The following is a 144,179-nucleotide window of genomic DNA, read 5'->3' on the forward strand; positions in this document are numbered from 1 at the left end:
TTACCATTTTATGTCTTTTATCCTTTACCAATTTACCATTTATCATTTTGTATTGTGGCTTATTATTAATATTTTGAAGTTTTTATAACTTTTGAACAAAAAATTAAAGAAAAAATTGCAAAAATGGTCCCTGTGGTATGCATTTTTTTGGGGTTTTAGTCCAAACCCGACTTTTTTGGCTTCGTGGTCCTTTTGGGCTAGTTTCATTATAGAATTGGTCCCCGATAAACTTGAAAAATACTATTTTGCCCTTTTATTTTGTTTTTTCCATTTACTTAAATATTTTTTTTCCTTTATTTAATTATAAATGTTAAAACAAATCAAGAAGGGACCCACCTCTCTCTCTCTCTCTCTCTCTCTCTCTCTCTCTCTTTTCAGTCATTCCTTCATTCCTTCCCGTTTTTCTCCACCACCGGCCAAGGAAGAGGTTGTCGGCCACCGGAGCTACATTTTCCTTCCTCCTCCAACCGAGCAACGCCACCCAAACACCCTAAAGATCGTCATTACCTCCTAACCCTTTGTCTGCCACGTTTTCTGTTGAACTAGGAAAGAAGAAACAATGAGGAGCTACCAGAGCAGCCCCTTTCCCCACCATTTTCGGCGACGACAGCCACCAACAGTTGCCTCTCTTTCTTCTTCGCTCTTTTCCGTTGTCCAAAACAGATCCAAAAACACCACCTTGATTGGCGACTGCTTTGCTCCTCTTCCCCATCGTGTGTTGCTACTGGTGCCGAATTAAATGAACCAACAACGGCTCACCGGAGATCGGTTGCCCCTGCCTTCCTCGTGATTTCCCAGCCACCACCGGAGCTTCCTGTTAGCTACCTTCGTTCCTTGCTTCCCGATCAATTGAAAAAAAAAATATTATGTATATCAAAAACAGATGACAGAATAAGCTTCGTTCCTTTCTTCCTCCCTTCCATTTACCCAAATCCCTGAACAAGTTTTGTTCCTTTATTTTCGAAATTGAATACGCACATCATTTATTGGTATGTGGTTAACATAATTTCTAGGTTTTTGAAGGGTCTCTGGTCCTTGTTCAAGAAACAAGATTGAGTTGGGTATAAATTCAAACTTATCCCTGACTTCTCCTCTGTTGGTATCGTATTGGCTGAATCCACATTGAGGTTAAACAAATGTTGGAAGTTTATGATCGATTTAAGGGTAGTTAATGGTGGTAGCGGCTGAAAATCAAATGTTGTCTTCGATTTAGGGGCCTTCGGTTCTTTTTCGAGAGCCCTACACCACCTCCTTGTTGTTGAAATCAAAATTAAAATTAGACTGGCTTTAATATGGGGATGTTGAAATAGGAATTGGAATCTAGAGATGGGGAAGATATAAAACTGAAACGTCGCAAGTCACCACCATCACCATCGATTTGTGTTCCATTTCTACAGGTATATGCATGTGTGTGTTGAATTTGAATAGGAAGTTAGTTTCTAGGTTTTGTTAGAGGTAGAAAATCTATTTATGGGTTATGATAAAGAAATGATTAGGTGTTGCTCAAAACTCAGATCTTGTTCATGTAGAAGAATTTGGAGCTTAGGAGTAGTCTTGGTGGAGATGGCTTCGTAGAGAGAAAGAGAGAAGGAGGGAAGGGGGAGAGAGAGAGAGAGAGATAGATAGACAGAGAGAGAGATAGAGAGAGAGGTGGGTCCCTTTCTTGATTTGATTTAACATTTATAATTAAATAAATGAAAAAAATATTTAAGTAAATGGAAAAAACAAATTAAAAGGGCAAAATAGTCTTTTCAAGTTTATCGGGGACCAATTCTACAATGAAACTAGCCTAAAAGGGCCATGAAGCCAAAAAAGTCGGGGTTTGGACTAAAACCCCAAAAAAATGCATACCACAGGGACCATTTTTGCAATTTTGTCAAAATTAAATGTTTGAAATATTTTTAATGATTAAAAATTATAATTTAAAATTATATTTTATTTTGTGGGATCTTAGGATCCCGATCTCGATCTTGCAAACCCAAAAACGATCCTAGGTAGGATCCTAATCTCGACAACCTTGGATAGATAGATATATAAATAGGGATAATGACTTAAGAGGGTAATAACGTTTCCTGTTTGTCCATTTTAGGTCCTTAACGTATTTTTTGTGCGTATTACACAATTAATGTTATTATAACCGTTTACAAATAGTCCTTTTAACAGGAAGAAGCCGGTAAAATGATTATTTATAAACGGTTATAACAACCTTAATGGTGTAATATACACAAAAAATACGTTGGTGACATAATATGGACAAACGGGAAACGTTATTACCCTCCTAAGTCATTATCCCATGAAACTATAAACCCCTATAATAAATTTTTACTTTTTAAATAAGAAACTTATAGGTCTTGGGGTTGGTAGTTTGGATGTTCTTAACCTCGGCCTTCTTTATAAATGAAAGTGGCGGTTTCTTAATGACAATGGAGCTCTTCGGGTTTAAATTGTCAAATTTTGTCATGGGGAAGGTGGTGGTTTTCGGAAGATTCGAGAATAGGAATTGGAGGGGGTGTTTGGCAAAAGATTGTAGGATCCATTAATTACCTCCATGAGAATGGTTATATTCCTTCTAATTACATGTATAGAGTGGTGGAGGGTGAGACTAAAACGAGGTTCTAGAAGGATGTTTGGTGCTTGGATATTCCTCTTAGGGAGCGGTTCGGGAGGCTCTTTGCTTTGGACTTTAATCAAGATGCTCGAGTAAGTGAATAATGGGATCCGGAGGGATGTAATTTTCATTAGCGTTGGGGGATTAGAGGAGGGGCTGAATCGACCCAATTTGATTATCTTGTAGAAGGATATTTGGTGCTTGAATATTCCTCTTAGGGAGCGGTTCAGGAGGCTCTTTGCTTTGGCCTTTAATTAAGATGCTCGAGTAAGTGAATAATGGGATCCGGAGGGATGTAATTTTCATTGGCCCCTCCTCTAATCCCCCGACGCCAATGAAAATTACATCCCTCCGGATCCCATTATTCACTTACTCGAGCATCTTGATTAAAGGCCAAAACAAAGAGCCTCCCGAACCGCTCCCTAAGAGGAATATCCAAGCACCAAACATCCTTCTAGAACCTCGTTTGAGTCTCAACCCCCCCCCCCCCCCCCCCCCCCCCCCCAACTCTATACATGTAACTAGAAGGAATACAACCATTCTCATGGAGGTGATTAATGGATCGTACAATCTTTTGCCAAACACCCCCTCCAATTCCTATTCTCGAATCTTCCGAAAAACCACCACCTTCCCCATGACAAAATTTGACAATTTAAACCCGAAGAGCTCCATTGTCATTAAGAAACCGCCACTTCCATTTATAAAGAAGGTTGAGGTTAAAAACATCCAAACTACCAACCCTAAGACCTATAAGTTTCTTATTTAAAAAGTAATAATTTATTATAGGGGTTTATAGTTTCATGAGATAATGACTTAGGAGGGTAATAACGTTTCCCGTTTGTCCATATTAGGTCACCAACGTATTTTTTGTGTATATTACACCATTAAGGTTGTTATAACCGTTTATAAATAATCATTTTACCGGCTTCTTCCTGTTAAAAGGACTATTTGTAAACGGTTATAATAACTTTAATGGTGTAATACGCACAAAAAATACGTTAGGAACCTAAAATGGACAAACATGAAACGTTATTACCCTTCTAAGTCATTATCCCATATAAATATAGATATCTCTTTTTCATATATATTTTTAATAACCTGATAAAATATCAGTTCCTTACTTCTCTTTCATTCTTCCAATTCCTAATTAATATTTATTTCCTCCCTTACACATTTATTTGCCCATGAACAAATGACTATGAACTAATGCTATACTTGGAAGAGACATACACAATTCTCAAAAACTGTATTATTAATGTTTTGATTATTCATCGTACATAAATAAATTACAAAGATTAGGATTTTTGCATCATTCCAACATCCAGATTCGAAAAATAAATTACATAATTAAATTTCAATTTCAATTTCAATTTCAGATATAATTAAAATAAGGATTGCCTCATATTTTCAAGCGATTCCACTAATAAAATAACGAAATCATGTTAATATAATTTTGGGCAAAAGAAAAAAGGCATCCTCTAGTTCCTTGCCTTCCATAGTCCTTTACTATATAAACCCTGAAACCCTTTTGACGCAAAATACTCGTTCCTCATTCCCCTGTACGCACTCTCGTTCGCGCCCCAGCGAGATCCGTAATCGCAACAACAAACCCTAACCAAGAAGTAGAGAGAGAAAGGAAGAACAGGATCACAGATTCTCTCTTTCTCTCTCACTTCAGCCTCGATCTTAACACATCTTGATCCTTGATTCTGGTACGGATTGTTTTCTACGCATCTCCATCTCTGTACATTTATATTCTCTGCAATTATCGTTAGATTTTTTTGTTTATGCTTTATGCGTGCACGTTTCCTTTGTTGTTTTGGATGTTTTGTAACGATTAGTAGTGTTTTTGGCATGTTCTCCAGGGGTTTGGCATCGATCTATAATGGCGGCTCCGGCAGAAGTAGCGGCGCCTGTATCTGCTCAAGTTGTATGTATCGAATCATTGAGCTTTCTAGATCACTTTATGCTTGTTTGAGATTTTATTTATGGCGGCGCTTGATATAGAGCCCCCAAATTAATTCTAGCTGTACTGTTCTTGAAAGAGGATATTTTTAATTCTACAATATTTATTCTCTCCGTCTATAGAAATTTCATCTAAAACGATGAAAAGAACGGTTGATTATCTACCACTACGCCAATTTAATGAAATCCAGTGGCGTGGGGGATAATATTCCAAACACATGATTCCGTAAATATGTAACATAATGGTTAAGGTCATTAAATCATCATTATGTTTTAATATTTTGTTTGCGACTCTGATATATGTTTGCTTTACAATGTGTTATTATTTTATTGCATTGTTTATAGTTAAATGATTCTCATTGACGTTTCTTTGATTGCTAATAAACAGGTTGGGAATGCTTTTGTTCAGCAGTACTATCATATACTGCATCAGTCACCTGGACTAGTTCATAAGTTCTATCATGATAGCAGTAAAATTGGTCGCCCTGAGGAAGATGGTACTATGAGCGTAACTACTACCATGGATGTATGAGATCTTTCTCCATCTTTTTTATTCATAAGTTATGTGTTTAAAGTCCTTCCTTTTTTTTTTTTCTTAATCTTGTTATTGGTTTGCAGGAAATCAATGCTAAAATACTGTCCCTTAACTACGAGGACATGAGGGCTGAGATCAAATCCGTTGATGGGCAAGAATCATTAGGTGGTGGAGTCAACGTTCTAGTCACTGGACATTTGACTGGAAAAGATAACATTGTGCGTGATTTCACACAATCTTTCTTTCTCGCCCCTCAAGACAAAGGCTACTTTGTGTTGAATGACATGTTTCGTTACTTGGATAAACCTAAACACAATGAAGTTTCCACTGAAGAAGCTGTGGTGGTGGATCCTATAACCCCTGAGCAAGAAACTGTTGCGATACCAGAAAACAACATCCCTGAGGAGGAAGCTGCTGATTCTGATGTGACAGAGGAACCTCAACCAGAAAAGAAGATTGTTTCTGAGGAAAATGGTGAAGTAGCCATTGTAGATGAGGAAGTTGAAGTTGAAGATCCAGTTCCTGAAGCTGTTGTTGATGAAGTGCCAGTGCCCACTTCATCATCAGTGGTGGCTGTTGAAGTCAACACCAAAACTGAGGAAGCCCCAAAGAAGTCTTATGCATCTATTGTAATGGATCTGAAGAAGCAAAATGGTGTCCCCTTTTCATCTCCACCTCCTGTAATGAGGAGACCTCAACCAAGAAACCAAGAACAACAGCCATTGAATAACGCTGTTGCCAATACCACCACTGTAGCACCTGAACCAGCTGCTGCTTCCAATTTGTTGGATGCTACTGAAAACGGTGTTCATGAGGAAGAAGGTAGGGTTAAGTTTGTCATGGAGACCTTTCATCTTTCTGCTATCGATTCATTGTAAGATTTTTTTTAAAAAAAAAATATATTTGTGTAGGTGAAGGTTACTCGGTGTATATTAAGGGTCTTCCAATGAGTGCTACACCTGCAATACTGGAGGAGGAGTTTAAGAAGTTTGGAGCAATTAAGGCGAATGGGATTCAAGTTCGAAGCAACAGGGTATGTATTGACTTCATCCTTGTGGTCTATTTCAATATGTTTTTTTGATTTTGACTTGCGAAAACTCATATAGCAGCAACAGGGTTTTTGTTTTGGTTTTGTTGAATTTGAGACGCCTGAGGCTGTTCAAAAGGCTATTGAGGTATGTTATGTCAGTTGTTGATATGAATATGATTGTTCTTTTCTTGTGATGATTTTGACTTATTTATTTATTTTTTTAAATATTTAGGCCTCACCAGTCCCAATTGGTGGACGCAATTCTGTTGTTGAAGAGAAGCGCTCCACAAACTCCCGAGGTAATTCAGGTTTTTGTTTTATTTTGGTATAATGAGGGTAGTTTGGTCTTTTAATTAAAAGGAAAGAATGTAATTGAATGTGCATTTGGTTCGTAGCATGTTTATGGAAGGAATGTAGCATGCAAACTAAAGGAATCATTTATATATTCTTTGTTTATTGTTGACATATATATAATTGAATTCTTGAGTAAGTATATGACAGGGGTGTTTTTGTCTTTTAATAAATGATTAATTTCTTATGAATGATGCATGGATTGTATAGGAGGAAGCCGGGGAAGATTTATGGTTGGAAGGGGAGGTGGTGGATTCAGGAACGAAGGTGTGAGAGGAGGTCGTGGAAACTACGGTGGGGGTAGGGGTTACAACCGTGGCGGTGGCGGTGATTTTGGCGGCAGCCGGAATGATTACGGGTACAGAAGTGGTGGCCGTGGAGGAGCAGCTTCAAACCGTGGCGGCAATGGCAATGGCAATGGGAATGGTTATCAGAGAGAGAACAATGGCGGAGCCGCCCGAATTATGGCACAGTGAGTTGCGGAAAAGTGGATAGTGGTTCCTGACTTTATTTTTGGCTTTGCATTGGTAAGCAAGTAAGGTGATAAGATAATAGAGACGGATAGAAAGAGGTTTGTTTTTTAATTTTTGATTTTTAAATATTTTTTTTCAACTTGTAGTATAGTCGTAGTTGTGATTTTTTTTTTCTTTTTTGGAGATTGGTATTATTTTGGTGACAATTGCTATTGATTTTGTTCAGGCGGAATTTGATGAGTTTGATCATGATTTTTTTTAATATTCTTTAGGTTAAAATAATACACTCTAGAAAAAAGTATGAACATGGCTCAATGATGAATTGAGAAGTAAAGTAATCTCGGGTTCTACAGAATTAATTGATTTAGGAAAAAGATTGTTTGATTTGATCAAGATTAGATCACTTTGATTGAATGTGATGATTTAATTAACATACTGAAAAGAGTAATATATATCTTATTGATGAATCATATTCCTATGTTCCTTTCACATCAAACTCGACTAATTTGGTTGTGTTCAATCTTAACTTTGTGCTTCTACACAATCTTAAGTTGGATAATATATTTTAAAATCTTAAATAAACATGAAACAGAGCCTACAAGAAAAGTGCTTTTTTGAAGAGTATATTTTTGTAATCATGACATATTTATTATTTATTATGTATCAACCTTAAAATACGTTGATAGGTCAATTTAACCTAACCAATCGTGTTTTAATATATATAATGCAACATGTTACATACACTAGGGCATCTGGTATACCAAGAAAGAACCTCTTCGTAGTCTATGTGGCCACTAACCACTATAGTGGTTAGGGCTGTCGAACGGGTAAATTTTTGGGTTTCAGGTAGAACGGGTATTTCCTTAAGAAAATAATACCCGATACCCGATTTATATTGTAATTCGGGTTTTCGGGTTTCGGGTTTAAGGTCGGGTCGAGTAATATGTTGGTTGGTTTACTAAATAATTAGGTAGGAAAATACTTCATACAATTAACAAGTACATATATAATAACAATACAAATCATTATAATATGTTATGTAATTTTTTAATTGGGTTATTGTCATTATGACCCAATAAATTTTAGTATATTGGTTTAAATGGTCCCTCATGACTATTTTTTGTATTTGAAGGGCATGAACTTGTTTTTTTTAGGTTTTAAAATGTCCTTTTAGCAAATTTGAAGGGGTCACCCGGTGACACTCATCCTAATCAGCACCTAATCAACAACTTTAGATGCCAAATCATTTGCCACGTGTAACACCTAATGTAATTGAAACAGTGTTGATGATACAGTCTGTGAGTCTTCTCCCAAAGCTAGACACCATTCAAGTACATCTTCATTTCTTCATCTTCTCAATTGTAATATTTTTGTTGCTCGAATCATAATTTCGTTCTTTGATATGCGATTCATTCGGGTTTGCATCTGATTGCGAGAGATGTTGGGAAATTGATGGCAAAAGAGCTTGTCGGTTTACAAGAGAAGCTTGATTCGTTAACATTTGTAAAATCTGAAACCCTAAGTGAAATTACAGAAGAATCTGAAGAAGATGATGATGGAAAAATCAGAAATACTGCTCTTGAGCCATAGGTGGAATGGCAAAATGAAGAAAAGCCCGACAAGCTTAACAACAATCAAGAAGTCGAAGCTGCATATCCTATACACGATATGAAGCCGGAGCAACTAGTTGAACAGATCTCCGGTGAGTTTAATATGTCAACAAAAGTGATTTTTGACCGATTCAAAGATCATGAAACACACACAGAATTAATGGATTTAATTTTTTTTCTCTCTGTCAAATAAGAGATTCATGGGATTGATTTTGACTATGAACCTTGATAAATTGAAAATTACGTCTAGAGTAGGTACCTCTCCATCGGCAAATTACCCTACATCATTCAATTGTCTACATCCTTTCTTGTTATTGTCACCGACCACCCATAGACTACCATCGTCTTGCAGATCTGATGAAGACACATACAGATCTAAAATCGCAAATCTGATGAATTTGATTTCGTTAAAAAAAACGAAGTTGGAGACACATACGTGCAGATCTGAGATTTAAGATCAAATAAACTATGTAATCGATCAACGCTTTTTTTACTGATCCATCTTTTTTTTTTTATATATTTTACATTTGTTTTTTTTTTACCATGGTTTCAGGTGTTCATCAATGGGTTCATCAATAGTGTACATACCTGTTTCGAACATTCAACAAGCATGGCTTCAACCTCATCAATTGGGGGAGAGAAAGAAACACTAATGGTGTTCAGAAGTAGACGATGATGCTGGTGATTTCTGGCTTTGGTGGTAGAAGATGGATCGAGGTGGTGGTGAGGGATGGATAGTGATGGTGGATGGTGGGAGATGGATGATGATGGTAGTGGTGGGAGACTAGGAGGTGGACGGTAGGCGGTGGAAATGATCGGTGGTTTAAGGATCTTCATGAACATGAACATCATTATAGAACATGAACAGAGCCTGAAATTTATTTAAATATTTATAATTTCACTCAAATTGTAGGATAATCAATCACCTTTTCACTCAAATTCTAGGATAATCAATTGCCTAATCACAGTGGAAATCTTTGTTCCTTGCTTCTAAATACCTTATTACAATCGATTTAGGGGGATTTTGTCGTCGATGATTTAAGGAACCCAAGCTGCTGGATGAAGGTGTTGGAAGGTGGGTGTTCTTCGACATGAACATATAAAGTCTTCGTGGGTATAGTTGGTAAAATGAGACGAGGGTATTATTGTCCATATATTATGTTTCAGTGGATGGATAATTTGTGATGTGGATTTTAGTTTAATTTTATAACTTGTGAAAAAAAACACGTCATCAAAGCTACCGGTAATAAGAAGTCTTGGGCATTTTTAGCAGGTAAAAATAGACTTTATGCCCATAAACTACCAAAAAAAGTCACGGGGGATCATTTAAACCAATAGACAAAAGTTTGTTGGGCTACAATGACAATAACCCTTTTTAATTCCATTCCAAATATTGATTAAAAAAACCATGAATATGATTAGCATGGAATAATAGGTCTAAACACAACAAAAAAAAGTCTAAACACAACCCAACTAAACAATAAAAGTCTAAACATAACAAAAGAGAAATTCATAAGTCATAACCCAACTCCAACCATAAAAGTCTAAACATAACAAAAAGAGTAAAATTCATAAGTCATAACCCAACTCAAAACATAAAAGTCTAAACTTAACAAAAAAAAGTCTTGCATCTTCACGTTGCCATATTCATTTCCATATCCAATTCGAGCTCTAATTAGACGTGCCAACTTCTCCCAATCCTATACAAATAGTATAAGCATTAAAAGGACAAAACATAACATGTGAAAATATTAAAAAATATTAAACATAAACAACTACCTTTATCAAATTCTTGTAGGTTTTCCCAATCTTGTTCAAAATCGATGTTGTCACTTATATCACCCCGAAGCCAATCTTGGGTACAAATTATACTTTCAACAATCTTAAGAGTCAAAGCACTCCTATATGGATCCAAAACCCTCCTGCTAGTGCTAAAAACAAATTCTGAAGTCACTGTTAAGGTGGGAATGACAAACAAATCTTTAGCCATCAAGGATAGAATCGGAAATCTTTGACTATTCACTTTCCACCACTCTAAAATGTTATATATTGACGAATCTTCTTCAACACTTTCTTTCAAATACTTTTCTAACTCTCCAATTGATTCAACTATGTTTGTTTTCATCTTTTCCCTTAGTTTATTCCTCAATGGTGGTTTTGGTGTCGTAGCATCCGGATTTTGGCGTTTCCCTAAAATCGACGATGAATTACTAGGCCCGTTAGTACTAGAAGTAGTACTTGGAGAATGAATTCTAATGTAATTATTATATAATTCATACATAGAATCCATAATATATTTCTTTTTCTCCTCTATCTTTTCTTTTCCATAACAATCCTCAAGTAGTATAACCAAATACTTTACTTTGTTCCTCAGGTCAAGAATCAAAGCAAAGTAGAGCAACAAATTCATTTTTTCTACGTCGCCAAAATACTTATCAAACTTTACTCTCATTGCCAATGCAATATCACAAAGGCTAGCATCGGAAATAGCATCATCTAAGAGTGTACAAATGGAATAAATATCTTCAATGCACATGTTTGATGTCACGTATAGTGTCCTGGAATTCCTTTCAGTAACATCACAAAATGGTTTTAAAAAATGACACAAATGCCTAACATGTTCCCAAATCGATAAACCCGCCTTTTTAATGTCGGAACGAAACTCATATTCCTCTAGATCATATCTTTCAAAAGTTTTTTCATAACTTTGGGTAATATTCAACATACGATAAGTTGAGTTCCATCTTGTTGGAACATCTCTTACCAAGTTTTTCGTTGTACCCGGATTAACAAGCTTAGCAAACTTGGTGAATTTGCCAATTCATTAAGGTGATTGCCTAATCCACTTTACCGCCCATCTAATTATCTCAACCGGCTTATCAACCTTTTTAATACCATCTTGCACCACCAAGTCTAAAATATGGGCAACACATCTCATGTGTGTCCATTTCCCATTTAAGAGACACTTGTTGGGATTTTGAAAGATTTTTTTTAAACTCAATTGCCACATCATTAGCACTTGCGTTGTCAATGGAAATTGTGAAAACATTTTTTATTCCCCGATCTATTAAACATTTCTCAACCACTAATCCAATATCAACCCCACGATGACTCTCTCGAGGACAAAAACTCAACACTTTTTTTTTTCAATTTCCATTCATTGTCTATAAAGTGAGCGGTGAGACACATATAACTTGATTGTTGTGTAGAAGTTCAAGTATCGGTGGTCAAACAAATCCTACCAACGTTTTTTTTAATAAAAGCTTGAAGTTTTTCTTTTACTTCTTGAAACAATTGGTAGGTATCGGAGAAACCGATGTCGTGCGATGACTGTTCATGACTTCAGCTTCAATGTCGTAATCATATTCCCTTTGCGAGTTTGCGTCGACTATCGAGCCGTCGTTCATAAGAAGGAAACAAATGTTTTTTTTTGAAGCGTGCGTACGTGACTGCATTGTATATTTGGTATTATTTAAAAAACGAATTCGGGTATTTGGGTATACCCGAAAATAAATATTCATACCTTAAACCCGACCTATATTATTATTGGGTTAACCTATTACCCGAATGTTCATACTCGTTATCCGTTCTACCCGACCCATTCTACCCGAATTCGGAACGGGTCGGGTGGGTAGAACGGGTTTCGGGTTTTATCGACAGACCTAATAGTGGTAGTTAATGGTAGTGGTGGATTCAGGTTCACACAACGGAAGCCAACGTCCAATACTTTTATTTCTCTCACTCACTCACTCACTCACTCACTCTCTCTTTCTCTCTCTCTCTCTCTCTCTCTCTCTCTCTATATATATATATATATATATATATATATATATATATAATTTAAAAATAAAAAAAATAAGAGGGTTATAGTAACCTTTTAGTGGTTGTGTGGTTGTGTTTGATGATGATGTGACACTCACCACTAAAGTGGTTAGTGGTGAGTATAACGGATGATCTTGTAAGAATGGTCCATTTATTCATGCACTTTCGTCGTGTTTAAATTAAAATACTGAAAAGTTATTATAGCCAAATTTTGTTTATAGTTTGGTCATTTTTTATGGGTTACTTTTTAGCTATTAGTGTTTTTTTAAACACCCAACCATAAATTAGAAAGAATCACAAAATGTTTTTAGGAATTGCAACCATCACTACCAGAAAAAGGTTAATCTAATACGTCTGAAAAGATAAATATTATACATAGGTATAGAAAAAGGTTAATATAATGCGGTTGAAAGTATGAATATTATGCATAGGTAGAGGTCGTAGTGTGGTGTATTAGATTACATTGCCTAATAGAGTAGGGCTTTTTAAAGTACTCTATATGAATCCTATAATGCCATCCAATATTCGATACAACTGTACTTGTATCGTATTCCACCATATTCACGTATGATTCCGTTCCATTCCACCCTATTCCTTTCCAGCCATTCCACCCCTACTCACATGATTGCATTCCAACCCTATCCAACAACTAATTACAAACCTTGTTATACTCAAAGCTACTAAGGACTGAACCACACCAAACGCTAACATGGAGATCGAGGGACCTTAATCGCCAATCTTGAACTTCAGAAAGGACCATAAAGATTCTTCAATTCGGATTCCTGTTGTTGTCAGAAATATAACATAAAGAACTCCAGTTGCTTGCAGAAAAACTCTTTCCACATTTTCAGCATATATTCGGGATTCAAAGGCTTACCCTACAAGTTGCAATAAAGTTATATGAAAACCTAGACTCGAAGTAAATGCGAGCATACATACATATTGGGGGTTTGACAAAAAAAGGAATTGAATAAAAATCGTTGAAAAACTTGGAAGGAATCGTGAATTCCATGAATATATGAAGGATTCAAATTCCAAACACGCCATGGAATGGAATCTTAAAGTCCATTTTCCATTTGATCATGCAGTAATCTATAACAAAATATAAGAAGAAAACTATACTAAAAGCACCCATTGACATGATATATAAGTAAAAATTACCTCGACTTCTATATGCCTGGGTCATGTTATATTTTTTGTGTTTACAACAAAATCTTGCAAACTTGACCTTTGCAAATGTGTCTTCACCAATTGTTCGGCCAATCTCATATTTCCTCACCTTCTTTGTTACCCTCTTCATCATTTATCCAAGGCTTAAAGAACATAAATCAGCCACAATTTCTCTGACCTCAATGGAAAAACTTCACATCATCCAACATTTATAACTATCTATGTAAAATAACAAAAGTCAAATTTATAAAGTAACTAATCAAACCAATTATGGCGCATTGACATCATCAGCTCCAATCCTCTACTTTAAAAATATTATTATTTTAAGAAAGTGTTGAGCTTAAAGTAACTGTTTCGCTAGTTGCAAAAGTAATCATCATTACAAAGAATTTGGAAAAAAAAACTTTAAAGGCCCTAATTTTTGTAGTTAATATTATGTTCATCAAACAATTTATAAGATTTCGATTGCAATGTGCTAGATAGGGACTTCGATCTAGAACATTCAAAAGTATTGCAAGAAGCATCAAGAAAATGATTTTGTCGGTTAGCCACCTCTGGCTATGATCGGGTCTTGTACTCCGGTGAAGGTCGGGGGCTTTGTGTTATCGAAGTCCTGATACTAAAAAGACTGACCTGTCCCCGTACCTGCAGCTGCCATGGCTGCGGAGGCTGTAGTAGCATCCGTCTCAGCAATATATGTGTAGCGATCATCAAAGAACTCCATCATTGCGGTCTTGATGGACCCGAACATCTACAGAATCTTACCCCGGACGATAGCAACCACCTCCTCATGGATGATCTCCCTGACACAGTCCTCTGACAAGGCTGGCCCACCCTGACTACCAGCTCCCGATCCCAACCCAAATCCGGTCTCAAATCGCCTCGCTGAAAATATACCAGAAAGATATCAGACATTCCATATAATAATGGGAAACCAACTCCCAATAAAACCCTAGGGGTTGTGACTTCCTTGCAACGCGTATGATTCCTGTTGTTAAAATAAATAATGGTTAAAGTTACAAATTAACAATTTGTTAATTAAAATAAATACATTTGTAGATGTATGTGTAAAAGGGTATTGCAGGTAAACTTCCAGATTGTAGAAGGGTGCAATGTGTTGAGTTAGATACATATGTATCCAGGTTAACACGCAGATCCTTCGGGTTGAAGATGACCCATGTACTTAAGGTCAAGAGTACCTGATCGGGTCGTTCATTCAGTCACTCTTCCTTGTTTCATACACTTTCTCTCTTGTTGTAAAGAACTCTTGTTATTAGGGTTTATTCTGTAGTGTTAAGATGATCTATCATCTGCTCTTGATCTTGTTCTATATTTGGATTGAGAGATTCATTGTTGAGAGTAGTGTAGGTTTATGTTGTAAGTACTTGAAAACCACCTGTCTGTTAATCCTCAAATGATATAATAGATGGTGATGTTGGGAAATTGTGTTCTTACTAGTTTTTACATGGTATCAGAGCTTTAGGGCTTCGATTCTCGTCTCTGTGTGTAGACGCTTCGTTAGTCTCCGATTCTAATCTCGGTGTTACTATCGACGCTTCGTTTTTTCGTCGATTCGAGGTAACTGTTTTACATCCCAATTCTTTGTTGTTTTCTGTTGATCTTCATAATCTGTTTTAGTCTAGTTTTCTTGTTGAAAACTAGATCTACCTTCAGATCGTGTAAGATTAGGGTTTTGTTTGTCTATTACAAACAATATCTTCTTGATCTTGGTTACTGTGAGTATTTTTTGTTCTTGGCTTGCAGATTCAGAAGAGGAACTGTTTGTGCTACATCATAATCGAGTGAAGGCCTTCTCTTCTACCAGATCGGTTGGTCAATCTCATAAGATCTGAAATAACTCACTAAGGATCGGATTTCATCACCGATAAACCTTAGTTGAGAACGGATCTGAGAGCCGATCGGTTATACTGGTTGTGTTCCCTTCTAATCTCGCTGTGAGGTTTTCTTGTTCCTTATTTCTTCTTGTTATTCATAAGATCTTATTGTTGTGTTAGATCTTGTTCTCTTGTGTTATCATAAGATCTTCTGTGTTAGTGATTATCTTGTTTTTAAACATTCTTGTTTTTTTGACTTGGTGATTGCTTGTCTTGGGCCCCGACATACAGTGGTGACCATCTGGACTCTAAGGCTTTCACTATTGTCTGCTTTTGTTAATTTCTAGCTTTCTTTTCTAGTAGACTTTTACTACTTCTTTTGTTAATTATGACTGATTCTGGTGTTGAGTCCACTGGTGGGTCTGGGGCTCAACCTGATCCTGCAATAAACTTTGATGATCCTTTGTATGTTCATCCTTCTGATAATGCTGTTTCTAGTGTTATTAACTTCAAATTGTTAGGCACTAAAATTTTTAGGATATGCCGCAGTTTTATGGTTAGAGCCTTAAAGGCTCGTAATAAACTTGGTTTTACTGATGGAATTGTACCTAAACCTGTTAATGATCCTGTTAAAGCGTCTAAGTGGGAACGTGCTAATGCTATTACTTGTTCTTGGATTCTTGGGTCTATTTCTGAAAATTTATATGCTAATCATGCTTGTTCAGGAAGGTGCTCATGATCTGTGGAATGAATTATTTGAAACTTATCATAAAACAGATGGTTCTGTTATCTTTAATGTTCATCAAAGAATTGTTTCTCTTACTCAGGGAAGTTTGTCTTTATCTGATTACTTTAGTAAACTTGATTTATATTGGAAAGAGTTTGATGGTTTAACTAATCTTACTGAGTGTACTTGTGAAGCTGCTAGTAGTTTTAAGAACCATTCAAAATTAATGAAACTAATACAGTTTTTAAGTGGTTTATATGAGTCTTATAATCAAGTTAAGAGTCATATTTTGCTTATGGATCCTCTTCCTTCTGTCAAAACTGCTTTTTCTTTAGTGTCTCGTGAGGAGTCAAATAAAAAACATGGTTCTGATTCTTTGATTTCAGGTTCTAAAACCTCGTCTTCCGCTTTTGTGTCTAAATTTGTTGATCAGAAAAAATCTAAATCCAAGGGTCAAATACCACAGTGTAAGAACTGTGGTCTTAAAGGTCATTCCATTGATAAATGTTTCAAAATTATTGGGTATCCAAAGGATTACAAGCCAAGATCTGAAGTCAATAGTCAAAACAAAAGTTTTTCTAATAATTCAACTTCTGGTTTTCAAACTGAATCCCTTGGATCTAGAACCTGTGATAGTAGTAATGATTGTCGTTTTTTAACTAATGAGCAATATGCAAAGTTTCTCAGTCTCATTGGTGAAACAAAGCAAGGGTTGGATGAGACACCTGTCAATGCCAATATGGCAGGTATTTCATGCAACTCCTTTCTTAATAACAACTGTTCTAAATGGGTTGTTGACTTTGGAGCTAGTCAACATATGATTAGCTCTGAGTCACATCTTCAAGATTCAATTTATGTTTGTAGATTAAATCTAAGGGTTAGTCATCCTAATGGGTCTTCTGCTCAAATTAATAAAATTGGGAATATGCAATTATCTAATTCTCTTACACTGTTTGATGTCTTTGTTGGTCCAAATTTCAATGTTAATTTGTTGTCTGTTCATAAGCTATGTAAAGATAACAAATGTGAAATTGTTTTTAATGAACATAATTTTCATATTTAGGATTCACAGTCCAAGGGGACGGTGGATACTGGTAACCAATCTGGTGGACTTTATTACCTTGATCCATATATTTCAGGTAATAAGTCATGTGTTTCTAAGAATATTTGTTGTGTGTCTAAATTTACTTGTCATAGTAGACTTGGTCATCCTGCAGATCAAGCTTTAAACATTCTTAAGAATAAACTCAATTTTAGTAATGTTTCTCTCCCACCTTGTGAAGTTTGTCATAAATCTAAACAGACTAGAGAGGCATTTCATAATAGTCTTCATGTGACAAGTTTCTTGGTGAACTTGTTCATCTTGATGTGTGGGGACCATATAGATTTAAGAGTGTAGGAGGGTTTAGATTCTTCTGGACTATTGTGGATGATTTCACTAGAGCTACCTAGGTGTTTCTTCTTAAGTCTAAAGAAGAAGTTTTTCAAAGTTATGTTGTATTTTTAAATATGTTAAAAAATCAATTTCAAGTTGTTGTTAAAACTATAAGAACTGATAATGAAGCTGAATTTACAAATTTTCGTTTTAAAAACTTTTGTGAAAATCATGGCATTGCTCATCAGACCTCTTGTGTTTACACTCCACAACAGAATGGAGTTGTGGAGAGGAAACATGAAACGACCCAAAATACGACCCAAAAATTTCATTTTTCAATATAACCAAAAACCATAAATCTGAGTATCATATCATAAAACCACACACTATGTATCTCAACCGTAGTAAAAATACTGTGAGGAAAACTGTATCATAACTATAACATATCAAAATCAAGAAACTGAATCAACTCCCAGGATGAAAACTGAAGCTGTGGTGTGTGCGATGCCATCATCCCGAGCTCTTCCCTTTGCTTGCGGAAGTACCTGAAACCAAAACTGAAAGTGTAAGCACAAAGCTTAGTGAGCTCCCCCAAACTACCACATACCATACAATACATATAAGACACATACTGGGCCTTGCCCACTGCATCGGACCGAAGTCCGGAACTAGCTGCATCGGACCAAAGTCCGGAACTGACTGCATCGGACCGAAGTCTGGAACTGACTGCATCGGACGTAAGTCCGGAACTAACTGCATCGGACCGAAGTCCGGAACTACTCATCATAGCATGGCATAACACATAGCAACTAACATAAACACACATATTGCATTCTGCATCGGACCATAGTCCGGAACATATAACACACAACGTGCTTGAATCACGGAGACATCAAGCATACTGAACTACTGCTTCGGACTGAAGTCCGGAACTGCTACTAACTAAATGGGTCGGCATTGTGGCCGTAGACCCGTTCCTACTGGAAGGAAACTCACCTCGTGAACTGGCTGCTGTGTGTATGGCTCTGAAAGCTATCTGCTGCTGCTCCGGTATCTCCCCGGCTACAAGTCCATAAACACACTCAATCAATGTTAATCACTGCACTGGGGTAAAATGACTCTTTTACCCTTGGTCAAAGTCAACTCTCCTGATCAAAGCCAACTCTCCTGGTCAAAGTCAACTCTCCTGGTCAAAGTCAACCCACAGTTGACCTGACTCGCCGAGTTGGGCCGCCAACTCGCCGAGTCCCTATTCTCACTTCTCGACCCTACTCGCTGCTACTCGTCGAGTATGGCATCAACTCGACGAGTTCCCTTTCGAATCAAAAACTTAGGCAATATGCATCCGACTCGCCGAGTCATATGAACTACTCGACGAGTTGTTCTTCGAGCTAAGAAGATTGCCTTGGACTCGCCGAGTTGTATGAACAACTCGCCGGGTCCCTCCATTACTGAGTCTGACCTCAAACTCGCTGAGTCCACTCTACCACTCACTGGTCGTACTCGGCATCACTCGAAAAGGAAAAATCGGGGACTCTCGACTCGACTCGCCGAGTCGTTCTTCCGACTCGCCGAGTCGCTTGCATGCAACAATTCAAAACTCGATTCTGCTTGAATCCAGTGTATAGAACTTATAGATCTGGACTCCCTTAACTCGATTGGCACGTAAAGATTCTATCTTTACGTGCCCATATGCATCCATGAAGATAAAATAGCTCAAAAAGCATAATAAAGGCTAGATCTAGGGTTTTCATGCAAAGTATCTTCAAAAAGGCAATAGATCCGGGATCTATAACTCCTAAATGAACAGATCTAAGGATATCTCGATCTACTAAGGCATCCATACAATCATAAGGCTTGAGAAGGCATAAAACTATTACTAGAAGAGTTCCAATGGAAATTTGAAGTATAAAAGGGGAGGGAATCCGAAGAATACCTCAATGGATTCTGATTTGCCCTTGAATCTTTGCTCTACACTTCTTCCCTTTGCTCCTTTCTTCTTCTTCTTCTTCAAGCCTTCAAAATATCACACAATAACACTTAAATCACTCAAGAACGGATTAGGGTTTTCTCACAGCTCTCTGAGGGTGAAGGAGGCGAGATTGGGGGCTATAAGGTGGCTTAAATAGTGAGCAATCCGGGGATTTAGGGTTTCTTCCAGACAGGCAGACTCGCCGAGTCCCGAATATGGACTCGCCGAGTCGCCGACTAACACGTGCTCGAAATCCCGTCCCTACTCGGCGATTCAGGCTATGAACTCGCCGAGTCCCTCTTGCAAACTTCAAAATAAATACCATGGAATCATCATACCGGAGACGGGTCGTTACAATTCTCCCCCACTTATATCAGACTTCGTCCTCGAAGTCTGCTACGGCTGAATCTGCAAATATCTCTGGGTAGTGCTCTCTCATCTCCTCCTCAGCCTCCCACGTCCACTCAGACCCCTTCCGGTGCTGCCACTGCACCTTCACTAACTGAATTTCTTTGTTCCTCAAGGTCTTGGTCTTCCGGTCCAGAATCGCGACCGGCCTCTCAATATAGTTCAGGCTGCTATCAACCTGAATATCCTCTAGGGGAACGACTGCTGACTCATCCACCAAACACTTCCTCAACTGAGACACATGGAAAGTGTTGTGGATCTGACTAAGCTCCTCAGGAAGATCCAACCGATAAGCAACCTGACCCACCCGGGCCAAAACCCTGAAATGACCAATAAACCTGGGACCCAAATTGCCCCTCTTCCGGAACCTGATGACACCCTTCCAAGGTGAGACCTTCAGAAGGACCATATCACCCACCTGGAACTCCAAGTCTGAACGCCTCCTGTCGGCGTAGCTTTTCTGCCGACTCTGCGCAGTCTGCAGTCTACTACGGACCTACTGGATCAACTCGGTCGTCTTGAGCACCACCTTTGTGCTCCCGATGACTCGCTGACCGATCTCGCCCCAACAAATCGGGGTCCTACACTTCCTCCCATAAAGCATCTCAAAGGGAGGTCGATCAATGCTCGCATGATAACTGTTGTTATACGAAAATTCCGCTAACGGAAGATACGTATCCCAACTACCACCGAAATCTAAAACACATGCCCTGAGCATGTCCTCGAGAGTCTGAATCGTCCTCTCGCTCTGCCCGTCCGTCTGAGGGTGGAAAGCGGTGCTGAAATGGAGACGAGTACCCATCTCGTCGTGGAACCGCTTCCAAAATCTGGATGTAAAACGGGCATCTCGGTCTGACACCACCGATACCGACACTCCATGACGTGCCACAATCTCTCGCACATAGATATCGGCTAACTTCTCTGCCGATATACTCTCCTGGATCGGGATAAAATGAGCACTCTTCGTCAACCGATCCACTACTACCCATATTGAATCTACTCCTCGTGCGGTCCTGGGAAGCTTGGTGACAAAATCCATGGTGATGTCCTCCCATTTCCACACTGGAATGTCTAACGGCTGCATCTTTCCGTGAGGCCTCTGGTGCTCCGCCTTGACCTTCCTGCAGGTCAGGCATCTCTCAACATACCAGGCGACGTCCCGCTTCATGCAGGGCCACCAATAATCGGGTCAAAGATCTCGATACATCTTCGTCGCCCCTGGGTGGATAGAAAATCGAGACTTATGAGCCTCGTCCATCAACACCTACCGTACTCCACCCCAGTACGATACCCACACCCTCCCGTGAAGCGTCAGCAATCCCCGACTGTCATAATCAAACGAGGCTACTCGGCCCACTATCCTCTCACACTTCTGCCTCTCCTCCTTGAGGCCCTCAACTTGAGCCTCCTTGATCCGCTCCAACAATGGAGTAATCACTGTCATCCTCAAACACAGATCTCTGATAGGGGCTGCCGACACTTTGCGGCATAGGGCGTCGGCCACCACGTTGGCCTTCCCTGGATGGTAAAGGATCTCACAATCATAATCCTTTAGCACATCCAACCATCTCCTCTGCCTCATGTTCGGACTCGACTGATCCATAAGGTACCTCAAACTCTTGTGATCCGTGTAAATAGTACAACGGACCCCATAAAGATAATGCCTCCAAATCTTGAGGGCAAACACAACCGCCCCCAGCTCTAAATCATGGGTAGGATAGTTAGCCTCGTGAGGCTTCAATTGTCTCGAGGTGTAAGCTATCACATGGCCCCGCTGCATCAATACTGCTCCCATACCTGTGATCGAGGCATCACAGTAGACTACGAAGTCCTCTACTCCCTCTGGCAAGGTAAGGATTGGAGCCTCGCACAATCTCTGTCTGAGGGTCTCGAACGTTGCCTGCTGCTCAGGCCCCCAACGAAATACCACCGACTTCTTGGTCAGTCGGGTGAGCGGCACTACTATCTTGGAGAAATCCTGAATGAATCTCCAGTAATACCCTGCCAACCCTAGGAAGCTCCGAATCTCAGATGGAGACTTCGGGACCTCCCACTGCATCACGGCATCTATCTTGGCCGGATCTACCAAAATACCCTTCTGGTTGACGAGGTGACCAAGGAACTGCACCTCGCGCAACCAGAACTCACATTTGGAGAACTTTGCGAAAAGTCTCTCCCTCCTCAAAACCTCCAGCACCTCCCGCAGGTGCTCCTCGTGCTGCTCTTGCGTCTTGGAATACACCAAGATATCATCTATGAATACTATCACTGACCGATCCAGCATCGGCCTGCACACGCGATTCATGAGATCCGTGAACGCGGCTGGAGCATTGGTGAGCCCAAATGGCATCACCACAAACTCATAATGACCATACCTGGTCCTGAAAGCAGTCTTCTGTACATCCTCATCTCTAACCCGCATCTGATGGTAACCGGAGCGTAGATCGATCTTGGAGAACCAAGACGCTCCCTGAAGCTGATCAAACAAATCATCTATCCTCGGAAGTGGGTAACGGTTCTTCACCGTTACCTTATTCAACTCCCGATAATCTATACACATACGATGCGACCCATCCTTCTTCCTCACAAACAGGATCGGCGCTCCCCAAGGCGAACTGCTCGGCCGAATGAAACCCTTGTCTAACAGCTCCTGCAGCTGCGTAGACAACTCCTGCATCTCAGGGGGAGCTAGGCGATACGGTGCCTTGGCTATCGGAGTCGCACCAGGAATCAGGTCGATCCTAAACTCAACCTGCCTCTCAGGAGGTATTCCCGGTAAATCCTCGGGAAATACATCGGGGAAGTCTCGCACTATCGGAACATCTTCAACTGCCATCTTGCCCTTCTCCCGGGCATCCAAGACATAAGCTACATAACTCGCGCAACCCTGCTGGAAATAACGTCTCGCTCTCGCGGCGGAACAAAAGGTCGGTCCGCGCTGTGGCCTCTCGCCCTGAATCACTAACTCTCCCCCACTGGGAGTGCGAACCCTCACTAGCTGAAGCTCACAATCAATCACCGCCCCATTGGGGCTTAGCCAATCCATGCCCACAATAACCTTATTCCATCGCAGGGGAATAGGAACCAAGTCCACTGAAAACTGCTCATCAAACAACTGAAGAGAACACCCTCTATGCACTCTGCCGACCCTCACGGTCCTATCATCTGCTATCTCAACCTCTAATGGACAATCCAGCTCCCCTGGAGCTCTACTAAATCTCTTGCTAAGCGCAAGCGATACGAATGATCGGGTAGCCCCCGAATCGAATAATACCATAGCAGAGATGCCGTTCACAGAGAACGACCCTAAATAAAACATACAATAATAAGCAATAATCAATCAATAATAATAAAGGGATGAAGGGAAGATACATACCTGTCACCACATCAGGAGTCGCTCGCGCCTCCTCTGCTGTCATCTGAAACGCCCTACTCTTCGCCACTGGCGTCTCGGCTCGGCCCTGCCGGCCATCAGTAATCCTCAAGGTAGCAGGGGCAGGTGCAGCCACCTTCCCTGCTGCGGCTAAACTCGGATACTAGGACTTTTTATGTCCCCTCTGATTGCACTGAAAGCAAATCAGATCTGATGCTGCAACGGTAGTAGCAGGGGCCGTACAATCCCTACTCAAATGCCCAATCCGACCGCACTTGTAGCAGCCGGAACTCCCTGCCTTGCACGCCCCCTCGTGCAATCTCCCACACTTGCCACATCGACCGTGGCTCTGCTGACTCCTAGATCTGTGATCTGAAACCTTGGGCTTTTTGCCCGAACTACCTGTACCCGAAACCGCCTCCGGTTTCCTCTTCTTCTCCATCTCGAGATCAATCTCCCTCTCCCGAGCCCTAGCAATCATGTCATCCAGCGTTTTACAGCTGGACCGGCTCACAAACAGGCGGATATCGCTCCGCAACATCTCATGATAACGGGCCTTCTTCATCTCCTCATCGGCTGCATACTGAGGAACGAGAAGAGCCCTCTCCCTGAACTTGGCGGTGATCTCCGCCACTGTCTCTGTAGTCTGGGTGAGGTCCTGAAACTCCCTAGCTAACTGCTGCACCTCAATAACCGGTGCAAACTCTGCCCTGAACCTGGTAGAGAAGTCAGCCCAGGTCATGACGTCCAATGCTGCATCATCTCCAATGGTATGTCCGACCTCCTCCCACCAATCCCGTGCCCTGTCCTTCAGAAGACAGGACGCCAATCTGACCTTGTCCCCCTCGGGACACCTGCTAATGCGGAAAGCGTTGGCCACATCCGCCAACCATCTAGTACTCGCTATGGGGTCCCGCGCCCCATGATAGTCCGGAGCTCCACATGCCCTGAACTCCCTGAATGTAAGGGTGCGCGACCCCATCATGGCCGCCACCTCGCCACGGAAGGTGCCCAATCTCTCATCCATCAGCTCTAGGATTTCCTCCTTGATCGAACCGAAGATCACAGGAGTCTGCTCTATAATGATACGCGTAATCTCTGAAGAAAGAAACTCTCGGGTCTGCTCATCCATGCGCTCGTCCCCCGAGCCTGAACCTGATCCCTCCCCGGCACCTCCACTGCCGGCTGCTGGTCTCGAACGCAAAACCACCATTCTGAAACACATCACAACTACATCAGAAAACTGAAATATCTCAAGGGATCATTGATACTACAACTAGCTTCCTGGTCTTGTCTCAGCCTTTCTTGATTCGAGTACGGATCCTCTGCTTTCAGTAGTACGGGCCCATACTACCTTCCACATCTATCCGTACTTTCTTCAAGAACTGCCTTGACTCCACCAAGTCACTTCTACTACTACTGATCTCTGCTACTCTCATCCTAGGCTTGCCCTAGGGAAACCTCAGACTCAACTCAAACCAGTCCTCAGCTGCTGAAGGCCTCCTCGCGATGCCAACTAGCCACCACCTGGATACCATCACATGTGACGAGGCTCAGATAATCCTTCGAGTAAAAGACTCGTCCCTACAACGGTTGGACTCAAACGAGAGCTGCGAAATAGGGTCAAATCCAGCACTCTGAGATTATTCAACCCTGATCACATGTAATGTAACGTATTCACCTAATGGCTAACTCCCATCACTCAGAATCCCACAAAGCACAAAGCAAGCAGCATTCGGATAAAGGAAACATACTCAGGCAAAACTATTCTCATACCAAGAAACTGTACTAGCATATAATGCTAGGCTCATACTATCAGGCATAACCTAAATAGGCTATCCTACTGCTGTCTACTCAATACTAGCATGCAATGCTCATAAAGCTGATACACATATAGCAGACACATAAGGCATCCTCCTAGATCCTTAGTCCTATACTAGCATGCTGTTCTACTGAAACTGAAACTGAACAAATAACTTGTATGGGTAATTTGGGAGTACTTACTTGAGCTCGGCTGATCGCATGCACCACACCCTTATCTCGTTTAAAAATTTCTTTCTTTCTAAGTGCTTTCAACATTCTTTAGAAAACACTTTCCTTTTTAAAAATCTTTCTATCTTCCCCTTAGTTTGAGTTCAGATACACCCGAAAGTGTATCCGAATCCGTCAAACCAAGGCTCTGATACCAACTTGAAACGACCCAAAATACGACTCAAAAATTTCATTTTTCAATATAACCAAAAACCATAAATCTGAGTATCATATCATAAAACCACACACTATGTATCTCAACCGTAGTAAAAATACTGTGAGGAAAACTGTATCATAACTATAACATATCAAAATCAAGAAACTGAATCAACTCCCAGGATGAAAACTGAAGCTGTGGTGTGTGCGATGCCATCATCCCGAGCTCTTCCCTTTACTTGCGGAAGTATCTGAAACCAAAACTGAAACTGTAAGCACGAAGCTTAGTGAGCTCCCCCAAACTACAACATACCATACAATACATATAAGACACATACTGGGCCTTGCCCACTGCATCGGACCGAAGTCCGGAACTAGCTGCATCGGACCAAAGTCCGGAACTTACTGCATCGGACCGAACTCCAGAACTAACTGCATCGGACTGAAGTCCGGAACTGACTGCATCGGACGTAAGTCCGGAACTAACTGCATCGAACCGAAGTCCGGAACTGACTGCATCAGACCGAAGTCCGGAACTACTCATCATAGCATGGCATAACACATAGCAACTAACATAAACACACATATTGCATTCTGCATCAGACCATAGTCCGGAACATATAACACACAACATGCTTGAATCACGGAGACATCAAGCATACTGAACTACTGCTTCGGACTGAAGTCCGGAACTGCTACTAACTAAATGGGCCGGCATTGTGGCCGTAGACCCGTTCCTACTGGAAGGAAACTCACCTCGTGAACTGGCTGCTGTGTGTATGGCTCTGAAAGCTATCTGTTGCTGCTCCGGTATCTCCCCGGCTACAAGTCCATAAACACACTCAATCAATGCTAATCACTGCACTGGGGTAAAATGACTCTTTTACCCTTGGTCAAAGTCAACTCTCCTGATCAAAGCCAACTCTCCTGGTCAAAGTCAACTCTCCTGGTCAAAGTCAACCCACAGTTGACCTGACTCGCCGAGTTGGGCCGCCAACTCGCCGAGTCCCTATTCTCACTTCTCGACCCTACTCGCTGCTACTCGTCGAGTATGGCATCAACTCGACGAGTTCTCTTTCGAATCAAAAACTTAGGCAATATGCATCCGACTCGCCGAGTCATATGAACAACTCGACGAGTTGTTCTTCGAGCTAAGAAGATTGCCTTGGACTCGCCGAGTTGTATGAACAACTCGTCGGGTCCCTCCATTACCGAGTCTGACCTCAAACTCGCTGAGTCCACTCTACCACTCACTGGTCCTACTCGGCATCACTCGAAAAGGAAAAATCGGGGACTCTCGACTCGACTCCCCGAGTCGCTTGCATGCAACAATTCAAAACTCGATTCTGCTTGAATCCAGTGTATAGAACTTATAGATCTGGACTCCCTTAACTCGATTGGCACGTAAAGATTCTATCTTTACGTGCCCATATGCATCCATGAAGATAAAATAGCTCAAAAAGCATAATAAAGGCTAGATCTAGGGTTTTCATGCAAAGTATCTTCAAAAAGGCAATAGATCCGGGCTCTACAACTCCTAAATGAACAGATCTAAGGATATCTCGATCTACTAAGGCATCCATACGATCATAAGGCTTGAGAAGGCATAAAACTATTACTAGAAGAGTTCCAATGGAAATTTGAAGTATAAAAGGGGAGGGAATCCGAAGAATACCTCAATGGATTCTGATTTGCCCTTGAATCTTTGCTCTACACTTCTTCCTTTTGCTCCTTTCTTCTTCTTCTTCTTCTTCAAGCCTTCAAAATATCACACAATAACACTTAAATCACTCAAGAACGGATTAGGGTTTTCTCACAGCTCTCTGAGGTTGAAGGAGGCGAGATTGGGGGCTATAAGGTGGCTTAAATAATGAGCAACCCGGGGATTTAGGGTTTCTTCCAGACAGGCAGACTCGCCGAGTCCCGAATATGGACTCGTCGAGTCGCCGACTAACACGTGCTCGAAATCCCGTCCCTACTCGGCGAGTCAGGCTATGAACTCGCCGAGTCCCTCTTGCAAACTTCAAAATAAATATCATGGAATCATCATACCGGAGACGGGTCGTTACAAAACACAAACATATTCTTAATGTTGCTAGGTCTCTTATGTTTCAATCAGGGGTTCCATTAAAGTATTGGGGTGATGTTATTCTCACATCAGTTTTCCTTATTAATAGAACTCCTTCTTTTATTTTAAAAGGGTTGTCTCCTTATGAGTTAGTTTATAAAAAGTCACCTAATTCTGATAATCTTCGTGTGTTTGGGTGTTTATGTTTTTCTACTAGTTTAAATAATACTGATAAGTTTTCTGCTCATTCTGAAAAGTGTGTTTTTATGGGTTATTCTTTAGAAAAGAAAGGATACAAAGTTTTAAGTCTTGATTCAAATTCTATGTTTGTTTCCAGGGATGTTAAATTCTACGAATATGTGTTTCCATTCAAAATGCAGAACCCTGTGTTTAGTAGGTCCAATGATGTTTCTTGTGGGATTGATCAATTTTCCTATGATGATCCTTTACTTTCTGAAAATTATGTGGATAAAGGTGTTTCTAATAGAACTCAAGGACTGGATCATCATTTAGATGGTGCTAGTTCTCCTTTGAGTCCTAGTAGAAAAGATCCTACAGAGAGGAACATATATACTAGTTTAAGATTTGAAGGGTCCAATGTGCCTCTCTTTGATAGGTCTGGTCCTAGTTCTGTTGGTTCCCCTGACTCTCCTGTCAGGTATGAGGAAAATAGTCCTTTAGTTTATGATCCTTCTGATACTCAGTCTATTGGTCTCACACGTACCAGGTGAGAAACTAGGCTTCCATCTAAATTTAGTGATTATATTGTAGAAGGAAAATATAAATATGGAATTGAAAAAACTGTTAACTATTCAAATTTAATTTCTGAAACAAGTGTTTTGTTATTATCTTGATAAAACAGTTGAACCTCAGTCTTATTATGAAGCTTCTCTTAATCCTGAATGGGTTAAAGCTATGAATCAGGAAATGGAAGCTTTGTATAGGAATAATACTTGGGTTATAACAGATTTACCTAAAAATAGAAAACCTATAGGATGTCGTTGGATATATAAAATTAAATACGAAGCAAATGGTGAAATAGAAAGGTATAAAGCTCGTTTAGTAGCAAAAGGGTATAATCACGGGAAGGTATTGACTATGAGGAAACTTTTGCTCCTGTAGCGAAAATAGTTACTATTCGTGTTGTTCTTACGTTACCTGTAAACTATAATTGGAATTTGTATCAGTTTGACATTAATAATGCTTTTTTGTATGGTTCTCTTGAAGAGGAGGTATATATGACAATACCTCCTGATATCGTAGTAAAAAAGATAACAAAGTTTGTAAACTGTTAAAATCTTTATATGGTTTAAAACAGACACCAAGAAAGTGGAATGAAAAGCTAAGTAGTTCTTTGATTAATTTTGGTTTTAAACAGAGTTATAATGATTACTCAATGTTTGTTAAGGTTTCAGGAAAGTTGATTGTTATTTTGTGTAACGTCCCAAAATTCAAGACTAAAAATTTCTTTTAATAAAACATTACTTTGAGCAAATTCATCATTTCAAAACATAAACGGAGTATTAGTTTAATACATGTTCGTTATCAGAGTAAACATTCCCAGGCTGACTAATATATGGTGTGTGCCATGCGATCATCCCGAGCTCCATCATCCGCTACCGGAAGTACCTGAAGCCAAAACTGAAAACCGTAAGCACGAAGCTTAGTGAGCTCCCCCATTATACCATACATTCATATAACATACATATACTGTCAGGCATATCTGGGTGCCCGACCTACCCCTTCGGTCCTTTCGACCGGATACTGCCTAGCATATCTAGGTGCTAGCCTCCCCTTCGGTCCTCTCGACCGGATACTGCCTAGCATATCTAGGTGCTGGCTCCCCTTCGGTCCTCTCGACCGGATACTGCCTAGCATATCTGGGTGCTGGCTCCCCTTCGGTCCTCACGACCGGATACTGCCTAGCATATCTGGGTGCTGGCCTCCCCTTCGGTATCTTTCAACCGGTAACCGGGGACTATTCACCCCCTAACACTACCACATAAAAGCATAGCGTAAACACATAAGTCATATACTGCCTAACATATCTAGGTGCTGGCCTACCCCTTCGGTCCTGTCGACCGGTAAGTGGGGACTATTTCACCCCCTACTACCACTATCACATAACATAATATCATGCTAGCACATAAACATAACATCACATACTATCAGACGTATCTGGGGTGTCTGACTACCCTCCGGTCCTAACAACCGAACTCTACTGATGAGCCAGGGAGCCCCGTCCATGCTCCTACTGATAGTGAGATACGGGCCCAACCCTCCCTCACTCTTTCCCTATCTTGGGCCTCGCCCTTAACCTGCTGCTAATGAGATGTGAAACACCATCCACACTCTGCTATTGGTGAGGTACGGGACCTCGCCCACACTCACCACCCTACCAGGCACATACAAGTATCACACAGACATCAAGTATAAACTATCACATAAACCATTCCTTGGGCACCCGCCCGCTATCATTAGACCTTGTCCTGAATATCATACTAGCATACTGTGCCTAGGGCTAACCCCCGGGTCTTCTACTTATAACTACATGGGCCGGCATTGTGGCCGTAGACCCATTCACACAAAGGGAAACTCACCTGCACTGGCTGATCTGGCTGATGAACCCACTAGCTGCTGCACGGCAACTCTCTGAACTTCAGCTCCACTCGCTCCTCGAACTACCAATTTCAATACAACACTGAGTCAAACTGACCCCCGACAGACAACCAAGTCAACTCTGGTCAAAGTCAAAGTCCTGGTCAAAGTCAACCTCCCAGGTCAACCCTACTCGCCGAGTCACCCTATTGACTCGCCGAGTTCATATGTTCAGAGTCCTTCTATTCGCGACTCGACTCGCCGAGTCAGTCCATGACTCGCCGAGTCTACCGATTTCCGAGTCCTGACCTGTCCAACTCACCGAGTCTCCATTCGACTCACTGATTCGATTCTCAACTCGAAGGGTTTGGGGGTTTCGCGACCTGACTCGCCGAGTCCAAGAACAGACTCGCCGAGTCCAAGACAACCTTCAATAGACTCCCCGAGTTGTTCATCCAACTCGCCGAGTTCCTGCCCAACTTCATCTGACTCGACGAGCTGTTCATCCCACTTGTCGAGTTCCTCCTCGTCTTCATGCTACTCGCCGAGTCCACTCAAAGGACTCCCCGAGTCCATTCAGATCTCCATACATGCAGAGGACTTTTGAGTCATGCATGGACTCCAAATTGTAGATCTACCCTTCCCAAGCCTATTCCTCACATAAAGTTGCAAACTTTACGTGTAGAGAAGGAGATCTAGGCAAAATACACCATAAACTAGGGTTTAAGGCAAGGAGGCTCCATAATCAACTCAAGGGCTGAAACTTTATGCTTCCCAAGACCAAAATCGGCTTAGATCTGAAGTAGCAACTCCAGATCTGGCTTCTAACTCAAATGGGCAACTAATCATGGCTAAAAAGCCCCAAAACTCACAACCAAAATAGATCTAAGGGAAGGAAATGACTTAATACCTTCAATACCTCAGAAAGGCTCCACAAACTCCAGATCTGAAGCCAATCCTTGAAGCTTCACTGATTCCCCTCTTTCTTCTTCCTTCAAATCACCCAAAAATGGCTTGGAAGATTGAATGCACAACAATGGAGGCTTAGGGTTTGCTTTCTGAATGAGGGAGGCTCTAAGGAACCCTAATGGAGAGAATAAGGAGCTTAAATAGCGCCCAAAGTCCCGGATTTAGGGTTTTCCTCGCACAGACCAGACTCGTCGAGTCCACTTGGCCGACTCGCCGAGTTGGTCACTTACACCTCGACCCGGATCCCGCTCGGACTCGCCGAGTTCCTCCTTGGACTCGCCGAGTCGCCCCTAAAAATTAGGGTTTCCTTTCCTTTCTTGGCCTTCAAAACTTTGGGTGTTACATTTTGTTAGTATATGTTGATGATATTATTGTCACTGGAAACTGTGAGAATGAAATAACAAAAGTAAAAGATTTCTTGAAGTTATAGATATTCCAAATGGTATTTGTTTATCTCAAAGAAAGTATTGTCTAAAACTTTTACATGACTTTGGTATGTTAAGTTGTAAACCTGTTAAGACTCATCTTGAGTCAAATATTGTGTTTGATAATAGTAAAGATGTTTTAGTAGAAAGTGTTACAGATTTTCAGAAGTTAATTGGTAAGCTTATTTATCTTACTATTACCAGACCTGATATTGCATATGCAGTACATGTTTTAAATCAATATATGCATAAACCTACTAAAGTTCATTTTCAAGTTGCAATGAGATTGTTAAGATATCTTAAGTATAGTCCTGGTAAGGGTGTTAGTATTTTGAAGTCTAAATCTGATGAACTTTTGTTAAAAGGGTATTCAAATGCTGATTGGGCTAAAAGAATGTTTTCTAGGAAATATGTAATTGGTTATGTTCTGTTTTTTGGTAATTCTCCTGTTTCTTGGAAAATTTAGAAACAATATACTATATCTCGCTCTTCTACGAGTCTGAATATAGAGCTTTAAGCTCTTTATCATGTGAGTAAATTTGGATTTTAAAAATTCTATATGATATTGGGTATAAAATTTCTATACCTATTAACATATTTTGTGATAATGAATCAGCCATTAAGTTGGCTATGAATCCAGTTTTTCATGATAAGACCAAACACTTTTAAATTGATGTTCATTTCATAAGGGAAAAAATTATAAAAGGAATTATTAAACTGGTTAAAATTAGTTCTTCTAATCAAGTTGCAGATATATTCACTAAGTCTCTTATGTCTTCTCAACATCAAAGTCTTAGTGATAAACTGAGTTTGTTTGATCCTTTTTCTTTCTAATATTTATATTCAAACTGTTTAGTTTGAGGGGGGATGTTAAAATAAATAATGGTTAAAGTTACAAACTAACATTTTGTTAATTAAAATAAATACATTTGTAGATGTATGTGTAAAAGGGTATTGCAGGTAAACTTCCAGATTGTAGAAGGGTGCAATGTGTTCAGTTAGATATATATGTATCTGGGTTAACACGCGGATCCTTCGGGTTGAAGATGACCCAGGTACTTAAGGTCAAGGGTAGCTGATCGGGTCATTCATTCAGTCACTCTTCATTGTTTCATACACTTTCTCTCTCGTTGTAAAGAACTCTTGTTATTAGGGTTTGTTCTGTAGTGTTAAGATGATCTATCATCTGTTCTTGATCTTGTTTTAGATTAGGATTGAAAGATTCATTGTTAAGAGTAGTGTAGGTTTATGTAGTGAGGTTTATGTTGTAAGTACTTGAAAACCACCTGTCTGTTAATCCTCAAATGATATAATAGATGGTGATGTTGGGAAATTGTGTTCTTTCTAGTTTTTACACCTGTGCTTTCCGTAGTACGGACCCATACTACCTTCCACACCTACCTATATTTTTTATTTTATTTTTAACTTATTTTAATTAAAGAAAAATGTGAAAGAAATTAAAAAGGGTATATAAGTATTTTTATGTTGATGGCGGACCAATCAAGATAAAAATTGAAAACTACAAGGACCTTTTATGAAGTTTTCTAAAGTTAGGAACTAAGACACCGACTAAGTATATAAGTCTTTTTATGTTGTCGGTGTCTTAGTTCTCATTTGACTTATATATATATATATATATATATATATATATATATATATATATATATATATATATATATATATATATATATATATATATATATATATATATATATATATGTTGATGGCGGACTAAGTGTTTTTAGAAAACTAGTTTTTTACAAAAAAAATTATATTTTTTTTACATCTTAGTAAAAGTTATAGATGATAATGGAGGCAGAGGAGCTTACGAAAATAAGGTACTAAAACCGAGGGCAGCATATCTTTACTAGGGAGGCCGAACACGAAATGTTGAAAATATATTTTTTATATGGGTTCATAATCGTACTCTTAAATCTATATATTTTGTTTAAATCTTTATTCTTTTGGCTGAGGCATGTTCCTGGTCACCTTCTAACAACGCTTAGACTATACGTCTTTTTTTCTTTTCTTTTTATTATAATTAGTTTTACATATTTATTTTTATTTTCATTTTTACAAATTACTTTTTTATAAATTTATTTTCTAGCTTTTTTACATATTTGTATGCATCATGAAGTAAAAACTATTTATATATGTTTATTTTTTATGCATGTTTTTGTAAGATTTTTTATTATTTTTAAACAATTATTTTCTTTTTCAAATTTCTTTTCTAACTTTATTAGATATTCGTATTCATGCATGCAAGATTATTATGAAAAATAAAACATGATAAATTTTGTTTTATAAAAATTCATTTTTATAACTATGAAAAAAAAAATAGAAAAACGGTTGTAAAAAAAAACCTTGTAAAAGTAGTTGTAAAATAATTGAGGCAAAAAGTTATAAAAAATGTAGTTTTGTAAAATAACTAATTTGTTAAAAATGATTTTTTAAATACTAAAGTAGAAATAGTTGTAAAAATAAAGTATTGTAAAAGACAGTTGTTAAAAGATTGAGGGAAATTTGGATTAGACCGATAAAAAAGAAAGATTGGGTAACCACTAGCAATTAGCAAGTGACATTGACCAATTTGGGACAATATACATGGTTGGTTAAATCTTAATATAATAAAGTGTAAATTGATGTCCTAAAGACTTTTGGAATAGTTGGTTTAAATTATGAGAAATTAAATTATCCTCATACTTATATGAAATGGTGACAATTAGATTAAATTATTACTAATTTCATTGTGACATTAAATATGACACATGTTAATATTTGATAGAAGAATGAATAAAAAGAAAATATAAGAGAATATTTAATTTCTTTTAAATTATATATGGTATTAACCCTGGAAAAATAAATCATATATATATATATATATACAAAAACAACATTATATTAACTAGTTTTCTACAAATTTTATAAAAAGATGTGTTTTAAACTATGATAAAATACTAAAATTTTTAATAAGCTTAATTCATAAAAATAAATTTACCATACACAATCGGTTATTATCAACTAATTTATAATCCGTGGGAACCACCGTTATAAAATTAATTAAAATTTAATAGTTAAAATTTAAAATTATTAATAATTTATTTTAAATAAATTATTAATTAAGAGGTTTTTTTAGTTATATAAAATTATAATCATTGATTTAAATAAATATGTAAAATTATATCACTTTATAATTTGTATTAATTTTATTTTAATTTTTATTCTAATATTGTTAATTTAATGTAATTAGAATGAGACATTTAAAATTTGAAATTTGAAATGGAAAATCAATATGTGACAAATGATATGCATTAATTATAAGACATAATAAGATGAAACATGGTAAAAGAAAAATAAAATTTACATTAATTATGAGGCTTAATATGATGACACATGTCAAAAGGAGATTAAAACTACTCTTTTATTAGAATGGAGAAAAAAAGAAGAAAAAAGAAGGGAAAGAGATTTAATTAAATACATATATTAAAAGTCCTAGCATTTATGAACAATACCTTTTGTGCACTTTAAGATTTTGACCACCGTGATTTGTCATTTGTCAATTTTCGTCCCTTTGACTCTTTCATTTCAATTTTTGACCATCGAATTGCTCCTAATCTCAAACGCTCGACAAACAACTTGCCCTCTTCAGCGAAGGCACTGATGTATTTAGTTTGTACAAGACACTTCTCTCATGAATGTGTTCTTCTGATTTTCATTTTGTTCTTTTAAGAGGGTGTTTGGGAATGCTTTAAAAACAACTTTTTGACTTTTCACTTTTCAGAAAAGTCAAAATAATGCAAAGATGTTTGTCTAAGTTAAAAAGTTCTTTTTAAACAACTTTTGAGCAAGAGGAAAAAATACTGATTTCAAAAGTCACAAAAACGTGACTTTTGGGACTTTTGGAACTTTTGTATTTCTTAAAAGCAACTTTTGTCTTTTTACCATCCAAACACATTTTACAAAAAATCATTTTATAAAAATGACTTTTGAGCTGAAAAAGTTATCCCAAACACCCCCTAAGGTTGAACTCCTGTAGTATCTAGATTTACTTGTATCGATTTACATTACGATTTTGCTTCTAGAGTTGATGAATTGGTATATTTTATGTCACCCTCTTCACGATTATCGGTGATTTCAACAATGAAAGACATGATTACAACCAAAGACTAGGGTTTGATTTTGGGTTTAGCAAACATTTTATCACTCAGGTACAACTACCCCTCTTTCATCTTTGGCTTGGGTTTCTGCCATCATGTGTGTGTCTAAGAGGGTGTTTTAGGTAATTAAACTTTTTTTGTCATAACATAACATATATTTATTTTCATAAATGCCATTCTTATAAATGTTGCCGTGGTAAATTATCGGATAATATAAAGGGGGAGCCATACTAGGCAAACATTCACTAATTTACGAGGGTGTATATGTCTATGATTCTTGACAATTGTTATGTTGATTGGTTTCTAATGATTCTTCTACATGTTGGTCTGGAAATAAAGAAAGACGAAGGAAGATGATGAGTGTTTGATTTGTGTTTTCTTGAATGTTAGTGAAATTGTTGATACTTATATGGGTAAGTGAAGATGTTCCCTACAAAAGTTATCAAGATAATTTAGAACAATATGCTTTGTAAAGTGTATTGGATGTTAAACAGTTGATTATATGATAAAAAAAAAATGAAAAGGAAAGATATGTTGCTTTTTAAGATATATGGATATGTTTTAACATGATTACCAAACCACGTTGCAAACTTATTGGTACATAATTCCGTATCTATAATAGTCCAAAAAGGTACAAAGAATTAAATGCTCTCCTAACTCGATAACAACATCTATGGAGATATATATTATGGTGGAGATCTAAGCCAACTGCTAGCAGTATAAGTCTATAAAAATTATAAGAAGGTACTGAAAGCATTAGTCATGATTACTGTTATATTATATTATATTATATTATATATATGTTTTTCTGAAGTCATTAAGTAAACAAATAACAAAATAAATTAACTCTGGACTCTGGAGCTATAAACACTTCAGAAACAAATTTCAAAACTAGAATAGAAAAAGGATGATGATGTCATACTTGGAAACATATGAACTCCACAGCATCTGATAAAGGTTTCAATTTGCATGCTATCTTTAAATAAAGGGCTTCAGCCATGACTGCATCATAAGTTTAATGACCAAAATTGCAGGCCTGAACAAACTCCATATCGTAGTCAACATACTTTGTCCAAAGTGGACGAAACTGATTCATGGCAATATCAAGCCATGGTTTCATATTCCCATTGAAATGAACAACTGCAGCATTATGAATCTCCTCCATGCTTATGCTTGGATTATAACCAAGCCCAAGAACATGCCATGATTTCTCCAATGGTTTGGTTGTGGAATAGAATGTGATCAGACCAGGTGGCAGTGTCCCCAATTTCCATAAAGTTCGATTTTCATTCTGCAAAAAACATGAGAATCACCGTTCATATATGGCTACAAAAATATGAAACAAAGAAAACTTTCATGAAAATTGAAAACCTCTATCTTACCAGATTTTGCCAGTAATGGTACTCCTCAGTGCATTTTTCCCTCCTCCAGGCATCCAAATCAAAGAAGTTCATACCATAAGCCCAGGCACAGGCCTTGGGATTAAACTTCTCCTTGATTAAAGGGTGGGAAAAGTTCATGTATTGTGAATACCTATGGAAAGACCCGAAACAAGTCTCAACTGCTCCATTCACTTTTCCATCCATGTCTATCTTCCAGAGTCCAGTCAAATCCTTCTGAACAATAATATCATCATCCAAGAACAGAACCCTGTGCAGTGTTGGGTACATCTCTGGTAAGTAGAATCTCAGATGATTTAAGATGGAGAGATACTTTGGGTTCCTAAACTTCATGTTGGTTGTATCCTTTGTTGCGTTTTCAAGCTTATTCTCAAAGTAAAACCTTTGCAAATTTGCAGATTCTAGCTGCTTTAGCACTGGGACATATGAAGAGTTCAAGAACTTGTAATCCTCCACTGCCTTTATTTCAATATGAGCACCGTTATATTCTTTCATCTTGAACATAACTTGCATTGCACCTAGATTCATCTTATCTGTCACGACATGAAAAACGTGCTTCCATGGCTCTTTTGTGTTCTTCACAGCTGAATTAACTACAACTGAAGCAGCAATCACGTTATCAGAAAAGATAGCATAGTGATAAAGCTTGGGATCATCAAATTCAGCCGGTCGTGGTTTGCCTTCATCAGAATACTTGTCTGGATGCGCGATTCTCTCTTCCATCAACCTCATTGTGAGGCAGTGCAAGCTTTTAGGTATTGATTTTGCGGCGATCAAGCTGGAGAAAGCACCTTGCTTCTTCGCCTTGGTTAATTGCTCATTAACAGAGAATATCGAATCTTTCAGCTTCTGAATCTTAAGCTGATTATCGAATGACTCTTTCGCATCGGCAATCACTTGTCTAGTCACCTTAATCCGCTCCTTCACCTCCTTCTCAAACAGCCGAAGTGTCGGCTCGTCGATTGAGTTCGCATCGGAGTCGGACAATGCTTTGTAAGCAGGTTTCGATAACAGATCTGTGTAGTTGCGTGAAAGATCAGCAAAAACCCTAACCAGTTTCGAATTTTCGAGCTTCAGTTTACGAGCGTAGGTAGCGTAAGCCAGAGCTAGCGATCTGTGATCATCTGCTTGCTTTCGGATCTGATCAAATCTAGGTTTTAGTGGATCAGATTTCAATGCAAGTACAGACCTCCGAGACGATCCAGCTACGTTCTTATTAAAGGAAAGTCCCTGATTCTACAATGAACACAATCAATTAAGACATTATTAATTACGCATTCAATAAGTTAACAATTACGTATAAGGAAAATGTACGAACAATGTTGGAATCAGAATAAATGACGTCGGAGGATGAGGTAAAGGTGAAGGAAACAGTGAAGAAGAGGACGACGGCGACGGTGATAGCTGATGCTAGGAACCTGAATGTAACACCGGCAACCGCAACCGGTGGTCGTGTGGATGGACCATTAATTCGAAAGTTTCGCTCGGAGTTTGAAGTGCGAGAGCTCCGAATGCTCCCGGATATCGCCATCCGTCCCAAAATTGAGTAACCGACACAATATCCGGCGAAAGCGTGTTGGTATTTACACACACACTGAAAGATGAGCAGAAGAAGACTGGTCCAGCCGAGAGTAAGCGATTGGGAAAACGATATCTGACGGTGGGAACACGGTGTTAATTGTCAACTAATCGGGTCGGATCTGCCAATCTACCTAATATATTTAAAAATTTTGGATTTTAAATAGATTATGTTTGATTTTATTAGGTGTTCACTAAAATCAAATATCAGGTAAAGTCCAAAAAATTTGATTTCTTTATAGAAAGTGATAAAAAAAATTAAACAGAATAATAAAAACCGCAATTGTTTACATAAAATATCGGGAAACTGATAATTGTTTACACTTCTTGATTCTATACCGCAATTTTGAATTTGTGTCGGTGATCCTCATAAAAGTATGTATCTTCTTGGTAATTAAGATAAAGTTATTGATTATTTTTTAATAGAAAATGACAAATATTAGTTTCTATTATGATTTTACTTATGCCAAATAGAATCCGGTCATCGTGTCTTGATTATATATATGATATGTTAGAAATTTGGGGTGTAGTAGTATTTGAAATTTTGAGAATTGTGATTATCACTTTTAAATTGAAGTATTTGGATGGTACTTCATAATCTTCAATTAGATAAGAATCAGAATGATAAATTAGAACAAGGAAATGGATTGTTATAAAATTTTGTGAGTACCAAATTTTTGACCAAAAATTGATTAAATACCTCTTTTATCATAAAACTATCACAAAACAGTTTTATGTCTGAAAAACTGTCACTAAACAGTTTTATGTTTGAAAACTTTCACAAGACAGTTTTCAATAGACATAACCTGTCCTAAATTCAGGTTTTCTTATAATTTTCACAAATTCAACCCTAACCAGGGACTCTGCCCCTTAGATCCCGTCAGGGGCTGCCCCTGGACCCCCGTTCGTTCAGGGGTTTCACCCATAAATAACAGTCTACTTTTAATCTTGAATAAACTTAAACAAGTATGCACTCCGCACATTCTTTACTTGTTTAATATTCATCAATATTGATTTTAGTCAACAAGTCAATCCATTACACTTAAATACAATTAGTGAAAATTCACTAAGAAACCTCCCCCATTTAAGTTTAATCATAATTAACTTTAAAAAATATAATAATAATAAGCTGGTGCATAAATGAAATGTCGTGACGATTGAATTTCACATTAGTATATTATACATTCCAAATATTCAAATATCAGTGTGTCACTAAGGATTGAACCCATTTATTCATAGTGAATACATGAAGATAATACACACAATAGTTTACATTCTCATAAGTTCTAACTTGACACTGTATTTTACTAGCTTTTGTCCCATCCTTCAATAAGCATATCAAAACCAAGTCCCAACTTCGTGAAGTAGCTAAACTTCACGCTTATATAGGTAGTTATTTTGTTCTTGCACATGTAAATGCAATTTTTCTAAGAACTATTAAGGAAAAAAATCAACCTCCTTAACTTGTAGTACTGAACACATCCCTTGGCCGTGAACTCTTGTTTCCTTTTTTACTTTGGCCGTGAACACATGTTTGGAAGCTTCTTGGACTGTGAACTACTTCCTTAAATTGCTTTTGGGACTGTAAACTCCCTTTTCGTGTGGTTTGTTGGCCGTGAACTCCATTTGGAGTTTACTTCTTGGCCGTAAACTCCATTTGGAGTTATTTTGATGATTTAAATTTTGAATCAACTCAAGTATAGCCCTTTTAACTTTGAACTAGTGTAAGTTTGACCTAATCACATGTGATTTTTATGTTAAATGTTTAGCCTTTAGTACCTTGCTTTTATGATTTTCACATGTATTTGCATATCAGTTAAATAAACATGCTTGTAGTTTAGAGTTTTGTTAACAGGAAATAACGGGTTGTCACATGTTCCACCCTTGTAAACATATACAAGTAAAAGAGAATTGTTTATCGTTCAGACTCCTTGTATTTTTATATTCAAAAGTGTGTTTAGACTAATGAATTATAAAAGTGTCAAGTGCAACAGGTTTTACACTTGTAATCCCATACAAGTAAAAGAGATTTGTTTATCCACATAACTTAGCAACCCTAAGTTATAATGTGATAGAAAGTTGTGTCGAGTTAAAGATTTATTTTTTTCAATTTAAATCAATATTTGACACTTAACCTGTAACGCTTGGTCCAAGTAATATTTATTTCTCAAACATTTTGGGGTTCTGGGCTGGAACTCGACGAGTTGGGGAGCTCCAAATCGTCGTGTAGGGATCTATTTGGACGCGCAGATTAAGCACCCAACTCGACGAGTTAACGCTGAGGATGAAAACCCTAATTTTCGGGCATTGTACCCAATATAAAGAACATTAACCCCCTTGGCTAGCCTCCTTGCCCAGAGAAAACCCTAGAATCGCCTTCCCCTCTTGTTCATTGAGTTTTGTGAGTATTGAGTAATTGTTTGAGATCTTTGAAGGATGTTTTGAAGAGAGTGTTGGGTTTTGAGCATTCTAACACTCCTACGGTGTACATGCAACCCTATAAACCTTAGATCTATGTTTTCTCTATTATACATGCAAATATTAAATATTCCAAGGTTTCATCCTAACCAGCATATTATGAAGCACCTATACTACAAAGACTAGTTAGATGACATACCTTTTGGTGTAGCTTGATGTAACGTCCCAAAATTCAAGACTAAAAATTTCTTTTAATAAATATTACTTAAAGTAAAATCATCGATTCAAAACATAATCAAAGTAATAGTTTCCAAAACACATGTTCGTTATCAAAGTAAAACATTCCCAGGCTGACAAATCTATGGTGTGTGCCATGCGATCACCCCGAGCTCCATCATCCGCTACCGAAAGTACCTGAAACCAAAACTGAAAGCCGTAAGCACGAAGCTTAGTGAGTTCCCCACCCTACCACATACCATGCATAACCACATACTGCACATACTGGGCCACGCCCGCTATCCTGGGCCTAGCCCCCTACCTCGGGCCTCGCCCGCTACAACGGCCCCGCTGCTCCAGGCCCCGCCTGGCTTCGAGCCCCGCTCGGATACAGATCTGTTTCACTTAGGCCTCGCCTGTCACAGGGCCTCGCCCATTGACATATAATAGCACGTAAACATATCACATCACATCACATAATCTAAACACATACTAACAGATCTTGTCCTAAGGCCTCACCTATCTCTGGGCCCCGCCCTTGTCCTGCTACTGATGAGTCATGGAACCCTGTCCATACTCCTGCTGATAGTGAGGTACGGGCCCAGCCCACCCTCACTCCTTCTCTAACTTGGGCCTCACCCCTGCTCTGCTGCTACTGAGATGTGGAACACCATCCACACTCTGCTATTGGTGAGATACGGGACCTCGTCCACACTCACCTCCCTACCAGGCACATACAAGTATCACACAGACAACAAGTATAAATTATCACATAAACCATTCCTTGGGCACTCGCCCTCTATCATTGGACCTCGTCCCGAATATCATACTAGCATACTGTGCCTAGGGCTAACCCCCAGGTCTTCTACTCATAACTACATGGGTCGGCATTGTGGCCGTAGACCCAGTCACAATAAGGGAAACTCACTTGCACTGGCTGAAATCGCTGATGATCCCACTAGCTGCTGCCCGACAATTCACTGAACTCCTGCTCTGCTAGCTCCCCGAGCTATCAATATCAATGCAACACTTAGCCTAACTGACCCCCGACAGCCAACCAAGTCAATTCTGGTCTAAGTCAAAGTCCTGGTCAAAGTCAACCTTCCAGGTCAACCCTACTCGCCGAGTCCACCTACTGACTCGTCGAGTTCATATGCTCCGGGTCCTTCCATTCGCGACACGACTCGCCGAGTCAGTCCATGACTTCGCCGAGTCCAACGATTTCCGAGTCCTGACCTGTCCAACTCGCTGAGTCTCCACCCGACTCACTGATTCGAGTTTCAACTCGAAGGGTTTGGGGTTCCGCGACCTGACTCGCCGAGTCCAAGAGCATACTCGCCGAGTATAAGGCAATCTTCATCCAACTCGACGAGTTGTTCTTCCAACTCGCCGAGTTCATGCCCAACTTCATCCGACTCGACGAGCTGTTCATCCCACTCGTCGAGTTCCTCCTCATCTTCATGATACTCGCCGAGTCTACTCGAAGGACTCGCCGAGTCCATTCAAATCTACATAAATGCAGAGGACTTTGGAGTCATGCATGGACTCCAAACTGTAGATCTATCCTTCCCAAGCCTATTCCTCACGTAAGGTTGCAAACTTTACGTGTAGAGAAGGAGATCTAGGCACAATACCCCATAAACCAGGGTTTAAGGCAAGAAGGCTCCATGATCAGCTCAAGGGCAGATACTTTATGGGACACTAGACCAAAACAAGCATGGATCTGAGGTAGCAACCTCAGATCTAGACTTCTAGCTTGAAATGGTTCCTATCATGCCAAGAATGCCCAACACACACATAGATCTAGGTGCAAGGGAGTCCAAGGACTAGCTTATTACCTCCAAAAGCTCAGAAATGTCTTCCCAATCCCGGATCTACAGCCCCCTTCTTGCACTCTCAAGATTCTTCTTCTTTCTCCAAGCTTAATGTACTCTTCAAGGCAATAATTGGCTCAATCAATGGATATGACGACTAGGGTTTGGTATCCAGGGCTAAAGAGGCAGTAAAGGAACCCTAGGAAGAAGATTAAGACGTTTATATAGGCTCCAAGTCCCGGATTTAGGGTTTTCCACGCACAGACCAGACTCGCCGAGTCACCTTGGCCGACTCGCCGAGTCGGTCACTTACTCCTCGACCCGGATCCCGCTCAGACTCGCCGATTTCCTCCTTGGACTCGCCGAGTCGCCCCTTAAAATTAAGGTTTTCTTTCCTTTCTTGGCCTTCAAAACTTTGGGTGTTAACGGACTCGGCGAGTCAGGTCGCGGAACCCCAAACCCTTCGAGTTGAAACTCGAATCAGTGAGTCGGGTGGAGACTTAGCGAGTTGGACAGGTCAGGACTCGGAAATCGTTGGACTCGGCGAAGTCATGGACTGACTCGGCGAGTTGTGTCGCGAATGGAAGGACCCGGAGCATATGAACTCGGCGAGTCAGTAGGTGGACTCGGCGAGTAGGGTTGACCTGGAAGGTTGACTTTGACCAGGACTTTGACTTAGACCAAAATTAACTTGGTTCGCTGTCGGGGGTCCGTTAGGCTAAGTGTTGCATTGATATTGATAGCTCGGGGAGCTAGCAGAGCAGGAGTTCAGTGAATTGTCGGGCAACAGCTAGTGGGATCATCAGCGATTTCAGCCAGTGCAGGTGAGTTTCCCTTTGTGTGAATGGGTCTACGACCACAATGCCGGCCCATGTAGTTATGAGTAGAAGACTGGGGGGTTAGCCCTAGGAACAGTATGCTAGTATGATATTCGGGACGAGGTCCAATGATAGAGGGTGAGTGCCCAAGGAATGGTTTATGTGATAGTTTATACCTGTTGTCTGTGTGATACTTGTATGTGCCTGGTAGGGAGGTGAGTGTGGGCGAGGTCCCGTATCTCACCAATAGCAGAGTGTGGATGGTGTTCCACATCTCAGTAGCAGCAGAGCAGGGGCAAGGCCCAAGTTAGGGAAGGAGTGAGGGTGGGTTGGGCCCGTACCTCACTATCAGCAGGAGTATGGACAGGGTTCCATGAATCATCAGTAGCAGGACAAGGGCGGGGCCCAGAGATAGCCGAGGCCTTAGGACAAGATCCGTTAGTATGTGTTTAGATTATGTGATGTGATGTGATATGTTTACGTGTTATTATATGTTAGTGGGCGAGGCCCTGTGACAGGCGAGGCCTAAGTGAAACAGATCTGTATCCGAGCAGGGCTCGAAGCCAGGCAGGGCCTGGAGCAGCGGGGCCTTTGTAGCGGGCGAGGCCCGAGGTAGGGGGCGAGGCCCAGGATAGCGGGCGTGACCCAGTATGTGCAATATGTGGTTATGCATGGTACGTGGTTGGGTGGGGAACTCACTAAGCTTCGTGCTTACGGTTTTCAGTTTTGGTTTCAGGTACTTCCAGTAGCGGATGATGGAGCTCAGGGTGATCACATGGCACACACCATAGATTTGTCAGCCTGGGAATGTTTTACTCTGATAACGAACATGTGTTTTGGAAACTATTACTTTGATTATGTTTTGAATCGATGATTTTACTTTAAGTAATATTTATTAAAAGAAATTTTTAGTCTTGAATTTTGGGACGTTACAAGTTGGTATCAGAGCCTTGGTTTAGGGGATTTGAACATGCTCTCGAGCGTGTCTGAACTCAAACTGAGGGATTGGTATAGAAGTTTTCAAAATGAAAAGACAGTTTTGTAAAAGAGAGTTTTGGGAAAGAAAACAGTTTTAGAAAAGCAAAAATAATTCAGAAAGGAAAGAACTTTGAAAAGAGAAAAAGGGTGTGGTGCATGCAAGCAACCGAGCTCAAGTAAGTACCCCAAAATACCCATACAAGTTTATGTTATGATTATCAGTTGATAGAACAGCATGCTAGATTAGGACTAAGGATCTAGGGGTGATACCTTATGTGCCTATTATTTGTGTTTTGAGTTGCATGATAGTGTTGATTAGACAGTAGTAGGATAGTCTGTTTAGGTTATGCCTGAGTTTATGAGTTTGTGCGGATCTATGAGTTTGTGTTGCATGCTAGTTCAAATTCTTGCTATGTGGATATGATTGCTTGAGTATGATATGGTTAGATTTTCCCCTTGTCTGAATGTTGCTTGCTTTGTGCATTGTGGAATTCTGAGTGATGGGAGTTAGCCATTAGGTGAATACGTCACGTCACATGTGATCAGGGTTGAATAATCTCAGAGTGCTGGATTTGGCCCTATTGCGCAGCTCTCGTTTGAGTCTAACCGTTGTAGGGACGAGTCTTTTACTCGAAGGATTATCTGAGCCTCGTCACATGTGATGGTATCCAGGTAATGGCTAATTGGCATCACAAGGAGACCTTCAACAGCTGAGGACTGGCTTGAGTTGAGTCAGAGGTTTCCCTAGGGTAAGCCTAGGATGAGGTAGTGCTGGGAGCAGAAGTAGTAGAAAAGGGACCTGGTGGAGTCAAGGCAGTTGTTGAGGAAAGTACAGATAGATGTGGAAGGTAGTATGGGCCCGTACTATTGAAAGCAGAGGATTCATACTCGATTCGGGAAGGGCCGAGACAAGACCGGGAACCTGGTACTGCGTGTGTTTGGTCTCGTAGCAGTGATGGGTATTCTGATAGTGGTTGTGTTATGTGTTTCAACATGGTGACGTTGCGAGAGAGACCAGTGGGCGGATCAGGCGCTGGAGAGGGATCAGGCTCAGGCTCAGGAGCCGAGCAGCTCAAGGAGCGAATGAGGGAGTTGATATCCACCGAGGTTGCACGCAGTATGCTAGATCAGACTCCTTTGGCACGGTCAATGAGGGTGTACTGGAGATTTTGGATGAGAGGCTGGGAGCCTTCCGTACCGAGATGATGGCTTTGTTGGGAGTGCGTACCTTGACATTTCGAGAGTTCAGGGCTTGCGGGGCACCGGATTACCATGGGGCTAGGGACCCCATTGCTAGCAGCAGATGGTTGGCTGATGTTGCCAACGCTTTTCGTACGAGCACGTGTCCCGAGGGGGACAAGGTTAGACTCGCCTCCTGTCTTCTGAAGGACAGAGCGAGGGATTGGTGGGAGGAGATTGGTCATGCTTTTGGGGATGATGCCGCGTTGGACGCGATGACTTGGAGTGATTTCTCGACCAGGTTCAGGGCGGAGTTTTCGTCGATTATTGAGGTGCAGCAGTTGGCACGGGAGTTTCAGGATTTGACGCAGACCACTGAGACTGTGGCGGAGATCACTGTCAAGTTCAGGGAGAGGGCTCTTCTTGTACCGCAGTATGTCGCGGATGAGGAGATGAAGAAGGCCCGATACCATGAGATGTTGAGGGATGACATCAGGGAGTTCGTGAGCAGATCCAACTATAAAACGCTGGAAGATATGATTTCTCGGGCTAGAGAGAGGGAAATTGATTTGGAGCAGATCCGGAAGAGGAAGCCGGATGAGGTTCAGGTAGCTACAGGTTTGGGCAAAAGGCCCAAGGGATCGGATTCGAGGTCGAGGGATTATCAGGACCGCAGCCAGTGCGGGAAGTGTGGCAGGGCGCACGGGGGCGCGTGCAGGAGTGGTAGCGGTGGTGAGTCTGGCTGTTTCAAGTGCGGTCGGATTGGTCATTTCAGCAGGGATTGTACTGTTACCACCTCACAGGGATCAAACCTGTTATGTTTTCACTGCAACCAGCGGGGCCACAAGAAGGCCCAGTGCCCCAGTTTGTTTTCAACAGGACGGGTGATGGCACCTGCCCCTGCAACTTTGAGGATCACAGACGGCCGTCAGGGTCATGCAGAGGCGCCTGCGGTAGGAGGCAGAGCTCTTCAGATGACTACCTTAGAGGCGCGATCAGCACCGGACGTTGCAGGTATGTGATTTCTGTTTTCAGTTCTTTTATTTGTGCATGATTATATTGTTATGGTTCTGCATCATTATCGGTATGAGTATTGTATTTTTTAGCGGTTGATTGTGATCGAGTTATATGCCATCTGCATACCTTGGATATTCAAATGGTAGTGAGGGGATGTGCCTTATTGGGGAAGGTTACATAGGATGCAGTAACTGTAGCATGCTTGGGAGAGACTTGGTATGTCTCGCTAGATCGGAGTTGTATAGTGTTAGAGATGGATTGGTTAGATCTCTAGCTATGGTAAGCTTGGGTTCCTTAGCAGATTGATTATGGAATGGTCACAAGGATTGGGATTCCTTTTTGAGTATTGAGTAACAAGGGGTAAGCAGGATCGAAGTGGGGGAGAATCCTCCAAGTGTGTAAAGGCAGGAGCACGCAGACCCATAATGAGTGCGCGACCTCCGAGAAGGAAAGGAAGTAATTCAGCGTTTGATGGATTGAGGATTTCAGGGTTGGGAGTTTGAGAAACTCCCCATCATCTAGTGCGTGTGATGGTAATGGTTAGTGCGTGGTTGGGAATTCAGGTTGTGGATCGCATGTAGGACTCGAGGGAGTCGGAATGAGGATCTTGAGAGCTAATGGCACATGGGTGCCTTTGTAACGACCCAAAAATCACGACTAAAAATTTCTTTTAAAACATTACTAAAAATGGATTTATAACAACGTATCATAAGTCAAACATAACTTTTGAGTATTAAATTCAAAACATAATAGCATTATCAGAGTCAAACATTCCCAGGCTAACTGACTATGGTGTGTGCTCTGCAATCTTCCCGAGCTCCTCTTTTGAAAACCGAGTACCTGAAACCAAAACTAAAAACCGTAAGCACGAAGCTTAGTGAGCCCCCCCCAATCTACCACATACCATACAATAACATATCAAGCACATACTGGGGCCTTGCCCCCTCCATCGAACCGAAGTCCGAAGCTGACTGACTGGGACCTTGTCCCCTACATCGGACCGAAGTCCGAAGCTAACTGACTGGGGCCTTGCCCCCTCCATCGAACCGAAGTCCGAAGCTGACTGACTGGGACCTTGTCCCCTCCATCGGACCGAAGTCCGAAGCTAACTGTCTGGGACCTTGTCCCCTCCATCGGACCGAAGTCCGAAGCTAACTGACTGGGGCCTTGCCCCTCCATCGGACCAAGTCCGAAGCTAACTGACTGGGGCCTTGCCCCTCCATCGGACCGAAATCCAAAGCTAACTGAACACAGCATATCATAACATCTCAACTGGCATAAACTCACATATACTGCATACTACATCGGGCCGTAGCCCGGAACACATAACGTATAAATCCTGTCTGAGCCACGGAGGCATCAAACATACTAACCACTGTATCAGATCAACATCCAAAAACTATTGCTAACTAAACGGGCCGACATTGTGGCCTTAGATCCGTTCCTACTGGAAGAAAACTCACCTGAACCGCTGAGCTCTGCTGATAAACCTCTGGCTGCTACTCGACAATCCCCTAGACTATCAAAAGCCAATAAAACACTTAGTCCAACTGACCTCCAAAGGTCACTAGGTCAACTCTGGTCAAGGTCAAAATCCTGGTCAAAGTCAACCTTCCAGGTCAACCCTACTCGCCGAGTCTACCTACTGACTCGCCGAGTTCATACGCTCAGGGTCTTTCTTTTTCGCGACTCGACTCGTCGAGTCAGTCTATGACTCGCCGAGTCCAACTAGCTCCAAGTCTTGTCCTGTCCAACTCACTGAGTCACCACCCGACTCACTGATTCGAGTCTCAACTCGAAGGGTTTGAGGTTTCACGATCTGACTCGCCGAGTCCACTAATAGACTCGCCGAGTCCAAGGCAATCTTCAACCAAATCGTCGAGTTGTTCATCCAACTCGCCGAGTCCATGCCTAACTTCAACCGACTCGACGAGCTGTTCATCCTACTCGTCGAGTTCCTCCTCATCTTCAAGCTACTCGCCGAGTCCACTCGAAGGACTCGCCGAGTCTATCCAGTTCTTAATCCATGCAGTGGCTTTTCGAGTCAAACAGAGCTTCCAACTCATAGATCCATACTTCTAGGGCCTATCCCCCACGTAAAGTGGCAAACTTTACGTGTAGATTAAGAGATCTAGGCTCAAAACACACTAAACTAGGGTTTATGGCAAACATACTTCCTCAACATACCAAGGGCTGATACTTTAGGGGATTCAAGACCAAAACCAACATGGATCTGAGGTAGCAACCTCAGATCTGAACCTCCAACTCGAATTGGTTACATATCATACCAACAATGACCAAAACTCATACATAAGAATAGATCTAGATGCAAAGGGATTCCAAGCAACAGCTTATTACCTCCAATTGATCTTAAATGTCTTCTCAATCTCGGATCTACAGTCCCTTCTTGCACTTCCTAGGCTTTTCTTCCTTCTCCAAGCTTTTAGTGCACTCTTCAATGCAAGATCTAGCTCAAAAACGGATATGGCGGCTAGGGTTGATGTTCTGGGGGTAAAGAGGCAGTAAAGGAACCCTAGGAAAGAGAATGAGACGCTTAAATAGGCTCCAAGTCCCATATTTAGGGTTTTCCTCGTTCAGACCCAACTCGTCGAGTCTCCTTGGCCGACTCGCCGAGTCGGTCGCTAACACCTGAACCCGGATCCCGCTCGGACTCGCCGAGTCCCTCCTTGGACTCGCCGAGTCTCTCCTTAAAATTGAGGTCTTCTTTCTTTTCTTGACTTTCCAAACTTTGGGGTGTTACAGCCTTTGTACTAGCAGTTAGTGGTGGAAGTGTTGTAAGACTACGGGGCAGCTGTAGCATTCACTAGCAGTCAGCAATGGATGGTGATGTAAGACTACGGGTAAGCTGTAGCATTCCTTAGTAGCTTCGATTAGCGGAGTTGGGGCGAGGCCCTTATCTCCTAGCGATCAGGTAGGGATCAGGAATGGATAGTGGATGAGAATGATAAGGAGTTTGCCTATATATCGCTAGAGAGGTGAGACCTTGGGAGAGGCTGCTCCAGAATATAGTTGGGTGAGACCCGTGGGCGAGGCCCGTATGAGATTAGCAGTGTAGGTGAGACCTGAGAGCAGGGTTGCTTAGTAGTATGGTTGTGAGACCCGTGGGCGAGGCCCGAGCGAGAGTGGTTAGACTAGTGGGACTAGGAGGTTAGAGGCGGGTGGGACCCGTGGGCGAGGCCCGTGAGTTTTAGCAGCACAGGTGGGACCTGGTAAGGACCTTAGTGTCAAGATAGAGGATCGAGGATCCTAGGATTGTAGCGCATGAATGGCATTATAGATTGAGCAGTATGGGTGGTCTCAGTTCATCCGGAAGTCAGAAGAGGAACAACATAATTGCCAGTCAGTGGCAGTGCGAGTATGCAGCATATGGTGGAATTCGGTTAGCTGATCGTGAGGTGCTCGGCACCAAAATATAGTAGAAAGAATGACCAGTGGATACTGGCGATAATGACCCGTACTGGAAGTAGCGGGAGTAATAGAATTGGTGAAGATAGGGTCTTCACAGTGGCAGAGGAAATAGTTGGTTATGGAGCATTGCCTTGGGGAGGCAAGGAAATCGCGCAAGGAAGGAAGTGGAGATCCCCTATGGGTTCAGTGCAGTACTCGGTGAGTACCAGAAGGAATGTCGGTTGAGTAAGTTGTGTTCCAGAACGTTCAGGGTCAGGGTTGACCTGAGATGATTATCTGCAAGGATTAATGTTAGTCGGAATGACCGAGCGGAAGGCCAGCGAGGGAAGGCAACTGGTGTTGGAATAATTGGTTAGGTATTACAGGCAGATCGCAGGCGGTGGGCCATAGCAAACTTCGAGGACGAAGTTTAGTTTAAGTGGGGGAGAGTTGTAACACCCAAAGTTTTGAAGGCCAAGAAAGGAAAGAAAACCTTAATTTTAAGGGGCGACTCGGCGAGTCCAAGGAGAAACTCGGCAAGTCTGAGCGGGATCCGGGTCGAGGAGTAAGTGACCGACTCGGCGAGTCGGCCAAGGTGACTCGGCGAGTCTGGTCTGTGCGTGGAAAACCCTAAATTCGGGACTTGGAGCCTATATAAACGTCTTAATCTTCTTCCTAGGGTTCCTTTACTGCCTCTTTAGCCCTGGATACCAAACCCTAGCCACCATATCCATTGATTGAGCAAATTATTGCCTTAAAGAGTGCATTAAGCTTGGAGAAAGAAGAAGAATCTTGAGAGTGCAAGAAGGGGGCTGTAGATCCGGGATTGGGAAGACATTTCTGAGATTTTTGAGGTAATAAGCTAGTCCTTGGACTCCCTTGCACCTAGATCTATGTGTGTGTTGGGCATTCTTGGCATGATAGGAACCATTTTGAGCTAGAAGTCCAGATCTGAGGTTGCTACCTCAGATCCATGCTTGTTTTGGTCTAGTGTCCCATAAAGTATCTGCCCTTGAGCTGATTATGGAGCCTTCTTGCCTTAAACCCTAGTTTATGGGGTATTGTGCCTAGATCTCCTTCTCTACACGTAAAGTTTGCAACTTTATGTGAGGAATAGGCTTGGGAAGGATAGATCTACAGTTTGGAGTCCATGCATGACTCAAAGTCCTCTGCATGTATGTAGATTTGAATGGACTCGACGAGTATCATGAAGATGAGGAGGAACTCGACGAGTGGGATGAACAGCTCGTCGAGTCGGATGAAGTTGGGCATGAACTCGGCGAGTTGGAAGAACAACTCAGTGAGTTGGATGAAGATTGCCTTGTACTCGGCGAGTCTGCTCTTGGACTCGGCGAGTCAGGTCGCGGAACCCCAAACGCTTCGAGTTGAAACTCGAATCAGTGAGTCGGGTGGAGACTCAACGAGTTGGACAGGTCAAGACTCGGAAATCGTTGGACTCGGTGAAGTCATGGATTGACTCGGCGAGTCGTGTCGCGAATGGAAGGACCCGGAGCATATGAACTCGGCGAGTCAGTAGGTGGACTCGGCGAGTAGGGTTGACCTGGAAGGTTGACTTTGACCAGGACTTTGACTTAGACCAGAATTGACTTGGTTGGCTGTCGGGGGTCAGTTAGGCTTAGTGTTGCATTGATATTGATAGCTCGGGGAGCTAGCAGAGCAGGAGTTCAGTGAATTGTCGGGCAGCAGCTAGTGGGATCATCAGCGATTTCAGCCAGTGTAGGTGAGTTTCCCTTTGTGTGAACAATGCCGACCCATGTAGTTATGAGTAGAAGACCCGGGGGTTAGCCCTAGGCATAGTATGCTAGTATGATATTCGGGACGAGGTCCAATGATAAAGGGCGGGTGCCCAAGGAATGGTTTATGTGATAGTTTATACTTGTTGTCTGTGTGATACTTGTATGTGCCTGGTAGGGAGGTGAGTGTGGGCGAGGTCCCATATCTCACCAATAGCAGAGTGTGGATGGTGTTCCACATCTCAATAGCAGCAGAGCAGGGGCGAGGCCCAAGTTAGGGAAGGAGTGAGGGTGGGATGGGCCCGTACCTCACTATCAGCAGGAGTATGGACAGGGTTCCATGACTCATCAGTAGCAGGATAAGGGCGGGGCCCAGAGATAGGCGAGGCCTTAGGACAAGATCCGTTAGTATGTGTTTAGATTATGTGATGTGATGTGATATGTTTACGTGCTATTATATGTTAGTGGGCGAGGCCCTGTGACAGGCGAGGCCTAAGTGAAACAGATTTGTATCCGAGCGGGGCTCAAAGCCAGGCGGGGCCTGGAGCGGCGTGGCCTTTGTAGCGGGCGAGGCCCAGGATAGTGGGCGTGGCCTAGTATGTACAGTATGTGGTTATGCATGGTATGTGGTGTAACGCCCGTAGATCAGGGCTAGTCAATTTAGACAATAAGCGTCAAAAATGACTTTTTGATAGAAGATTATTTAGGATGAATAATCCTAACTAAGTTGTAGTATATGTTGCAAGGTTTCCGTGCATATAAAGAACGCCAAAATCCGATTTATAACGAAGAAGTTATGACTTGTTGAAGTTTAGCAACAGAACCGACACAACGCTGAATGACGTAAAAAGTGAATTCACGTTAGATTGATATTTAGCCTTAGCGATCTAAACGAGAATCGAAGATCTCGTTGTTAGTAGCGAAACGACGAAAAGGTAGGCAAGAACGAACGTCGGACGAAGAAGTTATGAATTTATAGCGAAATTTTCTGTCCCGACCCATTAAAAATAAATAATAAAAATAAAAGTCAAAATTAGCCAACGGAGTCTAAACGAAAGTCGTAGAGCGTAGTCTCACCTACGTGTGGATATAAAGAACGTCGAAAACGGAGTTCGTATGAAGAAGATATGAATTTTCGAAGTTTATTAATGAATTAATAATTAAATTTAATTATTAAATCCCGGTATTATCCGAAGACGAGTCATCGGACTCATCCGAAGTACGCCCCGCGTACAGCGAAGCATGACGACCTTCGCACTCGAGTTCTTCGGATGACGCATGCAATGACGTTTCGGACGCGTATGCCTGTACGCCCCACGTACTCCGAGGCTCCAGCCTCCTATAAATAGGATGCGAGGGAAGCCGACTCAATTGCTAATTTTCTCTCTTCTCTCTCCCATTTTGCATCGTTTTGCGTGCCAGAAATACCCTGAAGCCCCGGTATTATTCTCGAGCCCCGAAGCAAGTCCCGAGATCCCGAAGATCCCGAGAAGTGCGGTTCCCGAGTCGAAGCTCTGCCCGCGAGAAGTTCGATTTTTGTGGAGATCTTCCAGATCTGTTGAGGATTACTACTTCTGCAAGTCGTAGTGCTGTCCGATCATCTTCTGATCAAGTGAGTGTATACTACCTTTCATAAACACGATAATAATACAAGTATGGTTTGAGTGTATTAATTATATTATTGTTTATATGTGTGAGTGTGTAGTTACTTTCTTCTAACACATAAATATGAAGTATTTGCTATGAAATACGTGCTATGTGTTTATATGTTATTTGTCTATTTGAGATGGGCATGGAAATTGGAGTTTTATACAGGTGTTAAATGATTTAAACTGTGTAAGTATTTATATCTATAAAATTGTTGGGTAGAACATAGGTAGATGGAATAGTTGGTGACTATGGAGTTAGCGCCTATTGTATAAACCTTGGCGACGATGTGACTTCGTGCCTATTTGATGAATCTTGGCGACTATGGAGTTAGCGCACGTTGAGTAAACTTTGGCGACTATGGAGTTAGCGCTTGTTGAGTAAACCTTGGCGACTATGGAGTTAGCGATTGTTGAGTAGACCTTGGCGACTATGGAGTTAGCGCTTGTTAAGTGAACTTTGGTGACTATGGAGTTAGCGCCAGATAACTATGGATTTAGTACTTGATAAATAAGCTTTGGCAGCAATGGAATTCGTGCCAAAATCCTTACGAATAAATGAATGAAGGATAGTTGGTTCTTAGGGTAAAATCTTAAGAAGATAATGGGGATGGGTAATTGGGTTGATTGTTTGCTGATTACATATAATAATTATATTATTGTGGGTCGAAAACCCTATATGCTCACCAGGCTCCCAAGCCTGACCCACTCAGTTTTCTTTTCATTACAGGTAATGGCTCAAGGGTATAAGTTGGTGGACTTGATGAGAGATTTTGGATTATAGATCAGTAGTTGAATAACTATTGTAAGGTCTATTTTATATTGTTTATGCTTTTGGTATGTAACGAACATGACATCCCGAGTTTTTATTATTTAATGAAAATACATTCTTTTCGAGAAATGTTTTGATAAATGGTTATCATATTTTATTTTGGGAACAAATTCCGCAACCGTTTTCTATAAACGATCACTCTGATTTATAAAACAAAGCATAAACAAATCGGTCTTTTCTGGCCGTGAAATTGGGGATGTCACATGTGGTAGGGTGGGGAACTCACTAAGCTTCGTGCTTACGGTTTTCAGTTTTGGTTTCAGGTACTTCCGGTAGCGGATGATGGAGCTCGGGGTGATCGCATGGCACACACCATAGATTTGTCAGCATGGGAATGTTTTACTCTGATAACGAACATGTGTTTTGGAAACTATTACTTTGATTATGTTTTGAATCGATGATTTTACTTTAAGTAATATTTATTAAAAGAAATTTTTAGTCTTGAATTTTGGGACGTTACACTTGATGTCTTCAAGCTTTAAGAGCTTAGCCCCAATAGTGTGGAAGCCTCAAGTGGAATCACAAATCACCAAAACAACTTGGAAGATTTTGAGAATAAGAATACTTTGGTTCTCTCTAGTGAAATCGGCTAGCCCTCTTAGTGTACCCACACTAGTGCCAATTTCACCAACCAAGGACATCTTTATATAGTATGGAGACTAGGGTTAAACCCATGACCTTTCATTTCATATGATCCATGGGTTAAACACTCCATGGACTATCCATGAAAGCTTAGTCCAACCTAAATGAACTTGGCCCATTCCATATATATAAGAGTCTATATTTAATTAGTTCATTTTGATCTCTTAATTAATTCTAAATTAAGTCTTGATCAATACTAATTAAATAATATGATTCAATATTAATATATTAGAACTTATAATATATTAATATAAATCATAAATATACTATTCTCAAAAGACAATCCATATAAATTGTGTCGGTGAAGTGCAACCCAAATGGACCATGCCGGGTCCGGTCAAGTACATACCAAATATAGTTATGGACTTAAACATTAATCCAACAGAGAGAAATATCAAGCTTAGAGGAGTGAACTTGGATCCAGAAACTATACATCAAAGGCTGTATCTTGGAGGTATAAAGTCATAACCTTGACATGTAGCTTATTAGATCTCATCTTTTGCAATTTTGGGCTTGGTTTTGGGACTTTGGCTTAGATGTCCAAAGAAAAGAGGTTTCTAGAGGTTGAGGATGTAGATATGGCCTCTATAAGACCTCTAGAGGATTAAAGTTGCAAACTTTAATAGCCTCCATGTCCCATTCATGCAATATGTCCATTATAAAGCAAAAATGAACCTTAGAGGGTGTTTCTAACATGCATGGACGTAAAGTTGGAAACTTTACGCGATTAAACCACCTTAGGACCTCAGATCTGTAACATTGAACGTTGAAGCAAGGGTTAGAGGCTTAATGGGTCAAGACCCTCCTCAAAGGAACTAGGGTTTGGGTATAAAGCTTATTAGATGATATTTGGGGGTAAAGTTGGAATCTTTACCCTTTTAGACGTTTCTATGGTTAGGGATCTGAAGTTTGGAACCTTTGGATTCGAGAGAAAGGGCTTAATGCATTAAGTGAGTTGACAGACTGAAGAACTCGACGAGTTGGATCACAACATCACGATTCTGGATTTGGGGTGGACTCGACAAGTTACAGGGATAACTCGACGAGTCAGGTCAACTCGGAGTGTTGACTTTGACTTTGACCTTGACCAAGGTTGACTTTTAAGGGGTTTGAAGGATTGAGTTGTATCTAAGGAATTGTTTATGATTAGGGTGGTGACAGAGCTGCTACTCAGAGTTTGGACCTACTCAGCTACAATTCGCATTTGAGGTGAGTCTCCTCACCATACCAATGGGTCGAAGGCACCAAGGTCGGCCTATGTTATTTAGTTGGGATGTTTATTGCATACGTGCTATCAGTGTGTTAGGTATTATGTGAAGACCATGTGGGGGTTCCCATGGCAGTGGATTAAGACCATGTGGGGGGTTCCCATGACATTCAGTGTAAGACCTTGGAGGGTTTCCATGGCAACCTCGTATGTTTGCATGTTTAGCTTGAATGATATTTCCTTGGTTAGTTAAAACCATGTGTGTGTGTGTGGGGGGGGGGGGTTCCCATGGCAGGTAGTAGGGATGAGCAAAAACTGCACCGCAACTAAAATTAACCGCATAAACCGCAACCGATAAACCGTAACCGCAATAAAAACCGATTGTAAGGTTTTTTGTTTTTCAAAAACCACAAATTTGCGGTGCGGTGCGGTTATTAGTTTTTTAAAACCGCACCGCACCACATATATTATATATAATTTTTATTATTAATTATTAATATATTAAATATTAAAAATAAGACAAGTTTCATGGATGAAAGAACAATAAAATTCTAGAAGACAAAAGTGTTGATTTTTTGTTATGTTTAACTTTGGAAAATGGTGAAATTTGACAATTTTAAGATGTTTATTGTTAATTACTAGTGATTTGATGTTTTTAAGATATTAGTTGTTTGTGGTTTAAGTTAATTTTCTTATACCTTATGGTTTTTTATTATTACAAGTAATATGTTTGAATTATTAAAACCGTTTAAATTCTAAATTGCGGTTAAAAATCACACAAAATAACCGCACAAAATCCATGCGGTTAATAACTGAAACACAAAAAAACAAAACCACACCGCAAGAATAACTGCATCAAGCGGTTTTGAAAATGGATTAACCATATTTGCGGTTAGTGGTGAGGGTTTGGTCAATAACCGCATCGAACCGCACCGCGCTCACCCTAACAGGTAGTGAAGACCATGTGGGGGTTCCCATGGCAGTGGGTTAAGACCATGTGGGGGTTCTAGTGGCACATGGTGTAAGACCTTGGAGGGTTTCCGTGGCTTCCTTATATGTTTATATTTATGCTTATGTAGCTTATATGGCTGGTATGGATTATGTGATTATGTGGATTGTGTGGGGTATGTTATGGGGAACTCACTAAGCGTTAATTTATAGTTTGTTGGTTGTTTCAGGTACTCCATGATCTAAGGGCAAGAGCCCGGCGTGCTAACGCGACATGCACTCTCTAGCGTTTTTATTGGGAACACTCCGATATTATGAATAAATTGTTTGATGTTATGGATTTTGAAAACAAATGTGATTGAAATTTTATAATTTATGTAAATGATTTCGTTAATTAAAATTGAAAATTTTTATTGGAAATTTGGGATGTTACATAACCATTTGAATAAATCGTTCTCATTTTAATCCTGGACATTCTAGAATGAATTTTCGGGGTTTTATAATGAGCCTATAACCGAACTACGGACAAGAAAGCCCCTATAGAGCACAATGAATATAGGTGCCTAGATCCTTACTAACGCTTCATCAACGTTGTAAAATAAGAAGAGAATGAACAATTATGCTCGTTTTGACTCGTCAGACGTCGATTGTAGCTAGTAACCACATGCAGGACTTTCAACCTCAATAAACAATGGGGTCCTTAAACCTGAAAATTTAGGGTTTAAGCATAGGAAGCCGCCACGCCGTGGCCACTATACTTCCACGTTATGGCTACTTAAAATGATCACTGAAAAAAAGTGGTTGCCACGTCGTGGTGATCTTCCCCACCATGCCATGGCCACCCAAAACTCAACAAACTTTAAGCATCAAAATTCATACATGAAAAGTTGATTTTGTATATCTTGTTTGATAATCATTCACATGTAAAGATTAATCTCTGACTCACTTTTACCTGAAAGATTATAGAAACAAGAGACGACAAAACATTATTGATTTTCCAACACCTTCCAGATTCGATCTATAGCCTTCAGAATTCTACGACTAAATAACTACGTCTTCACGGATGGGAGTATGGTGGATGATGATCTCTTGCCTAAATACAATTTCAACGCCTAGATTGGCGAAGAAAGTCGACAAAAAGATCATGCATGACCTCTAACTCCAACTGATGGTGAGAGTCCATTCACCTAAAGACACTATGTCATAGACATGAATATCTAACTTGTTGGCTAAATTTGTCTTTTTTTCCCCTTATAGTCTCTCAAGCAAAAAAAATGATTTTTTTTTATAAAAAAACCAAAAGATTAAATGAGATTTTCGAAACATTCATCATTTTTCGAACATATGATTTCAAACATGCTCGTCATTTTTGGAAATTTCAAACATGGTTTTGTTCATTATTTTTGAACTTAACCATATGAATTTCGAAGATTAATATGTTCATGGTTTTCGGAAAAACATTTTTATACTATAAAAATACTTATTTTTTGCAAATCGATTGAATGAAAGCAATTTCTTTAGAGATTATATGTTTCAAACATGTTTTTCATTAAAAAGTCCGTTTAACATATCTATAAAATTTTTGAAGGGAAATTTATGAAGTCATAATTAAGAATTATGACACCAACATTTACTTAAATAGAAGGGAACACTTTGAAAATATAACATTTCGTAAATGCATTCTTCCAATAGTAAGAGTGTTGGGTATGGGTCACACAAATACCTACCGCTACATCATCATCATCTTTCTATTTCCTTCCATCACATTTTTTTGGGGTGGTCTTCCAATCCTTCAACGCAGTTGTGATGCTAAGAAAGAAACAAGAAAGAAGAAACACGGAGGAAGGAAGAAAGAAAAAGCGAGTGTTGCCCTTCGTTGTCGTTACCACGTTTGGGTAATGCCTTATACCTTAACGAGAATCAGGGGTGGGGTTTCCGATGTTGTGGAGGTGCCACGTAGGCATAACGGGCATTGACGTTGCCCACACCGCATAGTCTAACACCCGAAATAGTACCTTCAAAATTTTAGGGAAAATGACTCTTGAGGGTAATTAACTTTTGCGTTTGTACTCATTTGGTCCTTTTTCTTTTTTTTGTATTCAATATTGTTGGGTTTGAACCATAAGATCTTTCCTATGTGCGCATGCAAAACCCTAATGCTTGGATCTAGGCTTTCTAATAAACATGCATTGAATCCAAGTCTTCTAATGACTAATTAGGTTAAATAACTACATTGAAACAGATCTAGAATCATACCTTTGAGTTCCTTGTTGATCTTGAGGTCTTGGAGCTTCTAGAGTCACAAGTGTCACTCCTCTAATGGCTTACAAACACCAATAGCAATAAGAATGATTAGAGAGAGGAGAGGGAAGGAATTCGACCAGAGGTTCCTTGCTTTTGGAGATGTGTCGAATTCCCTATGCTATGGGGTCTATTTATACTTGTAGACTCCTTAAGGGTTACAACCTAAACCCTAATTGGATAATCTTCTCTTAAGGCTATCCAAATCCATTCCATAGATAAGTATATGGACGATTTTAGCTTTCCTAAAGCTCTTAGAATCCGTCCAAACATATCCAAATGGATTTACAGTCTAAAGCTTAACTATCAAACAATTGACAGTTTATACCCCTTTATTTAATTAATCTCTTTAAGTCACCAAATTAATTCTAATTAATTCTATGACTTATATTAATCAAATAACAATATATTATTCATTATATTATTCACATAATATATTAATAATATTTACTCTCTCTTAATAAATCATCCTATCAAGTTGCTATGGTGAAGGCAACCCAAAAGGACCATGCACAACCGGATCAAATACTTGCCTAATATAGTTGCAGCCTTAGACACTATTCCAACAAATATACCATCGAACTTGTTGTTGGTGTTTACCATAGCCCTTTTGACCGGCTTTTGACCTGTGATAGCCGGTCAAAGGGCTATGGTAAACACCAACAACAAGTTCGATGGTATATTGAATACAAAAAAAAGAAAAGGGACCAAATGAGAACAAACGCAACAGTTGGTTACCCTCCTGATTCATTTTCCCTTTACTCATTTACAACAAATCCCACATCATCTCCTACTGATATTAATAACTTTTATGAGATTCATTATTGCTTCTCTTCAAAACATAACCTACGAAAGGACATTATTCATACATGTACAACTTTGTAATGCACTTGAATATTTATTAGGGGAATCTTGACTAAGCAGGCGCATTTCATGACTACATTTACATTTCAATCAAATGATTTATCGTATCATGGATTCTAGACAAGTCTACAAACGAGTAGAATCATAAGTGCTATGATTTTTGAGTTTACTTAGCTTTAAGATCGAACTCATGGGATAAGATACAACATTAATATGTACAATATTATGGTGTATTGTACATATTGATGTTGTATCTTATCCCATGAGTTCGATCTTAAAGCTAAGTAAACTCAAAAATCATAGCACTTATGATTCTACTCGTTTGTAGACTTGTCTAGAATCCATGATACGATAAATCATTTGATTGAAATGTAAATGTAGTCATGAAATGCGCCTGCTTAGTCAAGATTCCCCTAATAAATATTCAAGTGCATTACAAAGTTGTACATGTATGAATAATGTCCTTTCGTAGGTTATGTTTTGAAGAGAAGCAATAATGAATCTCATAAAAGTTATTAATATCAGTAGGAGATGATGTGGGATTTGTTGTAAATGAGTAAAGGGAAAATGAATCAGGAGGGTAACCAACTATTGCGTTTGTTCTCATTTGGTCCCTTTTCTTTTTTTTGTATTCAATATACCATCGAACTTGTTGTTGGTGTTTACCATAGCCCTTTGACCGGCTATCACAGGTCAAAAGCCGGTCAAAAGGGCTATGGTAAACACCAACAACAAGTTCGATGGTATATTGAATACAAAAAAAAGAAAAGGGACCAAATGAGTACAAACGCAAAAGTTAATTACCCTCAAGAGTCATTTTCCCAAAATTTTACTATATTTTCCAAATTTATGGTAATGTGTTGTAATTTTTGAAAATTGTTGTTATTATGTAAGATTAGTTTTTTTATATGGTAAATGGGGTCGGTATCAAATATACATAACATAAATTTAAATAAAAATAACTTTATTATAAAAAAATGATAACATAAATTTAAATTAAAAACAAATTTATTATAAAACGATACTACATTAAAGTTTGCAAAGAAAATGGCCGAAGTGTTTGCCAACTTGGGGCACCCCCTTGGCCCCTTCGGATGTCAATTTAAACCTATATCTCAACTTTCTCTCTCCAACCTCACCACCTTAACTTTGTAATCCAATTACATTAAAACCCAGTTTTCTCTTTGGTTTGTTCGCTTCTTCTTTCCTTTCGTCACCTTCACAATCACAGGTAACAAAACTCACCCCACCCTCTTACTCTTTACTCTGCAATGGCTTCTTTTGTCGCTCTCATACAACTCTCTTTTACCTTATTCGCCGCAAGGGTTTCTTCATAATTGTTCTTTTATCCTAAATGCATTCGTTTACCGATGCTGTGATTATGTATTTGGAAGTTCTTTTTTCTTTTTATCGTGTTGTTATGTGGGGTTTGCTTGATCTATTGGTAACTAAAGGGTAAAAGATTGGTTTCTTGTATTACCCCTCCGGCTTTCTTCCATGAAAGGTGGTAGGTTGGTGGTAGGGTTGACTTACTTTTCGAACACAATTTGGGTTTTTCTTTACTTGTAGCTCTTCTAGTTTATCTGATTCACATCTCATCTGGATTTTGATAGTGTATTAGGCTTTACTTGTTGGTTCATTCAAGTTCAGAAATCCTCCCATTTTTTGTCATTTGGGTGTTTGAAACTTATAATTATGAACAGATGTAGAGATTCAGCCACATTTCCTGTTATGATCTTGTAATTATTTCGGGGGGTTTTGTTTCTCTTTAATCTTGATTAGGGATATATATCATTCATGAAATATCAGATGATTATTGAGTTGACTTTGAATTTTCTTCCTCTATGGGTCTTTTTTTATTTCATTAGATAACAGCCATTCACTTCTGTGCATCTATTATGTGTATATATGCTTATCTTCTTGTTTCTTTTGGATGATGGTAGGATCATCTAAAGACACCATGGTGAGCATCCGTAGACAAAGACTCATCAAACTCTATGGTAAGACCATGTTTTTTCAAAAAACAAAAATTATAATGATAATCGTATGTTGATAAATGATAATTAAAAAAATCTGAAAAAGAATAAAAGAGGGTAAATTTGTAGAGAGTTATAACTTCATGGGGGAAGCCTCGTTTCCATATTAAGTCGGTTTTTCTAGATCAAGTAAAAAAGCAATATGCATATATATACTTTTACCGGATTAAGGGTATGTTTCTTGTTTCCCCCCATTAAATCCAATATGGATAAAGTGGTAGAAATATGCGTAGTGTATATAAAGTTTGTTTTTTAAATGACCATTTTACCCTTACACCTGATATTTGGTAATCATTTTTCTTGTTTCTTCTTTTGTTTATTGATAATATTCAATGGTGAATTTTAGGGAGGAACCCTTTTCTTGATTTTCTTTCATCATATGGAAACGGGAAATCTCCTGGATGTTGGGTGCAAAACACAAGATCTGCTGGCATGCATCTTTCACCTTCGGTTGACATTGACCATCATGATGAGGTAAGCATGGAAATCATGGTTTAATCCTTATATTGTAAATGAACATTTATATTCATGTCATGCACCTTCACTCTCTCCCATTTGAAATTTTGTAACTTATATGGATAACAAGATACTAGAATCAGTAGCTTGATGATTTGTAAATAAAAATCAAACTCGTTTTCATTCTTAAAATTCAAACTTGAATTCCTTTTGAGGAGTGATGGAGTATTTTTATTTTCCATTTCTTATTTGTCACATGTTGTTATTGAACAAGATTTACATTCTACATGTGTTTAGCAGAAAAACACAAAATTCGAAGAACCTGAATCCTCAATTGTGAATGGATCTAGCTCATCTTATAAGCAGCCCGTTTCTCATCCAGGTTTGTTGTTTCTTAGTTTTGAAGTTACTTATTTACATCGTCTTTTCTTATTTTGTTAAATCCAATGAATGCACATAGTAATTAATAATCATATCATGTGTAACAAAATCTTTTTTGTTATATATTCCCAGAGTTCAAGAGACGAAAAAGACACAGAAGAAAGCATTTTGAGAATCAAGAAGCTTGTGTGATGAGAGGGGTGTATTACAAAAACATGAAATGGCAAGCTGCCATTAAAGTTGAGAAGAAACAGATCCATTTAGGCACAGTCAGCTCTCAAGAAGAAGCTGCCCGCTTGTATGACAGGTAATCAATCAAGGATCACAAATAGTAGTAACAATTGTTAAGGGCAATTTTGTCATTTTTGAATTTGGGTTTATATTTGTTTCTTACAGGGCTGCTTTCATGTGTGGGAGGGAACCAAACTTTGAGCTCACTGTTGAAGAAAAAGACGAACTGAGTCAACTCAGTTGGGACGACTTCTTAGCAATGACTCGCTCTGCAATCAACAGCAAGAGTAAATTATAACTTTCTTCCTATTTATTATTTGGAAATAAGCCTACTTTTTGAGATTTTTTTTTCACTGATTTTGTAGAATTTTTGATGAATTTGTGATTTTATCAGAAAGCCAAAGAAGGGTGAGTTCAAGGATGAAGTTTGAGAATCAGCGACATAACAACAGTGACTCAGAAGCAGAAGCAATTGAAGGAGGAAATGGCTTCTCGGGTTCTGATGATGCAGATACATCAGTAGCTTGATGATTTTTTTTATATTTATTCTTTAATTATTATTATTTTTTTATCTGGTGGAAATGATGTTGAAATGTGAAAATTCATAAACATTGTTTGAAGCGGGAAAATTCTCGCTCATTTATTTGTATATAGAGGGAGACAGGGAGTGAATTGTTACTTGTTATGATGGGGGTATGACATATTGATGTTTCTTTTATTTTGGTGAACCATAAACTGATTATCTAATTATTGAAGATTATATGATTATATCAGGGTCAGATTTGGATTTAAAACAAAGGCAAGGGTCAGATAATAGTTTTTGAATAATAGTTTTAATACTAATTGTAGCAAAATTAATCATCGGTGGTATGAAATATTAATGTTTCTTTTGTTTCGTAAAGGCAAAGTTACATCCCAGTGGCATAGTTTTAATTTGGATTACTCAAAGACAACATCAGAATGGGGGAAAACTCTTTGTAAAAAAAGATTACATCTATAGTTCTTTAAGCAACTTCATATGATCATCGTCTTTCCTATGAGACTATGCAGATCGGGTACAACAACAACCACATATCGGAAAAGAAGATGGTTACCATTTCCATGCTCCCACTACACCACAAACACCATGGATGCTACAAGAATCAAAACAGGCTTCCACCCAAACACATCACGCTCCAACTTCCAACTCAAAGATCTTGTGGCCAATGGCCAACTAGCCCAAGCACACCAACTGTTCGATCAAATGCCCCATAGAAACACTTACTCATTTTACACTCTGATTTCTGGCTATGTCAACTCAGGCAATCTTGCTCGTGCAAGAGCCTTGTTTGATGACATGCCTGTTAGAACCGACGTGTCATGGACGATATTAATTGGTGGCTATTCAAAGCACCATCAACCTGTGGGCGCCTTCAAGCTGTATGCTGAAATGTGCAGGTGGGGAACACCTCCCGACGATGTGACATTTACAACGCTCTTCTCTTGTTGCAACGAGACCCTGATGACAAAAGCAATAACTCAAGTGCATTCCCATGTTATCAAACTGGGATTTAATTACACCCTTAAGGTTTGCAACAGTTTACTTGATGCTTACTGCAAAACTGGCACCCTTGAGTTGGCTAATCGAGTTTTCACAGAGATGCTGACAAGGGATTCCGTGACATTCAATGCAATGATTACCGGATACTCAAATGAAGGCTTGAACAACCAAGCGATAAACCTCTTCATAGAAATGCAAAATTCGGGTATGATCCCATCTGAGTATACTTTTGCAGCAGTCATATGTGCCACCATGGGGCTAAACGATGTTCCTTTAGGGCTTCAATTTCATACTCTTGTTATCAAATCCAACTTTATTTGGAACATATTTGTGTCAAATTCCTTTCTTGACTTCTACTCGAAACATGATTCTATAGACAATGCGAAACAACTGTTCGATGAAATGACTTCGTTGGATTGTGTTTCTTACAATGTGATCATCACTGGATTTGCATGGGCTGGAAGATTGAAGGAATCGCTTAATCTCTTCCATGAATTACAGTTGAGTAGCTTTGACCGGAAACAGTTCCCTTTTGCAACAATGCTAAGCCTAGCAGCAAATGAAACTAATCTCAAAATGGGCAGACAAATCCATGCTCAGATTTTAGTGACAGAGGCCAATTCGGATATCCAAGTCAGCAATGCATTGGTCGACATGTATGCAAGATGTGACAGATTTGAAGAAGCTAACGTCATCTTTTCATCTCTCCTCAACAAAAACTCAGTTCCATGGACTGCTATCATCTCAGCATATGTTCAGAAAGGATTCTACAACGAAGCTCTTGATATTTTCAAACAGATGCGTGAATCGCATGTCTATGGAGACCAAGCAACTTTCGCAAGCACGTTAAGAGCTTCTTCAAACCTAACGTCTCTTTCACTAGGTAAACAATTACACTCTTGCATGATTACATCCGGTTGCATCTCAAATGTCTTCTGTGGTAGCTCTCTCCTTGACATGTATGCAAAATGCGGATACATAAAAGACGCAATCCAAGTGTTCGACGAAATGCCCCTTAGAAATATAGTCTCATGGAACACCATGCTAACAGCCTACGCACAAATCGGGGATGGTGAAGCCACAATACGAACCTTTAACGAGTTGGTCAACTCTGGGGTCAAACCCGATTCGGTTAGCTTCCTTGAGGTTCTAACCGGTTGTAGTCATAGTGGGCTCGTTGATGAAGGTCTTGCTTATTTTAAATCCATGACTCAAATTGTTGTGAAAAGAGAACACTATGCATCGATAGTTGATTTGTTGTGTAGATGTGGACTATTTCATGAAGCCGAGAAAATAATGGACGAAATGCCGTTTGACCCAGATGAAATCATGTTGACTTCGGTGTTGAGAGCGTGTAGGGTTTATAAAAATCAAGATTTTGCTAAAAGGATGGCGGATGCTTTATTCAACATGGAGGTTTTAAGAGATGCAGGTGCGTATATCACCATGTCTAGTATATACGCAGAAGCGGGTCAATGGGAAGATGTTAGCAAAGTGAAAAGGGCAATGAAGAATCGTGGGGTTAAGAAGTTACCCGCGTATAGTTGGGTTGAAGTTAACCATGAAGTTCATGTTTTTAGTGCAAATGACCGAATTCACCCTCGAATCGGTGAAATTTGGGAAAAGATTGATGTTTTAGGGAGGAAGATGGAAGAGGAAGGGTATAAGGCGGATACGAGTGTGATTGTTCAAAATGTGAATGAGGATGTTAAGTTGGAATCTTTGAAGTATCATAGTGAGAGGCTTGCGATTGCATTTGCTCTTATTAGTACACCCGAAGGGTCGCGGATTGTGGTGATGAAGAATTTGAGAGCTTGTGTGGATTGTCATAGTGCAATTAAGGTTATTTCTAAAATTGTTGGGAGGGATATTGTGGTGAGGGATTCGAGTAGGTTTCATCATTTTAGAGATGGATATTGTTCATGTGGGGATTATTGGTGATTTTATTTGATTTTCTTGTTCTACCATTGTACATTTATTTCTTCTTGTTATACCGTTGTCCTTTGAAAAATCTATCATTTTATGGGTAACATCATTACTTCGATAAAATGATAGATCTTCTTTAGACATGTCTAACTTATGTAAACAAAAGTTATGATCTTTTGTGAGCATGTTTGATTTATGAGCAAGTGATCTTTCGTACAGATATTTGATTTAATGTATTTTGTTTTTAATTTGAAAAAAAATTGATAGTAAAATGTTGTAATAAGAAATAAGCGTCTCATGTAATAACAAGAAAAGTTTTACAAAACTGAAACAATAATATTTTGCCCACCTTAGCAATGCATTACATCAGGAGTTCTAATTTGGACAATCATATGGTATGGCTAAGCCATGATTTTGTTTTAGGGTAATCCAAATAATTTACAAAATATGAACACATAACAAAAATACTTCAACTGGGAACAAAATGTAACACTGTATGATTTTAAAGTAAATTGTCCGTTTAAGTTGCAAGTAATTGATTAAATAAGATAATAAAAAAATATTAATATACCAACATGATGAATGAGGAATTCATTATCAAGATTGAAATACAATTTGATATATTCAAAAATTTTTGCAATCGACATGCCACAGATAAATTATTTTCTTCATTTAAGTTTTAAATGGGATGGACTATGTCACAATTCCCAGCCTTAATGTTTTTATTCAAAAGAAATATATGTTCTATATATAATATATATTTCAGCTTAAATCTGTATGGGATGTGCTAAGACCCACCATTACATCCATATAGCTCCATCCTTGTCATATGCCATACAAGTTTATTAATCATGTCATCTAAGGTACAACTTGTAAAATTTGTGATATATAATGTCATAATTAAAGGAATAATTCAAAAATATAATAATGTAATAAGAATAAATGAAAGTAAAATGCTATAACAATATAACTAAAATACATTGATATTTCTTACATTTATTCTATTATCAGAGTTCAATTTAGACAAAGCCAAATATGGGTCGACTAATTTCCAGTTTTTTTTTTTTTTGGTTATAGTCCGGTTCGATTTTGGTTACAACAACCATATGAGATAGGATTAATGTTATACATGATTAAATAAATATTTGTTTTTCTATTTAGAAAACTAAGGTTTTAAAAAGAAATGCTATTGAGAATGTAAGCAACTAAAAAATAATCTTCGTAAAATATCATTATTAAACAAAAATAAATAGTGTTGATCATTTACAATACTTTATTAAATGCTGATTTCTTATAGAAATAAAAAAGAAAAATGATTGTTACTTGGATTGAGCAGGCCCATTTTACACTCCATATATCTTAGGCCAGGATTTTACGAATTGAACCGGCCCACTTTACTATCCCTTCTAGGAAATACGATTATTAAACCGGTTTACTGTTTAATTGACCGATTCGAGCATGAAACCCGAAGCACCTTTTGATCGAAATTGAGATTTGAGAGTATGCTCAGAAATGGAATCGGCCGATGAAATTAAAACCCTAGAAGAAGACGGCATTAATTGGAGAAGTCGCATACTGTATCCTACTCTCATCGGAGGTTTTTCTCAAAGTTTATTTGCTTTATTTCCATTAAATTTGTAGAATATGAACAGCAAATGATTGACACAAAGGTTTTAGATGTATTTGATTATTTATATTTTATATGATAATGTTTTCATAGTGTTTTTCCGATGCCGAAACTAGGTACGAGATATCATAATAGTGAATTTCATTTTGCATTTACAGTTCTTAGAGTTGGCTTTTCGTCATTCAACTTCTAGTTTCAAAATCTGAGATAGGGTTTTAATCAAACTGGTGTTGAGAAACTGTTCGATATCATGTATTCATGCTGTGTCACTGTTAACGCTCATCGTTTTTTACTGTATTTATACCATGAATTCATAGAAAGTTCCCAGTTAATGTTTGGGATGATCGAATTTATGCGTCTTTGGAGTTTCATTTACTTGAAAATTTTGTATTATTGGTCCGATTCTAGTTCTAATCCATGATAGAATAAGAACATCAAAAAGTATAATCTGTAACTGTGCTGTAAATATTTGTTTGTTGATTAGGGATCGTTGGAGGAGGAATTGGAGCAGTATCAAAACATCGAAAGGTTCACGGCCTTGCAAACATGTCTGCAACATATGCGACTAATCTTGCCATAGTCACCGGTTGCTATTGTGGTAAACCATCACTATTCACTCCTCCTTTTTGCTATTTTATTCCTATATCAACACCTCAAACCACTTCAATGATCAACTATTGAGTAAACTACTAAACTGTATACATCATAATCATAGCTTATAGACACTCGTCTTACAGTATGATCTTGAATGATGACAGGTGCTCGGGAGATTGTAAAAGCTAGCCGACATTCAGGGCCTGATGATCTTCTTGACTCAGCCATTGCTGGATTTGGTACTGGTGCTATTCTAGGGAGATTGCAAGGTTAGTAAAAGACGTGAATGCCCTTCTCATTCTCATAATTGAAAATAGCAAAACTAACAGAAGATCTTGTGAAATCATTGATGGCAGGTGGGGTTGGTGGTGCGATTCGTTACTCGATTGGGATTGCGATAGTTGGAACTGGGGTTGATTATGCAGGTATCAAGTTCAGGCCTGTTTTGAAGGAGATGTATGAATCAGTAGTAGGTGGTGAGAAGAAAGACAGCTGGTTGAGATGGCCGGAATGGCTGCCAATCCAAGTTCTTGATGAGGAAGCTATTGCTGCAAAGCAGGCTCGAGAGGAGCAGTTGCGGGCCCGCATCCGAGATCTCACAAAAGAAGAGTCGGAAACTTAACTGGGTTTTTGGTGGTTATACCCTTTAGATAATACTTGTGTACTCTCGGTTAAGTTTTTGTTGGAGGTTTACAGAATTTTCAGTGGTATGTTGTTATTAATTTCAAAATACTGGAAGGGCTCAGCTCATATTCAGGCAAGCTACTTCAATGGTTGTGGTTTTATGTATTTTTAGCCTTATGGGTGTTTTTTTGATTGTTTGATCACTACAAAAATAGTTAAGTAGCTAAATCAATAAAATATTCAAGGTATGAATTGTTTTTTTTTTTTTTTCACTTGTCAATATCATAGGATTTTATTTTTTCAATTGCATGTGATTCATGAAGTAAACAATGTTTTAACATCATCAATACTATAAGAATAAGGGTGAGGTGGGATGGTAGACTTAAAACAGAATAAAAAAATTTAAATTTCTTGTTGAAAAACTTAAATAATTCAACTTTAATATCTCATCTTTGAAGCATTGTAACTCATTGAATATAACACCAAAAAAAAAAAATATAGTCGAAAATCATCTACAAACTCTAAATTACACGTTTGAAAAAACCGCATGTTAATCCGAATTAAAACAAATGAGATATGCTTGTTTAAAGAATTTTACAGAATACAAAAGTTTAAATTTCTTGCTGAAAAACTGAAATATTTCAACATTGATATCTCATTTTTAAAGGATTGTAACTCATCAAATATAATACCAAAAACAACAAGATTATAGTTTAAAATCATCTATAAACTCTACATTATTCATTGGAAAAAACCACATGTTAATCCGACTTAAAACAAATATGATATGCTTGTTTAATTTTTTTTTTCAAAATACAAATTTAAAAAAAAAAAAAAAAAAAAAAGTCATTCCAATACCGGTTTTTACCCGGAACCGGACGGACCAGACCGGTTTTGTTGAAATCCTAAAACCGAGAACTGGCCCAGTGGTCTTAAAAAATGGTCCTGTCTGATGCACATGTCCAAATGATCACCCCTAGTTCCACTTATATTAATTATATGGGAAAATGACATATATGTCCTACGAACTTTCTAGGGTTGGTTCATTTAGTCCCTAAACTATTTTAATGGTTTTATGAGGGAACAAAGTAATTTTTTTCGGCTCGATTATGTCCTTTTGGCCAAAGTGAAGGGGTCACCCGGTTACATTGACATTTGTTGACAATTTTCCCACATTGACTTTGAATTTCGCTTATGTGTCAATATTTTTGTTGTCCATGTACGACCTCTTAAAGCATAGGACCACCTTATCCCTCCAACAACCAAGCTCACAAACTCCTCCTTATACCACCATTAAACCATCCTTACACCACACCTGCCAAACCTGAGAACTCCAACCAGACTCCACCCATTAACCATCGCTACTACCATCTCAAATCAGCCGAATCCCACAACAACCTCAATCCATTGCTCTGTATGCCACCCCTATCGAAACCCATTTAAACTGGAAACAAAAACCAGCTTTAACCATCGCTTCAACCACCAATACCGCCAGCACCATCGACAAATCTTCACCCCATCGCAACTCCTCCTTATCTCACCCTCGTAAACCACCATAACTGAATCCCACCACCTCTGGTTCCATTCTCCACGACGAATACAACAGTTGAACATCTTAGCTCCATCGTTTCACTTAGCCACCACCTTAACTGTTGGATTTACTACAAACGTGTTCAAATAAGCCTTGTTTTCTTCAGGGGCATTCTAGTCTTTTTTTTGTTTAAGTTGGAATAAGTAAAGGCCATGTTGGCCATCAGTTCCTAATCGTGTTGAGTAGTAGAGTCCGTTTGCTTATTCTAGGAATTTCCTTTGTTTTTATGAAGTTCTTATTTCTCATTTCAGATTAGATTGAGAATCACGAATAAAAGATAGCAGAAAATTTGCCCCAAAGGTTTCCTCTGTTTTTTCTTTCCTTTTGTTTTTGTACTCTTGTTTTTCTGCTTTTTCCTATAGCAACGGGAGGTTGATTTCTAACATTTACGACTCCCTTAAACCACCGCTTATGAACCTCGAGAACAACTGTCATCACCTTTGTGAAAAACCACCACCACCATCGTAGCCAAACCTATAAATAGGAACACCTTATACCACCTGTTGTGACAAAAAAAACAAACATCATTATGAGTTCTACCTTCGCCAAACCAATACTGGTAACCATTGCTACCTCCAGTTAATTTAACCCAAAGCCACCACCACCAATAAAGCCACCTGTTGTATTCGTGTATCTCACAAACCGAAACCACCACCTCTACCTTCGTTTTCTCATTGCCGAGCATCACCAAACAACCACCACCCCTTCTATCGTTTTTCACAGAACCGAAAACATAAGCCATCAGTATGTTTTTGAGAAAAGAGAGAAGAAGAAAGAAGGAAATATTTGCTTGTATGTGTGAGGTCTATTTCGAACCAGAGAAAAGGAAGAAAATGTTGATTGTTTTTTGTTGACTACGTACATAAGAGAGAAAGAGAGGAATATGGTAGTGCACAGTTGTTATCTGTCATCTAAACCGGCTACAACAAGTAAATGGACAAAAACGACAGATTGCCTGCAACTTAGTTCCCTTATAAAGCCACGAAAATACTTAAGTCACTAAAATGGTCAACACTAGAAAGTTTGTTGGATATATATGTCATTTTCCCTAATTATATCATATAAAGTGCATATGACATATTTAATAAATGAGGGTGAGTGTGACCGTTTCGTATGTGAAAATATTTCGAAGTACATAACACATATTACAAAACCAATAAATAATTAATTGGTATATTGCATAAAAGTCACTAAATTTTTACTTTTTGCAATTTTGACACCGTATTTTTTGTTTCAATTAAGTTAATATGTTTATGATTTTTTGCAATTATGACCGATTGATCGGTTTGCTTCAAATCACTTGGTTGCCATCACTGACACGACATGCTGACAAGTTACTATTTGGTTATGTGACACTGACATGACATGATGACGTGTCATAGTTGAAAAAAAAATGACGCAAAAGACACTAAGTTTATTTATTTATTTATTTATTTTTAACATTAAGCTTCCAAACATTTCCAATTTTGACACTCCATTAATAAAATATGCAATATACTCTTTAATAAAATGTTTAAACCTTAAATATTTCTCCATACAATGAAAATTTCATGACCTCTCCATATAAACGAATTCCTTCCTTTATCCACTCAAGAAAATTATTTCAAGAAGCTTGACTTTGAAGCCTTAGATTTGGCTTACCTCACATTTGTACAAAAACATGTTAGCTTTACGGTCTTTTCTCGTAAGATTATTGCACATTTGTGGTCTATTAGAAGGAAGAATTTGGATTCTCTATTTGTAGGTCGCTATTCAATGCTTAAATCCTTGATCAAATTCGAGGTTTATTCATCAACAAGTGAATCTTTATGTTTTTTCTTCCAATCATGCATAGGTTGCTGCATGTTTCATGAATACATATGGAGTGACACCAACTCTCTTGCATATATTATTGATCTAGATAACATATCTGATATACGAAACAGTTTTGACACCAAATCTATAGGAACTTATATGAATCCCTATAGCAATATACTCTTAAATAAAATGTTTAAACCTTAAATATTACTCCATAAAATGAAAATTCACGGCGTCTCCAAATAAATGAATTCAATCCTTCATCCACTCAAGAAAATCATCACAAGAAGCTTGACTTTGAAGCCCTGGATTTGGTTTACCTCACATTTCAACAGAGACATGCTAGCTTTATGGTATTTTTCTTATAAGATTATTGTGCATTTGTGCTCTTTTAGAAGGTAGAATTTAGATTCTTTGTTTGTAGGTCGTTAATCAATGCTTAACTCCTCGATCAAATTCGAAGTTTGTTCCCGAACAAGAGAATCTTCATGTTTTTTTTCTTCCAATCATGCATAAGTTGCTGCATGTTTCATAAATACATATGGAGAGACACCAACTCTCTTGCATATATTACTGATCTAGATAACATATCTGATGCACGAAACAATTTTGACATCAAATTGATTAGAACTTCTACGAGCAATAACATTTGGGATACATCTAATATACTTGGTACCAGGGTATTTTCACTCAACTCTGCTAAAAATGTCTTTTTTTTGCTTTTATACTATAGCTAGAATCATAGTTTTCCCTTGACATCCTTGTGTAATTGCAGATACCTTTATTCGTTCAACAGGATACAAGATTTGCAATAAGGAGACAAGAAAATACTTAGATGAACTAAAAATACCATGGGCGGTCCTTATAATTTTCCTAGTTTTGGAAAGAATCTTCTAAATTAAAGAGAAGATTTTGGAATATTTTCACATATTATCCCTGTATCACCATTAAAAACTTTTAAGTTCCTCTGAATATGTTCTGGAAGATAATGTGGCAACATAAGAACTTGGTGCAGAAGCAAGAAAATAAGAAAGAAATGCTAGGAAGTTGATGGTTGATCTGTAATTATATGTTTCCAAAGGTGACTAGTGATCAAACAATAAACTTGGAAAATGTGACTATGGAGCTATCTACATTACAAACGAAATGTAATGATCTAAAAATAAAATCAAACACCTGAAAATACTCCTAGGCGAGTCAGTTATGAAAGAAATGGATGTTGATGACTATTAGTGGGCGATGAAGACAATGGTAAATAGCATTCAAGGGTAGAAGTTTCAAGAATCACAATAAAACTTTAGGAAGATTTGAGCTTAACCTACGTATCATTTTTCTATAAAACTATCTTCATAGTCTATACATACATCAGAATATGAATTTTCGTTATAATGGGTAGTATTTAAGTTTTAAACCCTTTATTAAAGGATATATTTCATACTTTATTAATGGATAAAAAAAATTGAAAACTTAGTGTTAAAATCGCAAAAAAATGAAAACGTAGTGTTTTCTGCGACAAGCTCTGACATGTCATGCAAATCAACATCACATAATCAAATAATGTTGATGCTATGTTAGCAATGACAAACTGGACCGAATGACCTGAAACAAAATGGTCAACGGATTAGAATTGTAAAAAAATAAAATAAAAATCATAGGTACTTAATTGTAAAAAAACAGTGGCATCACAAAAAAGTACGAATATATGCAGAAAAACACAACCAATTATATATGTATATTATATTATTTTCATGTTCAGAAAACACTTATCTTTACTATTATATAAAGCATTTTCGACATTTCTTGAAATTTAAGAGGCACCACTCCTACTACATCATGTACAATCAACTTATGCTTACCATTCAATACACTTATTACATTTTCGTTTCAGAAACTAATTACATTAAACAACAATGCTTCATAAATAATCAAACGATACTCTTCCATCAATTAAATGACTTTCCTTCTTTTATTCTCTTAATCACGTGTTGTTATCTCTGACATTCCCTCATTAAAACCCACACTCACTTTAACTAGCCATTTCAATTTCAAAATTTGAATCCTTAAATCTTATGATCTCCGTTTATAAAGTTCCAAGAAATACGAACACATAATAAAAGATTTTATGGCTCAGGTTAATTTTCTACAATATTCTTTCTATGAATGTTTTTTTTTCTTACTATAGACCTAATTGTATTTCTTGTTAAAATAATGTGCCCTCAATTGAAATAATTGTAATTTGGGTCTCAATGGTAATGTCGATATGATTCATATTCTCAACATCATGATCAATTTATTAAACGCCACCACAGTAATCATCCATTTCATTTCTTTTTATAAAATTTTCTTATTTGAACCATGATTTTAGGGTTTTAGATGCGGTCTCATCTGCTAAGCATGTCAATATGTCGATTTTTTTTTTGTAGATTCTAGTATCTAACACTACCACCAGGTGTGCTAAACCCATCATGGTTGCATATGATGATCCTGGTAGGCAACCATGAGTTTCTATGTTATAGGTCGTCTCTGTTTCTTGGTAACTAATCCTGATCTTATTTGTCGAAGGTTATATTCAATCTATTATTGCATTGCTATTTCAAATTTGTGGCTTTTTTTATAATCCACTCATAATCATATATTATCATATTAGCATTTCTCAATAGTTGCGTTCTTCGTTTTGTCAAGGTTGGAGATGACTTTGGATTTTTATATGAAATTTAGTCACCTGTCTAAGAAGGTATATGGTAAAAATATTTTTTAACTAAAAAACGAAGTAAAATATCTTTCCATTTTACCTATTTGTTTTTATTGTTGGATTCTATTTGTTTTGATTTTTAAAAACATCTAGGATTTTAATGGTCATATTCAATTCAGAAACTTGTTAAAAAATAAAAGTAAAATGCTATAATAAACAAATAAATGGATAACCATTTCTGTTAAATATATAAATTAAAATGGTTTCAGGACTAAAAAACAACTTCAAATAGATTGAAAAAAAATCGAATTGAATTATTACAACCCTACAACCCACCAAACCGGTCAAAGTTCTGAAACAAGTTTAGATGTTACGGTTATTAGAAGTTAACATTATGAACAAGTGCTTAATTACAATTTGCATAGAAGTGACAGATAAATAAAATTTTCAACATTTGAGGATTGTAAAAATGAAAAAAATTATCAATATTATAACTTGGTTATACTTAAAGGTTTTTATGGTTTGATCTGATAGCCGTAAGAAAACTATTCATCGAAATAAATTAATCAACGCCTGGAAACTATTTGTCGCTGCCGCTTTTCGCGGACACACAACTAGTATTGATAGTTATCATTCGAAAAAGACCAAAATATGGGTTTTAAGAGAAATTGACCACTACAATTCTGATGTTGCTTACATTTTTGTTATTTAATACGACATTGATGTTACTTATGATAAAAATGATTAGCTAAGAAGGGAAAAATCAATCTTAAAATTCCATATGGAGAATACATTCGAGCAAAAATAATTAAAATAAATATATGTTTTGATATGTTTTTTATAATCAAGAAAATATAAGAGATAGAGGTGGTAATCGTGTCGTGTCGTGTTGGGTTCGTGTTGTGTCGAAACACTAAACGGGTTGAAAGTGCTTGACCCTAACCCGACCCATTTAATTAACGTGTCGTGTCGTGTCAACCCGTTTGTTTTCGTGTCGAGTTTGTGTCGGGTTTTGGGTTAGGGTTATACCTCGAAATATGTCGTGTCATGTGAGGTTAAAAGATTGAGCATATTGAAAAAGTAGGAGTTAGGTAGGTGGAAAGGAAAAACTAATAGTTTGGAGGCAGAATATATGAAGTTATAGCAAGTTTAGATGACAAAATTAAAAGAGTGGGAGTTGGGGAGGCGGATGACGAAGGTCATGAGGATGCGATAGTGGTGAAAGAGACCGGGTAGTTTGCGAGAGAATAAAAAAATTGAAATGAAGTCTTGATCTAGATGACTAAGTCATTTCAACATTACAAAACAATTCAATTCGAAGGCTTTCTTTTACTTATGGTTTTGATTTTGTATCTTTCTAGTTTATTTAAATAATTCAAAATATTTGCATATAAATAAACGGGTCATTTTCGAGTCATATTCGAGTTGAAATGCTCAACTCTAACTTTACCCATTTAATTTTCGTGTCGTGTCAACCCGTTTATTTAAACGGGTTGAAATATCTTACGCAAACCCGTTTATTTCGTGTCGGGTTTCGTGTTGTGTCAATTTTTGCCACCTCCAATAAGAGATATGAATATCATATCATATTTTTATCCGATTATTTTTCTTAAAAATTTACAATTTTATTTTATTTGAAGCGTAAATAATAATATAAAGATATTTCTAAATATACAATAATACAATAAGGATTTCTATACATGATTATGCTTTTATAAATATATCCCAAAAAATTAATGATTGTTATACGATTTACTAATTAATTATATTGATTTTTAATTTGAAGGGGTTTTCACAATTTCTCCAGTTTTAGGGCTTTTGCCTTAATAGCCAAGGAGTATATAATCCGCCCACACTATATTCGTCTCCTGAAATCGCAGCTTTGAAATTGTGAAAACGAAAGTTTAGGGCAAACAAAAATGATCATTCCGGTTCGTTGTTTCACCTGCGGCAAGGTAAAACCCTAATACATCATTATCTATTTCCTCTAACATGCACAGTGTTTCAAAGTTTCTTACATGTTCTTACTATTTTCACCAATTTGTGTTTTCAGGTGATTGGAAACAAATGGGACACATATCTTGATCTTCTCCAATCCGATTACACGGAAGGGTGAGGCATTTTATGTATTTTTTTTAGCTTCGTTCATGAATAAACAAATTAAAAGAAACCGAAAAAGCTAGGGTTTACAGTTTTTTTCGTACAGCCGATGGTTTAGTGTTTGTCGACTATCATTGCGTGTTATTAAATTCTATTGCTATTTCTTGTTCCATCAAAGATGATGGACGTACGTATTAGTATATTTTTAACGCTTCCTTTGTATATCTTCCTCTTCATTGTTATTTCTTGTTGCATCAATGGAACTTCATAATATCTTCACCTTTTTTTTTCTATCAACCGTAATTCAATTGGTATAGATTGTTATACATAATATGTTTACATATTGGCCAGTGGGTGAGGAAATTATGGTGTCTCTTTTTGTGAACTTTGGCTGTTCTTCCTTGTTCGTTCTTTAATTGCCATATTTGCTACTTGAGTTGTGCAGAGATGCTCTTGATGCATTGGGGCTTGTTCGTTACTGTTGCAGAAGAATGCTGATGACTCATGTTGATCTCATCGAGAAGCTTCTGAACTATAATAGTAATCTATCTTTTTCCATCCTTATCTCTCTCCAAAATCAATACACACTCACACATGATGTCTAAAAGTATTGAGAAAATGACTAGATACTTGGGGAAATGGAAGGAAAGGACACATTTATTAAAAGTTAGGACTTCATGGGGAAACCTCTTTCCCTAACTTTATCTATTAAGTCGTTCTTTATGCGTTAAGTTAAAAAGAAACACCCATATGTAGCTTATTGGGTTAAGTCATGTCCCCTTTAAGCCCATTAAGTCAAAAGCAAACAGCACCATAGACTTTCCACTTTTGTATGTTTTACAACACATGTGATTCCAAGTCCAATAGCTTGTTTTGCAAGTTTTGTGAAAGTCCTACATAAAACTTGATTTTCACATTATGTTTAAGTTATTTGCTTCTTTTGTCCCATTCAAATTGCAACATCTGATTGCATTTTGACTAGTTGTTAATAACATAATGACATTTTGTTGCAGCATTGGAGAAATCTGATACCAGTTGAGAGAGGCCTGGCTTTATCAGAGAATGTTAATTGATGGAGTAAACAAGTGTGTACTTGTTGGTAAAAATGTTGGTGTTTCTTTCTAAAAGTATTGTAGAATCTTATTTTAGACTAATAGGCTAATGAAAATGCAAATCTCAAATTTCTGCACACTTTCTCTGTGTTGATTATAACTTTGTGTATGTATGTATGTATGTATGTACGTCTACATACATACATACATACATACATACATGCATGCATGCATATATGTATGTTGCTTATAATGAATGTGTACTCTGCTATTCATGAGTGATGCCAAAAGTTGGTCCTGCCTTCAATAATCGAGGTTGAGGTTATGAAGGTTTCTTTTTTGTACAATTATTGAGATTGGCTTTTGAGGGTGGGTCCCCCTTGGTCATGTGACATGTTTAACTTGTCTTGTGATAAAATATATTCTCTTCATTTGGGTAATATGATATAACATTGTTGAAAGAATTTGCCTTCACCTTTACAATTGAAGGTTGAAGGAATTATATGCTTGATTTGCAGGAATGGAATTGAATTCCATTCCGATGGAATCGGTTCTGTTTTCCTTTAGAGTTTTACTTTAGTTTACGTATAACAACAGGTTAGATGACAAGTGAAGAGTATTTTATTATGTTAGTTGGAGTGTACATTACTCTGCATTTTATAAATAACGTAATAAATATCATTTAAAAAACCTGTATCCCTACATGTCTAATTTATTTTAATAAAATGATTAAGAAAATTGATGTATTTTAAAATTATGTTTTTGTTGACTTTCAACCAAATTGATCAAATTCTGTATTTTATTATTGCTGTCATTATTAATTTGTAGGATATCGTTTGACAATGTTATATTTTTATATTTTCACGCTTACATTTTAGCCTAATTAAAAAAAAAAAAAAAAAAAGACACGATCAACAAGCGTTTATTGATGAAAATTCACGAATTAATGTTTAATATTGTGGTTATTTAAAGTGTAGCATAAAGAGGGAAGGCAACATGGGTTGCTTTTGAGTTTAATATTGGAATATCTAGAAATGCGTTGTAAATTAATTTAAAAATTACTTTCAAATAATGATCACTCTTTATAAGCCTGTAATTACATGTACAATTTGTATAGACATCTGACTTGTTAGTTGTATAATTAGACACCAAATCAGTGTTTTTTTCCTTGCAGAAAAGATGTTGACAAATACTTGATTTCTTTAACAGTTATTTTGAATAAATTTAGATATTGAAATTTTAATTTATAAAACTAAATTTGGTAAACGAAATAAGGAATTGACATTTAAGGGGTATTTAGGATTTCTTATATAAAGTGCTCTCGTAACTTATGTAAAACACCTTATATATCGGCTTTTTCCATGTGCTTGTTTTTTTTGCCATTTGATATGTCATCGATTTACTTGTGAAGAAGAAAAAAAATCATACTAACCTGGAGAATGAGATCTGGGTGGTATATAACTTAGCAGTAATTAGCTATTCATTTTCTTCACATTTTGCTAACTTTTATTTTGTATACAATTGATAAACTAACTTGTTAAAGTGTCCAAATGTTACTATTACGACTGATTATTTTAGTTTATAACTTAGTTAACATATAAGTGACAAATTAAAACGGAACAATGATTTAGGAGGGTAATTATCTACTTGTTTATATATATATATATATATATATATATATATATATATATATATATATATATATATATATATATATATATATATATATATATATATATATATATATATATATATATATATATATATATATAGCGTGGAGATCGGTTGAGAACTCATAGTTTCCCGAGAACCTAAAAACTAAAGATGGAGCGTTGGATCAAAATCAAATCATTAAGGGTATGATCGTCATCATACCAATCCCACTTAATTTTTTGTATTATTGGTAATATTAATAAAAAAAACACTCAAATTAACATTATAAAATAAAATTTTGGATATTTTTATAAAAAAATATTTTTGTTTTTTTAACTGCAGATTTTTTATAACTTTTATGGAAAGCATAACTTTTTAAAAATTTTGAATTTTTTTAAACTGCAATTTAAAAAAAAAAACTATATTTAAAACAACTGCAAATTTTTTTAATAAAACAGTAATTTAAAAAAAAATTATAATTTTTTCAAAAAAACTGCATTTTTTTTTCTAAAATAACGCAAAAACTGCAATTTTTTTTAAAACAACTGCAATTTTTTTAATAAAACAGTAATTTTAAAAAAAAACTATAATTTTTTCAAAAAAAACTGCATTTTTTTTCTAAAATAACGCAATTTTTTAAAAAAAAAACTGCAATTTTTTTTAAAAAAAAACTGCAACTTTTTTTAATAAAACTGCAATTTTTTTTAAAAAAAAACTGCAACTTTTTTTAATAAAACTGCATTTTTTTAAAAAAAATATAAATTTTTAAAAATCAGTAAATTATATAAAAAAGCTAGAATATTTAAAAAAAACTCTAATTTTTTTAACAAAAAAAAAATCAGCATTTTAGGTGCATATATTCATATTTTTTTCAAATGAATATATGCATATTTCTTATACTATAATATTCGTAAGTAATCATAAAAAATCTCATTTTTATTAACCAATCTATAAACATAATAGTACAAGTATTTTATTCGATACAAATAAAATATAAAAAATAAAAAATGCTACAAATTTAAAAGCGTTTTCATGTCTTCGTGTCAATATTTCCTTATTTTCTTCAATTTATCATTCTTCACCTCTTCAATGTTCGCCATAATTTCTTCCAAATCTACAAGAAATTTAAAAAAAATGATTGATGCAAAAACACTCACAAAAATACATATGTGATTCATATGTTATGCTCTTTAAAAAAAACATATGAATCACATGCGATTCACGTATGAATCACATGCGATTCACATATAAATCACATTTACATATGACATCATATGTAAATCACATAGGATATACATGTGAATCGCATGTGATTTACATGTGAATCATATGTGATATACATGTGAATCAAATGTGATTTACATGTGAATCAAATGTGATTAGTATGTGAATTACACGTGATTTTCATGTGAATAACATATGAATGTGTACATGTATACATAATTCATATGTAATTCACTTGTGATTTACATGTGAATCACATATTATTCATATATGATTTACATGTGATTAATATGTGAATCACATGTGATTCACATGTGACTTACATGTGAATTACATGTGAATTAAATGTGATTTACATGTGAATCACATATAATTCACATGCAAATATATAATCTTTCTCGTATCTTGTAAAGTAAATAAATAAAAGTATGAGGCTAGTGCCATTGAAGATAATAAAGTTCATTAAAACTCAAATAATTTTAACTCTATAAATAGTTGATGAACTTTTAGTTACAAATAAAAAAGTAAAGACAATAAAGTTCACTAAAACTCAAATAATTTATAATAAAGGATAATACTTTTTAGTTGTTTTTAAATAAAGAAACTTGAAAATTAAGTAAAATAATAAATGAAAGTTCAAAAATATTTGTGTCATTAAAAGTTACATAAACGAAAATGGGGTATATATTATAAATTCTCATTCCATTCCACGATGGAGTGAAGAAAAAACACCCAATGAAACAATAAAGATAATAAAAATACATTAAAACCCAAATAGTTTATGATAAAAATAACACTTTTTGGTTATTTAAAAATAAATGTAATTGAATTTATGTAATACAAATATTTGTGCCATCATAAATTACATACATAAAAATGGGTTTTATTCAAAATTTCCATGCCATTCCATGATTGAAAAAAAACAACCCCTGACTGAGAAATCAAAATTAGCTAAATGATTCCTTCTGGAATTGTCTATTCCATTCCAATGGGCAAAACGAAACACTACTTGAGTGTATGGCCTTAATCACTAGAAATTATAATGAAATGAATGTTTGATTATAATAAGAAAAAAAACTTACCATGATCTTTAATGGAGGAAGCACTTTGAGCAGACAACTCCCTTTCTCTTTCGTTCTAGTTATCCTCTTTTATCTGATAATCTACCAATTTAGAGCTTATCTCTTTGGACATGTTTCCAGATGCTTCTAATTCTGTCTCCAATTTAGATACCCTTCCATGGTATGCATCATTTTCTTCTTTGGCTTTATCATACATTAATCTAGCTTTCTCTAATTCACCATGTAATTCTTTTGTTTGTTTAACCACAGATGGCATAGTATTCTTTATTACCTCCACCTATCATGTCATCAATCAGTATTGAGAAACTACCAAATTGGCCATCAAGAATTTGGTTTCTAGCATTCAACTTATCCAAAGTGTTTCCAACATGTGAACCAATAATAATACCCTCAATATCTTCTGCATTGAACTCTTCAAGCTTCCCAATGTTCCAATCATTGTCAAATGCAACATCCTAACTTTCCTATAAATCATAAGAAATGAGATAGATAAAAGAGAAAAAAAACATGAAACTAAATAACTAAAATTGTAAGAACTAATGATATTATTACCTCAACTGAATGATGCTCTTAAAACTGTTCTGAATCAAAACTACCCTTTATGTCTTTGAGAACGCAGTCTATTTCTTTTAAGTTTTCGATTTTTTTTTCTCAAAACTTCCCTTGAACAAAGTGAATAAAGACTCATCTTTTAACAGCACTTGAAGATTTCCTAAGAACCTAGAGAGCTCTTGACCCCATTTATCATTACATGTATTTAACTCAGTTTTGAGGGTCAAAATCTCCTGTTCAACTTTCTTCTTTTCCCTAACAAGATCAGAAATAGTGTTCTTATGGTACTCAACTTCATGAACCGACCATTCCTTCAACAATCTCTACTTTAATTTCAAATACAAATTAGATTTTTATTCCAGTATTGTTGGAAATCAAACTAAACTTGTAATTTTCACTAAAAAAAAGCCTAACTCTATAAAATTGTAAACAAATTGATTATAAATTTATGATAGAAATTGGAAAAGTCAATGAACACATTCATACAATATACCTTCCAATATCTCCACTTCCTAAAGGTCTGGTATGCTTAAAATGATGATGTCCGATTATTTCACCATCTGCAGTGATCTACAAAACAATAAAAAAGGTAAACATTGTTAACATTCAAATCAAATTGAATTAGAAATCTGAATGTTAAGAAGAATCAAATGCAAGCACCATTTAACATGAAGTCGGAACTCATAATCTATTTTGGGAACCTGTAACAAAAAGGAGCTCTGATTCCAATCTCAAACATCGAACTCTATGTTATTAGGTTAATTTACCTGAGAAGCGAGACCTATAATTTGCTAAGATGTCCAAGTAGTAAAGCGAGACCTGATCTCATTGAAATCGAAACGCAGTTGAAGAAATTGCTCGAAGACTTGAACAACACCGACACCGATTGAACCTCTGAATCAGGAGGTCTGGAGCGATCAGATCTCTGGTTGATTTATTAGGGCATGAAACTCCGAGAGGAAAGAAGGATGCATCCATCATGTAGTTCAATCTATCAATCATTGGGGATCTTCATTGTAGATCGGTTTATGATATAATGGATCAATGAAATGGATTTTGTTTTCAGATCAACTGTAATGGCATTATGCGGTGGAAATGATGGAGGAAGTCGGTGATTGAGATCCATCTAGGGGAAGAGGGGTGATTTGGTGAAGAAGACGACGTGAGAGAGAGAGAGAGAGAGATTTAATCTGGGGAATTAAAAGAATTATTTTATTCCTAAAATGCCCCCTGATTCATTTTAAAATCATACCCCCATGTCTTATTTTGTCTATGTATTTACAAAAATGCCACAATGCATCTTGGTCATCCTTTTTTTTATCTAACGCTCCACTTTTTGTTCTCGGGTTCTCGAGAAACTATAGGTTCTCAAATGATCATTCCTCTCTCTCTCTCTCTCTCTCTCTCTCTATATATATATATATATATATATATATATATATATATATATATATATATATATAAGATGCGTACCCGCGCAAAGTAGTGGCGATAAATAGCTCTTTTGGCGAATTGTTTTCTTACAGGGAAATAATTATTAAATTTTATTATTAGTTATTATGTAATAAAAAATTACAATTTTTAAACAAAATATTTATGTTTAGAACTTATATTTATATTTCATATTTATATAATTTATGTAAACTAATTATTATCAGTGTCTAGTTTAGGAAATGTATAATTAATTATTTACTTGAATTTAATATTTTAAAATTATCATTTTACTAAAAAATAAATTTCTTAGTAACTTTATTTAATTTTAGTCTTCAAACTTTTGACAAGTATTAATGATTTATTTATGCAAAATTGATTTGTATAAAAAACTTTGTATCTTATACCTCTTAAAATTCTAGGTATGACTAATATGTTATATATATATATATATATATATATATATATATATATATATATATATATATATATATATACACACACACACACACACATACACACACACACATACACGATTGACCATTGAACTTATTATAAATGTTCAAATGTTATCATTTGTAACTAATATTCATTTTTTTTATAATTAAATAACTTTGTAATATATCTTATAACTTACTTTTAAATTTAGTTTTACTATATTTTCTAATATATTTTTCCGAATAAATTCGATTGTGTTGAATCTTCCTATAGAAAAAATAGCTACAAATTTGCTATGGAACAAATAGCTATAAAATTTGTTACGGAAAAATAACTATGTAATTTGCTATGAAAATATAGCTATTGAATTTGTGATGGAAAATGGTTACTGAATTTGTTATGAAAAAAAGGCTATGAAAATTGCTATAGAAATATGAGAAAAAACATCATAAATTGTCCTTGTGGTTATCCAAAATCTGTAGTTTAATCCTCATGGTTTAAAAACCTCATAGATGGTCCCTGTGTTTTTAAAAATTTTGACGATTGGTCCTTATTGCTAACTCCGTTAACTTTTGTCCGTTAATTGAGGGCATTTTCGTCATTTCACACCACAGGGACCATTTATGATCTTTTCAAAACTAAATATAATTATTTAATATATAAAATCTCTCTCTCTCTCTCTCTCTCAAGTGGCGAATTGGTCTCTTCTCTAATCATCGCCTTTCTTTCCCTCCCGTCAACATCTAAATGTTACAACCATCAATAATAGTCCTTGATTCCTCTAAATCAAAGGTAAAATCTCATCTTCAGACTGTAACGACCCAAATTTTCACGTCCAAAAATTTCGTTTTTAAAACATTACTTTTAGAAAACATTAATAATTAAAAACATTGTTTGATCAAACCACATCACAACGTTTACCATGTCTAAAAACCAAATCATACAACCAATCGAAATATCAGAGTATAAATCCCAGAGAAATCTCGTAAATGCGGAAACCAGTGTGTGTGCATGATGTGCCGCTACCGCGCCAGCTCTTTCCCCTTCGATGAAGAGGTACCTGAAACCAAAACTGTAAACTGTAAGCACAAAGCTTAGTGAGTTCCCCCATAACACCTCATACCATGCAAGCATACGACAAACAACATTCAGCTAGGAGTTACGGGCCTTGCCCACGCTCGGGAAGATATGGGCCCTGCCCACACTTCGCTAGCCGGGAGATATGGGCCGCGCCCACACTTGTGAAGATACGGGCCCTGCCCACACTTCGCTAGCCGGGAGATACGGGCCTTGCCCACACTCTACTATCTAGGAGATACGGGCCTAGCCCACACTCCTCTCTCGGAGAGATACGGGCCTTGCCCACACTCAACCGCTAACTCATAATATACAAGTATCACACAGACAACAAATATAGACAACTCTATCATACCGACACATATTTCATACTTGACTAAACCAAGAGATACGGGCTCGGCCCACACTCTAGTACTAACTTCTCGTCTATACGAGTCGGCCTTGGTGCCTTAGACCCGTTCTTACTGGAAAGGAAACTCACCTCGAAATAGCTGCTGGTCTGTGTGGGAATTAACTGTCTGCTGTTGCTGCTGCTTCGGATATCCTCCGGCTATAATTCCCACAAAATACTCAATCAAACACCGCTAACTGACTCTCGGGTAAATTGACCATTTTACCCTTGATCAAGTTAAAAGTCAAAGCCAGAGACATCTTTCAGTTGACCCGACTCGCCGAGTTGGCTCCCCAACTCGCCGAGTCCTTATCCAATCAATTGTCCTGCATCCCGTCTCTACTCGTCGAGGTGGGCGTTGACTCGACGAGTTCTCCTTCCAAACTAATATCCAAGTCCTTCATCCTACTCGCCGAGTTGTATGAACAACTCGCCGAGTTCATCGTCATCCGATGAACAATTTATGCTGTGACTCGCCGAGTTGTATGAACAACTCACCGAGTCTGATCTTGATCTAAGAAGATTGCCTTGAACTCGCCGAGTCAGGGCGTTGACTCGCCGAGTTCCTTCATGGGTGATTTCGGCTACCAACTCACCAAGTCCACCTAGGACTCACTACTTCAACTCGACACAACGAAAGGGGACAAACTCGGAGACTCGCGACCAGACTCGCCGAGTCCGCTTCATGCAAAAGCCATATACGCGATTTTGCTCGAATCCAGTCAATGCCAATCATAGATCTGGGCTCCTAGTGCCTGGTTTACACGTAAAGTTTCCAACTTTACGTGTAGATCATCACCAATAAAGGTTCTAAGGCTTAAAATGCACCAAAAAGGGGTAGATCTAGGGCTTGTGTGCAATATGACTCCATAAAGGTAGTAGATCCAAGCTCCAGGGACTGAAAGGGGTCTAGATCTAAAGGCTAACAACTTGAATCAACCAACAATGCACAACCAATCTTGGGACATGGTTCAAGAGGGACTTTAATGGAGTAATAAGCATAGAAACAGAGGGAAAACGAGTTATACCTCAAAGAAATTACTGAGAGAACACATAGATGCTTGGCTTCCTTCCTTTCCTCTTGATTTACTCCTCTTCCTTCTCAAAATCTTCAAGGAAAACACACTAATAAGCCTCAAACTCACAAGAACAAGGGCTAGGACGTATGGAGGGCTTCTGAGGGTGAAGGGGGCGGAGTTGGGGCGCAAATGGTCGTTTAAATAGGGTGCAAACCCGTGGAAATTAGGGTTTCATCGGACAAAGCGGACTCGCCGAGTCCATAATATGGACTCGCCGAGTCGCCAACTTAACCGCGTCCCAAGTCTCGTCTCTACTCGGCGAGTCGGGCCTCCAACTCGCCGAGTCCCAGGCTAATAATACAAAATACTCAAATAATCTTACATACCAGGAACCAGGTGCTATAAATCTCCCCTACTTATTTTAGACTTCGTCCTCGAAGTCTGCTGCTCGATCCTGGAATAGCTCGGGGTAATGCTCCATCATCTCTTCCACCGACTCCCAAGTCCACTCCGATCCCTTCCGGTGCTGCCATTGCACCTTCACAAGTTCCACTCGCTTGTTCCTCAAATCCTTCGACTTCCTGTCGAGGATTGCGACTGGACGCTCAATGTAATTCAGGCTGTCATCAACCTGTATATCCTCTAACGGCACTACCGCTGAATCGTCCACTAGGCACTTCCGTAGCTAAGAAACATGGAAAGTGCTATGGATCTGGCTGAGCTCGGCTGGCAGATCCAGCCTATACGCCACCTTGCCCACCCAGGCTACAACCCTGAACGACCCAATATACCTCGGGCCCAACTTTCCCCGCTTCCTGAATCGAATGACGCCCTTCCAAGGCGACACCTTCAGGAGAACCATATCCCCAACCTGGAACTCCAAGTCGGATCGGCGCTTGTCGGCGTAACTTTTCTGCCGACTTTGTGCGGTCTGAAGCCTGCTATGAACCTGCTGAATCCTCTCGGTAGTCTTGAGCACCACTTCGGTGCTCCCCATGACCCTCTGACCAACCTCTCCCCAGCATATTGGGGTCCTGCACCTTCGTCCGTACAACATTTCGAAAGGAGGGCGGTCGATACTCGCGTGGTAACTGTTGTTGTAGGAGAACTCGACCAAGGGAAGGTAGGTATCCCAGCTACCACCGAAATCCAACACGCATGCCCGCAACATGTCCTCCAAAGTCTGGATGGTCCGCTCGCTCTGGCCATCCGTCTGTGGGTGAAAGGCGGTGCTAAAATGCAAGCGAGTGCCCAACTCGTCATGAAACCTCTTCCAAAACCTGGAAGTAAAATGCACATCCCTGTCCAAGATAACCGATACTGGCACCCCGTGCCGCGCCACGATCTCCCTGATATAGATGTCGGCCAATTTCTCGGCCGATATGCTCTCCTGAATCGGGATAAAGTAAGCACTCTTGGTCAATCGATCCACGATGACCCAAATCAAATCCACCCCACGCGTGGTCCTGGGAAGCTTTGTGATAAAATCCATCGTGATATCTTCCCATTTCCACAGTGGAATATCCAACGGCTGCATCTTGCCATGCGGTCTCTGATGTTCGGCCTTGACCTTCCTGCAGGTCAAGCACCGCTCGACGTACCATGCCACATCCCGCTTCATGCAGGGCCACCAATAATCTGGACGAAGGTCCCTATACATCTTCGTCGCCCCGGGATGAATAGAGAATCGGGACTGGTGCGCCTCCTCCATCAAGATCTGGCGCACACCTCCGTGATACAGCACCCACACCCTACGGTGTAGTGTCAATAGTCCTCGGCTATCATAATCGAAGGAGGAAACCTGACCCACCACACGCTCGCTCTTCCGATGTTCCTCCTTGATAGCCTCCTGTTGAGCCTCCCGAATCTGCTCCAACAGGGGAGTCACTACGGTGATCCCCATGCAAATATCCCTGATCGGCGCCGCCTTGCGGCTAAGCGCATCGGCCACCACGTTGGTTTTCCCCGGGTGGTAAAGAAGCTCGCAATCGTAATCCTTCACCACGTCCAACCACCGACGCTGCCTCATGTTCAGATTCGGCTGATCCATGAGGTACCTCAAACTCTTGTGGTCCATGTAAATGGTACACCGAACCCCGTAGAGGTAATGTCACCAAATCTTGAGGGCAAAAACCACCGCCCCAACTCCAAATCATGCGTTGGGTAGTTCGCCTCGTGAGGCTTGAGCTGCCTCGAAGTGTAGGTAATGACATGCCCCCTCTGCATCAGTACCGTGCCCAACCCTGAAATGGACGCGTCACAATAAACCACAAAATCCTCTACGCCCTCTGGCAGGGCTAAGATCGGCGCCTCGCACAATCTCTGTCTCAGCGTCTCAAACGCAGCCTGCTGCTCGGGTCCCCGCCGAAAGACTACGACTTTCTTTTTCAACCGTATCAGGGGTACGACTATCTTGGAGAAGTCCTGAATGAATCTCCGATAATAGCCGGCCAAACCTAGGAAACTCCGAATCTCAGATGGAGACTTCGGAACCTCCCATCTCATCACGGCCTCGACCTTGGCCGGATCGACCAAAATCCCGTTCTGGTTGACAAGGTGTCAGAGAAATTGCACCTCGCGCAACCAAAACTCACACTTGGAAAACTTGGCATACAAGCTCTCCCTCCTCAGGGTCTCCAATACCTCTCGCAGATGCTCCTCATGCTCTTCCTGTGTCTTGGAATAAACCAAGATGTCATCGATAAAGACTATCACAGACCGATCCAGCATCGGTCTGCATACGCGGTTCATGAGGTCCATGAACGCGGCAGGAGCATTGGTGAGCCCAAACGGCATCACCACGAACTCATAATGGCCATAGCGCGTCCGAAACGCGGTCTTCTGCGTATCCTCCTCTCTGACCTTCATCTGATGATAACCCGAACGCAAGTCGATCTTGGAGAACCAAGATGCTCCCTGAAGCTGGTCAAAAAGATCATCAATCCTCAGGAGTGGATAACGGTTCTTCACCGTTACCTTGTTCAGCTCCCGGTAATCTATACACATCCGATGCGACCCGTCCTTTTTCACGAACAGAATCAGGGCTCCCCAGGGTGAACTGCTCGGACGAATAAATCCCTTGTCTAGCAACTCCTGCATCTGCGTAGACAACTCCTGCATCTCGGGAGGAGCCAACCGATACGGTGCCTTGGCTATCGGAGCTACACCAAGGACGAGGTCGATCCTAAACTCCACCTGTCGCTCCGGAGGTATCCCAGGAAGCTCCTCTGGGAAAACATCTGCAAAGTCTCGAACCACCGGAACCTCGCTCACTGTCGCCTTACCCTCCTCCCGGGTATCCATCACATACGCGACATATCTTGCGCATCCCTGCTGAAGATAGCGCCTAGCCCTCGCTGCTGAACATTCAGTGGGCCCGCCATGTGGCCTCTCGCCATGAATCACTAATTCTCCCCCCCTGGGGTCCTGACTCGCACTAGTTGCTGTGCACAATCTATCACCGCCCCATTAGGGGTCAACCAATCCATGCCTATAATCACCTTGTTCCCACGCAACGGAATGGGAACCAAGTCTACCAAGTAGTGCTCCTCATACAGACGCAATACGCAATCTCGAAATACCATCGATGCTCGCACCGATCGATCATCAGCAATCTCCACCTCTAAAGGGCAATCTAACTTGCCCGACGACTCAGGAAACTTCTTGCTAAGCGCAAGTGAAACAAATGATCGGGATGCACCCGAGTCGAACAACACCTGTACTGGGATGTCGTTCACATGGAACGATCCTAATGCATACATATACACACGGAGCACATATCAATATCATAACATCATAAAAATAAAATAGAGGGAAAGAATCATACCCATCACCACATCGGGTGCGGCGCGTGCCTCCTCGGTAGTCAGCTGAAATGCCCGGCTCCTCACCACCGGAGCCTCTGCCTTGCCCTGCCGGCCATCCGTGATCCGCAGGGTCGCAGGAGCTGGCGCCTTCACTGACGCTGAAACTGTCAACTGGGGGCAATTGGTCTTCTTGTGGCCCCTCTGGTTGCAGTGGAAACACAACAACTCAGATGTCTGTATAGCCGCAACAGGAGTAGTACAATCCCTGCTAAAGTGCCCTGCCTTGCCGCACTTGTAGCAGCCTGCTGATCCCATCCGACATGCTCCCTCATGTGTCCTGCCGCATTTCCCGCAGTGGCCCGGTCCCCCTTGGCCTTTCGGCCTCCCATCTGATCCCTTGGGCTTCTTCACCGAAGCCCCAACGTCCTGCCCCGCCTCTGCTTTCCTTTTCCGGATGTGCTCTAAATCGATCTCCCTTTCCCTCGCCCTGGCAATCATGGAGTCCAAGGTAGGGCAAGCTGAAAAGCTAACATGCTCCCAGATGTCAGCCCGTAGCATGTCATGATAACGGGTCCTCCTCATATCCTCATCAACCGCATACTGGGGCACCAACAAATCCCTCTCTCGGAACTTGGCGGTGATCTCCACCACAGTCTTTGTCGTCTGCCTCATATCCAAGAACTCCCTGGCCAGCTGCTGAAGCTCGACAGCTGGCGCGAACTCCACCCTGAACCTGGTCGAAAAGTCCGACCAGGTCATAGCCTCGACAGCCGAGGCTCCCAATGTGTCCCCCACGAACTCCCACCAATCCCTAGCTCGGTCTCGTAAACACCCCGCTACGAACCTCACCTTCGACCCCTCAGGGCAGAAGCTAATCATCTATGCAGACTCAATTTCGGCAATCCATCGCCTGGCAGCAATGGGGTCTTTCGCCCCGTGAAAATCCGGCGCACCACTGCCCCTGAAGTCCTTGAAGGACAGTGTGCGAGATCCCGACTGGCTAGATGCCATATCACTCCTGAATGCCCGAAGGCGATCCTCCATCAAATCGATGATCCCTTCCTTGATCGACCCAAAGATGATGGTGGTCGACTCAAGGATGCCTCTGGTAATCTCTGACGCGATGAACTCGCGTAGTCCCTCATCCACCGACTCGGAACCTGATCCCGAACCTGACCTCTCTCCAAAACCGCCATCTATCGGCCTCGATCGAAGTACCACCATTCTACAATACATAATAACAATCATTAGCGATACTGATACTTCCTGAGGGATCACAACTACTTACAAGCTCCCTGGTCTTATCTTGGACTTCCTTGGTTCGGGTACGGATCCTCTGCTTTCAGTAGTACGGGCCCATACTACCTTCCACATCTATCCGTACCTCTTTCAAGGACTGCCTCGACTCCACCAGATCCCTTCCTCTACGGTTGATCACTGCTATACTTATCCTAGGCTTGCCCTAGGGAAATCTTAGGCTCCACCCTACCAGGTCCTCCACTGCTGAAGGCCTCTTAGTAGTGCCAATTAACCATTATCTGAACATCATCACATGTGGTGAGGCTCGGATAATCCTTCGAGTAACAGACTCATCCGTACAACGGTTAGACTCAAACGAGAGCTGCGCAATAGGGCCAAATCCAGCACTCTAAGATTATTCAACCCTGATCACATGTGACGTGACGTATTCACCTAATGGCTAACTCCCACCACTCAGAGTCCTGCAAAGCACAAAGCAAGCAACATTCGAACTAAGGGAACAATCTCAATCAACTCTATCTGCTTACAGGGACTATACTAGCATACAATGCTAAGCTTACACCATCAGGCATAACCTAATCAGGCTATCCTACTTGCTGTCTACTCAATTCTAGCATGCAATTCTCATACAACTGAAACACATAAAGCAGACACATAAGGCATCACTCCTAGATCCTTAGTCCTATTCTAGCATGCTGTTCTACAAAAGCTGATAAACATAATATAAACTTGTATGGGTACTTTGGGGGATACTTACTTGAGCTCGGCCGGTCGCGCACATCACACACTTCGCTCTTTCTTGAAATTCTTTTCTCAATTTTTTTAGAAAACATTTTCTTTTAGAAAATCTTTTAATCCCTCGATTTAAGTCCAAACACCTCCGAAGGTGTGCCCGAATCCCTCAAACCAGGGCTCTGATACCAACTTGTAACGACCCAAATTTTCACGTCCAAAAATTTCGTTTTTAAAACATTACTTTTAGAAAACATTAATAATTAAAAACATTGTTTGATCAAACCACATCACAACGTTTACCATGTCTAAAAACCAAATCATACAACCAATCGAAATATCAGAGTATAAATCCCAGAGAAATTTCGTAAATGCGGAAACCAGTGTGTGTGCATGATGTGCCGCTACCGCGCCAACTCCTTCCCCTTCGATGAAGAGGCACCTGAAACCAAAACTATAAACTGTAAGCACAAAGCTTAGTGATTTCCCCCATAACACCTCATACCATGCAAGCATACGACAAACAACATTCAGCTAGGAGTTACGGGCCTTGCCCACGCTCGGGAAGATACGGGCCCTGCCCACACTTTGCTAGCCGGGAGATATGGGCCTCGCCCACACTTGTGAAGACACGGGCCCTGCCCACACTTCGCTAGCCGGGAGATACGGGCCTCGCCCACACTCTAATATCTGGGAGATACGGGCCTAGCCCACACTCCTCTCTCGGAGAGATACGGGCCTTGCCCACACTCAACCGCTAACTCATAATATACAAGTATCACACAGACAACAAGTATAGACAACTCTATCATACCGACACATATTTCATACTTGACTAAACCAAGAGATACGGGCTCGGCCCACACTCTAGTACTAACTTCTCGTCTACACGGGTCGGCCTTGGTGCCTTAGACCCGTTCCTACTGGAAAGGAAACTCACCTCGAAATAGCTGCTGGTCTGTGTGGGAATTGACTGTCTGCTGTTGCTGCTGCTCCGGAAATCCTCCGGCTATAATTCCCACAAAACACTCAATCAAACACCGCTAACTGACTCTCGGGTAAATTGACCATTTTACCCTTGATCAAGTTAAAAGTCAAAGCCAGAGACATCTTTCAGTTGACTCGACTCGCCGAGTCCTTATCCAATCAACTGTCCTGCATCCCGTCTCTACTCGTCGAGGTGGGCGTTGACTCGACGAGTTCTCCTTCCAAACTAATATCCAAGTCCTTCATCCTACTCGCCGAGTTCATCTTCATTCGATGAACAATTTATGCTGTGACTCGCCGAGTTGTATGAACAACTCGCTGAGTCTGATCTTGATCTAAGAAGATTGCCTTGAACTCGCCGAGTCAGGGAATTGACTCGCTTAGTTCCTTCATGGGTGAGTTCGGCTACCAACTCACCGAGTCCACCCAGGACTCACTACTTACTCTCGACACAACTAAAGGGGACAAACTCGGAGACTCGCGACCAGACTCGCCGAGTCAGATGAGTGACTCGCCGAGTCCGCTTCATGCAAAAGCCATATACACGATTTTGCTCGAATCCAATCCATGCCAATCATAGATCTGGGCTCCTAGGGCCTGGTTTACACGTAAAGTTTCCAACTTTACATGTAGATCATCACCAATAAAGGTTCTAAGGCTTAAAGTGCACCAAAAAGGGGTAGATCTAGGGCTTGTGTGCAATATGACTCCATAAAGGCAGTAGATCCAAGCTCCAGGGACTGAATGGGGTCTAGATCTAAAGGCTAACAACTTGAATCAACCAACAATGCATAACCAAGCTTGGGACATGGTTCAAGAGGGACTTTAATGGAGTAATAAGCATAGAAACAGAGGGAAAACGAGTTATACCTCAAAGAAATTACTGAGAGAACACAAAGATGCTTGGCTTCCTTCCCTTCCTCTTGATTTACTCCTCTTCCTTCTCAAAATCTTCAATGAAAACACACTAATAAGCCTCAAACTCACAAGAACAAGGGCTAGGACATATGGAGGGCTTCTGAGGGTGAAGGGGGCAGAGTTGGGGTGCAAATGGTCGTTTAAATAGGGTGCAAACCCGTGGAAATTAGGGTTTCATCGGACAGCGCCGACTCGCCGAGTCGCCAACTTAACCGCGTCCCAAGTCTCGTCTCTACTCGGCGAGTCGGGCCTCCAACTCGCCGAGTCCCAGGCCAATAATACAAAATACTCAGATAATCTTACATACCAGGAACCAGGTGCTACACAGACGCTATCTACACACAATTTCGATTTTCAACCTTTGTTGCTCCACAGATGCTTCTCGCGCTCGATTCTCTTGCAAAGTATTCTGAATCTAATTTATGAATCCACTAGGAGATAAAGGTTTGATGAAAGCTTCTGATTTTCTTTTGTTAATCATCCTTGGTTCTGATCAAAGGCTTAAAGTTTCAGATTAGGAGATAAAGTCTCAAAGGTTTGATATCGATTCTAAATCGATTAGGAGATAAAGCCGATTCTTTCAATATTTGTTACGACCACATTCTAGGTAGTTTGATATGGCCAAGTGTAAGTTGTATAAACATACGGTATGCAATATTTGTCACACAAAAGGAATGCACACCAACTGTTTGATAATATGTGCCAAACCATGAGATCCTGCCATAAACTAACTATTTTATCCCATGATTTGTAGAAGAAAGATAGCTTAAGAAGTATGCTGGCTAAAGCAGCAATTAGAGGAGTAAATGAAGAAAGATAAAAGATATTTGGTCATGTACTTAACACAATTGGTCAAGGATTTCCCAGGTTCATCCCTCTCTCGCTCTCTACCTCTCCAAATTTCTTACATTGGTCACCAGTTGGAATAAAAACTCGATCACAACACCTCTCATTCTTTTTTATCTTGATGTCGTTGGAGACCAAACATAGTGGTTATAGACCCACATCTAACTGTTGCTTGAAAATGTTGTCGCTGGAACAAGATCTATGAAGAACAGAGCAAAAAACAGTAATCATGATACCTCTCTGGACCATACCTAACTGTTGAACCCTAAATTGTATGGAGAAATATAAGGCGGTGATGAATGATTATAATCTGAATTGGGGTTAATAAATAATATGGAGACAAATCTTGTGAGTTGAATAACCTGAGAGAGTAAGTAATGGAGATGGTGAAACCTTTGAATCTTGAGAGAGGAGCTCGAGATAAAGATGTTCAATGGTGGAATGAGCGTGAATCTTCTGCATTTATTTTTGTTAATTTTGTAAACAGGTTATTGAATTGAAGAAGTGAAAGTTCTTATTTTTGAGGTGATTTTTTCTTGTGCATACGTAACCAAATTTGAGAGAGAGAGAGAGATCTTATATATTAAATAATTATATTTAGTTTTTTTTAAATAACTAAAAAGATCATAAATGGTCCTTGTGGTGTGAAATGACGAAAATGCCCCTCAATTAATGGACAAAAGTTAACGGAGTTAGCAATAATGACCAATCGTCAAAAGTTTTGAAAACACAGGGACCATCTATGAGGTTTTTAAACCACGGGGATTAAACTTCAGATTTTAGGTAACCACATGGACCATTTATGATGTTTTCTTGAAATATGGCCACATAATAACATTTAAACAACACTTTATAGATTAAAAACATTTTTAATTAAAATTGCAAGTCCAAAAACTATCAAAAAATCTCAAAAAAATAAAAAATAAAACATTGTTGAAAACTAAATTTGATTTATAATCATAATCGATACAATGACACCTATTCATCCGATAAGTCTCTAAGCTATTTCAAGCCTGATTAAGGACATATTTGTTATGTTCGTGTGACTATCTTTTCTTCTAAATCTGCATCATGATACATGTTTCTCACATGAGTATATGTCAAAATAATTCTTTTGAATGGAAAACCTAGTAAGTCATATAAGGTTTATGCATCTTAAAAACATATATAAAAGAACATTGACAATTATTAAATATAACCCCTTTCCATCAAACTATAGAACAAATTTTATAGTTTAACATCTTTATAGAGAAAAATTGTATATATACAAGTATGTAGTCTCTTCATCTTTGTACGAGTATAAATAAATGAACGAGGATCATGATTTATGCAACATTGTATATATCTTCAAACTTTTTTTATCTCATAATTGTTATACTTGTACAATACACGAATACTACATACTGTAACAAACAATAAATGATATAGATGGTTATTGAATGTATTCATCGAATACTACATATTGTAATAAACAAAGCAAGTTGTGGTTATTGAATATATTCATCGGCATATTATATGAAATGAAAGAAAAATGAATACAAAATAAGCAAATGGATAAATGGTTTTTTGTTATTATTAGATAATTCATAATTGATGATAACCGGTTTATCAAAAAAAAAAAAAACCCCATTGTTTATCATAATGATATTGAACACTTCTAACAAGTTCGATGGTCAATCGTATATAAAAATAATTGCCTGAATGTGAATAAAAAAATAGATAATTACCATGATAAGTAAATTTCTCGTCTTAGTTTATCATATAGATGTCACATATGTATCAAATAATTTTACAACCTAAGATAACATATCACAATATTATTATTTTAACTTTTTTAACAAGTTCGTTGGTCAATCTTGTAAAAAAAAAAGTAAGACAATAGTAATATTTAAACTCTTTTAACAGATTCGTCGGTCAATCTTGTAAAAAAAGTAAGACTAAATATGAATAAAATAAACAAATATTTACCCTTCTAAATTACATTTTCCTAAAACAAAGACTAAATCTGTCAAATTAAATAGAATTTAATAGGTAGGGCAGGTTCTTTTCTATATTATTATGAAACTAAAGAAACATGCATTAAGTTCTCTTCGTGTAAGTACTGACATGTATTATTGAACACGAATGTTATATAAGGCATCGTTTCTGAACAAATTTTATATTATTTTCTTTATTATTATTGATATCATTTTTTATGAACGATATATTTTTTTTAATATTAATGATATTTGAGCTTATATATGCTATCAAACAATAATTATTTTTATATAATCTAATTAAAAATCAGAGTTGCAGTATTTTTTTAAAATTTTATTTGATATTAAGTTTCTGTCATTTTTTTTATCATAAATGATGAAAAAAACTGTTATTAAAAAAAATACAAAAAAGTCAATAATATTTAATATGTCTTCCATTTTATTCGTATAAACAGTATTTGTCAAATACTAGAAACTACTTATCATTTATTACGTTTTTGTATCCAATAAACTTATATTTTTTTTTCCTAAAAATATATTTTAACACCACATAAGTTAAATAGTTAATAAAATTTATCCTAGTTCTGAAGGTTAGTATATATATATATATATATATATATATATATATATATATATATATATATATATATATATATATATATATATATATATATATATATATATATATATATATATATATATATATATATATATATATATATATATATAACTCTGAAGTGAAATTAAATGCAACTGGTTGTGCTGGTATTGCAAATCTGCACATGGGGTGATGGAGCATCATGGTGGCATTGAAGTTGTGAGGCTTATTGCCATTTTTAGAGGGAAAACATAAAGGGGTTGTTAGGATTTTATATTGTTTTAGATGTTTCGATGAAAAAAGGTTTTAATAATTTAGTTATATTATTATAATCATATTAATAAAACCACAGTTTATTTGGAACTGGCCAAACTAAATATATACTCGTTTATGATCTTGAGGGAAAAACGAATTTTTGAGAAATGGAAAATCAGGAATTAAATCAAACACAACCAGTTAGATTTTAGTCTTGATTTTATAACTCACTTTTGCTTTACTTTATAGAAAAATAAAATAAAATAAAATAAAAACCGTTATAATTAATAATTCATCATTTCATCCTTAAATTAGCTGGTTGAACGTTGAAACCTTGTGCTGCATTCAATTCCCTTCTAAGAATTTCATGAGCTTCTCGTCCCCTTCCTTCATCCCCCATAGCCACCATTAACAACCCGTAAAAAGCTCTTTTCAACTAGCATACACAAAACGTCATAGCCAAAATCTCCACATGTACTCATTCCTTGTCACACCCAAAATGTTTTCCCAACATTCCTGCTTCTGAAGGGTCAACAGTTGCAGGATTCAAAGCAGCAATGAGGGTTTTAGGGGAGTCGTGGTGTTTTTGTAATGGTGGAGGCAAGTCGGAGAGAACCAAAGCCTCCATTTTCTCCGGCAAAGGTCCCGCTATGGCTCGAATTTCCACCGACGGATTGGTTTCCGGTACCGGATTCCTTATCCACCGGAACCTTCTCCTTACAACACACGCCATCCTTCCGTCGGTAGCTGCCGCCGAGGCCGCCGAGATCCGGCTTCAAAACGGTGTCGGCGCTTCCCTTTTCCCTCACAGGTATCTATGCAGCTAATGCCTCGAATTGGTCTGATGTTAATATGTTATATATGTATGTGTTGTGTACTATCTGTATTCGAAATTGGCGATGGTAGATCACCAGATCTAATGGAATTAGCTCAATTTTGATACAACAACTAGATTTATTCAATTCTCCCCTCATTTTTTCGAACAATGGTATCGTTATAACATATAATTAATTGCTCACACACCATCGAATCGAATAACAGGTTTTACATAACTAGCTCTGTTCTGGATCTAACAATAGTGGGCCTAGACTCCATGGATGGAGACTCAAATGCAACAAATCAGCAACCTCACTACCTGAAAACCTGTTGTAAATCAGGTCTAAACCTGGGTAACATAGTCTACATTCTAGGCTACACCGATAAAAACGAGCTAACTGTTGGTGAAGCAAAGGTGGTGATAGCAACCGACAATCTCATAAAGGTCTGCACCGATGGAGTCACATGGAGCCCCGGTTCGGCCGGGTTCGACCCACAAGGTAACCTCTCGTTCATGGTCTGTGACCCAATGAAGCTAGCCACCTCCCCAAACACAAAATCCTCTTCCACCACCACCACCTCATCATCTTCTTCATCATGGAAAAAAGATCTCCCACTGCAATTTGGCATCCCGATTCCTGTAATCTGTGATTGGTTAAACCAAAATTGGGAAGGCAACCTGGATGATTTGGTAAACAAACCAAAATTACCCCTCATTCGATTAATGTCCACAGGTCAAAAAAGTGAACAATCATGTACTTCCTTCACTATGCGACAAGTTTTTAAAACAATCGATCCTCACCAACCCGAAAACATAACCTCAAAATCAGAAGACCAACCGGACCCGGACCCAGACCCCAGTTCCAGTTCTTCCATAGGTGAAACCCCGACCCGTGATCAAGGAATCCGGACACCCGAGATATACGAGTCGCCAAAACTGATCTCGGGTCCTTTCAGAAATCACCAAAATACCCCTCAGATTCAGCTTTTGGATATCAACTTCCCTCCTAAGAATAAGAGCAATAAGATTGCTAATCCTAATCCTAAACCATCTGAGCCGGTGGTTAAAGAGCAATCAGAAGCGGAGAGTGAGGTGTCGGTGTCAGAGGGGCAAAATGGGTATATCAGTGAAGGGGAAACGACGATGTATTCGGCTGAAACAGCTGAGAGCCGTAACTACCCGAGTCCTAAAGAAGGGCGTTTTGGTCAGAAAGGAGTTGGGATTGGGAGGAGCCAAAGCTGTGTAAACTACAACCGAAAATGGGTGCCGGTTCAGGGGAACACGGTGGCTCGTGGGAGGTCGCTTGAAAAGCAGAGAAGCTATATTCAGCAGGGTAGAAAGGTCTTTTCACAAGGGGCAACCTCTCATAGGAGTAATGACTATTATAGCCCTACTGTGTCTTCGATTATGAAGAAACGGAACAATGAGCAGTGGCCTAATGCTAATAGGCCTCGTAATAGGCCCACTGCGGTTCATTCTTCGCCAAAATGGGCGTTTTAATGTCGTTTTGAGGTAATAATTTTTTTTTTTTTTTAAAATAATATCTTTGGTCTCATTTTTATATATTGTAACTAGTTTCTAAATGTGCAGTTTGAGATAAAGATTTAATAAATCTAATTTTTTGGGATATGTTCTTGTATTTCCATCTAATCAGTTTAATTGTAAATTTTTTGTGACGAATTTGGAAAGCCAGAATTATATGTTTGTCCTTTGTAAAGATACTTGTTCATAAGGATTTCTTTATTTATTTTGTAATTTGTAATGATAATGGTTCATAAGTCATAAGTTGTATATTTATTTGTGACTTGTTCATTGATCCTTTGAAGTTTTGTAATTATAAACTAGACAAAATTGGCCATTGTGGTTTGCAAAATATCATATACTTTGAGGACTTCTATGAAAAATTTCATGCAGTTAGATATTTATAAAATGACTATTTTACCCTTGTACCAAATCTATAATATACAAAAAGCCTCACGGATCATTTGTGTAATTTTATAAAGAAAAAATATCATAAATGGTCCCTATGGTTTCCCAAAATCTGAAGTTTAGTACCTGTGGTTTAGAAACGCCATAGATGGTCCCCATGCTTTCAAAACTTTTGACGATTGATCCTTATTGCTAACTCTGTTAAGTTTTGTCCGTTAACCGAGGGGCATTTTCGTCATTTCACACCACAGGGATTATTTATGATGTTTTTTCTTATTTTTTTAAAAGAAAAGTTAGATATAGTTATTTAATATATAAAATCTCTCTCTCTCTCTCTCTCTCTCTCTCTCTCTCTCTCTCTCTAAATGCTACCACCATCAATAATAACCCTTGATTCCTCTAAATCAAAGCCAAAATCTCATATTCAGACGCCAACTACACCCAACTGAATTAGGTCAACGCCAACTACACCCAATTGCCTTTGTGGTGGTGGTGGATGTTGTCGGTTATCTTTATCTTTCTTTGAAGTGTATTCCAAGATTTCGTTCTCCTTTGTTGGTGGTTATTGTTAAGCCTTTTATTATTTTCGATTTGTTTTGCTGTTTGGTGGTTGGGTACTTTCTTGTTGTTGTTTTGGTGAGATTATCTATGTTTTTGCCTGGTGCTAATAGGGGTCTCTACTGTGTATTTTGGTTCCTGCGTTTCATCTTGGAGTTTGGTTTTCATCAAGCATGGGGTGGTTTCTTAGTCATTTGTCGAGGTGGTGAGATCATTGTTTCTTGCTGTTCGGTTCTACTCGCAGTTTGGTTGGAGATCTCTTTTGGGGTTTTAACATCAACAAACACTCAGTGGATTTAAATTTTGGCAATTTTGGGGTTAAATTCATTGGGGTAAACAAAAGCTTTTGGATGTGGGGTAAGCAAAATTGGGGTTGAATCCTCATCGCCTCCCTCGTCTTCATCATCTACAAATCCGATTTCCTCTCCAAACTTCGACTTTTCTCCCTTGTGATCAGCTAGCTTAACCTCTCCAACCTCCGATTTCCGCTTCAATCCTTGACGCCTCAATCACATTCATTATCTCCAACTCTGCCACTTCCTTCTTCATCATACTCTGAAAATCATATATGCTCACCAAACTCTTCATCAAAGAACATGCTTCATATGGTCGTGACAAGATCTGGTCTAACCTGTGTGATGAAATTCTTGAAAGAGATAAGAGATGATTGATGTTGTTGAGGCTAGATCTGATCGATTTTTGTGTTTGTTTAGGTAAATGTTCTAAAGGTTATACCGAAAAACTCTTGAAGATTTGAACAATTCAATGATTCTGGAATGGAATATGTATGCTAAAACATTTTGACGAAGATGATGTTGATACCATAGAGAGAGAGATAGAGAGAGAGAGAGAGAGGAGAGAGAGTATTAAATAACTATATTTAATTTTTCTTTTAAAAAAATTGAGAGAAAACATCATAAATGGTCCCTATGGTAGTGAAATGACGAAAATGCCCTTTGGTTAACGGAAAATACTTAACGAAGTTAGCAATAATGATCGATCGTCAAAAGTTTTGAAAGCATAGGGACCATCTATGATGTTTCTAAACCACGGGTACTAAACTTCAGATTTTTGAAAACTACAGGGACCATTTATGATGTTTTTTCTTTTATAAATTTAAAATTTTGCATATATAAATTTGATATATTTGAATTAATTTTTCTTATTTGTGAATTGAACCGCTAAATTTTTTTAAATTTTATGTCGTTATGGTTCATGTTTTTTTAATTGGATGCTCCATAATTATTATTTTTAGCAATTTTAAGTTTGCATTTATCATTATCATTATTTCACCTTTTGATTTATATTTTTTTATAATTTTATTTATTTATTTATATTCAAGTAATGAAAAATACAAAAAAAAATCAAATATCAAAACTGTAATATATTCTAATATATTCATACATTTTACACTTTTTGTCTTTGTCTTTTTTTTTTATATATTTTTTTCATAGTATTTTTGGTGTTTTGAGTTTTCAAATTGAAAAAAAAAAAATTATCTTGAATTTAAAGTATTGATATATCATAGAGAAATAAGGCTTAATTTGCAAGTTACATTTTAAAAAATTTAACTAATTTTCCTATTTTAATAATTATAAATCGCAAACATTAATTATAATATACTCTAATATATACATAAATTTTATACTTTTTAAAAAATGTTTAAACAGTTATCAAATTGACGAAAAATAAAACTAAAAAACTAAAAAATTAAAGAAATACGAAAAAACCAAAAAAAATGTGTAAAATGTACGTATATATTAGAGTATATTACAATTTTGGTGTTTGAGGTTTTTTTTTTGTTTTTTTTTTTTGGTTTTCTGTTTTTCATTAATTGAATCAAATAAATAAAAACAATAGAAAAACAATAAATAACCAAAATTCAAAAAAATGAAAGATGACATAATGATAATGATAAATACAAACTTAAAATTGCTAACCATAATAACTATGAAACATCCAAGTAAAAAACATCAACTCAATGACATAAAATTAAAAAAAATATTAACGGTTCAATTCACAAATAAGAAATATAATGAAAAAATGGTTTCAACGTTGTTTATTGAATTTAAGTTTATTTACTTAATTCAAAATAAATAAAACATTAGAAAAACCATAAATAACTAAAATTATAAAACAAATGGCTGAAATGGTAAAAAAATTATTAGATTGTTGAAATTATATATATATATATATATATATATATATATATATATATATATATATATATATATATATATATATATATATATATATAATTTCAAATTTAAAAAATTAAACAAATGGTGCTAGAGGTTTGTTGTATATTGCATATTTGGTATAAAGGTAAAATATTTATTTTATAAAAATGTAATAGCTGGAAAGTTAGTTTTAACGTCAGAATAACCATTCATGGAATTTTCCTAACATGAGGACTAATGACATGACGTTTTCCAAAGAAGTTTTTAAAGTATGATATTTTGCAAACCATAGAGACCAATTATGAAATTTTGTCTATCAACTAAAAAAAAATCTTTCCCACCTTGCATCAGACTCGATTTAAATACTAATCGACCGACAACCCTATTGTTGCAAGCTTTAAACAAAACTAGTAATGGAAGATAAAAGAAACACTTCAAATGGCTTCGGTATATATTTATATGGAAAAAAAATTTAGTATAGCAACTTTTCTTAATGGGTCCTAATTTTTCTACCGAAGGATTTTAGCTTTCCACTTAAAAAAAATAATATATTGACATTTATACCTTTAATTTTAATTTATAAATATTTAAAAGAGAGAAATATCTTGTTGTTCCCAAAAACTTACCACGAAACCAACATTTTCCTCCTTCCTTCAATTCTAAAATACCTTAGTACCTCTTCCATTTTTTTAATGGTGGACATGATGACTACCTTGAGCATTTGCAAACCTCCATTGCAATAACTGATTGTTCATCAATTTTGAATAATTTCCATTAATTTTGTTTGATTTGGACATCAATACTTTACAAAGTCCATTTATCTTCTTTGTCAACATTATATCCAGAAGTTAGAGAAAAACAATATTGTAGAAAAGTCAATAAACAAATTACTTCATCAATTGTTTATTGATTCCCAATCTCACATAATCTAATACACAAATTATCACCATATAGCACAAACCATTGAAAAAAGATTAAAGTTGCTTTCTCTACTTTACTATATTTATGTTTAGAATATTACACATATACCGGTAGAAAACTCAAGGTCATCAGGATCAGAGTAGAAGTTAAACCCATTAAAAGGCCAGTGGTGATTACAACAAGCTTATCACCAACAAAAACATCAACATATCTAACAGGGGAATCAAAATTGAAAGTGAAAATCTGTGCTCCGCTCTCAACATCCCATAACTTGGCTGACTGATCTTCACTCTTGGTCATTAATTGCCTTGAATCTCCTACACAACCAATACCAACGGTTAATTAGTTCAGTTGTTATTATCTATTGATATGCTTCTTCCCACACAACACTTTCTTTGCCTAAAGTACTTTAGAACTCTATTGATTCTATCGCCCTACCCTTACCAATGGTGGATTAATTTAATGGCAAAAATTGAATGAACATTTCGTCCCCATTGTTACTGACTTCTAATGCCTTCTTTTTACCTGTCGGATTGGTAACGCCACTGGAATGATGACAATGATCAATTGATATGAATCAATAACTAATCTCTTGAGTCTAATCAATTGATTTTAAGAGTAAAGCCAAGCTAACAACTTTCAATTCCAGATACTGAAAAACGTCAAAAGGATAAAACCCAACACTACCGAAATCGAATTTGAGAAAAAAATATACATAATCAAATGCATATAAATCGAAATCATAAAACAACAAAAAACAATTTCAAAGAAGAGGAATATAAGAAGGATGTAACATTCGTAATTTGGTATGTTTCATTTTAGCCCCCTAATGAAAAATCCTTATCATTTTGGTCCCTAGCTAGTACGCAGGGTGTACTCTATGAGTACGCTTAGCGTATTAGCTCTTTTCTGGACGTGGGACTCACCCACGTATGCGTGGTGTACGTATGACGTACGTGGTGCAGGGGAAAACCCTAATTTTTTAGGTTTCCTTATTTAAGCATCTTAAACCACCTTTGGACATTCTATTGATCAGTCTCCATCACCCTATGCTCTAATATCGAAACTTCGAGTGTATTTGATGAGATTTGAGCTTGAAAGTGAGTTTGTTGGTGTTTTGTGGCGAAGAAGAAGAAGTGGAAGACTTGGAGCTTGCTTGGGAGTAGCTTGAGCATGTAGATCCAAAGTTATCTTTACCTTAGCAAGTCTTTTGAGGTAAAAATTTCTCATCTTGATGGTCCTTTGAGCTAGATCCATTGTATGGTGTTATTTATGCATTTTTGGGTCTTTTAAGTCATATATGAAGTTATGGTTGTTGGGTCAAAATATGGTTTATACTTTACATTTCTGGGCATTGTATTTTTGTGTAATAATTGTGGAATTTTCGGTCTAGTTTACGGTTGAGTTTACGGCCGTAAACACCTTACGGCCATAAACTCATTTACGGCCCATTTGTGTGTCCGGCCCATATTCTTGTATAAATAGAGGTGTTAGGGTGAGGAGTAATGACTGATGATTGTTGAACAAAAGTAGTTTACGGCCAGAGAGACAGGAGCTTTTATTTGTGTGTGAATCTTGTGTAAGGAATTTCATTCATATCATTAATACAATCAAGATTCATCATATTCTTCTTCTTCTTCTCTTCTATTTGATTTTGCATCATCCGTTTGATTGGGATTCTGCACCATCAAACGGATCTGACTGATACACGGGCAGATTAGGGACTTACAATTGGTATCAGAGCGAGACCAGTGTCAAAGGCTTTCAACAGCTGCGTTTTTAACTAAATCGACATCTACTGCAGTCTAGAGAGATTTATTTCAGTCGAAATCAAGGTTTCTAGAAGTTTACGGCCTGAGTTTACGGCCGTAAACTCCTCTTACGGCCTCATCTGCACTCTTCGAAATCGATAGTTCTTTTTCGTCTCCAAGCTTTCGTATTCACACCTTAGTTCTGGGATTTAATTGAGTTGTGTTTTAAAATTAAAACTGAACCTTTTATTTGAATTTCATTGACCGTAAACTGAAATTTCTCACAGAAATTGACTTTCCGTTAATCGAAATTTGCATCATTATTTTTCCGGAGTTTAAATCAATAAGTATTCTTGGACCGTAAACTCAAGTTTACGGCCTAAGCTTACTGTAGAGAATTTACGGCTTAAGGGTTTACGGCTACGTTGATTGATTTTATAAAATTGAAATTAATTATTGAGTTAATTGTTAAAACAAGATAACTTTTGACCGTAAACTCCAGTTTACGGCCGGGAGTTTACGGCCTAATATTTTCTGCCTGAATTTTCACGACAAAATCAACATTTTTACAGCCTTAAATTTTTTTTTTATATAAATTTTAAATAAAAAATGGATACACAAAATTCAACTCAATACCAAGAGCTTGATGCTGTGATGGGTACAACCACGCGAATTCCAAGACTTATGTCAGCTGATGGTTTCCCCGAGTGGAAATATAGAATTGAGAAGTATATAAAGATGAAAGACTTTAAGATTTGGAAATGTGTCATAAAGGATCCAGTCAGAATCACCACTATAGTTGGGGGGAAGGTAGTCGACAAGGAAATTGAAAACTACACTGATGAAGACTTTGAGAGTGTAGAAGAACAAGAAAAGGCTTTGGCCATTTTGACTATGGCTTTATCTCCAGACATTGCTCAAGGATTCAGAGAGTATACTTCTGCCAAAGCTCTGTGGGAAGCTCTCATTGAAGTATATGAGGGAAATGAATACATGCGGGAAAGTCGCCAAGATATGCTGAGACAACGCTTCAATATGTTTAATTATGTTCCTGGAGAGACTCTCGAAGCCCAACTGCAGAGATTTACCACTCTCAACACTGAGATGACTGTGGCAGGGATTTTCTATACGAAGTCAGAGATTAACAAGAAGCTACTAAATGCTCTCCCAAAATCTTGGGACATGAATGTAGCAGTAATCAAGAAGACTAAGGATCTTAGTCGACTTTCCCTAGCTGAAGTGATGGCTGTCATCAAAGCGTGTGATATTGATGACAAACAGCGAGAGATCAATCATGTGAACTCATACTCATCTGCCAATCTTGGGATTTCATCTAATAATGCTCTCTCTTCTTTCTCTTATACTTCTGCAGGTTCATCTTCCTCTGCACCGGTCATTCCTTACTATCAAGGACAGCCAAAAACATCCACCCAAAATGCTTCATCCTCTAATGTGGCATCTCCAACAAAGGGAAAGGAGGGTGATGAAAACCTTGTCTTTGCAGCAGGACTTGTGAATTGCTACAATGCTCTTGTAGCTGGGGAACTTCCTCCTCAACTGTCATTTGCAGATCTCGATCAAATCCATCCAGAGGATGTGGAGGAAATGGACATCACATGGCAAATTGCCATGGCTGTATTTAGGGCAAAACAGTTTGCCAAAAAGACAGGGAAGAACAATTGGGGAATGAGTGCTGATAAGAAGGTTGGATTCAACAAAGGAAAGCTTCGATGTTTTAATTGCCACGAGCCAGGGCATTTTGCTCGTGATTGCCCACACCCTGATAGGAGGGTTAATAATGACAGAACAATGGTTGCAGTGGGGAATAATCGAAGCAGTGGTCAAGCAAACAATGAAAAGGCTATGGTTGCACAATCATTTGACTGGGATGATCAAATACAAGCTCTAAATTTGTCTGGACCAGAAAATTCTCATCTAGCACAAGTCAGGAATGACACTCAAGCAAGGACTGCAGCTGAAGACAACATGATGAAACTTCAATTTGGCTTGATGGTATCCTCCTCCCATGAACCTGACTCATACAAGGTAAGTCTCCCATCATGTTCTAAGGCTTGTATAGATTATGTGAAAACTTTATAGGATAAAATTGAGACATTAGGTAATGAAGTAGAAAATCTTAGGATTCTTCATGAACTCAATGATAAATTAATAAGAGACGTAGAAGACCTTAGATATGAAGGGTATCGACTTCGAAAAGGACAAAAACCACTTAAAGCTCAACTAGAATCAAAAATTAAAGACTTTAGGAGACTCCAGGAAGACTACAGCAACAAATGTGAAAATTACAATTATGTAGTCAAACAAAATGCTGAGCTTGTAGCTGAAGTTGAATCATTGAAAGGAAACTTTGAGACCGCCAAACTTGATGTCAGAAAATATGATTTCTCAAGTGAGGTGGTTGCAAATATGATAGATCAAAGTATGCAGTTTAAAAGAAATCAATCAAAAGGTCTAGGGTATAAATTTGTACCTCCTCCCTTCAATCACTCATACGAGCCCAAGCCTTTGTCCAAAGAAGAGATTGCCAATGAATCATTTATGATTTATGGCAAGCCCTCCGGTTTTGTTTCGGGAGGATTTATTAATGTTGAAAGTACTAACATTTCTACTTCTCCTGCAGATCAATCCTTGAATCAGTCAAAGCACAAAGTTGAAGGATGTGTTTCTGAAAATAAAATCGAGTCCAAACCTGAAGCTTTTATTTTAAATAAAGACAATTCTTTGTTAAATGTTTTGAGTGACAATTCTTCTTGTGGTGTTTTAAATTATTCTGATACAGTAGCTGCTGTCTCTGATACAGTTTTGAATGTTTCTGATATGTCTGATAAATCTTTGAACACTTTGGTTGACAATTTAAATGTCTGTGATAAAAATGTTAATATACCATTAGTCTCACAACCCTCAATAAATACAGCACCCTCACTTGTCTCACAACTTGATAATACTGCATGTTTTTGTGAGACAAGCAAGGGTGTTTGTGGGGAAAACAAATCTGACAAATGCAGCACAAGTTCTAACAATAACTATCAGATTTGTTTTAATTGTGGCACTAAGGGTCATATTGCTAGAAATTGTTTTAATCGAATGTTTGTGAGTTATAATCTTCCAAGAGGAGAGAACGAATTCAGAGGAAGATCATTAAATAGAAATTCCTCTAGGAGTCGATCTCGAAATGATTATTGGGTAGATAAAAGAAATAGAAAAGGGGGTATATTTCACAATCATAAAAGGTTTTTTAATCGCCTTGTCCTAAACAATCTGCCAAAAGAAATCATAGCCATGCAAAGGTCAAGCTCATCCCAAAGCAATAATGGATCTTCAACCAATTCTGGTAGAAGTAACTCATGCTTTAAGCAGATCGTCAGACATAAAATGACAAAGTTGACTAAATTTTTCAAAAAACCTAATTATATATGGAAACCCAAATCTACTCCCAATACATCATCTTTATCCTCAGAGAAGCTCATGTGCAATAAATCTGAAAAGGCATCGGGATCACCCAGGAAGATTATGACCTGGGTGCCCAAATCTAATTAAACCCACCCATTTTGCAGGGGCAGTTGCGGGGAAATGTCGTCAGACCATGGTTCGTCGACAGCGGCTGTTCCCGGCACATGACAGGAGACATCACCCAATTGAACGACATTCAATCATTTAATGGGGGATACGTCTCTTTTGCGGGTGGAGATGGAGGAAAAATTACACAAAAGGGCACGGTATCAAATGGAGTCTTGAGTTTTGAAAATGTGAATTTCGCTCCAGAGCTAAAACACAGCCTGCTAAGTGTTTCGCAAATCTGTGACAAAGGCTATTCTACGCATTTCACTGACAAGGAATGCATGATTTTAAAGCCAGGTTTTGTCATCCCTGAAGAATGGATTCTCGTAAAGTCAAAAAGGGATGGAAATGCTTATATTATCGATATGAATAGCAATCTTCCAAAGCAGGTTACTTGTTTGTTCTCCAAGATCTCTGAGCAAACCGCAATGTTATGGCACCGAAGATTAGGTCACGCCAATGCCAAAAATCTCAATCGTCTTGCAAAGAATGAGATGGTCTGAGGCTTACCTGTCAAAGACTTTATCACGTTTGAGAAATGTGTGTCCTGTGCTCAAGGAAAGCATCATCGAAAGCCACATTTACTGAAGCAAGTTAACTTAATAAGTCAGGTTCTACAACTTCTTCACATGGACCTATTTGGCCCAGTGAATGTGTTAAGCATCAATAGGAGTTCTTACTGTCTAGTTGTCATTGATGATTTCTCTCGTTTTACGTGGGTTTTCTTTATATCCAACAAAGCTGGCGTCGCTGAATTGATCAAGAGGTTCATCATACTTATTGAGAATCAGACCAATCATAGGGTGAAGGCTATTCGCACCGATAATGGTACGGAATTCAAGAATTCGGTTCTCCATCACTTCTGTTCTGAGAAGGGGATCTTACATCAATTTAGTTCCGCTCACACACCTCAACAAAATGGTGTTGCTGAGAGGCGAAACAGAACACTTAAGGATGCAGCAAGGACGATGTTGTGTGACTCCAAGCTCCCTGTTTTCTTTTGGGCAGAGGCAATAAACACTGCCTGTTATGTTCAAAATCGAGTACTCATCAACAAAGCTCAAATGAAAACTCCATATGAAATTTACTATGGTCACAAACCGTCAGTTAGTCATTTTCGAGTTTTTGGCTGTCCTTGCACCCTTCTTCACCTAGATGCCAATCCGAAGTTTAATGCCAAAGCTGATGACTGCTATTTTGTTGGGTATGCTGCACGTACCGCTTATCGAGTCTACAACAAGAAAACCAAACAGATTGTGGAATCCAATGACGTGCGTTGGTTGGAAGAGAATGAGACAGACGCGAGAGTGGGTCCGGACTGGTTATTTGATTACACGTCACTTTTCAAATCCTTAAACGTGTATTCCAATGATGTTTCAAGAACTGATTCGCATTTGAAGAGTATCTCTGAAGATGAAGTCGAAGAAGTAGTATACAAACCTGTATCCAAAACCTCCAATTCACTGAAAGAAAAATCTAAAGCTTCTACTGAATGGGGGTCCTCCGTTTCGCACAAAGGAGAATCTTCTGCTCCAGTTGAGGGGGAGTCTTCTGCTTCATCTGAGGGGAGGTCGTCTGCTGAAATTGAAGGGGAATCTTCTGCAACATCTTTCACTCCTCAATCAGACCACATTGATTCTTCGAATGTTGAATCAAGACCTTCCACATTATTAGAGAAAGAGTTCATTCCAACTGATGCTTCCGCTGTCTCTTCAAACCTGATGGAATTACTCTTTCCTGACCTTATTGCAGATGAGTATGTTGCAGAACCATCTAGTTCTACTCAACAAGCAAATCAAGGAGGACTTAACATTCACACTCTACCTGTCTCTATCAATGACATCAGCCAAGAAATTCCCTCTAGGATTCAACGAGATCACCCGCTCGAGAACGTTATAGGCCAGCTAGACAGTGGTGTTAAAACCAGAAGTCAAAGTGGAGACGTGAATACATGTCTGTATTCTTGTTTCATTTCTCAAATTGAGCCCAAAAATGTAGAAATGGCTCTAAATGAACCTAGCTGGGTGGATGCGATGCATGAAGAATTGCATCAATTTGAAAAACTAGGTGTTTGGAAGTTAGTTGAGTTACCAAAGGGCAAAAAGTCTCTTGACACACGATGGGTTTATCGTAACAAGCAGGACGATTCAGGGGTCATTGTGCGAAACAAGGCCAGATTGGTAGTACGCGGATTTCGACAAGTCGAGGGTCTTGACTACACTGAGGTTTATGCTCCCGTAGCTCGCTTAGAGGCCATTCGTATCTTCTTGGCGTACGCTTCGTATATGAACTTCACTGTTTTTCAAATGGATGTCAAGACTGCCTTCTTGTATGGCAAGGTGAAGGAAGAAATATACGTTGATCAACCTCCAGGGTTTGTTGACCCGAAGTTTCCTAATCATGTCTACAAGTTGGATAAAGCGTTGTATGGACTGCATCAGACTCCTAGAGCATGGTATGCAACTTTAACAAAGCACTTGCTCGAACATGGCTATACACGTGGTACTATCGATCAAACATTATTTATAAAGCATGTTGACAAGGACCAGATACTTGTTCAAATATACGTCGACGACATAATCTTTGGATCAACAAGCCAACAACTTTGCAAGGAGTTCGAAAGTGTAATGAAGAAACGATTTGAAATGAGTTCTTTGGGAGAAATGACCATGTTTTTGGGGCTTCAGGTTAAACAGAATTGAACCGGCATCCTTCTTCATCAGGCCAAGTACGTGGATGATATTCTTGAGAAGTTCGCACTTCATGATGCTAAATCTGCCTCAACACCGATGGCTGAACGACCCCTCCTGACTCCAGATCCAGAAGGCGAACCCGTAGATCAAACTCTTTATCGATCGATGATCGGATCCCTAATGTATCTTACTGCAAGTCGACCAGACATTATGTTCGCAGTTTGTCAATGCGCTCGCTTTCAGGCTAATCCTAAACTCTCTCATCTTATTGCTGTTAAAAGAATTTTTCGGTATATCAAAGGAAGCCCTAAATTGGGTCTTTAGTATCCGAAGAATTCTGAATTTAATCTTTATGCTTTTACTGACAGCAATTATGGAGGTTGTGAGCTTGACAGGAAATCAACTTCAGGAGGATGTCAATACCTAGGTGACAGACTAGTTTCATGGCAATGCAAGAAGCAGCACACTGTCTCGACTTCGACAGCAGAGGCAGAATATGTGGCAGCATCAGCCTGTTGTTCTCAAGTTATTTGGATCCAACATCAGCTGTTGGACTACGGTTTGAATTACTCAGAAACCCCTATCTATTGTGATAATGAGGCTGCCATAAAAATTGCTAAGAACCCAGTCCAACACTCTAAAACCAAGCACATCGATATTAAAATTCACTTTATCAGAGACTGTTATGAACGATCTTTAATTCGAATCGAACAAGTCCACACTGATAACAATGTGGCTGACTTGTTCACAAAACCTTTTAACAAAGCTCGTTTTGATGTGCTTGTGGGATTTCTGAAAATGATACGTTTTGAGGATTAAGTTTTTTTTAATTTTCTTTTTCTTTGTTTGTTTTTATTTTTTATTTTTATTTTTTTACTTTTCATTTTATTTTTATTTTATTTTAATTTTAATTTCATTTCATTTTTGGTCTTCTTAGTCTATTTTAACATTTTACCAAGTTTGTCTTCAATTTTTGTTAGGTATGTTTAAATTTGCGCATTTTTTTTCTCTTTTGTTTAAAACTCTTAACTATGCACAAATTTAGGGGGAGAAAGAAAATACAAAAACAACAAAAATTACAAAAATCCAAAAATAATGTCATTTCAGTAAAAAATCTAAATTAGGGTTATTTCAAAGCAGCCTCGTTGTAAGTAGTGTGATGGGAAATGATATTAATAAGTGATAAAGGATGACCTGAATCGGCGTAACGTACCTACGTTGAATCATCTACGCTCTGCGCTCGATGTGCTGGTAGGCGCGAAAGATTTTAAAAGGGGACTTGACTAGGAAAGTTGAACCTAATGGATTTAAGGACTCGACAAACTTGACCTAGTTAGATCCGTTTAATCTGACATCACGACGCTCGGATAGGTTGAGCAGGGAGATAAACACGAGAATCTACTCGTCACATTAATTGAACCCGTACTTGGAACCGTGACTTAACTTTTCCTCGATGTGTGGATTCTGTCCTTAATTCCGGTTGGATGGGGCGACTGGTAAATTCCGATAAATTAGGTCAGTAGAAAATCGTTTTCTTTCTTTCTTTCTGTTAGTCATATGTTGTCTCCTTTGCGCGACTTATAATCCGACCTGGTACACAACATATGCAACTCTATTTCTCTGCAGGATATATATATGTGTGTGAAATACTTCTCATCTGTTAGCCATATGCTGTCTCCTTTGCGCGACTTCTAATCCGACCTGGTACACAGCATATGCAACCTTCTTCTTCTCAACCCCTCTGAAGTAGTTAGCAATAGAATTATGTATCTCTTCTCTCTCTGAATGATTGTCTGCTCACCCGGTGTAAGGAGTACTCTGGAAGTTCTTGATGGCTGGGGCATATCAGGATGCGGGAAACACGTTCCAGTACACTTAAAAATTGAACACATACAGATTGTCTATAGATCTCGCTGCTCAATTTAGGTGGACAACAATATCCCTGGTCGTCGTCAGATGAATGGTCCTTAAGATATAGTATCTAAGGAATTAGGATCATATATAATTTTTAGGAACTTAAGTTCACCTTGTCTTGTAACAAATAGTATGTCCTAAATAAGTCACAAATTTTTCGTGTTTAAGTGGACAACAATACCGACGATCGACCAGACAAAGATGTGAATATGGAAGGTACCGACAAGTGGATAAAGGTTGTCTAAAAACTTTGATCCCAAATCACCCTTAAAGTTATATATCATGTTTATTTTTGTTAAATTTATTATAGTTTCTTCTAATTTAAATATTAGGGGAGAATTAAAAATTAAAAAAAAAAATCAGAAAAATTAAAAAAATCCAAAAATAGTGTTATTTCTGTTTTATTTATTGTTCAGAAAATAAAAAAAATCCAAAAATATTTTGTTTCTGTTTTAATCTGTGTGCTAAGTTTTCTTTTAGTTTTGTTTTGTCTTGAATAGTGATTTCAGGTATAGATAAGACTCATGGAGTGTGTGTTGAAGATTTCTGAGCAACAGCTTCGTCCGTGAGCATCGAAGAATTCTCATTCGAAGGAGCAAGAAATGAAGATCATTCTTTCAACATTCAATCCTTCAACCCCAGAAGCAAGGTGAAGCTGCAATTGAAGAATATGTGACAGATTGCATTGAAGCCTCCTCAATCAGTCTGCTGCTATCTATGAACTTGCTGAAGTGATCTAGAAGATTTGTTCTCTCTGATGTTCTCTCTGAAGATTCTCAAGCTGAAAGCGCTATTTTTCAAGAATCAGTACGTCAAGCCTCCTCACCCAATGTGCGTTCGATGCCAAATTCTGAAGTAAACCTCAAGTGCTCAAGATGAAGTCATTCATTGAAGATTCATATGTTCATCCTGATGCTGTGAAGAAATCGAAGGTTAATGCTGAAGCCAAGTTCCCAATGAAGATTATCAAGAAAGTCAGCTACTTTTTAGGGGGAGCTTGTTGGGTCATTAAGAAAAGAAAGCTATAAACCAAGGGGGAGATTGTTGGGTCAAAATATGGTTTATACTTTACTTTTCTGGGCATTGTATTTTTGTGTAATAATTGTGGAATTTTCGGTCTAGTTTACGGCTGAGTTTACGGCCGTAAACACCTTACGGCCGTAAACTCATTTACGGCCCATTTGTGTGTCCGGCCCATATTCTTGTATAAATAGAGGTGTTAGGGTGAGGAGTAATGATTGATGATTGTTGAACAGAAGTAGTTTACGGCCAGAGAGACAGGAGCTTTTATTTGTGTGTGAATCTTGTGTAAGGAATTTCATTCATATCATTAATACAATCAAGATTCATCATATTCTTCTTCTTCTTCTCTTCTATTTGATTTTGCATCATCCGTTTGATTGGGATTCCGCACCATCAAACGGATCTGACTGATACACGGGCAGATTAGGGACTTACAATGGTCTACTCCAAAAGCTATGGATGCTAGATCTTTTCTCATTTAAAGCCCCTTATCCATAAAAATGCAAACTTTATGTAAGATATTGGTCCATGAAAGTGTTAAGAGTCTTATTAAGACTCTTTTTGAGTGTTGGGCCCCATTAAGTCATGCATGGGTGTAAATTTGTCAACTTTACGTATTAACTCGCCATTTAGATGATGGGATTTGTACAAACAATCCTATGTGTGCATGCAACCCTAGAATTGGATCTATGTTTTCAGTATTAGATACACAACATTATGAACACATAAAGAAACCCTAATTCTAGCATATAAGTAATCATATTAACATAAGAATAGGTTTATAATATTACCTTGATTGTTATGTAGCAATAACAATCCCAAATCTCCTTGTATTGACTTTAGAAGGCTTAGAGTCACAAGTGTCACTCCTCTAATGGTTCACAAACACCAAGAGCAAATGGAGAAGCAAGAGAGAGAGGGAAGAGGTATAAAATTCGTTTCTAGGAACCCTAGACAAGGCATGGACGAATTCTTATGGCCTTAGGGTTATTTATATAGGTGTAGAGATTAGGTTTCAGTCCTTATCCTTATCTAGTTGCTTGCCCACCAAGCAACCATAAGATAAGCCTTGTAAACCCTTATCTTTTATCCTTTGGACGATTTCAAGGATCCTTATCTCCTTGAATTCGTTCAACCCATATTTATTATAACCATTACCATATTTTGTAACTATCACATAATTACAATTCAGCCCCTCTAGTTTAATTAATTACATTTGATCACAAAATTAATTCTTAATTAATTATTTACCAATATTAATTAAACAAATATGATTTCTTCTTTAATATATTATTCTTATAACATATTAAAAAATCATAATAACCTCTCTCTTTATTTATTTCTCCAATCAAGTTGCTTTGGTGAAGGCAACCCAAAAGGACCATGCACCATCGGGTCAAGTACATACCAAAATAGTTATGGACTTAGACACTAATCCAACAGTCTCCCACTTGGATAAGTCTAATAACTATTATGCGTATGACTTCAGATCCTGATCTGCAATCGTAGCTTTCCAAAGTCGCTGTCAACTCTGATCCTATCAGATACGCGTGTCCTTAGATAAGGGATCATATATTCCTCCATTCTAGATATCATATGAGATATGATTTCAAATCATTCTCTTTGTACTATATCTCGATTTCCGATTTATGACGACTGACTAATTGAACAAATCAAATTAGCCCTAGCCCGGCCGAGCATTTACGTATGTCATCACAAAATCATCGAGGGGCCCAAAGATATCGCTTTTATCCTTCTTTGGATAAAAGGAACGGATAAACTTTGATACAATGCTCGCTTGCACTCACTCACCAAATCACACACAACAATATGTTTTATAACACCAAGTTACTAGTGCGTTTACATATTATCAATGTGCAACCGATTCGCAAGATACAACTCACACATCTCGGTTTCAAGAATATAAGATGTTATTGTCTCACTAATCACTCGTGATACAATTCATGGAGTGATCCAAGTGAGCGTGGGTTTAATCCAATGCTCAAATTCATATTCATAAGCACTCATGAACATTGCAACAAACATTTGCTTATGTCTAATGCTCTTTAGACAATCCACACACCAATTCACGACAGTCTTCATTCATATCTACTTCCAACATATGAATGACTGTGGATCGTTCGAATAATTCGATTATTCTTAATAAACTCAATTATTCTGGAAGTCAAAACATGCAAATGTGAAACACAAGAATAATACTAATCCCATATGGCCTCAAACCTTTGAGTATAAATAAAACACCTTTTATTTATCACCATATTGATTACTCATTATTTGTCGTTTCGGGTAATCAACTTCTTACTTGAATTACAACACTTGTCCCATGCTCCTAGCATGCACACAATGTTTACCTATGGTTCTTACTTTGTGAAATAGATCACATTGAACACATTTCCAATCATTCTCATTTCACAACTCCAAATCCTTTTCATAAGTGAAAGAATATCAAATTCTTGCTACTTATAGAATATGCTAGATTCTAACATTCTATGAAACTTATACTTTCGTAATGTCACTGCACAAAAGTCACAAAGACTATTGCCAATGATATTACAAAGTCTTTTATCGGAAATTGTTACAAGACAATTCCTTAGATATGATGTCTCTCACTCAAAGTACATTCCTTTGAACATCCTTTTGCATAAAAGTTTCTAATCTAGTCATAGATTATCAATATTCAATTCCCAATATGGATACATTTCCATATTTTCCATATGACAACTTTTTCTTAATAGAATCTTATCTATTCCTAATAATGTCGATATAGTCCATCCAATATGAAAACATTTCCATATCTTCCAATACTATACTTCCAACTACTCACAAGCAACCAATCCTCGTCGAACTTGGATTGTCCTTTGATAGTTGTTTAATTATTTTAGTCTAAACCGATTCTAGTCCTTTTTCCCTCTAAATGCGCTAGACATTTGGAAAATTTTAGAATGGTCAAACATTAAAGCATTTGCAATCGATCCTATACTCGAAGCGTATGGGACACGACGAATAATGTTTTATTTGCTATGTTCTTAAAATTCGAATTGTGAAGAGGAATGCCGTAATCATAATAAAAAATTTAATAACACACTATTTACCTTTGACTAAATTTATTAACATTTCTCAACCTAATCCTTTAGATTTGAAATGAAGCATAATATTCTCTCCCTTAATTATAGCAAAACAACATTACAACCCTTACGACTTTGCAAGGTATAACTCTTGTTTTCTATAATTAATATTGCCAACTTGCAATAGGTGCCTTAATAATCATATAATCATAACTTTTATGCTCCCACTATCATGATGATTATTATAAACATAACACTTATGCTCCCACTAGCTTCGACACGTATTCAGAAACAGCTTAACTTTCAGAAAAACAATGCTTATTGAATTTCTTAAGTTCATGTTTCTCATACTTAGTGCTTTGATAATCTTTTATCAAGGCTTCTTGAACTTATACACCTTTGCCTTCGACAGTTCATATGTGTTTCTAAACACTTAAGACTAATCGCCAAACCTCACAATTCAAATTATGGAAAGGGATACCGTAACCATAATCGAATTTGAGAATGCAATTTTACAATCACTATCTTCTTAAATCTTTCTTAGTGAAAGCATTTCCTCACAATCATTTTCATGAAGGAGGAAATCTTATGACACTTAGATTTAAACGGTGTATTTGTTCCTATCCATGTGAATTTGTTAAAAACAAATTTTACGACAAATTCAAACTCATATGGATCGAACTTTCTTAATCTTGATTTCTTGCCTTATGGTAGCACAACTGCCCACCATGTCTTCCAAGTCGTTAAGCAGCTCACCTTTTCTTATCAATGTACTTTCCATTGATCAAGGTCCTTGCCTTTTATGCATTCAAATGAGAACTCATAGGATTCACATGCATAATTAACTCGATTGGATTGGCACAGAAACAAAATAATGTCAACACGATAGGTTGTAAACCTCAACTCGTGTGCTAGTGATGATCGATAAGGTTTATTTGATTTGTTCTTGAAACCTTTCAAGACCATTAAGACTCCAACTGACTCCTTGACATATAAGATTCTCTTGTCAACAACCATTTCTTGACAAACAAATATTCAAGAGTTAGTGTAGCTTTTATCAAACACTTCATAAATTGGTCCTAGTTGGTCTTTGTCTTATCCAAGACATCACAACTTTCCACATTTGATGAATGTTATAAACCTTCTTAATACTTATCACTCAATTTCACAATCTTAACTCTAAGACTTGTTTTTTTGGAACGAAGTATGATTGACTTGTTGATTTAACCATTTCTTCAATTCTTCATTCCTCTTCTTAGACATACAATTGTACTAAGACTCACTTAGAGGATCAATTGAGATATGGTTCTTAATCATTAAGACCCATCATAAAGCATAAAAGGTATTCTCCATTCTTCTTAGAATGGAGAAACTTTTATCTTTCTGCCTACTTGATTCTTCTTATTCTTTCTACTATTGATTTAAACCTTTTTTCAATCAATCTAGAATTACACTTAATCTTGTAAGTATAATCACATTTACTCTTATGGTGGACTTGATCAACACGCAACTTTGTGTGCTCGATCTCCTAGTCCTTCACTTGACACTTTGTCAATGAATTAGTCTAATTTCCAAATGTGAAATTTCTCATTCATCGTGCAACCAAGTTGCATGATTCCAAGTTTCTGTCCAATTGAAACTTGGGCGATGAGAAACTCTCCCTATTTGGTAAATTCTCGACTTTCCATAAATAACATAATAAGAACCAAATCCATTATTGCTAATAATAGAAACATCCAAACATCAATTTTTCATATACGCCATTGCAAGGATAAATAAATAATATAAAATCAAAATTTATTTTATTGCGGAAAAATTTTTGTCCTTACAATGCAATTCATTGAAAAACTATGTTAATACATCTTTCTTAGCAATCTAATTCTAACTCTAAGTAGTAGCTCAAGAATCTAATCTTCGAGAAATGCGATCAAAATCCATTCTTTCACAGTTAGATTTTGCTCACTTCTTCCCTTAAGCTTCCTTTCTTTTCTTCGATCCTACAAAACATCAATTGTAATCTTATCACATTATATATTAAGAATCTAGAATAGAAGCTTAAGAGAGTTAGTCAATGGATTTTACCTAAAGCAAAGCCATACGTTTTGACTCTCCCATATCTTAGATCTCTTAGGTAAATAGGGCAGCTTCGTCTCCAATGCCCTTTCTCTTGGAAATAACAGCAAATTGACTCTTTTGGAACATGACATGGAACTACTTCAGACATTTCCTTTCTCTTATGATCAAACTTTTCGATCATAGCATGTCTTTCGTTGCCATTATCTATATCCATAGAGGTCTTGAAGGCGGATTCACCAATCAACTTTGCTTTTCTATTGCGCCAAACCATTACTGATTCAGCAACAATAAGCATATATGTGAGATCTATAAGGGTCACGTCGTGGTTCATCATATAGTACTCTCTTACGAACTCACTATACGAGTTAGGAAGTGACTAAAGAACCCAATCAACAACCATTTCCTCACAGACAACGGATCCTATCAATGTGTGACTTCATCCCTATGACGTGTGCACACACCGACTTTCCTTCTTTATGTTTACTTGCCAAAAGGGCTTGAGTGATCTTGAACTTTTCAAGCCTTCGAACTTGTAGGTTAGGGAGAATAATCGGAGGAGGAGGAAGTGAAGTATGATCTCTTGTTCCTCGATCAAATCGTGGAATATCATCTTCATGTGGAAAGCTTGTTCCACGGGATTTGGGAAGACCATAGTTGTCGAACTTTGACATCTACAAAACGGGAGAAAACGAATTCAAGTTAGTTGATTGATTGAGTCCTTAGTAAATCACCCAAATGAGTTACTAAGACTAGGACCCAACACAATATTCTACAACTCGGGAGAGGGATGCCGTAACCCTAATTGCAGAATATTTGAAGGTAAGTGAATGACGATTCACTAATTTCCACCACGAAAAACGAAAAAGAATTGAAGTTTTAAATCTATGAAAACTCCTAGATCCTTTGAGATTCACTGAACTTTCAATGGCATGTTTAAATCTCGATATGCCCCTCTAGTTTGTGACTGGGATGCCGAGGATCACAAAGCGGGTGTGAATAACCATGCAAACTTACATGGTGCCCTCACATGTTACAGTCATCTATTGGATGTGCCGGTAAACCACACACGCTCCACCGAACTATGACAAACATTGAGTCACCCTTTGCTACCTTCACTTAGAACCATTTAGTGTGCCGATAAACCACACACGCTCCACTAACGTCTTCGCAAGGGTACAAAGTGTAATTTCATGGAATTGCATCAATTCACTTTTGCCTAAGTAACTAAGATTGGGAATTTTATGAAAACATTTAGTTACTTTAATAATTCATTATACTTATAATGGAAGGTTTCGTCCTATCCTACCCGTTCGGCTAACGACCCTCCACTAGTTAAGAGTGCGGTGGGTAAGAGTGGATACCCATTCAATCACCATTTTATAGGCAATTTCCTTAAACACCCCTTATAGACCAGCTTCGTGAATGAGGCCTACTAACGGTAAGACTGACTTTTACTCATTCATATATATAATGTTAGACTTTTAATGTTATATATAGTATAGGGTGTGTTTTACACTTTAAAATACTAGGTGGTCAAATATAACAATTATATTTTTAATTGTAAACCAAAACTTTTATGGATTTATTAAACTTCTTTTAATTATACACCTTAATTAATTAATAAAACCATAAGGGTGTAATTTGAACCTTTTCAAAACAATACTAGGGTTTTAGAATTTAACATCCTAATTAAACTTTTAATCAACTTTTAAATTCCAAAACTTGAGGGCAAGTTTTGAAGCTTTTCAAAACAATTTAGTTTTAATCTCTCTTAAAATTTTCGAATTTATGTCATATAAATTAATATTTTAAATATTAAAACTCTTGATTTAATAATTATCTTGAATTAGACTATTAATTTAGTTATTAAATCATAAGGGATTATCTAAATCATGAGGATAATTACCATTTATACATTTAAGATATCCTAATCCCTTAATTATCTCTCTAGATTTCGAAATTATGGTTAGGATAATGCAAAATCTATAATTACCATATATAACAACTAGAGGATAATTACAAGATATGGGATAATCCAAATCCCTAAAATTTAGGATCTTATTTTGGGGAGGAGGCTAATTTCGAAAATCATGGGGTTTTTCAAACCCTAGATTTCGAAATCTTGAGGCTTAAGTAAAGGATTTGAAACCCTTTCAAATTTTTGCAAATTAGGGTATAGAAACCCTAATCTCGAAATTTTTAGCCTCCTAGGGTTTATTGGCTATAAACCCTAATATGTCAAGTTCATACAATTGTATAATACTAATTGAAACCAAGTTAACCAAAGGCTTTGATACCACTGATGGGATTTGTACAAACAATCCTATGTGTGCATGCAATCCTAGAATTGGATCTATGTTTTCACTATTAGATACACAACATTATGAACACATAAAGAAACCCTAATTCTAGCATATAAGTAATCATATTAACATAAGAATAGGTTTATAATATTACCTTGATTGTTATGTAGCAATAACAATCCCAAATCTCCTTGTATTGACTTTGGAAGGCTTAGAGTCACAAGTGTCACTCCTCTAATGGTTCACAAACACCAAGAGCAAATGGAGAAGCAAGAGAGAGAGGGAAGAGGTATAAAATTCGTTTCTAGGAACCCTAGACAAGGCATGGACGAATTCTTATGGCCTTAGGGTTATTTATATAGGTGTAGAGATTAGGTTTCAGTCCTTATCCTTATCTAGTTGCTTGCCCACCAAGCAACCATAAGATAAGCCTTGTAAACCCTTATCTTTTATCCTTTGGACGATTTCAAGGATCCTTATCTCCTTGAATTCGTTCAACCCATATTTATTAGAACCATTACCATATTTTGTAACTATCACATAATTACAATTCAGCCCCTCTAGTTTAATTAATTACATTTGATCACAAAATTAATTCTTAATTAATTATTTACCAATATTAATTAAACAAATATGATTTCTTCTTTAATATATTATTCTTATAACATATTAAAAAATCATAATAACCTCTCTCTTTATTTATTTCTCCAATCAAGTTGCTTTGGTGAAGGCAACCCAAAAGGACCATGCACCATCGGGTCAAGTACATACCAAAATAGTTATGGACTTAGACACTAATCCAACATTAGAATCAAATCTGAGAGTTTAGCATGTTGGATTAACCAATTACGTGCTTAATGGGTGGTTTGGTAATCTGGGGAGTACGTTGGGTGTACCCAGCTCGTACGCTGCGCGTACTGGCCTCGGAAGGAGTATGCTAAGCGTACGAGCTGAGTACGCTCCGCATACTCAGCATATTGACTTTTGGGTTGAATTTCTCGGGTTTGGGACATATCTTGGGCTTTTAGGGATTGGGCCTTGTTGGGCCACTAGACTTCTGACTTTAGCCCATGGATAGACTATGAAATTTGTTGGGATTAGGTCCATGATGATTTTTGGGCCCAATTTGGAAGTTAGGCTTTGTGATGCCATTTCGGAATTCAGGCCTTTTGAGCATATGGGTTGGGCCTTGGTTTTGGGCCAAGTATGAAAATGGGTAAAATGGTCTTTTACCCTAGATATTGGACAAGTAGCTTATATACTTGATTATGGGTCAAGATCCAATTATTAATTGGATATTATTTGATGAGCGCATGGATTTTCTGGACCAGCAGACTGAGATTTATTTGAGAGATTCAACAACTAGAGGTGAGTTTCCTCACTGTGTTTAGCGGGCTAAAGGCACCAATTCCGACCCATGGTTTGATATGTTACGATGCTAGTTATTTGTGTGACTCTTGCATGTGTTATGTGTTTATATGTTTACCCGGAGGAGCCCGATGACTATCCTGTATGCTATTTATCTTTATGATTATTGCATGTATTTTTATGATTATATGTTTATATGTATACGGGGTGGGGCCCGATGCCAGGCGGGGCCTGATGACTGACATACCTGTTTACTGAGCGGGGCTTGATGGCGGGCGGGGCCCATTATATGTTTAATATGTATGGTATGTGGTATTTTGGGGAACTCAATAAGCTTTGTGCTTAGGGTTTTCAGTTGATGTTTCAGGTACTTCTGGTTCGAAGGGGAAGAGCCTGAGATAATTGCAGTGCACACACCACATCGTTCCGCATTTTTATATTACTCTGATGTACTTGGATGATATTGATACATTTTGATTCACCATGGTTTCTATGATGTTTTTTTGGATAATGGTTTTAATTAATTTAAAAATCAAAATTTTTACTCTTAATTTTCGGGACGTTACAAGTTGGTATCAAAGCCTTAATTTGAGGGATCCGGACATACTCTCGGGCGTGTCTGAACTCAAACTGAGGGTTTCGTAGGATTTTTCAAAACTACATGTTTTATAAAAATGGTTTTCTAATAAAAGAAAAAGGGTGTGCTGCATGCAATCGACCGAGCTCAAGTAAGTTTTCCCAAAATACCCATACGTGTTTATGATATGCTTTGATTTGTGAATATGTAAATCACATTCTAGAGATTTTGGATGAGCGATTGAGCGCTTTCTGGTATGAGATGGTGGCATTTATGGGAGCTCGCACGTTGACCTTCCGGGAGTTCCGAGCATGTGGGGCTTCGGAGTACTCTGGGGAGAAGGACCCACTCGCGAGCAAACGTTGGTTAGCGGATGTCGCTAACGCCATCCGTGCTAGCAGTTGTCCTGATGGGTCAAAGTTTAGACTTGCTTCCTGTCTTCTGAAAGACAGAGCTCGAGATTGATGGGAGGAGGTTGGGCGCTCTGTGGGTGATGAGGCAGTTGATTCGATGTGATGGGTTGACTTTGTGACTAGCTTTCGACTTGAGTTTGCACCGGTGATTGAGGTATAGCAGTTAGCAAGGGAGTTCCAGGACCTTTGCCAGACTATTGAGACAGTGGTTGAGATCACATCTATGTTCCGCGAGCGGGTGCTGTTGGTTTTGCAGTATGTGATGGATGAGGAACTGATGAAAGCAAGATATCATGAGATGTTGAGGTGTGATATTCGACAGTTCATGAGCCGATCCGGTTGCAAGACATTGGAGGATGTGATTGCAAGAGACATAGAGAGGGAAATTGATCTTGAGATGGAGAGGAAAAGAAAGCTGGATCAAGCTAAGATTTCAAGGGGCTCAAGCAAGAGGCCCAAGGTATTTGATTCGAGATCGAGAGGCCAGCAGGGTTGGGGCGGCTGTGGTAAGTGCGACAAGATGCATGATGGGGGGGCATGGTGGGTGGTTTTGGTTGCTTCAAGTGCGGTCGGCCATATCATATTAGCAAGGATTGCACAGCTACTACCACCACGACCACCTTAGTATCTGATCTGATTTGCTTCCATTGCAATTATAAGGGCCACAAGAAGGCCTATTGTCCGAATTTGGCAGCAGTAGGACCAATGGTAGCATCCTCTCCAATGACTCCATGGATCACTAATGGCTGCTAGGGAAAGGTGGATGCGCCTGTGGCGAAGAGCATGGCTTTTCCGTTGACAACCGAGGAGGCTCGCGCAACACCTAATGTGGTGACGGGTATGTATATTCTCCTTATCTCTTTATTTACATTGATTTTTCTTCTTATATTTGTTTGTTTTATCTTAGGATCGTTCCTTGTGAATGGTATCTCCGCATTGGTATTATTTGATTCGGGGGCTACCCAATCTTTTGTATCGGTTGTGCTTAGCAAGAGGTTTTTTTGGAGCTCTAGGGGAGCTAGATTGCCCTTAGATGTCGATATTGCATATGATCGATATGTTCGGGTATCGCGGATTCATTGGGGTTGTGTTCTTGAGATACTCAGTGAGCAGTATCCGCTTGATTTGTTTCCATTCCTTTGTGTGGAACAAAGTTATTGTAGGGATGGATTGGTTGAGCCCCAATGAGATAGTGATTGATTTTGAGCATTAGTTGGTACATATTCGGACCCCGAGTGGGGGGAGAGTTAGTGGTTCAGGGAGAGAGAGCTCAGTGTGGGCCGATTCTATGTTCAACAGCTAGGGTCAGACACTATATTCATCAGGGTTGTTCCGGATATGTCTCTTATGTCAAAGACACCCGAGATTGATGGGTTTGAGCCACAAGAACATTCCTATGTGTACATGCAAACCCTAAATACTTGGATCTAGGTTTCTCTATTGTACATGCAATTCATCCAAGATTTGAAACCCTGGATCTAGCATACATATTACAAAATCAATGTAACTAATGAGATCTAGATGATTACCTCTTGAATAACTCTTGATCTTTCTTCTTCCTTGAGCTTTGAGTCACAAGTGTAACTCCTCTAATGGCTTACAAACACCAACTAGCAAGATGTTAGTATATGAGAGAGGGAGGAGGCACACAAAATCGGCTCTAGGTTTCTTAGAGAAGCAGTGGCCAATTTCTGTAGCCTAGGGGTTCTATTTATACTATGAGCAGCTAGGGTTTCAGTCAAAACCCTAATGGACAGCTTAAACATTAAGCAACCCATGGAACCATCTGGAATAAGGCCATGGACGAAAATATAATGGGTCCCATCATAATTTCGTTCATCCCTTTATCCATTAGGTTTTCCAGCCCAAAATACTGTTGGAATAGTGTCTAAGGCTGTAACTATATCCGGTTGTGCATGGTCCTTTTGGGTTGCCTTCACCATAGCAACTTGATAGGATGATTTATTAAGAGAGAATAAATATTATTAATATATTATGGGAATAATATAATGAATAATATATTTGTTATTTGATTAATATAAGTCATAGAATTAATTAGAATTAATTTGGTGACTTAAAGAGATTAATTAAATAAAGGGGTATAAACTGTCAATTGTTTGATAGTTAAGCTTTAAACTGTAAATCCATTAGGATATACTTTGGACGGATTCTAAGAGCTTTAGGAAAGCTAAAATCGTCCATATACTTATCTATGGAATGGATTTGGATAGCCTTAAGAGAAGATTATCTGATAGGGACTTATCTGTAATCCTTAAGGAGTCTACAAGTATAAATAGACCCCATGGCTGATGGAATTCGACACTTGACCTAAAGTAAGGAACCTCTGGTCGAATTCCTCCCCTCTCCTCTCTCCCAAATCATCCTTCTTGCTTTGGTGTTTGTAAGCCATTAGAGGAGTGACATTTGTGACTCTAGAAGCTCCAAGACCTCAAGATCAACAAGGAACTCAAAGGTATGGTTCTAGATCTGTTTTAATGTTCTTGTTTAGCCTAATTAGTAATTAGAAGTCTTGGATTCAATGCATGTTTATTAGAAAGCCTAGATCCAAGCATTAGGGTTTTGCATGCGCACATAGGAAAGTTCTTATGGCTAAAACCCATCAGTGGTATCAGAGCCTAGCTTGGTTTTCTGTAAATTGTTGCTTGATTAACTGAAACAAACCTGCAAAATTCGAATTTTTGGTTTCTGAGTCATGGACTCGGCGAGTCTCAAAGTGGACTCGGCGAGTAGGCCTGACTCGGCGAGTCCATTTGTGCACTCGGCGAGTCCAGGCGTCAGGAATGGCCAGATTCGGGATTTCTTTGTGTTTATCTCATCTTAACTTACCATAAACTAATTAGATCAACATTAATTCGTTTTTCTGATAAATATAACTATTATCTTGATCTAGTTAAAGGTAATTATCAACTAATTAAATATTTAATTTCCTTATATGATAATTAATTAATTATTTTGATTATTTTGGTAATTATCTTAAAAAGAAATCTTGAATAAATCAAATATAGATAATTAGGATATTAATTGTTAATTGGAATTATTTGTTATTTGATCCTCCATGTTTTAAATGTTTAAAACCTACCCTCATGTTTTGAAATTTACTTTTGTGATTAAAAGTTTTAATTTAGACAACTTAAATTTCAAACCCTAGATTTTAAAAGTTTTAAAATACAACCCTATACTAATATGATATTACTAGAATAATATATATATGTATAACTAAATGCTAGTCTTACCGTTAGTAGGCCTCATTCACGAAGCCGATCTATAAGGTGGGTATAAGGTTGCGGCCTATAAAATGGCGCTTAATGGGTGTACACTCACACCCACCGCTTGCTTGATTGGTGGAGGGTCGTTAGCCGAACGGGTAGGATAGGGCAACCTCATCCTCTCATTAAAAGTATAATAAGAAATACAAGTAACTACACATATTTCAAAAATTTCCCAATCCTAGTTACTTTAGGAAAAGTGAATTGATGCAATCCCATGAAATTACACTTTGCACCTTGCTAAGATGTTGGTGGAGTGTGTGTGGTTTACCGGCACACTAATTGGTTCTAAGCGAAGGTGGCAAAGGGTGATTCGTTGTTTATCATAGTTCGATGGAGCGTGTGTGGTTTACCGGCACGTCGAATAGGTGATTGTTACAATGAAGGCGCCATGTGAATTTGCATGGTAATTCACACCCGCTTTGTGATCCTCGGCATCCCAGTCACAAACAAGAGGGGCATATCGAGATTTAAACATGCCATTGAATAGTTTCAATGAATCTCATCCGAACCTAGGAATTCTCAAAAACACTTAGGACTAATAGTTTAAGTTTCGTGATGGAGAATTAGTGAATCGTCATTCACTTACCTTCAATTTATTTGCATGTTAGATTACGGCATCCCTTTTCTAGTATGTAAATGATATTGTTGGATCCTAGCCCTAATTTTCTTATTGGGTGATAATTAGGGATTCTTATTCTAATCTATCTTTGTCCTTTTCTAATTATAGATGTCGAACGCAAACAACGCTGCTGCTAGTTCTTTCACATTGATGAGCCTTTGCCAAAAGGTCACCTTCGATGGAACGAACTTTAGCGAATGGATAAGATACATTCGCACCATTGCTCGCTATGAGGACAAAGAGTATGTCCTTGATGAGAAGCTCGAGAAAATCAACACCGAAATCGCTACTCCAGCCGAAATCACCGCCTTTGAAACTCATGAGCGAGATGCAACGAAGGTACATTGCATCATGATCGCCACCATGAACTCCGAATTCCAAAAGTCCTACGAGGACATGTACCCGTACGAGATGCACCAAGACTTATTGGAAAGGTACCACCAAAATGCGAGACAAGAGAGGTACGAGATTTTCACTAACATGATTTCCGCGAAGATGGGTCATGGAGAATCTCTTACCGTGCACTTGCAAAAGATGCAAAGGTATGTCGACCGCCTTCGCAAGTTAAATGTTGACTTCGGTGAGGATTTGGCGATCGACATGGTGCTTCACTCTTTGCCTCCGATGTACAATCAATTTAGGATGACCTACCACATGAACAAAGAAGAGGTCACCCTAAGCAAACTCCAAGGTCTCTTGAGGGTTGCTGAGAGCAACTTTAAAGACAAGTCTGTTGCACCTACTCCCAATCCGCCCGCTGCTCCTGTCTTGGCTATTGGACAAGGGAAGGGAAAGAAGAGGAAAGCTTCATCGAAGAACTATCACAAGGTGAAAGCCCGAGATGGTGCCTCTTCTAGTGGGACCAAAGTTGATCCCGCCAAGCCCTGCTCTAACCCGAAGGAGGCAGAGTGTCACCACTGCCACAAGATAGGACATTGGAAGAGAAGCTGCCCGGATTACCTGCAAGCAATCAAAGAAGGAAAGATCAAGCCATCTTTCGCAGGTATATATACAATCAAATCTAACGACTCTAATCATGCTATTTCTTGGGTTCTTGATACCGGTTGTGGTTATCACATTTGTTCAAATGTGCAGGGACTAAGAAGAAGTAGGGATGTGGAGCAAGGAAGGATCAATCTAATCATGGGGAACAGAAGATCGTCGCCTGTAACCAAGATTGGAGTGTATTCCTTAGTGCTTAGGAATAGTTTAGTTTTAGATTTGAACAATTGTTGCTATTCGCCAGAAATGGCAAGAAACATCATTTCATTTCATGGTTTGTTTAGACAAGGATTTAGATTTTCTTTTAATAATGAGAACGGTTCTATTTTGGCTTATCTAAATGGTGTCTTTTACTTTGAAGCTATACCATGTAATGGAATATATGAAACTGTTATGATTGTTGATGACTTTGGAAATGATGTTTTGAATATTGATTCTTCCACTAGCATGGATAAAGCATCCTTGTGGCATTGTCGTCTTGGACATGTCAACAAGAAACGCATAGCCCAACTCCAAAAGGATGGAGTGTTGGAGTCATTCGACCTTAGGGAAGATGACACATGCGAGTCTTGTTTGCTTGGAAAGATGACTAAGTCGCCCTTCACAAGTACTTGTGAAAGGGGCGAGGGTCTATTGGACCTAATACATACCGATGTATGTGGACCGTTTAGATCAACCACGAAGGATGGAAACCGCTTCTATGTGACTTTTACCGATGATTATAGTAGATATGGGTATATCTACTTAATCAAGCAAAAGTCAGACACCTTTGAAAAGTTCAAAGAGTTCAAGAATGAAGTGGAGAATCAACTGGGCAGGAAAATCAAGATGCTTCGATCCGATCGAGGAGGAGAGTACCTAAGTCTTGAATTCCACGATTATTTCAAGGAGTGTGGAATAGTTTCGCAATTGACGCCTCCTAGGACACCGCAGTTGAATGGTGTGGCAGAAAGGCGTAATCGAACCTTATTGGATATGGTTCGCTCTATGATGAGTCGTGCTTCACTACCAATCTCTTTTTGGGGGTATGCCTTAGAGACTGCCGCCCATATCCTTAACCGAGTCCCTACTAAGAAGGTTGCCAAAACACCTCACGAGATGTGGACAGGGAAAGTTCCCTCGTTGGCACATATCAAGGTTTGGGGTTGCGAGGCTTTCGTAAGACGAGATACTCACGACAAGCTTGAACCTCGAAGTGAGCGATGTATTTTCATCGGCTACCCGCAGACATCCTTTGGATATCTCTTCTATAGACCGAAGGACAATGTTGTCTTCGTTGCGAGAAGAGGAGTTTTCCGAGAGCGAGAACTCATAAGCCAAGGAGACAGTGGGAGGCAAATCGAACTTGAAGAGATTCAAGAGTCGATGGATGAAGGAACCTCTACCGCTGGCGCTCAACCCGAGGAGGAAACTCCGGTTGAACCAATTGACGAATCCTTACCTCTTAGACGTTCCGATAGAGTTAGAGTTCATCCCCAGTTCTATGGCTTTCATATTACTACCGAAGGGGACACGTATATTAGTGATGGTACACTAGTAAGTCTTGATGAACCTAATAGCTACAAGGAAGCCATGGCAGGCCCGGAGTCTGCAAAGTGGAAAGAGGCAATGGATAGCGAGATCCAATCCATGTATGATAACCAAGTTTGGAATTTGGTTGATTACGTGCCCGGACGTAAGACCGTTGGGTGCAAATGGATCTTCAAGAAGAAGACCGACGTGGATGGGAACGTACACACATATAAAGCGCGATTGGTTGCGAAGGGCTTTACTCAAACTCCCGGAGTTGACTATGATGAGACCTTCTCACCAGTTGCGAAAATTAAATCTATTAGAGTGATGTTAGCAATTGCCGCATTTCATGATTATGAGATTTGACAAATGGATGTCAAGACCGCTTTCCTTAACGGAAAGTTGGCTGAGGATGTTTACATGGCTCAGCCAGAGGGGTTTGTGGATCCGAAGCATCCGGATAGAGTGTGTAAGCTTGAGAAGTCCATTTATGGACTTAAGCAAGCATCTCGCAGATGGAATCTTTGTTTCGATGAGAAAGTCAAAGAGTTTGGATTTGTACGAAGCGAAGACGAATCTTGTGTATATGTCAAAGCCAGTGGGAGTGTAGTAAGCTTCCTCGTTTTATATGTCGATGACATATTACTCATAGGAAACGACATCCCGACTCTGCAGGAAGTTAAGTCCTGGCTCGGGAAGTGTTTCGCTATGAAGGACCTCGGAGAAGCCTCTTACATTTTGGGAATAAGGATAATAAGAGAAAGAAGTAAGAGACTAATTGGACTTAGTCAGAATACTTACTTAGAGAAGGTACTAAAACGTTTTAGTATGGAAAACTCAAAGAAGGGAGAACTACCGATACAAAGTAATGCCAAGTTGAGTAAGACTCAAAGTCCGAGTACCGAAGCTGAGATAGCAGAAATGAGCCGAGTACCATACGCTTCCGCAGTTGGCTCAATCATGTACGCTATGACTTGTACTCGCCCTGATGTAGCCTTCGCTTTGAGCATGGTTAGCAGATATCAAGGGAATCCTGGCAAAGCCCATTGGATAGCGGTGAAGAATATCCTTAAGTACCTTCGGAGGACAAAGGAATGGTTCTTAGTCCTCGGAGGAAGTGATGACTTGAAGGTGCGAGGGTATAGTGACGCCAGTTTTCAGACCGACAGGGACAACTACCGTTCGCAGTCGGGCTGGGTCTTTACCCTAAATGGAGGAGCAGTGACATGGAAAAGTTCCAAGCAGGAAACAGTAGCTGATTCAACGTGCGAATCAGAGTACATTGCAGCGAGCGAAGCGTCGAAGGAGGCAATATGGCTAAAGAACTTCATCGGTGATCTTGGAGTCGTACCTGCCATAAAGGAACCAATGGAGATTTTCTGTGATAACGAAGGTGCGGTTGCCTTAACCAAGGAACCGAGGGATCATGGTAGATCAAGACATATCGACAGAAAGTATCACTTCATTAGACATCGTGTAGAAGAAGGACAACTCGTAGTTAAGAGGATATCGTCAGAAGATAACCCAGCAGATCCGCTTACGAAGGGACTGAGTAGGGTTAAGCACTTGCAGCATACTAGGAGTATTGGGCTGAAGGATGATATTAGCATAGATTAGATAGTATTAGAAATGTGTAATAGATAAATGTAATTAACATGTGATGATTAAATAAAGGAGTTTTATTTATAAGTAATGTTACTATCTTATGTTAATTATTTAGCTATTGTTTCTCTTTGCATGTTTTGACTTCCGGAATAATTGAGTTTATTAGGAATAATCGAATTATTCAAATGGTCCACAATCGTTCATATGTTGGAAGTAGATATGAAAGAAGATTGTCGTGAATTGGTGTGTAGAGTGTCTAAATGGTGTTAGACATAGCAAAGGGTTGCTGCAACGTTCATGAGTGCTTATGAAATAGTTTTGAGCATTGGAATAAACCCGCGCTTGCTGGAATCACCTTATGGAATAAGATATAAAAGGTGATCGCAAGACGATAATATCATATAGTCTTAAAACCTAGATATATGGTTTATTATTTGTTAATTGATTGTACATTGATAATACGAAAACGCATCAGTAACTTGGTGTTATAAAACGTATTGTTGTGTATAGTTGGTAAATGAATAAGTAAATGCATATAAGTCGAAGTTTATCTATAACTTTTATCTAAGAAGGTAAAAGCGATATCTCGGCCGCTCGATGATTTGATTTGACTTATGTGCCGGGCCCGGTCAGAACTGAATTGATGTGTTCGATTAAGTTCTATGTCAAATAAATCAGAGATTGAGAAACCTAAATGCTTGACTAACCATTCCATAGAATTGTCAGCATGATATCTAACAGAGGACTGTACGTTCCCTTATCTAAAGGACAAGATTGATTAGATCAGAGTTGACAGCGTCTTTGAGAGCTACGATTGCAAACCAAATTGTACTTGTATAGTTACTAGACTTATCCAAGTGGGAGACTGTTGGAATAGTGTCTAAGGCTGTAACTATATCCGGTTGTGCATGGTCCTTTTGGGTTGCCTTCACCATAGCAACTTGATAGGATGATTTATTAAGAGAGAATAAATATTATTAATATATTATGGGAATAATATAATGAATAATATATTTGTTATTTGATTAATATAAGTCATAGAATTAATTAGAATTAATTTGGTGACTTAAAGAGATTAATTAAATAAAGGGGTATAAACTGTCAATTGTTTGATAGTTAAGCTTTAAACTGTAAATCCATTAGGATATACTTTGGACGGATTCTAAGAGCTTTAGGAAAGCTAAAATCGTCCATATACTTATCTATGGAATGGATTTGGATAGCCTTAAGAGAAGATTATCTGATAGGGACTTATCTGTAATCCTTAAGGAGTCTACAAGTATAAATAGACCCCATGGCTGATGGAATTCGACACTTGACCTAAAGTAAGGAACCTCTGGTCGAATTCCTCCCCTCTCCTCTCTCCCAAATCATCCTTCTTGCTTTGGTGTTTGTAAGCCATTAGAGGAGTGACATTTGTGACTCTAGAAGCTCCAAGACCTCAAGATCAACAAGGAACTCAAAGGTATGGTTCTAGATCTGTTTTAATGTTCTTGTTTAGCCTAATTAGTAATTAGAAGTCTTGGATTCAATGCATGTTTATTAGAAAGCCTAGATCCAAGCATTAGGGTTTTGCATGCGCACATAGGAAAGTTCTTATGGCTAAAACCCATCAAATACAACTATCACACATTTGACAGTTTAAGTCCCCTTTATTCAATTAATCACTTTTAGTCTCCAAATCAATTCATAATTAATCTACGACTAATATTAATCAAATAATATGATTTATCCTTTAATATATTATTCTTATAATATATTAATATACATAAATATCTTCTCTCTCTCTCGCTCTCCATAAAATACCCTGTCAAGGTGCTATGGTGAAGGCAACCCAAAAGGACCATGCACAACCAGGTCAAGTACTTACCAAATATAGTTACGGGCTTAAACACTAATCCAACAGTCTCCCATTTGGATAAGTCTAGTAACTACAAATGTAAGCACATTCCGATTAGCAATCGTAGCTCTCAAAGACGCTGTCGAACTCTGATCTTATCAGTAACCTGTCCTTTACATAAGGGATCGTATAGTCCTCCATTCTCGATATCGTGCTGACAATTACATGGAACATAGTCATACTTATTGTCCAGCAGTTTGTTTCTCGATCTCTGATTCGTTTGACATAGAACTTAATTGAACACATCAATTCAGTCCTGACTGGGCTCGACACATAAGTCAAACCAAATCATCGAGGGGCCTTGATATCGCTTTTACCCTCTTAGGATAAAAGGAACAGATAAACTTCGACTTATATGCATTTACTATTTACTAATCAAATCATACATAACAATGCGTTTTATAACATCAAGTTACTGATGCGTTTACGCATTATCAATGCATAACCAATTACCAAACAATAAACCATATATCTAGGTTTTAAGACCATATGATATTATCGTCTTGCGATCACTCGAGATAAATTCCATGAAGTGATTCCAACAAGCGAGGGTTTATTCCAATTCTCAAATCAAACTCATAAGCACTCATGAACGTTGTAGCAAACTTTTGTTATGTCTAATACATTTTAGTTAATCTACACACCAATTCATGACAGTCTTCATTCATACCTACTTCCCACATATGAACAGTTGTGGACGGTTCGAATAATTCTTATTATTCAGGAAGTCAAAACATGCAAAATGAAACAATAGGTAAACAATTAACATAAGACAATAACATTACTAATAAATAATACTATTTTATTTAATCATCAAATGTTAATTACAATTTATCTATTACATGTTTCTAAACTATCTAATCTAAACTAATATTGTCCTTCAGTCCGATGCTCCTAGTGTGCTATAAGTGCTTAACCCTGCTCAGTCCCTTCGTAAGCGGATCTGCTGGGTTATCCTCTGGCAATACCCTCTTCACTAAGAGGAGTCATTCTTCCACCCGATGTCGAATAAAGTGGTATTTTCTATCGATATGTCGAGATCTACCGTGATCCCTCGGTTCCTTGGTCAAGGCAACTGCTCCTTCATTATCACAGAAAATTTCCATGGGCTCCTTTATGGCCGGCACAACTCCAAGGTCTCCAATGAAGTTCTTCAACCATATTGCCTCCTTTGACGCTTCTCTCGCTGCAATGTACTCTGATTCGCATGTTGAATCAGCCATGGTCTCTTGCTTGGAACTTTTCCAAGTCACTGCTCCTCCATTAAGGGTAAAGAACCAGCCCGACTGGGAACGGTAGTTGTCCCTGTCGGTCTGAAAACTGGCATCACTGTACCCTCGCACCTTTAAGTCATCACTCCCACCGAGGCCTAGAAACCATTCCTTGGTCCTCCGAAGGTACTTAAGAATGTTTTTGACTGTGGTCCAATGCGCTCTGCCAGGGTTCCCTTGATATCTGTTGACCATGCTGAAAGCGAAGGCCACATCAGGGCGAGTAGAAGTCATAACATACATAATTGAGCCAACTGCGGAAGCGTATGGTACTCGGCTCGTTTTTGCTATCTCGACTTTGGTACTCGGGCATTGAGTCTTACTCAACTTGGCATTACTTTGGATCGGTAACTCCCCTTTCTTTGAATTCTCCATACTAAAACGTTTTAGTACCTTGTCCAAGTAAGTATTCTGACTAAGTCCTATTAGTATCTTACTTCTGTCTCTCCCTATCCTTATTCCCAAAATATAGGAAGCCTCTCCGAGGTCCTTCATAGCGAAGCACTTCCCGAGCCAGGACTTGACCTCATGCAGTGTTGGGATTTCGTTTCCTATGAGTAGTATGTCATCGACATACAATACGAGGAAGCTAACTATACTCCCACTGTCTTTGACATATACACATGATTCATCCTCGCTTTGTAGAAAACCAAACTCTTTGACTTTCTTGTCGAAACAAAGATTCCATCTGCGAGGCGTTTGCTTAAGTCCATAAATGGACTTCTCAAGCTTGCACACTCTATTGGGATGCTTCGCATTGACAAAACCCTCTGGCTGAGCCATGTAAACATCCTCAGCCAACTTCCCATTAAGGAAAGCGGTTTTGACATCTATTTGCCATATTTCATAATCATGAAATGCAGCAATGGCCATCATCACCCTAATAGATTTTATCTTGGCAACCGGTGAGAAGGTTTAATCATAGTCAACTCCGGGAGTTTGAGTGAAACCATTCGCGCTTTATATGTGTGCACATTGCCATCCATGTCGGTCTTCTTCTTGAAGATCCACTTGCACCCGACCGTCTTACGTCCGGGCACATGGTCAACCAAATTCCAAACTTAGTTGTCATACATAGACTGAATCTCACTGTCCTTCGCCTCTTTCCACTTCGCAGACTCCGGGCCTGCCATGGCTTCCGTGTAGCTGTTAGGTTCGTCCAAATTTATTAGTGTACTATCACTAATATACATATCACCCTCGATAGTTATATGAAAACCATACAACACGGGTGGAACACTAACTCTACGGAACGTCTAAGAGGTAATGATTCGTCAATCGGTTCAACCGGAGTTTCCTCCTCGGGTTGAGCGCCAGCGTTAGAGGTTATCATGGGCTTCCAATTAGATTATCATGGGCTTAGAACCCTAATTGGGCTCTAATTGGACCCACACTTAATTATTTTAACATTTTAGGTCATGTTGGGCCTAGAATGAAATGGATTAAGAGCCTTGATACATGAATAACCTAAAACTAGTTCAAGAAAAACATAAAAATCCTACTACATTCTTTTAAGCATAAAACACACTCTAACTAACTCTAATTTTGGGCTTAAGGGAAAAAGCCCAAAATTTTCTTTTCCCTTTCAAAAATCTCGGCCCAAAGGCCCAAATCCAAGAAGATAAGGAAGAGTTGACTTAAGTGTGCCACCTCATTATTGTCCATAGGATCTCCATGCAAGATATTTCCTTTTCCCATGCAAGTATCACCTCAAAAATCATCTCACTCCTTCCTCTCTCTCACTCTCGGCCATACACCCACACACACTCACAAAAATCTCTCAAATCCTCTCTAGATCACTCAAGAACAACTCTCCCTTTCCACTCAAAAATCTCGAGTTCTAGGAAGCATTCAAGAGGAAATCTCCACAAAATTTCATCTAAGGTAAGATTATGCATAGATCTATGGTTTAAATTCTTTTGTTATCAAAATCCTTTCCTAACCTATGCAAAAATCGTGATCTTGCATCCTAGAACCATCTCAAAACTCGAGATCTTCATCAAAGGGAGCTAAGGCCAAAAACACTTCATTTTCCTTCCATTTTTCCTTGCAAAACCGAATCAACACCCCAAGGTGAGCTTCATACCCCCTATTTTCTGTTTTTATGAGTTTTATGGGGGGGGGGGGAATACAAGTGAAAGTGTAGATCTATATGTGTTTTGTATGCCTTGTATGATTTCCATGCTTATATGTATGCTTTTATGTGTTTTAATGTTGGATCTAGCCATAAAACCCCTCAAAACCGAGATATAACTTATGTTTTATGATTTTAGCTTCAAACATACTTCTACATACAAAGTGTTTCAAGAAAAATGGCTAAGTGGTTTAGTAATAATTTTCTTTGGGTTAAAAACACAAATTTTGGGCCAAAAATGTGAAAAATACAAAATTGAGGGCCCAAATTGACATTTCACAGATTCTGATGGAGGAAGTGTGCCAAAACAGTTTCCATAAATCAATTTCTGGAAATACACTTAATTAGAGGATTAAAAACATGAATTTCAAGCTTAGTGGGCTAAAAATGAAAATTTCGGCCCAATGAGGCCCATTATGCGAATTTTTCTGTTTTGGAGGGCTAAAACTGTGATTTTCTGTAAAACAGTGGACTATAAGTGTTCCAAACCCTTTTCAAAGGTTTAAAATGCTTTTTAAATTAAAAAGGACCAAAGTTGCAAAAATTTTCCAATTTGGGCCAAAATTGTCAAAATTGCGAAAAGAAGGGATTAAAACCGAGAAAACTGCTTTTTCAGGGACTTAAACTGTTTTCTATGATAAATATGCTGAAAAATGATAATTTCAATAATTTTTGGTGTTAAAATGTCAAGAAAATTAGTTTAAGGACCAAACCGGGAATTATTAAATAAAAGGGTTGAAAATGTAAATTTTACAAATAATGAGGGGCTGAAAACAGAAATATTTCAAGGCTAATTCAATATACACAATTTGATCAAATAATGGCACCGCGACTATCGACGAAACACAATACATTACAATACCAAAAAAATCGTTGTTAAACGAATTGGCTCGGTCTCGAGCCAATAGAATTCTACAACTACTAACACTACGACACTACGATTCATACAAGTAACGTTTGGTAATACATATACATACGAGTGTGCACAGACGTCTACGCACCATCTTCGGGCCCCAAAAGTGTAAAATCTTGCTTGTTGGGCCTAGCTAGCCCAATGACCTGATCTTAAGGCCCGAAGACGCATATTTTTCTACGAGGTGTTGAGTTTCACCGACTTGGCACAACGTAGAGGGACTTTCAATGGCTTGTATACCACTGGTCCCCAAGGGTCCTTGGTATTGCTAGAAAAGTCTGCATATTTTACGAGGCGGGTCGGGGACCCCTCGCACGCATATTATCCCCAACCGATTTATAGAGTCATCGAGGCCTTCGTGTCCTCTTTCTCTTCGGATGTGGGACTACACCTAGTCAGGGCGATTGGATAACGCGATTAGTACTGACGACGCCTTCGGGAATCGTTAGTATAACTATAAACTGGGCGTTTGTGTAACGCGGGTTTGTAGTAAATAATCCTGCTCGAGAACCTTCCAACGTCGCATGGGACTGACACTTCTATCTTTGTAATGGTTTCAACGCAACTTAATGGATTTCAAAGGAACTAGGGGAACATCGGGTTTTCCTAGGGTTTTTAATACATACAGATTTGAAATGCATACATCTTCAATGAACATTTTTTTGTCACAAGTATAGAAACAAACAAGCATACTTATGGATCTTCACAAACGTTTTCAAAAGCTTCTCTTTTCAGAAAATATCGGATTTTCTGGTGGTTTTTCAAATAATACAAACATTCGATTTCAAACACTACTTATGAACTCACCAACATTTCACATGTTGACGTTTTTCAAAATACTTGTATTCTCAGGGAACCAGTGAACCAAGGGAAATCATATTCAGTAATGGTTGCAGTTTACTTATGTACGAATCAAACAATTTAATTTTTGGGAATGTAATGTTTAAACAATGTATGATATGTAAACACTACTGGTTGTACTATGTTAATGAATGGTGACGAATGTTGTTATGTTTCATATATATTCAATGTTATGGTATTCAATTGAGTCACGACAGCCCCCGGACGTTTCCGCCGTCTGGTTCGGGTGTGTGACAAAAATACACCGCTCACTACGAGGTTTGAGTTTGTCGTGAGTTTCTCGTCTTACGAAAGCGTCGCAACCCCAAACCTTAATATGTTCCAATGAGGGAGCCTTCCCTGTCCACATCTCGTGAGGTGTTTTGGCAACCTTCTTCGTGGGGACTAAGTTAAGGATATGGGCGGCAGTCTCTAAGGTATACCCCCAAAATAAGATAGGTAGTGAAGCAAGAATCATCATGGAACGAACCATGTCCAACAATGTTCGATTACGCCTCTCAGCCACACCGTTCAACTGCGGCGTCCTAGGGGGCGTCAATTACGAAATGATTCTGCATTCCTTAAGATAGTCGTGAAATTCAAGAGTTAGGTACTCTCCTCCTCGATCGGATCGAAGCATCTTGATTTTCCTGCCCAACTGATTCTACACTTCTTGTTTAAACTCTTTGAACTTTTTAAAGGTTTCTAACTTGTGCTTGATTAAGTAGATATACCCATATTTACTATAATCATCGGTAAAAGTCACATAGAAGCGGCTCGCATCCCTTATGGTTGATCTAAAGGGCCCACACACATCAGTGTGTATGAGATCCAATAGACCCTCAACCCTCTCACAAGTGCCAATTAAGGGTGACTTGGTCATATTTCCAAGTAAACAAGATTCACTCACGTCATCGTCCCTAAGGTCGAATGACTCTAACACTCCATCCTTTTGGAGTTGGGCTATGCGTTTCTTATTGACATGTCCAAGATGACAATGCCACAAGCATGCTTTATCCAAACCATTGGATGAATCAACACACAACACATCATTTCCTAAGTTATCTACAACCATCACAGTTTCATATATTCCATTACAAGGCAATGCTTCAAAATAAAATACACCATTAAGATAAGCATTAATAGAACCCTTTTCATTATCAAATGAATATCTAAAACCTTGTCTATATAAACCATGAAATGAAATGATGTTTCTTTCCATATCTGGAAAATAGCAACAACTGTCTAAATCTAATCCTAATCCACTACTAAGCATTAAAGAGTAAATCTCGATCTTGGTGACAGGCGACGATCTTCTGTTCCCCATGATCAAATTATCTTCCCATGCTCCACATCCCTATTCTTCTTAGGCCTTGCAAATTAGAACAAATGTGAAAACCACATCCTGTATCAAGTACCCAAGAAATGGAATGTGATGAATCATTAGATTTAATTGTGTAAATACGTGCATAGGATGGCTTGATCTTTCCATCCTTGATGACCTGTAGGTATTCTGGGCATATTCTCTTCCAATGCCCTATTTTGTGGCAGTAGTGGCACTATACCTCCTTTAGGTTAGAATTGGGTTTAGCAGAACCAACTTTGGTTCCACTAGAAGAGGTACCATCTTGGGATTTTCCCTTGTGGTGACTCTTTGAGAGAGCCTTCCTCTTCTTACCCTTCCCTTGCCCAATAGCCAAAACAGGGGCAACGGTCGGAGCGGGAGTTGATGCAACAGACTTATCCTTGAGATTGCTCTCAGCAGTCCTAAGCAAGCCTTGAAGTTTGCTCAAGGTGACCTCTTCCTTATTAATATGGTAGGTCATGTGGAACTGGTTGTAGCAGGGTGTGACAACCCAAAATTTATTCCGTCATTTTTAACCCCTCATTCCGTTAATAAGCCTCGCTTTATTAAACTATCCGTTAACCTTTTGGACTGGTTAATTAATTTGAGACTTTTTAAATGACTTAGTAAGGGTTGAAACAAATTAGAAACACCACAATATTCCCTTGAAATTTTTTAGTTTCAACCAAGTCAAAATACGACCATTTAATCGGGTGCGACCAAAAGCCCCGTTTAACATCAGTATCGGGTAGATTTCCACTGAGCCCCAACTCAAACCCCGATATAAGGGTGAGTGGACTCCATAGAAACCTTTCCACCCTCTCTCTACACTCTCTCTCTACAACTTGCTTTCGAGCGAAAAACGCCCGTTTCGAGCCCCAAACTAGTAAGTAATCTATCCTAACTTGTTGTATAGCTTAGTTAACATGCAAATTCGTGTTTAAGACATCAAACAGGGGCAAGATTATGTGTTTACGACCCAAGAACACT

General features: G+C 38.3%; 8 protein-coding genes and 2 long non-coding RNA genes across 16 annotated transcripts; 6 read left to right on the top strand and 4 right to left on the bottom strand.

Annotated features, from left to right (window-relative positions):
• Positions 1-4,098: 4,098 nt before the first annotated feature.
• Positions 4,099-7,194, top strand: LOC111907642 (nuclear transport factor 2). 3 transcript variants are annotated; one of them, XM_023903439.3, is made up of 8 exons: positions 4,099-4,320; positions 4,474-4,538; positions 4,962-5,099; positions 5,192-5,930; positions 6,020-6,141; positions 6,218-6,283; positions 6,371-6,437; positions 6,700-7,194. In XM_023903439.3, the coding sequence occupies exons 2-8, from the start codon at positions 4,494-4,496 to the stop codon at positions 6,963-6,965; spliced, it is 1,443 nt and encodes a 480-aa protein (XP_023759207.1). In that variant the 5' UTR covers positions 4,099-4,320; positions 4,474-4,493; the 3' UTR covers positions 6,966-7,194. The 3 variants fall into 3 exon arrangements, with proteins under 3 accessions (XP_023759207.1, XP_023759208.1, XP_023759206.1); XM_023903440.3 differs by having other exon boundaries at positions 6,224-6,283; XM_023903438.3 differs by having other exon boundaries at positions 4,100-4,320; positions 6,215-6,283.
• A 5,527-nt stretch (positions 7,195-12,721) lies between these two features.
• Positions 12,722-14,276, bottom strand: LOC122195654 (uncharacterized). The gene is made up of 2 exons (XR_006186130.2): positions 13,556-14,276; positions 12,722-13,272 (listed from the first exon to the last, which is right to left on the bottom strand). It is a non-coding gene; the product is annotated as an uncharacterized LOC122195654 (long non-coding RNA).
• A 3,549-nt stretch (positions 14,277-17,825) lies between these two features.
• LOC128128197 (uncharacterized) lies at positions 17,826-25,332 on the bottom strand. The gene is made up of 2 exons (XM_052767108.1): positions 23,258-25,332; positions 17,826-18,046 (listed from the first exon to the last, which is right to left on the bottom strand). The coding sequence occupies exon 1, from the start codon at positions 24,477-24,479 to the stop codon at positions 23,418-23,420; it is 1,062 nt and encodes a 353-aa protein (XP_052623068.1). The 5' UTR covers positions 24,480-25,332; the 3' UTR covers positions 17,826-18,046; positions 23,258-23,417.
• Positions 25,333-36,424: 11,092 nt separating this feature from the next.
• On the bottom strand, positions 36,425-38,721 carry LOC111907643 (galacturonosyltransferase 8). The gene is made up of 3 exons (XM_023903441.3): positions 38,377-38,721; positions 37,041-38,294; positions 36,425-36,949 (listed from the first exon to the last, which is right to left on the bottom strand). The coding sequence occupies exons 1-3, from the start codon at positions 38,587-38,589 to the stop codon at positions 36,674-36,676; spliced, it is 1,743 nt and encodes a 580-aa protein (XP_023759209.1). The 5' UTR covers positions 38,590-38,721; the 3' UTR covers positions 36,425-36,673.
• A 23,047-nt stretch (positions 38,722-61,768) lies between these two features.
• LOC111907646 (ethylene-responsive transcription factor-like protein At4g13040) lies at positions 61,769-64,500 on the top strand. 2 transcript variants are annotated; one of them, XM_023903443.3, is made up of 7 exons: positions 61,769-61,909; positions 62,622-62,678; positions 63,061-63,188; positions 63,468-63,552; positions 63,684-63,858; positions 63,948-64,069; positions 64,177-64,500. In XM_023903443.3, exons 2-7 carry the CDS (start codon positions 62,639-62,641, stop codon positions 64,308-64,310), a joined length of 684 nt encoding a protein of 227 aa, XP_023759211.1. In that variant the 5' UTR covers positions 61,769-61,909; positions 62,622-62,638; the 3' UTR covers positions 64,311-64,500. The 2 variants fall into 2 exon arrangements, with proteins under 2 accessions (XP_023759211.1, XP_023759213.1); XM_023903445.3 differs by having other exon boundaries at positions 61,772-61,909; positions 63,471-63,552.
• Positions 64,501-64,702: 202 nt separating this feature from the next.
• On the top strand, positions 64,703-67,456 carry LOC111907645 (putative pentatricopeptide repeat-containing protein At2g01510). The gene has a single exon (XM_023903442.3). It carries the CDS (start codon positions 64,801-64,803, stop codon positions 67,261-67,263), a length of 2,463 nt encoding a protein of 820 aa, XP_023759210.1. The 5' UTR covers positions 64,703-64,800; the 3' UTR covers positions 67,264-67,456.
• A 1,230-nt stretch (positions 67,457-68,686) lies between these two features.
• Positions 68,687-70,341, top strand: LOC111907647 (uncharacterized). The gene is made up of 4 exons (XM_023903447.3): positions 68,687-68,845; positions 69,360-69,473; positions 69,634-69,738; positions 69,826-70,341. The coding sequence occupies exons 1-4, from the start codon at positions 68,761-68,763 to the stop codon at positions 70,089-70,091; spliced, it is 570 nt and encodes a 189-aa protein (XP_023759215.1). The 5' UTR covers positions 68,687-68,760; the 3' UTR covers positions 70,092-70,341.
• A 7,631-nt stretch (positions 70,342-77,972) lies between these two features.
• On the top strand, positions 77,973-79,464 carry LOC111907648 (DNA-directed RNA polymerases I, II, and III subunit RPABC5). The gene is made up of 4 exons (XM_023903448.2): positions 77,973-78,128; positions 78,227-78,285; positions 78,719-78,813; positions 79,287-79,464. The coding sequence occupies exons 1-4, from the start codon at positions 78,093-78,095 to the stop codon at positions 79,310-79,312; spliced, it is 216 nt and encodes a 71-aa protein (XP_023759216.1). The 5' UTR covers positions 77,973-78,092; the 3' UTR covers positions 79,313-79,464.
• Positions 79,465-81,896: 2,432 nt separating this feature from the next.
• LOC111907649 (uncharacterized) lies at positions 81,897-85,003 on the bottom strand. 4 transcript variants are annotated; one of them, XR_002855628.3, is made up of 4 exons: positions 84,604-85,003; positions 83,837-84,406; positions 83,285-83,748; positions 81,897-82,092 (listed from the first exon to the last, which is right to left on the bottom strand). It is a non-coding gene; the product is annotated as an uncharacterized LOC111907649 (long non-coding RNA). The 4 variants fall into 4 exon arrangements; XR_002855624.3 differs by having other exon boundaries at positions 84,497-85,003; XR_002855625.3 differs by having other exon boundaries at positions 83,837-84,091; positions 84,330-85,003.
• Positions 85,004-99,773: 14,770 nt separating this feature from the next.
• On the top strand, positions 99,774-102,201 carry LOC111907651 (uncharacterized). Its single transcript, XM_023903449.3, has 2 exons — positions 99,774-100,381; positions 100,612-102,201. The coding sequence occupies exons 1-2, from the start codon at positions 100,128-100,130 to the stop codon at positions 101,885-101,887; spliced, it is 1,530 nt and encodes a 509-aa protein (XP_023759217.1). The 5' UTR covers positions 99,774-100,127; the 3' UTR covers positions 101,888-102,201.
• The last annotated feature ends 41,978 nt before the right edge of the window (positions 102,202-144,179 follow it).

The sequence above is a fragment of the Lactuca sativa genome, chromosome 8, assembly GCF_002870075.4.
Source record: "Lactuca sativa cultivar Salinas chromosome 8, Lsat_Salinas_v11, whole genome shotgun sequence".
NCBI lineage: Eukaryota > Viridiplantae > Streptophyta > Magnoliopsida > Asterales > Asteraceae > Lactuca > Lactuca sativa.

Excerpts from the sequence above, each read along its gene's own strand:
- LOC111907645 (XM_023903442.3), top strand. The coding sequence starts at position 64,801 with ATGATCATCGTCTTTCCTATGAGACTATGCAGATCGGGTACAACAACA.
- LOC111907651 (XM_023903449.3), top strand. The coding sequence starts at position 100,128 with ATGAGGGTTTTAGGGGAGTCGTGGTGTTTTTGTAATGGTGGAGGCAAG. Across the intron at positions 100,382-100,611 it reads GCTTCCCTTTTCCCTCACAG|GTTTTACATAACTAGCTCTG; the intron begins GTATCTATGCAG and ends ATCGAATAACAG.
- LOC111907642 (XM_023903438.3), top strand. The coding sequence starts at position 4,494 with ATGGCGGCTCCGGCAGAAGTAGCGGCGCCTGTATCTGCTCAAGTT. Across the intron at positions 4,539-4,961 it reads CGCCTGTATCTGCTCAAGTT|GTTGGGAATGCTTTTGTTCA; the intron begins GTATGTATCGAA and ends GCTAATAAACAG. Across the intron at positions 5,931-6,019 it reads CGGTGTTCATGAGGAAGAAG|GTGAAGGTTACTCGGTGTAT; the intron begins GTAGGGTTAAGT and ends ATATTTGTGTAG.
- LOC128128197 (XM_052767108.1), bottom strand. The coding sequence starts at position 24,479 with ATGTGTTTCAGAATGGTGGTTTTGCGTTCGAGACCAGCAGCCGGCAGT.
- LOC111907647 (XM_023903447.3), top strand. The coding sequence starts at position 68,761 with ATGGAATCGGCCGATGAAATTAAAACCCTAGAAGAAGACGGCATTAAT. Across the intron at positions 68,846-69,359 it reads GTATCCTACTCTCATCGGAG|GGATCGTTGGAGGAGGAATT; the intron begins GTTTTTCTCAAA and ends TTTGTTGATTAG. Across the intron at positions 69,474-69,633 it reads AGTCACCGGTTGCTATTGTG|GTGCTCGGGAGATTGTAAAA; the intron begins GTAAACCATCAC and ends GAATGATGACAG.
- LOC111907646 (XM_023903443.3), top strand. The coding sequence starts at position 62,639 with ATGGTGAGCATCCGTAGACAAAGACTCATCAAACTCTATG. Across the intron at positions 63,859-63,947 it reads GCTGCCCGCTTGTATGACAG|GGCTGCTTTCATGTGTGGGA; the intron begins GTAATCAATCAA and ends TGTTTCTTACAG. Across the intron at positions 64,070-64,176 it reads CTCTGCAATCAACAGCAAGA|AAAGCCAAAGAAGGGTGAGT; the intron begins GTAAATTATAAC and ends TGATTTTATCAG.
- LOC111907643 (XM_023903441.3), bottom strand. The coding sequence starts at position 38,589 with ATGGCGATATCCGGGAGCATTCGGAGCTCTCGCACTTCAAACTCCGAG. Across the intron at positions 38,295-38,376 it reads TTTATTCTGATTCCAACATT|AATCAGGGACTTTCCTTTAA; the intron begins GTTCGTACATTT and ends TGTTCATTGTAG. Across the intron at positions 36,950-37,040 it reads ACCATTACTGGCAAAATCTG|AATGAAAATCGAACTTTATG; the intron begins GTAAGATAGAGG and ends TGTTTTTTGCAG.
- LOC111907648 (XM_023903448.2), top strand. The coding sequence starts at position 78,093 with ATGATCATTCCGGTTCGTTGTTTCACCTGCGGCAAG. Across the intron at positions 78,286-78,718 it reads CAATCCGATTACACGGAAGG|AGATGCTCTTGATGCATTGG; the intron begins GTGAGGCATTTT and ends TGAGTTGTGCAG. Across the intron at positions 78,814-79,286 it reads GAAGCTTCTGAACTATAATA|CATTGGAGAAATCTGATACC; the intron begins GTAATCTATCTT and ends ATTTTGTTGCAG.